General features: G+C 51.2%; 2 protein-coding genes across 6 annotated transcripts; one reads left to right on the top strand and one right to left on the bottom strand.

The window, feature by feature from the left end:
- Positions 1–25,226: 25,226 nt before the first annotated feature.
- Positions 25,227–85,717, top strand: BCORL1 (BCL6 corepressor like 1). 4 transcript variants are annotated; one of them, XM_027533740.1, is made up of 15 exons: positions 25,227–25,327; positions 26,616–26,695; positions 44,222–44,351; positions 49,038–49,125; positions 49,394–52,669; positions 56,439–56,604; positions 57,868–57,948; positions 60,025–60,414; positions 64,405–64,628; positions 69,080–69,301; positions 71,386–71,552; positions 72,302–72,447; positions 78,903–78,980; positions 79,980–80,133; positions 83,467–85,717. In XM_027533740.1, exons 3-15 carry the CDS (start codon positions 44,266–44,268, stop codon positions 83,747–83,749), a joined length of 5,361 nt encoding a protein of 1,786 aa, XP_027389541.1. In that variant the 5' UTR covers positions 25,227–25,327; positions 26,616–26,695; positions 44,222–44,265; the 3' UTR covers positions 83,750–85,717. The 4 variants fall into 4 exon arrangements, with proteins under 4 accessions (XP_027389541.1, XP_027389544.1, XP_027389542.1 ...); XM_027533741.1 differs by lacking the exon at positions 25,227–25,327 and adding an exon at positions 25,929–26,049; XM_027533743.1 differs by lacking the exon at positions 44,222–44,351.
- Positions 85,718–92,988: 7,271 nt separating this feature from the next.
- ELF4 (E74 like ETS transcription factor 4) lies at positions 92,989–129,275 on the bottom strand. 2 transcript variants are annotated; one of them, XM_027533593.1, is made up of 9 exons: positions 128,975–129,275; positions 103,811–104,090; positions 99,519–99,690; positions 99,028–99,120; positions 97,219–97,410; positions 96,357–96,440; positions 96,076–96,268; positions 95,034–95,411; positions 92,989–94,206 (listed from the first exon to the last, which is right to left on the bottom strand). In XM_027533593.1, the coding sequence occupies exons 2-9, from the start codon at positions 103,880–103,882 to the stop codon at positions 93,402–93,404; spliced, it is 1,989 nt and encodes a 662-aa protein (XP_027389394.1). In that variant the 5' UTR covers positions 103,883–104,090; positions 128,975–129,275; the 3' UTR covers positions 92,989–93,401. The 2 variants fall into 2 exon arrangements, with proteins under 2 accessions (XP_027389394.1, XP_027389395.1); XM_027533594.1 differs by lacking the exon at positions 128,975–129,275 and adding an exon at positions 128,685–128,874 and having other exon boundaries at positions 92,999–94,206.
- Positions 129,276–141,095: the final 11,820 nt, after the last annotated feature.

Genomic DNA, 141,095 nt, shown 5'->3' with positions numbered 1-141,095 from the left:
ATAAAATAAAAAAGCAAAAAAAAAAAAAAACCCAAAACAACCTGAAACTGAGGTTGTAATGCAGTGAAGGTGCCATCTTTGGCTGGAAGGGTGAAAATGGAACTGACATCCAGAGAGTTGCAAGTGGGGAGGCAAAGGTGGTGAGGGGGAAGAAGATAGGGTCCTCTGAGGTAGAGACTGTGCTGACTGACAACATGGTACCACAAGGCCTGAGAATGTCTGGTTGCCAATGAGTGTGCTGCTGCTGCTGCTAAGTCACTTCAGTCGTGTCTGACTCTGTGCGACCCCATAGACGGCAGCCCACCAGGCTCCACCATCCCTGGGACTCTTCAGGCAAGAACACTGGAGTGGGCTGCCATTTCCTTCTCCAATGCATGAAAGTGAAAAGTGAAAGTGAAGTCACTCAGTCATGTCCGACTCTTAGCGACCCCATGGACTACAGCCCACCAGGCTCCTCCGTCCATGGGATTCTCCAGGCAAGAGTACTGGAGTGGGGTGTGAGTGTATGGAAGGACAAACTCTTGTGGAAGGACCAATACATGTCACAGAAAGTAACTAGATCTGAATGTGAGGGGTGGGAAACAGGTGGTTCCTAACTGTCTTCAGCAAAGACAGTGTTGCTGGGCTGGTCATGGGTAAAGAACAAAGGAGACAGTAGGCCTGGGAGCTTTCATTTATTTTCTTTATTTTCTCTTTCCCAGCTTTATTGAAAATAATTGACACATAACCTGATAGCTTTTAAAAAGCAACAGGACTCGACACAATGGGCTATTACATGGCCACTAAAATGATGTTTACAAGGAGTTTTTTAATAACATGAGGAAATTCTTATAATTTTAAGTAAAAGTAAAAAAAGGCCAGCTATAAAATGGTATATTGAGTTGAATCACTAACTGTGTGGGAAAACTATGAATTTTTAAAAAGACTAGAAGAAAATGCACCCAAATGTTAACCACAGTTAACTGTCTTTGGATGGTAGTTATTTAACAATGGGACTTCCCTGGTGACTCAGTGGTAAAGAATCCGCTTGCAGTGCAGGAGACCCAGGTTCCATCCCTGGGTCGGGAAGATCCCCTGGAGAAGGAAATGCAACCCACTCCAGTACTCTTGCGTGGAAAATCCCATGGACAGAGGAGCCTGGCAGGCTACACTTCATAGGGGTGCAAAGAGTTAGACACGACGGAAGCAACTTAGCACGAGCACACAGGAAATTAGATCCCGCATGCCACAACTAAGATCCAGCACAGCCAAATATATACATAAATAAAAATGAATATTAAAAAACAATACTAGGTGCAGGCAAACTATCAAGGACCTATTAATATCAGGCCTGGGCTTGGCATTCTACTTAGATAAATTACCACATGTCTTTACACAACAACCCTGTGAGGCATTTACTCCTACTTTACAGGTGAAAAAATTTAGTCTCCCAGAGACTCAATGCCATACAGCTCAGGAGGAGTAGTATGATAAAATTATTGGCTAAGAATTATGTTTCTGGGCTTCCCTGGTGGCTCAGTGGTAAAGAATCTGCCTGCCAATGCAGGAGACACCAGTTCGATCCCTGGTCTGGGAAGATCCCACATGCCACAGAGCAACTAAGCCCGTGTGCCACAACTACTGCACTCCAGAACCCAGGAGCCATAACTACTGAGCCCACGTGCTTCAGTTTGCTGAAGCCCATGTGCCCTAGAGCCTGTGCTCTGTAGCAAGTGAAGCCACCATGATGAGAGGCTCACACCACAGAGAGTAGGCCCGTTCGCTGCAATCAGAGAAAAGCCCGTGTAGCAAGGAAGACCTAGCACAGCCAAAAATAAATAAATAAATAAATGTATTTTAAAAATAAAAGTTATGTTTCTTTTCTCTATTTTCCAAATATTTTTTTTACAAAGAACATGTGCTTTCTACCTTTCCCCAACTGTCCTTTTCTTCGACTAATTAATCCTTCTTGGATCAGGAACAAAGGGACACATTCTCTCCTGTTCTCAGAATTTGTGATCTCCCTGTCAGTAGAGCAGAAGTTCCTGGTGGGGAGGGACTCGGTCCCCAACCCGGAACACAGAGGAGCACACAGATGCTGAAGAGATGTTTGTGGAATAAAGGACTGAATGAAGGAACAAATGAGTAACAGTCATGAAGAAGTTCATCATGCTGATGATGTAAATGCCCTGTGTCTGCAAAGTGCTTGGGGGAAGGGACAGCCTTTTCACCGGAATGTTGAGGAGGGTGCCATTAGGACCATAACCTTCCTATGAGACTTGGGTCTCTTTGAGCAACCCAGTCAGCCATATCTCAAGTGATATACTTAATCCTGAGAACTCCATGTACAGGGCCTGCCACCCAAGGCTTGTAGCTACCACGTCTTTCCTTCCACTAAAACACCCCTGTATTTTTCAGGCCCCAGTTCCTAGCGGGCTGGACCTGGGAGGGGGTCTAAGGTCAGGGAGATACTGAAATCTCAGAGCATCCTGGAAGACCCTGAGAATAACAGGGGGTTGACCACATTTTGCAAGCTAAAAAAAAAAAGATAAAGGAATTTACGTGATTAATATACCAATAAGAAAGGCCCAGGATAGCCAAGGAAAGCCAGAGCTGCTCAGAGGGACCTGGAATCCCTGCCCAGTGAGCCCAGTGGTGAGGCCCAGTGGGCAGTGAGAGGTGAGGGCAGGCCAAGGCAAATCTCTCTGTGCCCTTGGTCCAGACTTGTCAGTGGGTGGCCACCCTCTGAGCCCTGTGGGGCAGGGGGACAGGGAACAGGATACTGACTTAATTTCCTCCTAGCCCGTGCTTCCCCGATGGACAAAGCAGGCTGAGGAAAGTTTTCATTGAACTGGTAGCACTTTGTAAAATTACAGCCAATTCCCCGTAATCAGCATGAACAAGGGGCCAGCAGTATGGCCTGCAATTAGATAAAGAAAAATAGCAATGTTTACAATCCAATTTGTTTTAAAACAGCAGATTTACCTTTATAATTATGAAGCAGTGCATGTTCCTGCTAGAAGGACCCAGCCTGGCTCCAGCCCTTCTCCTCAGAATAATTTCTCCACCTGTACCTACATCCCCCAAACCCCTCCTTGGCCTTCAAGGCCATGTTCAAATCCTTCCTCCAAGAAGCTTTGCAGTTCCTCGGCCACTTCTTCCTCCATACTCCCTCTAGCTCTTTGCTAGCGCTTTGTAGAGCCCCTTTCAGGGTCAGCTCTGACTGTCCCACTGTGAGCCCCTCTCCTTCTGGAGTGGAGGCTCCCAGAAGGGAGGGCACAGCCTTCTCCATCTCAGCGACCTCCTGGACCCAGTACAGTGCCTGGCCCAGTGGATTCCTCACCCAAGCCTCCTTTCTCGTTGCCGATGGACAACAGTGCCCACCCCGCGGGGTCCCAACGGACTTTCCGAGGTCTAGCAGATTCCGGATTCCCATATCCCCTGGGAAGCCCCCCTGCGGATAACAGGGAGTTGCCCTTATTTTGCAATCTAGAAAGGAGTATTTACCAGGCCCAGTTACAGCTGATTTTGTCGCTCCGGGAACGGGAAGCGTCAAGCCCAGCTGCACGGGCAGAGTGAGACAGCGAGGGGAATAAAGGGCTGCCTCCCTTGATCACTGGGCTCCCCAAGTGGGAGACCGGAGAGTTGAGGCTGCGGAGGAGGAGAGGGAAGGGGAGGGGGAGGCCCGGGGCCGCGCTGCCCTTCCTCCGGCTCCTCCTCCTCTCGCGGTCCCCGCCGGCCTCCCTCTCGGGCTCTTTGTCTGTCGGTCGGTCTGTCTGTCGGCTCGCTCTCGCACTGGCTCTCCAGCCCTCTCGCTCTCTCTCGGCTCGGTTCACGTGACCGACTGCTCTCAACGGCTCCGATCACCTCTTCCTGAGGCAGCACCTTTCGGTTGGTAACAGGAGACACTCGGGGGTTGGGGGCAGGATGGGTTTCCTTCCTTCGCTTTTTCCTCCTCGCCTTCTGGGGCAGCTCCGGCCGCTCCTCTCGGCTCGGCCTCCGGCCCTCCACCCCTCCAGCCTCTCCCAGCCCCCATGGTGCTCCCTCCCTCTCCTCTCCCCTCCCTTCTCGCCCCCGCCTACCCCCCACCCCGCCACCGCCTTGCCTCCCTCTTTCCCCGATGCCATCCCTCTTTGGGGAGGGGGCTTCTGCGCGGGGGACAGACAAAAGGTCTTGGACGGACTCCGGGGGCGCCCCCTCTGCAGCTCCCCACCACGTGGCCCCTCCCTCCGCGGGCGGCGTGCAGCTCCCCCCTCCCAACCCCAGCAGAGGTCTGGGGAGTTAGGGCCCCCGAGGCATCATCCTTTCCGGGCTTCGTTCGCGCCAATTGCTCTGCCGCGGGTGCTGAGCCTCTGGGCGCCTCGAATACCAACGAGGGCACCGGACGCCGGTGGGGGGAAGATGCTCCGAGGACCAAGGCTGCGCTCTCGGTTCCCACTCTGGGGAACCGCCAGCCTAACTGGGGAGACTAGGACCCCGCCGTCGGAAGGCTCCTGGTCCTATGGGGGATGATGACAAGGTCTCCAACCTCAGGGAGCTAGAGGCTGGTGGGACTCAGTCTCCCTCCCTTTTGCAGTACAAACTCACCAAAAAAAAAAAAAAAAAGGATGAATCCAAAAGTATCATGAAAGTGCCCTGCAAAAGCAGCGCTGGAGCTACATATTCGTGAACTTCTGGCAGAACCAGATTGTGTGTCCCTGCCCATCTTGGCCAGCACGGAGGGAGCCGCTGCTCCCCGGCCTATTAGTGCCCGCCTCCAAAATTTGAAATTAAAAGTGAACTCTCTCTCTCTCTCTCATTCCACACCAGGGTAAATTTTTAAACAAAGGCCATTTAAAGATCGAAGTTATCAAGTAAATCAGGCAAAACATTTTCAAAACTGCCTCATTGTAAATACACACTTAGCTGGTGCCTAGAGCCGAGGTACTAGCCTGGCCCTAGATACCTAAAACACGGGCCTGTGTTTTAGAGCCCAGGGAGGGAGAGTTCCCCTGAGCCCGCAGCTGACCACTTAAAACCATTTTAGTCAACAAAGCTAAATTCCCTCAGAGGATACTACCTGTAGCCAATGCCATCCTTGCAGCTTCTTAGGTACATCCCAAGTCAATCCTGATAATGATTACCCAAATGCTGGAAAGGGAGGGGTGCCTGGAGCAATTCCATCTCTCCAGGATCTTAGGGAGTGACTTGAGAAACGCCCTAGGTTTGATAGGTAACAGGCAGAACATTACTTACTTAAAACACTAAATAAGAATGGTCACCACAGCTACAACTTATTGAGCATTTAAGAAAGCGCCAAGGGCTCCCCTGGTGGCTCAGTGATAGAATCCCTATGCCAATGCAGGATACAGGGGTTCGATCCCTGGTCTGGGAAGATCCCATGTCAAATAGTAACTAAGCCCGTGTGCCACAACTACTGATCCTGTGCTCTAGAATCTGCGAGCCGTAAGGACTGAGCCCACGTGCCACAACTAGAGAAAAGCCTGCACAGCAACCAAGACCCAGCACAGCCAAAAGTAAAATAAATACCTTTTGTTTAAAAAAAGAAATTGCCAAGTGCATAGTACACATCATGTGCTGTGCTGTGTTTAGTCGCTCAGTCGTGTCCAACTCATTTTGGCCCCATGGATTGTAGCCTATCAGGGTCCTCTGTCCATAGGATTCTCCAAGCAAGAATACTGGAGGGGGTTACCAGGCCCTCCCCCAGGGGATGTTCCCAACCCAGGGATTGAACCCAGGTCTCCCACACTGCAGGTGGATTCTTTACCCTCTGAGTTACCGGGGAAGCCCAGTACATATCATATTTAACCCAATAACAGTCTCCTATAGTGGGTACTATTATAATCCTGGTTTAACACATAAGGAAACTATGGCTCAGAGACAGTAACTTGAAGAGGCCACACAGCTGGTTAGTGGCAGAACTGGGTTTGGAATCCAGGTCTGGCCAACGCCCAAGTTCAGGCCCTCAACCATTCACTGTACTATCTCACCTCTTTCCCACAGGGAGTGATTCTAAAACTCTCCCAGAAGGAACAGGGATAATCATGGGCCAGGGCACAATCCTGCTGGAAATTGGCTGGCTACAAAAATGTGGCGGGTCAACAGTGGCCCATAGGTCACCGCACTGCCGTTCCAAATGCCACAGACTCCCAAATAAAAGTCCAGACTCCTAGATTCCTAAACCTAGAATCCAAAGAACGCATCCTGTCTGCCCATCCCCACAGAAATTGTCCCACTTCCGGTTTCTGCTTTTTCTGGTAGTGGGGAGATTTGCAGGATACCAGGCCTAGAGTGAGCTTCATGGAGGCAGTGTTATGGGGGCTGGGGGTGGGCATAATAATGGACCCCCACTGCCCTACCCCCAGTCCTCCCTGGAGGGAGGACAAATAGGTCCATTGATTTGAAACTCTCCCAGAGGGCATTAGAGTAATGACTCTGGACTGTGTGATGCCTACACCCCCTTTGACCTCCTGACTGACCCCTGCCCTGGGAGGTTCCAAAGGCCACAAATCTCTGTTGCTTGTGGGCCATGTGGTTTGTGGCTGTTTGTAGTTTTGGAAAGGAGGGGGAAACTACAGGGGTAGGGGACACTGCTTCTCACTGTGCTGGCTTCCCGAGAGAACTAGCAAGGGGCGGGCAGGGCCCCTTCCAAGCCCTGCCAAGACACACTGCAACTACTGATACGGGCTTCATCATTTATTTTTGAAAGCAGCAGGGCTCTTGGCTCATTTGCATAAATGTTTGCACTGCCTGCTATATTTTGGTTCAGGAGAAGGGCACCGGAGTACAGAACATACATAACAGATTTGTAACTGGGCAGCTTGACCCTGCCCCTGGCAAGGTGAGCTAACCAGCCACCCTCTGTGTCTACTTTTGAAAGCCCCTCTAAGTGCAGACTCCAGCATCAGGGGTATGTGACAATAGAAAGATCTTACCCCTTAAGGAGTACTTCTAAGCCAGGTGTGTAGGTAGATGGGTAGATAAGAGAGCATTTTCACTCGAAAAGAGTTGGGAGTCTGGACTCCTGATTTCTACTGTTCAAGAAAGAAACATTTATTGAATGATGTCCATGTGCCAAACACTTTATTAGGCACTGAGATAACATAATACATATCAAGACCCTGTCACTGAGACACTCATAGTCCAGCATAGCATGGGTGATAGAAACGTGATTAAAAAAAAAAAACAAACAAACAAAAACCTAAGTGCGTTGTGCCATCAGAGAGGTTAAGAGAGGATTGCTAAGGCAGCACTTAGCTATGGGAGACATGGAGTCTGGAGAGATTTGTTGGTTGCCTAATCTGAGTCTTAAACATCAACCCTGCTCCCTATCTCCAAGGTGTGTTTTAACCTCTATTACTAATCCCTTGTGTGAGTTCAGCAAAGGTCTAAGCTCTCTGGGCTGTCTCAGTTTCTTTATCTTCATAATGGGAGCAATAATCTGTGAAGTGGGCCCCTGTTTGTCCTACCTCCCACCTTGACCCGTCCTATATCCAACCTCGACTCCAGACCGAGAGCATAACTACGTTTCATCGACGTGCCACGCAGATCTGTGGCGGATCCAGAGAGTGGGGACTATTGAGAGGTGACGGGAGTGGGAGATGCGATGGCATCCAGAGGGTCTGGCCACAAACGATGGTTCAGGTGCGGAGGGGTTACTCTCATCTTTACATAGTTAACCATCCTTCCCTGGCGCCTCCTTTGCCCTGGCGTCTCGAAGCGGGAGCTAGGTAGCAGCATCGGGGAGGAGACGGGCTGCTGGGGAGAAGGCGCCTCAGGATAGAAGTCGTCTGTTTCAGCCCCCCCCCCCACCCCAACCTTCATGCCGTCTAGCCTGAGGATGCAGGCACAGAGGAAAATGTTGTCCTTTCCTGCCGTCACCCTGCCACGATTGGGATCGCCTGGGTTTCTCTCTGGAGTCAGGTATTTGCCCATAAATCTGGCTCATCTTGCGGGGGCGGGGAGGGGGGTCACCCGTTCCGTTAAATTTCCTCCTTGTAGAGTAAAGAAGGACTTCCTTTTATTCGTCCTAAGCGCCCCCCCGCCCCGCCCAGGGCTTCAGGGGACGCGAGAGCCCGGGGCCCGGCCGGGGCCGAGCCAGCAGCGCGGCCCCTCCAGGAGTCCGCGTACTCGGCGCTGCGAGGCCGGCTGGAACTTCGGCCTCCGAAGCTGCCGACTCGGCTTCCCTTTAAAATGCAGAAACTCCCGGCCCACACCCCCGCCCCCCCCCCCCGGCCGCCTCCTCCCCTTCCCCCTCCGCCCCCGCCCCGGCTCAGGCTCCTCCCAGAGCCCTGGGCGCGGGGGCCTCCCTGCCACCTGCCCGCTGCCCAGCCCACATGCAAAGCGTGACCGCCGGGGAAGGCAGGCGGGCGAGCGCCCACACCGGCCCTGCGCCGCGGCGACAGCGACAGCGACAGCGAGCAGCTCGCCTACTCCGTCCGTCTGCGCTTACCCAGCATGCACTTCCAGGCCCCGAGCTATCTCGGAGCTGCAGCCCCGGGGTCAGAGCGGCCGGAAGAAACAGGAAGTTTGGGACGGTCCTAGTCGTGGGGCCGGGAGTCCTAAACGCCAGGCCCTTTGCTTGGCTCTGCCGCTCCCTTCCCCCGCCTCCTCCCTCTGGCCGACTTCCCTGGGGTCCGTTTCGGGGGCTGGCCTGAACTCCAAAAATCCAGATGTGTTTGGGGGTCATTCAAGGCGCACTCCCAGGGTTCCTTCGCCATAGCATCTCCAGGCTTTAGGGATCCAAGGGTAGGAGCGGGAGGGAGTGCTCCCGCCCCGCGGGTGGGTGGGTAGGCCCGGAGGGTGGTTTGTCTTCTGCCCGCGGAGAGGGAGAAGGACGCTAGGTGGGGTGGAGGTTGAGGGCTGGAGATTAGCCTCCCGCAGCTATCTCTTGGGCAGGTAGGGCAGAGGTTGGAACCAGGGTTACGGTCTTCCCCTCCCCTCCGCCAGTTAGCTTCTCTCTAATCTGCCCTCCGCACCGACTAAGGCTGCCCCGTTATCCTTAGCAACCATCTCAGTAACGTGCACTGCTGTTCATCAGGGCCGCCTGGGGCCAGGGAGACAGGATGCCTAGCGCAGCCCCATTCCTCAGGCCAGAAAAGGCGAAGGGCACGCCCTGTTGAAGGCGCTCTCCATCCACACACCGCTTTGGCCAGGCAAGAAAGGCTGGAGTCTCAGTGCCCTTGGTCTCCCACTCAGTCCCCATCCTTGACCCATCTCCTCACTCAGCTATCCCCACCTGAGTCTCTTCCTGGCCTAGAGCTGAGAGGGGTTTGTTATAGTGGCTCCCAGTGGGCGGTACTGACCCTAGCATGCCACTTGGCCAATCCTATTCGGGTTGTGCAGATGGGCCATTAGAATGGCCCGCAGTGCTCTTTCTCCTCTCATAGCCTTATGCTCCCAGCCGGGAACTTCTCTCTCCCAGCTCACTAGGAGTTCCTAGATTTCCTGAGAAGAAAGCTGGCTGGTTAGGAGAACAAGGATGAATATTTTGGAAGTGAAGGTAAAAACTCATTGGACGTAGAATGATTGTGAGACTTCACTGCAGTTTCTGCCCCAGACACCTCCAGGCAGAATTAATTGGTCTTTCCTCTGGGCTCCCATAGAGTAGGATTTATACCTCTATTATCACATTGTATTGTAACTATTTGTTTACATGTTTTCTCCCCCCTGCTAGACTGTGAGCTCCTGGAGGGCAGAAACTATGTCTTATTTATCTCTACAGCTCCCCACACAGATCCTGGCTCACAAAAAGGCTGTTGAATAAATGAACCAGAAATGGAAGGGATTCAACTAGATGACCTCCAGGATCTAATATTCTGTGATGCAATTTAAACCCGCACCCATAGTTACACTCACATACATGTAAACACAGACCAAATCGACAAACACTATCATGCCACAGTCCGGGTGTTAGTGTAAGACCACTCCTTGGAAAGCGAACAGACGTTACATGATGCCAAGTAACTGGCCTTTTGAAAGTTGAATCTTCAAACCTAAACATCTGAAGTGTCGGCAACCAACATCACAACTGGTTTGGCTGATTTTTTTTCACTGCCCTTCCTGACTTTTTAAGCAGCCACAGCCCTACATGAAGAAACAGTGAACATTTGAGCTGAAAGGGCCCTCTGAGAGGCTCTGCTACAAGTATCTTCATTTTACAGCTGAGAAGGTCCAAAGTCAGACAGGAGCAGAAATGGCAATCCCACATTCATGCCACTTGGAGCGTGCACATGTATGATACATGTTTGTATGCAGACACGACATGCACAGCATGGGTGCATCCCTGAAACGTGTGCCATCACTAGCTATACCCGGGTACACCCTCCTCCCAACACCCACCTAGCAAACAAGGATGACCCCACCTCCGTGTAGCTGCTGAGCAAGGAAGGCAGGGCAGGGGTCATCTGGGCCTAGGCAGCCCTCGCCAGAGTTCCAAGGGGACCGAAAAGCCTACAGGTCTGCAGCTGCCATTAGCGTGCCTGGCTCCCCTCGGCTCTCCTCTGTCTGCAGAGGGCGAGGAGAGGAGACATTCCGGGCTCATTCCAGCGAGCCGTGTGCATGCTGCAGGCGTGGTATGCGAGCAAGCGGCGCGCTTCCAGCTGCTGCCTTCGAGGGCTGACAGGCAACCCCCTCCCCCCAGACAAAACTCCTCACCCACTGCTGGCCTCTCTTCACATGGGCATGATTAAGGCAACCAGGACCATCGCAAGCCCTTTTCAAAAGGAGAGAAATTATGGCTTTTTCTCCACCTTGCCTGCCCACCTTTTCTTAGGGGGCTCTCCTCTCAGACCCACCTCCAAGTGGAACCCGGGTAGGACTTAACCCACCCCATCCCGCGCCTGCCTCTGCTAGCCCCTTTGCAGCAAGCTCCTTTAACATTCCGGTGGATAGCTTGTGCCCTCATCGTTGGTGCCCATTCATTTCCCCCCATCAGGGTCATCTCTCCCACCTCCACCCCACTTAACGTGAGCATCCCTTCCTCGCCTTTGTAGGGTGCTTTAGAGCTTTCAAAGTGTGTTTTATTTGACCTTTACCCCCACCCCTAGCTTCCTCTGACACATCAGGAGACTGAAGCTCAGAGAAGATAAGCACCTGCCCAAGATCACACAGCTAATACATGAGGATGGCACATCTTTGACTATCAAAGGCACGTTTTGCCCACTCTGCCACCCTAATGTCCAGTTCCCTGAGGGGAAGGAGATGGCTTTCTGCTTCTTTTGGACCTCTAGGGTACCTGATGTAGCACAGACTTTGCACACAATGGGTGTTCTGAGGCCTGCGCAGATGACAGACGATGATGCCAGCAGCCAGAGAATCCTGGAAGCTCCAGGAAGGGAAAGACTCTTGCAGACCAAGGTGTTGTGTACCACCCAAGTCTTTTCAGCAGCCCCCATCCCTTGCCTCTTTTCACTCCTAACTTGCTCAGAGAGAGCAGTGCTCATGAATAAAGCTAATATTGGAGCTAGTCGTATACTAGTTCAAGAGGGACTGTTGTCTGGATTCTTCTCTGCAGGGACGGATTGTGCCAATAGAATGCCCCAGGCTCCAGCCCTTTTCGTGCGGCAGGCTCAAACCGAGGGCGTCCCCCCACCCCCGCACCCCCCTCGGGCCTTTAGGAGTCTCAGCTGATTTCCCTTGAGGGCCGCCCCCCTCGGCAGCTCCCCCCAGCCCCCCACCAATCGGACTCCTTCACTGTACCTGGGCCCCGCCCCGACTGTCCTCAGGGGCGGGGCCAGCCCTAGGGCAAGCTGGGGCAGGAAGTGGTTGCAATTACACACTCCCGCCCCGCACTGGCTGCCACTGCCGGAGCGACAATGCTAACTCGGCCGGGCCCAAACGTCAGGGTAGGAGCTGGAAGAGGGCTCGGCCAGGGGCTCCTGGGCTGGAATGAATCTCCTTTCCTGAAGGAAGGGAGTTTCCAAGGCTGGGCAAGGCTGGAAGCCTCAACTGACTCCTGGTCACATCCAAGGTTGAAGGGAGGAGATCGTGGGTCTCTGTACCCATCCCAGCATGGCAACCACTAGGCACAATCGTCCCTTTTAAACCTGGCCACTTGCTAAAAGCAGCTTTCTCCTGCTGTTTGGGCCCCCTGCTTGCAACCGCCAGGACTGACGGCCCTGACCCCTCCTACCAGGGGAGGACAGGCTTTGATCCTCCACTGCTGCAGATCACCAGAGCATACCACCTATTCCTCCCTAGTTTCTCGGGCATTCCCATCGGGGGCTGGCTCTTGGCCAGGTGGAGGGTGTGACTGGTGTGGCCAGAGCCATGTGCTAAGTACCACGTAGAGAGAGGGATGGGAGAGTGCCAGAATGTGTGGCTGGGACAGCTTCAGAACAACCTGGAGTGGGCTTTCACTGAGGGCATTTTTAGCTCAGCGAATTGGGGCTGCCTGAGAAGAATGGAGGGAGAACCGGGTCAGTGAAGAGACTGGAGAAATGAAGGGAATATGGGAGCATGGGAGGGAACAAGAGTGAGTGAACTAATTAGGGTTAAAAAAGAAAAGGCCTAAAAACCCAGTGGATGCAATGGGGCTCCTCTTCCACCTTCACTAGCATCTTCTCCTGCACGAAGCAGGTTCCTTCTGTATGTCGGCACTCAGTGGCTGCCTTCTCAGCTTCAGAGCCTGCCTTTACATCCTACTGAAAACCTCACAGCATCCTCCTTTCCTTGTTCTATGGAAACTACTCCTTCTCTCCCAGGCCAGGCTGCCCAGTCCGTTGAGGTAGTTTAGGGCTCATCTGGGAACTACCAAAGAAGAGAGTCTCCCCTCCCCATCCCACTCATCCTGGCAGGAGCCAAAGGCTTTGTGGACCAATTTGAGGGGCTACTGATCAGCAGCCTTTTCCCATGGGGTTCCAGGCTCCCAAGAGACTGGGAAGCTGAGTCATAGGCAACTTCATGCTCTACAGACAACACAGCAAGTGAAAGGGGGAAGAGAAAATGAAAAAGGTGCAAAAAGACAAACCAGGTAGCAGGTTCATTACCTAAGGAGGTGAGGGGCAGAGGGACTCTTAGCCCTGCCTTAGTCTTGCTTCAATCGTAGATGGAGATCAAAATCAGGAGGTGAATATGAAAGATGATGACTAGACACAGGATTAAATAAAGGAATAGAGATGGAGGTGTTTTGTAAACTAGTAAGTTCTATATAGATATGAGGGATTACTATTATTGTTACTACACATTATGAATTTTCATTTTGCTCCCATGGATCTGATTTATTCAGTGCTCTCTCCTTAATAGAGGAGCATGACACAGCCAGGTTAGCCTTGAGGCTTTTGTAGCCCTGAGTGAAGGGGTGTGTGTGTGTGTGTGTGTGTGTGTGTGTGTGAGAAAGAGATTCAGAGACAGAGAGGGAGGGAAATGGGAGGGAGTGATTGGGTGGAACTTCTTCCCTCAACATTTTCTCTTAGAAAGCTAGGGTTCTACTGAACGAGGAGCAATTTGAAGGGGAAAAGACCTCACAAATCACATGGCCAGGGAGAACCAGGAGACACGTCTTATTTTGTGTTATGAATGCACCTACTTTTGTAAAGCAATATTTTATTTACTTGTTTATTTGGCTGCAGCAGGTCTTAGTTGTGGCATGTGGGATCTTTAGTTGCAGCCTGCAAACTCTTAGTTGTGGCATGTGGGATCTAGTTCCCCGACGAGGGATCAAACCCAGGCCCCTGCAATGGGAGTGGGGAGTCTTAGCCTCTGGACAGCCAGGGAAGTGCCATAGGAGACAAGTCTTGTTCGTCTCTGTACTCTCAACACCCAGAACAAACTCCTTCTGAGTGATGGAAAGGCTGCTGGAAGGAAAGAGTGATGGGTGCACCCATCCTTCTGCCTCCTCTGGTGTCCTAATGCTGATTGTGGGAAGAAGAGTCTCAGCTTTCAGCTCTAGCCGTCATGTCCACCAGCCCCATCCCCCAAGTGCTGGTACGTTCCTGCGAGTCTGTGACAGTCGCTGTACCCCTGATGTCGCTGCCTCAACTAGGGGCATGGTCTTCAGAGGCCCTGCACCCAGCCAAGGCCACTGGCATTACGCATCATCACTCTTTGATGCTTCACAAGACCCTCTCCTAGGCTCTTGCAAAGCGTCAGGACCATTCTGAACATCAATCAAAAAACAAATGGGGTCATGGATGGGGAAGCACTTTGTGACCTGCAAAGCCCTCTAAAAATGTAAGGGATTATTGCATTACATCTCATAAAGAGCATTCTGACACTTTGAGGGTTGTGTTATTTGGATTTTGCCAAACAGGAGTTTACCACATTATAAAATGTGTGTGTGTGTGTGTGTGTGTGTTGGGGGGGTGTCTGCACAAGTGCATGTTCAGTGATAAGACCCACAGATAGAAACCTACTTGGCCAAGTAATACGAAGAGTCATTTAGACTGTGTAGAGCCATATTGGTAAGTTCACAAGAATTCCCTGGCCTTCTGTCTTTCTCAATATACTTCTATATAGGTGCTCTCATCAGATTCTCTGCACAACACTATGGCACTGTTAAGTCCCTCCGACTTGAGTTCAGCAGAATAAAGCACACAGTGAGCTCCAAGGAATCTACTTTTGAGACTTGCAGGCTCTGAGAACTTTGCCTGGGAGAAATTTTCAGGCAGAGAAAAACATAGTCTGTGTAGGTCCTGGCAGGGTGCGTGAGACCCATGCCAACTTCCCTCCATTCTCTGACCCCACAGAGCGGCTCTACAATGCCTCCATAATGACCTCCAGACCAAGAAGAAGGCTCTCTTTCAGTCAGTCATTCAATCAACAAACAGTTTTTGAGTGCTTTCCCATCAGTGCCAGGCCTTCTGCTAGACCCTGGGGCAACAAAAATGAAGAAGCCTTCATTGCTCACCATTCACCTCTTGCCTTGCAAGCAACATGTTTTGTAGCATCTTTCCCCCTTCAGGCTCTCCTTGCTGTTCATTTTATTCTGCGGAGAGAAGCCAGGGCTAATGGCTTTGAATCCAGCCCTGGTTGTTGGGTCTCTGATTGGGCAACAAGGGGCTCCTCTGGAGAGGGCAGTGCTCAGAACATCAAATGGGCTCTCAGACACGTGGCTCAGGTATCATAAACCTCCAGAGGAGATGCAAGCCTGATTCTTTTTTGTTTTGTTTTGTTTTTTTTTTCCACAGCCTTGAAGAGTCAGGAGAAAAATCAGGCGATTAGCATTGTGTTGGAACAGCATTCTCACCTCAGGTTTTGTCAGGGCAGACACTCTGGGTCTGGAAGGTCTCTCTGGGAAGTCCGGCTTAGGCTGTCACCTTTTGGTGGGGGCAGTTTTTTTAAATTAATTAATTTATTTTAATCGGAGGGTAATTACTTTACAATATTATAGTGGTTTTGCCATACATTGTCATGAATCAGCCATGGGTGTACATGTGTTCCCCATCCTGAACTCCCCTCCCACCTCCCTCCCCATCCCATCCCTCAGGGTCATCCCAGTGCATCAGCCCTGAGCATCCTGTCTCATGCATCAAACCTGGACTGGCGATCTATTTCACATATGATAATATACATGTTTCAATGCTATTCTCTCAAATCAACCCACCCTTGCCTTCTCCCACAGAACCCAAACATTTGTTCTTTACATCTGTGTCTCTTTTGCTGTCTTGCATATAGGGTCATCATTACCATCTTTCTAAATTCCATATGTATGCATTAATATACTGTATTGGTGTTTTTCTTTCTGACTTACTTCGCTCTGTATAATAGGCTCCAGTTTCACCCACCTCATTAGAACTGATTCAAATGTATTCTTTTTAATAGCTGAGTAATACTCCATTGTGTATATGTACCACAGCTTTCTCACCCATTCATCTGATGATGGACATCTAGGTTGCTTCCATGTCCTGGCTATTGTAAACAGTGCTGTGATGAACACTGGGGTACACGTGTCTCTTTCAATTCTGGTTTCCTCAGTGTGTATGCCCAGAAGTGGGACTGCTGGGTTGTATGGCAGTTCTATTTCCAGTTTTTTAAGGAATCTCCACACTGTTCTCCATAGTGGCTGTACTAGTTTGCATTCGGTGGGGGCAGTTAAAGGGCTGTCTTATTGGTCACCAGTACATAGCCATGTGCACCCTTGGTCGGGAAACTCTAGTTAGTTAACTAGAACATTGAAGCAGAATGATTTTCCAGATTTTGGAATTTGCCAATTTAAACATTTTATTTATTTATTTATTTATTTTTGGCTGTGCTGGGTCTTCATTGCTGCAAGGGCTTTTCTTTAGTTGTGGCGAGCGGGGGTTACTCTCTAGCCGTGGTGTGCAGGCTTCTTGTTGCAGTGGCTTCTCTCGTGTGGAGCACAGGCTCTAGGCTTCAGTAGTTGCAGCACATGGGCTCAGTAGTGGCGGCTCCCAGGCTCTACTAGAGCACAGGTTCAGTAGTTGCGGTACATGGGCTTAGCTACTCCATGGCATGTGGGATCTTCCCAGACCAGGATTGAACCTGTGTTTCTGGCATTGGTAGGTGAATTCTTTACCACTGAGCCACTAGGGAAACCCGGAATTTGCCAATTTAGTAAAGGTTAATTTTCAACTCCTTTCTTATTTAGCTTCTTGGTGTGGAAAACCTTTCTGACATGTATGAGCCCACTTCCTAGACTGTCAGTAGACATTAATGAGCAACTCAATAGAATCTCTCCATTGACTGGGTGTCTTACAGGGATTTGCAATCAGTGAATCCCAAACTGGGGTCCCTGAACCCATAATAGCCTGAGAGAGAATCAATGCATTACGCTGGTATTTCATAAGGTCTAGTGAAACATACCAGCAGGTGGTTGCAGAGGTTAACTACAAAGGAGAGTGTTTTTAGCTTTGGCCAGAATTAAATGACCTTGGTGTAACTAGCTTGGGCTGAAGTTCTGGCCCAATTTTATATGTATCTGATACATTATTCAATGAAAAATTATTACTTAAAATATATCCCATTTAAGTCAATAATTTTGTAATATTTTTTGATTTGATTTATTTATTTGACTGAGCTGGGTGGGTCTTAGTTGCGGCATGCAGGATACTTAGTTGCAGCATGAGGACTCTTAGATGTGGCATGTAGCATCTAGTTCCCTGACTAGGACTCAAACTCAGGCTCCCTGCATTGGGAGCATGCAGTCTTAGCCATTGGACCACCAGGAGATAAATATTTTGAATACAGAGGGTTAAGAACACAGACTCTGAAACCAGATTGCCTGGATTCAGATCCCAATTTCAAAACTTAGTAGCTGGGAGTGGATAAACAAATTGTGGTGCATCCATACTATGGAATATTATTCAGTCATAAAAAAGAATGAGGATACATGCTTCAATGCAGAGGAACCTCAATAACATGATACTGAAATGAAAGAATACAGAAACAAAAAGCCACATATTATATGGTTTCACTTAGATGAAATATTCTGAATAGGTATATCTGTCGAAACAGAAAGCAGATAGGAAGTAGCCAGAGTCTAGGGGGAGGTCAAAAGGGGAGCAATTGTTTAACAGGTATGGAGTTTCATTTTGGGGTGATGAAAATGTTTTGGAACTAGGCACAGGAGGTAGTTGCACAATACTGTGACTGTACTAAATACCAGGCAATTGCATACTTTATTATTTTTCAGTGTTGAATTTATTGTTAATGCCAACATTGACAAATATTTTCTAGATTTCTAATTTTTTAATATGGAATGTTTTTATAGAACATTCATTTATTCTTTTTTTTACTGAACTATAGGTAATTTACAGTATTTTGATAGTTTCAAGTGTACACCAAGTATATTGGTTATGTACACACATATATACATATTCTTTTAAAGATTCTTTTCCATTATCGATTTTAACAAGATATTAAGTAGTTTCCTGTGCTATACAGTAGGTCCTTGCTGTTTACCTATTTTACATGTAGTAGTGTGTATATATTAATCCCTAATTACTAATTTATTCCCCCCTCCGCACTGCATTGCACACATTAGTTACTTTAGGGACTTCCCAGGTGGTCCAGTGGTTAAGACTCTGGGCATCCACTGCAGAGGGAGTGGGTTCAATCCCCGTTCGGGGAATTAAGATCCCGCATGCCATACGGTGTGGCCAAAAAGTAAAATAAAATAAAGTTGTTAGTTTATGTTACGTAAATTTGATCTCCATTTAAAAAACTTACTAGAACTTCACCAGTGGTCCAGTGGTTAAGATTCTGCCTTCCAATGCAGAGGTCATGGGTTTGATCCCTGGTCAAGGAACTAAGGTATCACATGGCATGGGGGGTGGTCAAAAAAAAAGTTACTAACTGGGCAACTTTGAGCAAGTCACTGAACCTTTATGTGCTTCAATTTTTTCATCTGTAAAAGGAGAAAATGATAATATTTACCTTAAGAAATTATACTGAGGGGAACATGTGTACACCCGTGGAGGATTCATGTTGATGTATGGCAAAACCAATACAATATTGTAAAGTAATTAGTCTCCAATTAAAATAAATAAATTTATATTAAAAAAATAAAAAAGCAAACTAAAAAAAATTTAAAAAAAGAAGTTATACTAAGTTATTATTTGTAAGATCCTTGCAACAATGTATAGCACACACTAATTTACATGTGTTTAAAATGGGGCCTGTGAGGGGAAAACTCATAAAACCTTTGGCAGTGAAAATTTTGGGGGCCCCTGGGTGAAAATGCAGAGTTGGACAGGACTGAGGGACTGAACTGACTGACTGGGTGAAAATGACAATGGAAAGAGTGCTCAATGTCTTTCAAGGGGTCATCTAGGAATCCTCTGGTTCCAACTTCCCGGTAGCAACTATTGGAAATTCAGAGTATAAGGCTCCACCTCAGACCTATTCAATTAGAGCCCAGGTGGGTGGGTGCCTTGGAATCTGAATTTTGGCAGCACAGCCCACAAGACTTGTGTATATTAAATTTGAGAAATTTTGGTGTTGCTATTTTAAAATATATATATTTATTTATTTGGTGGCACTGGGTCTTAGTTGTGACATGCGGGATTTTTTTTTAGTTGTGGCACCTGTGATCTTTTATTTATTTATTTTTTTTAGAGGCATATTTAGGAATTGTATTTGGCATTTCTTTTAAAAATTTATTTATTTTAATTGGAGGATAATTACAATATTGTGATGGCTTCTGCCATACATCAACATGAATGGGCCATAGGCATACATGTGACCCCTCCCTCCTGAAACCCCTCCTACCTCCCTCCCCACTCCAGGTTGTCGTGGCGCACCCGCTCTGGGTTCCTCTAGTTATACAGTAAACTCCCACTGGCTATTTATTTTAAATATGGTATTATGTACATGTTTCAATGCTATTCTCTCAAATCATCCCACCCTTTCCTTCTCCTCCTATGTCCAAAAGGCTGTTCTTTATGTCAGCCTTTTAGATGCAGTGTGTGAACTCATAGTTGTGGCACATGGGATCTAGTTCCCTGACCAGGGATCGAACCTGAGCCTGCTGCATTGGGAGCATGGAGTCTTAGCCACTGGACCACCAGGACCACTGGATAAGTCCCCGTATGAGCATTTAAACTGAGTATGTACTGAAGAGAAAACACTGGCTTCCTAGCTTTAAAAAAAAAAAAAAATCTAAATCCCAGGTCTCAACTTGTCTTTTTTATTTTGCGACTGCCTTCCCAAAATGGACAATTCTTCCTCTGGAGCCCCTTGAAGTTTAATGAGCAAGAACAGACACACAAGAATACATATAAACACACAGTCCCGAAATAAGCATGGTATCTTTACCAAGTTATCTATAGTAACAAAACCATGTGCTTACTCTAGTTTGTTAATGTCGGAAGTGCTATGCTGGGCTGTGCAGAGGACATAGTAACACACGGCCCTTGCCCTCCAGATATTTGCAAATTCTAAGAGAGAAGATGGCTACTGAAAAGGTTGGGGTATCCTGGGGGTGGATGATTTGAGAAGTGTGGTGTACAGGGGGGTAGGTTGAGGGGGGGTGGGAAATGATAGAGTGTGGGTGAGACTTGAAGGGTCCCATGCCCCCACTGAACACCTACAGTCAAACAATCCCAAAGTATTCCTGGAGTGCTGCCTCCTTGAATGCTGCTGGGTATTGTGAGGGATGCACCTTCTATGCCTATGACAAGGTGCCTGCCCTCAGATGGAGAGGTAGAACAGAACACAGAAAAGAACTAACTGCTAAGCAGGGCTTACCTATGGGGTCAAGAGTTCAGAGGCAAAAGTATTCAGCAAAAGCTTCATGGAAATGGGGTTTGAAGGATTTGGGCAGGTGAAGGGTGTCCTGTAGGCACACAGATAGGGGTGAGAATAGCATGTGTAGCTTCAGTAGGGCACGTCAATCTTGGGTCAGCATCCCCAAGCCAACACAGAATCACCACTACAACCAGAGGAATGCACCGCTCCAGGAACTGGAATTTGGGGAGTTCCCACTGAATGTGGGCCACTGGGCTGAGAACTGTTCCTGAGCTTCTTCAGACTGACTGAAAAGTCTAGCTAAATTTTATTCCATTCTCCTCTTCAAAAATACACCTCTCTTTTTCTCTGCGTTCAGGTTGTGGCTTTTATTTCCAGGCTTGAATTCAGCAGGTGCTCCCAAGTTCTGAACTCTTTAAAAACTCCTCACGTTAAACACAAAAACCAGAAAACTATTATGGGATGTCTACTGGAGGTAAGGCACTTTACGAGGTACTTAACATACAAGAATTCATTTGACCCTCGAAACATTTTCAGGAGATATTTATTAGGTCCCATTTTATACATGAGGAAACTGAGGCTCAGAAAGAAGTGGAGTGTCCAAAGTAATATCGCTAGGAAGTGGCAGAGCCAGGATTCAAACCACATCTGTCTAACTTCAGAGACTGTATGAAACCACTAAATGGGAAGAGAAAGACTAAAAAGGACCAAGATTTAAAACTGAGTCTTTTTTTTTTCCTTTCTTTGGCTGAATGGCATGAGGGATCTTAGTTCTTAGACCAGGGATCGGACCCATGCCCCCTGTAGTGGAAGTTTGTGACTCTAACCAGTGGACCACTGGAGAATTCTGCTAAAACTGAGTCTTTAATAACTGGCTGGAAAGAAAACTAACTGTGGGCCTCAGTTTGTCCACTATAAAATAAAGAGGTTGGATTAGATCATCCATTCATTCATTCACTTAACAAACACTTGTTGAGGGCCAACTCCATGCAAGGGTGGACAACATTGGTAAGGGAGGATGCAGGCTGTGATACACAGATGAGAAATACTGGGTTCCTTCATCCAAGGAAGGGAAAATCTGGTTGGAAAGATAGATAGGCAGAGCATAGAAGTGTTAAGTAAAGGGACCAATTCAGTACTGTGGGGTCAGGGAGTGGGGGATAAGAGGTGGCAGGAAAGAGCAGGCTTGAGTAATGGTTGAGTGCCATTTCAACAAGCTGAGAAGGGCATAGATAAAGCTGAGGGAACAGTGAAGGAAGCGCTCATCTTGTCCAAGGAATGCCAAGAGGGCCAGTTTGATGAGAACAGAAGCCCTGTGAGGGACACAGAAGGAAAGAAGGCTGGAATCAAATCGGGGAGGGCCCTGAAAGTTAGGTGAGGACTCATGGACTTGATTTTGTTGGCAGCCTGCTGTCACAGCCAGTTTTTCAGGAGGTCAGTTGATTTCTTAGAGTTCCTTCCACCTCTAACACTGTTTGATTAAGAACCTTGTTAAGTGCCTAGGAGTCTTCAGGAAGGGAGGAGGCTTGACCTGGAGAGGGCTCTGGGGTGATTTTAGCCCCCTTCCTCATTTCCCCCCCTCCAGCTATAAAATCCAGAAAGGTTGTTAGTTGTTTACAGAGTTAAGTTTAACCAGACACACTGTCTCCCCATCTAGACCCGGGGCTCTGAGAGGCCAGAGACCAGGCCTTCCTCAGCTGCAGTGAGCTGCTGGAACGCATCTCCAGCAGCAACCTGCGGCAATAAGGTGCATTTGAAATTTATACGAATACTGGCAATGAATTGCCCTCTGTGGCCCTACCCAGGAGATAAAGTGAAACACTGGAGAGCACATAGTGTGTGTAACTAACAGTCAGTCTAGTACCAGCCCCATTCTTTCCCCATATTTGCAAGTCTCTTTCTGAACCCTGATCTCCTCTGGTCTGCTTTCAAGTAGGGTGACTTAGCATAAGTCCTTTGACAGGCTTGAGACCCTGGATTCCAAACCTGACTTCACCTTCACCTGACTTCACCTTCAACTGCAGGGACTGAAGGGATGACCAGAAGCTGCAAATCTGCTTCATTCTGACAGTCTAAAGATCTAAACCACTGGGATTTTATTGTTGTTGTTGTCATAGGACTGGGCTGTTTTACCAGAGAGACAAGGCCTGTGATTGCAGAACAAAGCAGAGAATTGAAGCAATTATCCTATGAATTTAGCCAGAGGTTTGGTTTGGGGCCTAAATTACCCTGGGACACCACCTCCCAATGCCCTGTTTTGTCTGGTCAGTTCACAAAGACAGGGCTCAGGCCAGTGTCACCCCTAAATCTCTGTGCCACATCTAAGGGGGCTGGTGGTGCCAACGCTAATAATAAAAACTCTTGTATGAGCCTAGTAGTTGACAGTGTACAAAATTCTTTCCCATCCATTATTTCATTTGATGCTCAGGTGTGTGCCTGTGAGGGAGGTATGATAGGTGCATTGATTTCTATATTTTAGAGCATGGGGAAGACCCAAAACACATTACCTGGCACAAGGCTGGCACTGCTTAAATGCTAGGGCTTGCCTGAGGTCCCACTGCTAGCTATCGACAAGACAGAACTGGGATGGGATTCTTAGAACTCTCCAAACAATCCTCTTTCCATTACAACAAGCTGCCTCTCTGAGTCCAGCTGTTATTGATGGGAGAAACAACTAGAAAAACAAATCTGCCTGAAAGGGAATATTTTTGACATGAAATGGAGGCCCCATACCATATTAAAAGGAGCTCCGTATGTGGAAACAGGATTACTGAGGTTGAATCCTGGTTCAGGAACTCACTAGCCATGTGACCTTCAGCTAGCCGCTCATAGCCGCTCCTGGCCTCAGTTTCCTCAATTACAAAATTAAGAGCTGTAGTGAGAAACAAATGAAATAACACAACCGAAAGGGCTTTGTAAACACTCTGATGTTGTACAAAGGTAAGGTATTATGATGATGATATCGTGGTTCTAGCCTCAAATAAAACAATCATTTAAATCTACATTCTTTACAAGGTTTCCCACAGCTCTCCCTACCCTGCTCCTTGGTTTCCCATCATCTCCTGTAGGGCAGGAAGTGTGGCCCCCAACAGGAAAGGGCTCAGAAAAGCTAGAGCTTTAGCCAGGAAATAACCATCTTGCCCCAACCTTCATTTCGCCAGATAAATGATGCAGCCAAATGGTGAGACACAAACGAGAGGGAATGGAGATGTCCAAAATCCATCTCAGCCTCAAACCAAGGAGCAAAGTAGCCCTAAGGCCTTAAGACACGTGGAGATGCAGTAATTACCAGGTTAATTAAAATCACTGAAGACGGCCAATGTGAATCAAAGCAGAATTGGTGGGGTCTGCGTTATCAGGCCTGATAGAGGCAATTTCCCCCCTTTAAGAATGCATTCTGAGTTCATATATTGATTAGCTTAAACAAATCATTTCCAAATCTTCACTTTCCCTTGGTGCAACTAAGGCCAAGCACTTTTTAATGTATGTGCATGGGGTGCATGGCAGGATGGGAGTGGTCAAGTAAAACAGCTAGTGAAGAGGGTCCCCAAGCAAAGTAAAATGGCAAGCAGTCTGTCCTCACTGCTGGCAATAGATTTTGAGGTTGGTGAGGACAAGCAAGAGGGGTCGCAGAAGGCCAGGCCTCAAAAGCAAAACCACTGCAGCCTTCATGGCTTGCCCTCCTTCACAGTACTCACGGGCATCCTTCAAACCAGGTGAGGCAGACATACCAGGCAAGTCTCAACTGCCATCTCTAAAGTCCTTCCAAAGGAGAGAAGACACCCCATAGCTTAGGGATGGAACCTCTGGGCCTAGGACAAAGGCAGGGGTTGGGGGGGGCGGGGAGAAGGAGGAGGAAGACATTAATCCTGCTGGGCTTCCTTTTAGTCCAAATCACCCTCTGGCTTCCTTAGTATAGATAAATATGTAATAAATAATATCAATATATCTGCACATAAAGATTTTTTTCAAATTCCTGCTATTCATTTCACATTCCATTGACAATAATGCCCTGAACCCTCCAGGAACTGCTGGGCACCTCCCCTAATACCCTCTAGGTTGAGGCCATGCCTTTGAAGTCCCCACCAGGGACTCAGGGCTGGAACTGCTAAGAAACACCCAAAGACTGAAAGCAAGAAGGCCAGCAGCTTGAGATCCATCGCAAGCTGCTCTCCTCCTCAGAGTTAATCTAAAGTCATCAGAGTTCCAGTGCGGACCGCAGGCTTCTCAGCCCTTCAGTCCCAGGGATAGCCTGGGATGTAAACACGTCGGAGGATTTATTCCTTTAGCTAGGAAAGGAGTCGTTAGGGTAAAGGGTAAGGGTCAAGGGGTTCAGTTTGGTGTCTGAGGAGCCCAGAGAAAGCGGGCAGAAGCTGAATCCTCTTCGAGCCAGGTTTTTGGCCCGAGTCGTGCAGGCTTCCCCCTTTACAGACCTTTCGCCCCCTCCTCCTTCCTCCCTCGGGCCTCTCACTCCCGCCCCCCACCCCAATGTCTCCACGCCCAGGCCGGGGGCTGCCCTTTGAGGTCTGCCTAGGGAGGTTTGCAGCCGGGGCGGTTGCCACGATGGGTGGGACGCCCCGGAGACGCGAAGCGAGGCAGCGAGCCCCGGCATTTTCCCTTCCCCAGCACCTGTCCCACTTCGGCGCCGGGGCTGGGGCTGCACCCGCGGGCGGCCTCGGTGCCCAAGCGTCGGAGCCACGCACCGAGGTCGCCCGGGTTAGGGAAGTGGGGGACCGGGGGAGGGGCGGGGCGTCCGGCGAGGGCGCCCCCCACCCCGCGCACGCAAGACCCTAACCACCACCCGCTTACACAGAGGCTAAACCGAGAGAGAGAGTCACACAGAAAGCTCGAGCGAAAACGCTTGCTCTCCGACCCCGAGCGGCGTTGCTCGCCCCCCCTCCTTCCTGGAGCCAAGGGCTGGCCGGGGAAGGTGGCTCCGTTCTTCCCCCGTGGCCAGTGCGGGGTCTGCGGCTGCCTGGCGAGGTTCCGGCTTCCCCGGGGCTGGCAGGGGGAGCCCCGAGAACTGCAGGCCCGCCCCCCCTTCCTCCTCCTCCTTCCCCTCCTCCCCCACGTGTCCTCCCGGAGCCCAGCGGCCTGATCCAGCACCCCCCGCCACCTCCCTCCTCCTCGCGCTTCGCCCGCTTCCCCGGCAGCGTGGAGAAGAGCAAAGTTGCGACAGCCGGCGAGGGGCTCTGCCCAGGTGAAGGGGGCGCCGTGGGAGGGGGGGGACGGCGCGGCCCTGCGGCGGGGGCGGAGGGGAGATAAAGAAACTTGCTTTCCGCCGCCCCCACCCCGCGCGGGTTCGGATCTTGCGTGGACCCAGCCCTCGTGGCGAGACGCGGCAACGCCGCCGGGACCGAGGCCGGCACCGGGACCAGGACCCGGACCGCGCGCCTGAGTCGGCTCGGCGGGCGCAGGCAGCGGGCCAGGCCAGCACCCAGGCAAGGGCGGGGTGGGTGGCCGTACACCGGACCGAACCGGGGACTCCAGTGGCCTGGGCGCGGGCCGAACCCGGACCGGGCCGAGTTGGGTGGCGAAGTAGGACGTGGATTCGGGGGCGGGGCGCGGCGGGAGGGGGAAACCAGGCCCGGCCGGACTGGCCTGGGCGTGGGGGCGGGGGGCGAGTTCGGGGCACTTGCTGGGCTCGGGACCGAGCGGTAGGGCGGGGCGGTGCTAGGGGCTGGGCCCGACTCGCGGGGAGAGGGCGAGGGGAGGGGGGGCTGGGGGTGGAGTAGGGGCGTGGAGTTGGAAGCGGGGTCTGGCCTCGGCCGGGGGCGAAGGTAGATCGGCGGGGCCGCCAGCAAAGGGAGGGAGGCCCGTGGTAGCGCGGCGGCGGCGAAGGCCAGCTTCCGCGGAGTTTGTGCCCGGGCTTCCCGGGCTCCGGCCGCCTCACGCGCACAAATGGGGCTAGGGGATTGACTGGTAAGCAACTACGAGTGTTAGACGGTGTTCGGCGGCGATTCCGGGAAAAGCTCGGAGAGACAGTGTCTGCAATTATGCCGCACACCCACCCCCCCAACCTCTTTAGCATCTGGATTCTGCTCTCAGGGGGCCGCGGACCCTCCCCGCCACAACCTTTTTACTCTCCAGCACTCCCACCGCCTCCCCCGCCTTACTCGGCCATCTGACTCTTCTAGGGGTGTGTGTTTGGGGGTGGACGACGGCGGGGGGTGGGTATACTTTTCCTCTCGCGGCGGCAGCCTAGTTCCTATCTTTATTCCTACATGTAGCGTCGCTTCGAGTCGCATGGACATTGGGGTTTAGCTAATTTACCCCAACTAACGCCCCCCCTCCCCAAGCGATTTGATGGTTTTTAAGGAAGAGGACGAATCTCTGGATTTCCACGCGTGGGATGAGGTTTGAGGATTGGGATTCACCCCCAGCTCACTTCCACTACCAACCCCTCTTTCCTTGTGAGCCATTTCCACGGGCATCCGAACTCGAGGGGAGGAACGGCAGTATTAATGTGCTTCTCTGTCTTTACACAGGGTCGGCGTGGCCAAGGACGGCTGGTCTCGGAGGAAAAGTAGCCACCAGTCCAACTCAGGTCGCCCCCACTATTACTTAGGTGAGGGGGGGCAACACTAAAGAAGGGGATACTGGTGGGTAAGGGCCCAGTATAAGGGAGGGGGCTGGGTAGTCGCCCCCGAGGGACTCCCTTTCTTGGCGGGGAGGGAGACGCGAGCCCCGGCTTCAAGGGAGGGGTTCCGGGGAGGGAGATGAGGGGTGGCGACGAGGGGGGGCGGGAAGAAGGGGGGAGTCACGCCCTGCCAGCAAGGGGAGCCTCCCTCAGGCCCCTGGGAGAAGGGGACTGAATGCGTCTGTTCCGTGCTGCTGGGCAAGGGAGATCGGGGGTCTCCGGATTTGCACATTGGATCCAGCACCGGTGGCCTGAGAAAGTCAGGTCGGGGCATAAGGTGGAGAGCGTTGGAAGAAAGAGAGAAACCCCTGACCGTGGTGCACTGATCTTTTCCCTTCCTCAACCTCCCCCTTGGTGGAGCGTACGGTGGGGGGGCGTGGGGCTCCTGCAGCCCCTCGAATTGAGCACCTTCGCCTCTCCTGGGAGTCTAGCTTTTTGGCCGGCTTGCTGCAGCCACCGCTGCCTCCCTCTCCGGAATCCGCTCGGTCCTCGCAGCGATCCCCTCCTCCTCCCCTCCCCTCCCAGTGTCACCGGGGCTGCTTGGCTCTGCCCCCTTCGCCGCCGCTTGCTCCCTGCTTTCGTCCCTCCCTCTCTTGCTTGCTCCCTCCCTTCGCCTCCTCCTCCCTATTCCTCCCCCCGAGCAGGCAGCATTCTGGGAGTTGTAGTCCCGCAGAGCGGGGGCCGGCGCCACCCGCGAACCCGACCGGACTCCACTTCCCGTCGAGCCCTGCGACCGGCACCCACTCCACCAGGCTTCGCTCGCACACACAGACACACACACACACCGCTCTCCCCCTCACTCTTTCGCTCGCCGCGGCTGCTGCCAGTGTGTGGCTCTGTCTCTCCTCCGCTTTGCTGAGCCCTCCCTTCTTCCTCTCAGTTCCTAGAGTCCGACCGCCGCCGCCGCCGCCGAGAGAGAGGAGAAGGAGGTCGGTGGCAATAAGGGGCGGAGGGGGCATCAGATCGGGGCAGTATTAGGCGGGTGGTGGCTCTGAAGGGGTTAGAGGGAGTCCGGGTGGCGGCCTGAGCCTCCCCGCGGAGCCGAGTCGGGAACAGGTGCGTCTTTTTTTTCTCTCCCCCAACCCTTCCACCCCTTTTGACTCCCCAGCTTTCTCATATCCCCCACCCGCTCCTTTCTACCTAAAGCCTTTCCCCAACCCTGTCCCTTCTTCGCCCCGCGGCCGCTCTGCATGTCCCCCGGGGGCGCCGTCCTCTTCGTGTCCCCGGACGTAGCGCTCCCTGGAGCTCAATCTGCCCTCGCCCCTCCCTTTGGGACAGCTCCCCTCCACTTCCCACCTTCGTACCCCATCCGTGCCCTACCCTACCCCCTCCTCACCCCTTCTTCCCTTAGCCAGGTGAGACTTGTTCACCACGATCCGAGAGTCTTCTTCCTGGCTGGGCGGGGGTCTCCATGGAAACGGGGGTCGGGTTGATCCTGGGGGGGAAACCATTGGAATTACCCCACTCCTCGGAAAGGGAGGTGGAGGAATCGGTCTTGTTAACTACCTGGCCCCAACCCCCTGCTCCGAGGATCCGACGATCCGAAGGGAGGCTGGCCAGCAGGGCAGGGCGAGAAAGGGCTTGTTTTTTTTTTTTTTTTTTTTTGGGGGGGGGGGCTGTCCGTGATGAAGTCCTGAAGAGAGCAGGAGAAAATACCCTCCAACCTCAGAGGGGAGGTGCGACGGGTGCTCTGAAGGGCTGCTTTCTCCCTGGTGTCGGGGTGCAGGAACCGTAGGGTAAGGGGTACCCCTAGGTGGCGGCGGGGCCTGGGTTCGGGAGTGGGAGTGCTGTGATGGGGGCAGGGGCAATTATCCGAGTCCCTGGAAAAAAGGCGGGGGATGACTTCGGAGCGCCCTGGCTCCGCTGCCCTCGCTCTAGGGGCGGGGGCCGCCGGGCCGGGCGCGGCGTGGAAGGGGCTTAAATTGAAGGAGGATGAGATGGGGGTAATTCATACTAGCCCTGGCAAGCCAGGGGGGAGATCCCGGCGTGCAAGCTCTCCACCCGCTTCGCGCCAGGCCTGAAGGCGAGGGGTCTGAGAGCAAAGCCGAGGGCTGCAAGGAGGGAGGCTCCGGTTACTGGGCCGGGTTTCGGGATCAGGGGCAATCCCTCAGCCCTTGGGGAAGGAGGGAGAGGTATGGCCACGAACCCCAGGGCTCCCCCACCCCGGGTCCTGAGGGGCGTGAGGAACGGACAGCAGGCCCGGCTGAGCTGGATTCGAACAGATCGCGGCTGGGGAGTGCGGGGGGGCTTAGTGGTGGGCTTCGGGGGGAGCAGTCCCGCGGCGGGGCGGGCGGGCGGGGCGTGGGGCTCCGGCGGGCGGCGGGGCGGGGCCGGGGCGGCGCTGCTGCCGCCGCCGCCGCTGCCGCCGCCGCTGCTGCTCCTGCTGGGGCCGCCGCCGCCGTAGCCGCCGCCGCCGCCGCTTCTGGGCGGGGAACGGAGGCCAAAGGGAGTCCCGTGCCGGGGCAGAGGGCGCCGGCGGCGCGCGGTGGGGAGGGGGCCGGCCTGGGGGCGGGGGCAGGCGGGGGGTGGAGCCCCCGACGGGGGGCGGTACGAGCCCGGACGAGGACGACGGAGAGCCCCGGGGGCCGGGTGCATGGAGGACGAGGTGCTGGGAGAAGGAAGCGGGGGGTGGGTCCCGCGACGGGCCTCGTGGGCTTGGCTCGTCGAGGTTCTGCTTCGGGACAGAGCCCTGCGGGGGTGCCCAGGGGCCCGGGAAGGGACCGGGAGGTGAACTGGACGATGGAGGGGGCCCTGCTCGCCGGGGTCCCGCCGAGAGGAAGGCTGGGCCAGAGGGACGTACGGGGCAAGGCTGGGAGGAGCCGGCCGCACCTCAGCTGGGGATTTCGAGTTATGGAGGTGGGGGAGATCGTTGTAGGGAAAGACGTGGTCAAGGGGAAGGAACAAGGCAAGCAGACTGCAAACCCCGGAGGCCGGTGTGGGGGGTGGGGGCTTCTGTTCCACCCTCCCACCCCACCCGCGGTGGAAGCACTGTTTTTGTTTTATTGTTTTGAAAATTTTAGACGTTGCTTGAATGAAGCTGTTGATGCGGTGATACTTACTCATTCTTGGTGTCTCCTGGAGTAGACAGTAAGGACAAGCGTATCTTGGTGAGGACGAGGCTAGCCCAGGAGTCTAGCCCAGTTTAGGGGCTCTTTATGCTAGCGTGGGAAGGGAGCCTGGTAACTTCTGTGACAGCCGAATGAATACTCTCCAGGCGATTGGGCACATAGGTGGAGTACAATTGCAAAAATGTTTGGTGACACTTCTTGGGTGCATTGGTAGGTTTGTGCTACCCTGGTTAGCCCGTGGGTCTTTCAGCTTAGAAGGCTATTTCTCAAAGTCACTCCGCTGAAATGTATTTCAGGGGAAATGAATGCAGGATGCGTTTGGGGTTGGGAGTGGATTAGGTTGATGATAAAATTACAGCATTGGAAGGGACTTTAAAGGCCACTTAATTTTCTGTTTACCTGTCCTGTCCTTGAATGTTGGGAGAGGGGAAGCTTTATTTTGGGAGAGACGGTAGGTAGCACAATGGAGCAGAGTTTAGGGGTACTTAAATTGGATGGTGATGTCACCATGTAGTACTGAAGAGGACAGTTATGTAGGAAAGAAATTTGGAGGATTCCACTGGGGATTAAATGGGGGTAACCTAATCCTATAAATCATCCAGGGACTCCAAATAGAAGCAAAATGTAGAGTGAGGAACCTGTTAAATATTGATGGAGTAGCAAAGTTAGTAGGAGAGACTGGGGGAGCTAGGAGAAGCAGGAGGCTTGGTTATGGAAGTTAAGACAATCTGAAGGCTGATGGAGTTGAGGAGGGACATGGCCATCTTGACTAAGCTGTGTGGACATTGCTAGGCAGACTTATCTTTTGACACGGCAAGTGAGGCAGCTGCCCTGGGGGTGGATGTAAGGGACAAGAGGCACAGGCCATGGGGCACAGAGCCTTACTCACATTGGCGTCATTAATAAGAGGGCTGACCCTATCGCTAGGTTTGCAGCAAAGGTAGGTCGGTTTCTTTATGTTCTGGCCCTGAGAAGTCGCTGATGGAGGAAGTGGGGTGGACTTTGATGTCTGGGTTAAGGAGGGCTCGTTCTTTAGGTCACAAGGAGGAGATGGCAGATTGTTGGGCTAGGGCAGAGGAAAGCTGAGTCCCTGTCAAGCCCCGCAGTTGGAGTCTGGATTGGGCAGAGTGGAAGGCAGTTCCACAGGAAATGGTGGCTGTACCAAGGGCACTTGTAGATCTGGCTGTGTTGATTTACCAGGAGAGGATAGGGAGGGAAGGAGGATCCCTTTCTTTCTCAGGAGTGTAAACTTTCTTGGGAAGCAAAAGGGGTTCCTCCAGACATCTCTTTGCCTTATTCGTGCTATAGTTCACTACATGGGAGTGGGGAGGGAAGGTTCTCAACATGATGAGTCTGGATTATGGGTTTTAGAGAGCATATTCTTTTAGAGGAACAGAATTATAGGAGGAAAGGATTTGAATATTAGAAAGAAGGAAGGCAGAAAGAGAAGTCAGAAGTGGGTTGGATAGGCAGTGAAGAGGGAAGAGAGGTGGTTATCACTGGTCCCATTTTAGGGCCAACTAGGAAAAAGTGGAACCTTAAAATCTCCAGGATAATGTTTCCAAAGTAAAGTTTGAAGACCCTTTAAGACTCTTAACTTTCATGCTAGAATAAGTAAGGTTTGGGCAAGAGAGAAGGATATTGTTGTCATTCAGTTGCTAAGTCATGTCTGAGTCTTTGTGACCCCATAAGAGAAGGATGATCTTGGGTAAAAGTAGGGCTAGGGAGAAAAACTGATATATGGGAAGAAACAAATATATTTACACATAAGGAAATAGGAAGTTTAGAGATACTATACAGACTGAAAAATGCAGAATAGAGAAAGAGAGTGGGATAATGAGCCAGAGTTTATTCAAATGTCATCTGGAGTTGGTGTGAGAAACATAAAAACTTGCTTTGATGGCCACTGCCCTGGGAGGGCCCAGGAAGCAGAGGTTAGCTGGGATCCAGGGCTTACAAGTCTGAGCGTTGATTATAAAATCTCAACTAAGGTAAGTATACAGAATGGGGGTAGGAATTCACCATTGTTAGTAGAATGGCCTTGAAAGAAGGAGAAAGAGGGAATACACCAGTTTTTCCAGTCTGCAAGTGGGAGGAATACTAGATATAGGGAGGTGAATGATGGAAATTCCAGAATGAAACAGGATAAAGCACAGTGGCCTGAGAGCCTTGGGCCAGAATGGGAGGGTGGGGTGGGAGCAGGGAGAAGAGGCGTTAATCTGGGGTTGGACAGCTGGAGCGGTTCATTGCTTCTAGGCTGAGCTAAGTTTGAGATGGACTAGAACGGCCTCAGACGATAGAGAGCTGTTTTCCAGCATCAACCAGCATTCCAGGATAGAGAGAGAAGTTCATGGTTGAGTTTGGTGGGAAAGTGAACACTAGAGTGGAATGGAAAGAGTGCTGAGGAAAGTGGAAATTGTCAGGGTAAAATAGACAGTGAAAGGGAGAAGCCACTGATGACTACATTAAGGGCGGAAGGAAGACCCTACACCTTTCAGTTTTCAAAAGGAAAAGAAATTTCTTTTTAAAATATTTATTTATTTATTTGGCTGTGCCAGATTTTAGCTGGGGTTTTAACTGTGGCATGTGGGATTTTTAGTTGCAGAATATGAACTCTTAGTTGCAACATCTAGTTACCTTACCAGGCATTGAACCTGGGCCCTCTGCATTGGCAGGGCAGAGTCTTAGCCACTGGACCACCAGGGAAGTCCCAGAGAGGACATTTCTTAATGCTGACATTCCAGTTGGATGTGAGTCTCTGCTTGCCAGAAGGTTTAGCGTCTGACTGGCCAAAGAGGGAGGTAATAAGAAGTAATCTACCTTTTGGCCAGTAGGATGCTGCTGCTGCTGCTAAGTTGCTTCAGTCATGTCCGACTCTGTGCGACCCCAGAGACGGCAGCCCACCAGGCTCCCCCGTCCCTGGGATTCTCCAGGCAAGAACACTGGAGTGGGTTGCCATTTCCTTCTCCAATGCATGAAAGTGAAAAGTGAAAGGGAAGTCGCTCAGTGTGTCTGACTCTTGTCGAGCCCATGGACTGCAGCCCACCAGGCTCCTCCGTCCATGGGATTTTCCAGGCAAGAGTACTGGAGTGGGATGCCCTTGCAGTAGGATGCTGTACAGTATTTTATGTAATCTCACATACAAACTAGGCTTTATTAACGCCAGTTTTTGAATGATCATCCTTAAAATAACGTAGAACCTGTTCTCTTTCTAAATCATACGCTTTCCTACTGTTCATAACTTAAAAGCACTCTTTTATGATGAAAACTTTCTTTGGTGAACTGAAGTTGAATTCTGGTCAAGAGTAAAATTTAACTTTGTTTCTATCCCCATAATTCAAATATGCTGTTCTGGTTCCCTCTTTTTTTTTTTTTTAAAGCAGAAGCCACCCTTTCCCCATAAAATGTTAAAAAGTGGATCATTGTTTAAAAAGTGGCTGCAAGCTCCATGTCAAGGTCATATTCTCCCTGGTCAATGAATTGTGATGAATTTGAAGAGAGATGATTTATTGTTTGTAAAATAGGGTGATTTTCAGCTTATTCGTGAGAGTATGTGTCACAGGATACATCTTCATTTGGATTTTAAGAAGACCTTAGGCTAAGTATCCGTGAAGAATCGAGAGTACTGAGGGGCAGGCAAAGCTTTGTGTTTCAGGCTTCTTTGACTGTCTGCTAAGAAACAAAAATTGGTTACCTCATTGCTAAGGTATGCCTAGAAATCTTAGTGTTAGTGCCATTTAAGGGTACAGTTAAGTTTTGTTATAATGCTGGTGTCCAGGGACAAGGAGAACAAGCAGGTTTTCATTTTTCCAAGTTCTCTAGAGAAGTGCTCTACATGCAACCCTGAACCCCGCATGAGCAGATGCACCCTGTACCTGACCTGAGAGGTGATTAGGTATCTTACCGTGACGAAGCTTTACTCAGCAGGACTTGGTGGTACGACACAGAGGTTAGTGTGGTTCGGTGGTTCTCAGACGTTAGCCTTCATCAGAATTACCTGGAGGCCTTGGGAGACATACAGCCTTATGTTAGAGTCCTCATGCTTCTCTTTCCTAGTTGTGTGGAACTTTCTTGAGCCTCAGTTTTCTCATCTATAAAATGGAGATGATGGTCCCAATCTCACAGGGCTGTGAGGATTACACAAGATGATGTGTCTCTAGTGCCTGGTCCATAGCAAGTGTCCAATAATGGCATTTAGTATTATGGTATAATCTAGTAGTATAATCTCATATTATAGTATAACTAGTTTTTCTTATTCAATTGTGTCCTATCACATTATCTTTTTTATTATGCCATGGTAAATGTGGTGGCAGAAAGAAAACTGTCAATAGCTCCTGAGTGCTCCTCTTATATCTTGATGCTCTGTGTTCTTTCTCCATATTCCTGTTGTATTAGTACATATTTAGCATTTACAATGTGGTAGGAAGAAATAGCTTGGCTCATTACTGCATTGTTGCATCCACCTTTGAGGTGGAAGTGGCAGCTTCTTTAACAGCTGTGCTGTAACATGGCTCAGTGTTTCAGGGCAGGAACTGAAGGGTGTATATCCAGTCGAAACTTCAGGGCACATTTTGGGCCATGGTTTAAAAATGACCCAAAAGTAGTTTACCAGGGTGACATTTTAAAAATCCATTGCTTTCTGAAAAGGGCTTCCGTGTTTAATTATGACTCGTTGGGCTTTCCAGCTGTCTCTGACATCTGGAATTTCTACAAGAGCTGATGGATAGAGCCCGGGTTTGGGATGGCTCTATGACAAGGATGTTCATCAGCATTGAATGGGAGAGATTAGCGTCTCAAATAGCTCAGGTATCCCCAAACCAAAGTTCTGGGTAGGGAAAATGATGGGCTGTAAACTATAGTCCCTCTCTGCAGCCAAAGTGGATTTTGATGCCAACAATCAACTATGCCTATATAGGGAGAGTGTGATATCAGGCCAATTTAAAACAGTAGATCAGTGAACAAATTAATGATTTCTGTTTGACTTTGGAAATGCATTATTATTCTCTGCCTATCCCCCTCCCCAGCAGATTTACGTTCCTGTTTATATTCTGCTTAGGCAAATATTAAAATGAGTTGTTCCCTGAGCACACACATACTATAAGTGGCAGAAGGCAGTCCATAAGTTGGCTGGCTTTAAAAATTAGCTGTGGCTAAGCCACCCTCAGATAATTGGAAGTTGACTTTATTATTTTGCTCCAGTCCAATTTTATTTTATTTCTGTGATTTCTTTATCATGGAAGTAAGGAGAAGAAAGAAGAGAAAGTTTATGAGAGAAGCACAGGAAGTAAAAGAATTCATAGGCCCAATGCTTTTTACATGGGGTTGTTCTTGGTTTCTGTATGGGGTAGTGGGTAGTGGGGATTTCCATTTTTACCCATAGTTTAGCAAGTATTTAATTATCAAGTGCATGTTGCATGCCTTGTATCATGCTAGGCACTATTGGGAGGAGCTATTGAAAGAGGTAGAAAATCTTCCTAGCCTTGAAAACTCTATAGATGGATAGCAGATTGAGCCAATATTGAGAGTTTGAAATTCTGTGAGCTAAATGTATGTATGTATGTGTATACCTTTGGATGAGTAATGTCTATAAAATGAGTTAAGCCCATAGTCTGGTGTGAGAGAATAGGGAAAAAAAAGTAGGCTGACATGGCCTTTCCAAATATTTGTGTAAGAGGTCCAGGAGACTTTTTTTTTAAGAAAGGCTAAAGCTTGGTGAGGAGGAATCCTTGAAGTGAAAATTCCGTATCTTGAATGCTGTATACTGAAATGAGGAGCCTGAGAGCCGCTGTCACAGTTTATTGCAGGGAGGACCCAAAAGCATCACAAAAGGGATCCAAGTCTCAGGTTACATTGACTCAGCTTTGGAGTGTGAAAAACACCTGCAATATTCACATGGTCCTGCTGAAGACCAAATTGAGGAAAGCCAGCTCTTATTTTTTTTGATCTAGTAGAAACGAGAGGTGCTTAAAGGATGACCCTAGTTACTTAGGGTGACATTTAAGGTGGTTTGCATTTGGAAAAGGATTGATTAATTTCCTGATATTTAGGTTTTTTGGATATCTGTGACATCTAGAAGTTGTATAAAATCTTGTTCCTAGAGCCTAGGTCCAGTTTAAAGCTATGATGAGGTGAGGAATTTTCTTTAAATGGAGTAAAATAATGTCCTTACAGTAAGAAATAAAAGTGAGTACTATTTGAATAATAGGGAAAAAAATGTCTTGGCAGTGGGTGGAAAACTAAAATGATCTGGTGATATGAAAATGTACGTGATTGATTAAAATATTTTACTTTTGTCTACTTCACCGCTGGAATTGATTACCTTTGGTCCATTCAAGTGCTTTTGTGTTATTCTCAACTTTTGCAGATGACATTGTAACTGGACAAGAGTAAGATGTCTCAGATGGTTGAGAAGTAGGCGCTGAAAATGCCCTCCAAGTTTGTTCCCCCACAGTTGAGGCTTTGGGTAGTGGAGTATAGTCATCCCTTGGTATCTGCAGGTGAGTGGTTCCAGGAACCTCCTCGGATGTCAAAATGGCTATCAGATCCTGCAATTCTCAAGTCGCTGATGCAAAATGGCAGAGTAGGAAGAAATTTCCACAGCCACACAAGTTTCGCATCCCTGGATTCAACTGGCTGTGAATGTCAAAGGACATCAAGATCCAGACCTCAAGCCCTGGTCACTCCTTTGGGATCAATGTCTAGCTTCCCAAGGTGATTACTTTGGAAGTAATGACATTCATTTGAGTGAGTAAGCTCTTATGCATTTAGCAGATAGTTAACATTCCTTTGTATCCAAGTCTCATAAATGTTTATAAGGTGAAGTTTTCAAACATAGAGGTACCTAAAGGAGTCTATGAAGGTGTCTCTGCTAGAGCTGTCTGCAGGCAACGCCTCAGCTTTCTCAGTAAACACAGGAATGAATGTATCTGAGAACAGGATGCCATGTCCCTTATAGGACTGATGCCTTGGAGTAGAACTGGTGGAACTTTTTGGATAGAAAAAACCAAAAACCTCAGGGTAACTAGGAAATGCGAGAATACAAGATGGGGATGAATAGGGCAAAGGACCCCTTTCTCATTCCAGTTGCCCAGCAGATTATTTTCGGTTGATTTCATCTGTGTGTATGTTTGTGTGTGGTGGTATATGGTGGTAGAGGAACCTGTTTTGCATGAAGGGAAGCAAAGTGATTGGGGCGTGTTTATGGAACCCTTTGAGTTCCAAGGAGTGTATTTGGTTAATGGTAGGGAAAGATGAGGGGATATAGATTTTGAGGGAAAAGCTGGAGGAGAATATTAGAATATCCTTATATGGAGAATCATTAAATTAGAAGAATGTAAGTTGGAAGAACTTCCTCATTGGGGGTGAGGTTTCAGATATTAAGTGAGGGAAATAGGAATGTTAGTCCTACACATGAAAGAAGGCAGAGGGCCAAGGAGGGTAAGACCCATGGTAGGGGTTCCATATCTAAAGCCAGGTGAAGTTATCCTTGTTGGGTGTGTGTTAACTTTCCTATTGAAAGCAATGATTTTGAGATATTTTGACATCTCTCTAAAGGCACCCCAGTGACTGGGTGGAAGTCATGGCCTTTTCATGTTCCCTGGGATCTCAATGCCAGTGAGCTCTTGGATCTCCTTGGGGTGGGGGTGGGGGCGGGTATCTTAGATGTCGCTTTTCCCAAAGTGCAGAGTGGGGTGGCCATGCCTTTGCTTCAGTGAAATCAGAATGTGAATACCTCTCTCTCTGTCTATGGGCACTTTCCCCAGAGTTCTGAATTTCTATTGGAGCAGTAGGTCCCAAAGTTGATTTTCTTTACTTATTAGTCATCACTGACCCAACCCTCCTTCTTTAACTGTCTGCTGACCACGCCTATCCTCTTGAGGACAGATTCAGGGCCAGGCTTAAAGATGAATATTTTCTGGCGCTTTCATTTTTTTTAAGGTTGTAATTGCTTCCAGGTCACAAGGCAGTGTGAACCAAGAGTCCTGGGGGAGTACTACCAGATTTAGTTTAACTGAGGCCTTCTTAATCTTGAGTTTCTAATTTACTGTCTTGATGGTAGAGTCCAAGCAGGAGTAAGTGGGCAAGTTTCATGCTATGTGTAAGGGCCCTGGATGTGTCACATGCGTTGCCAGCAGCAGTTGTTCTTCATGTAAGGGGTCTTTGACCACAGAAGGAGCCACATGATTCTGGGGAACTTGTCCACTAGCCTCACAAACACCCTGTCTGGTCATTTTCAAGGGTGGAAACTAAAAGTTTTTAACAATGTCTACTTTCATTTAAAACAATGTCAGACAGATGCTCTGTTACCTCCTGTCATGTTCTCCTCTTCCTCCTATGCAGGGTGACCATGCTTTGGCTTGTAGTTGTGAAATCTCCTTGTTTTGGCATCTTCCTTTCAAAACCGAACCAAAAAGTCTACCCAATCTGTAGGCTCTTGGAGATTTTAGTGCTGACTGTCCCCTATTACCAACTCCCCCAGCCCTAATTTGGGCTACAATTTGATGTTCTTCCCCTTTTGAGAAGACATGCTCTCTAAACTTTTCTAATGTGTCTGTCTTCAGTGCTTCCCCACAGTGTTACAGTTTGGCCCACGATGGTGAAATATTTCAGGTTCCCCTATTTCATTTTTTTCCTTTTTGGTTGTTATTTTCTATGGGCTTCTCTTTTATGCCATTTATACCTGCACTTGTCTTCGAGGGTTTTGTTTTTCTTTCTTCCTTTTGGATTTTTTTGGGGGAAAGTGTTCTGCTTCATTACGGTTTTTCTTCTACTCCCTGCTCGCCCTAAGCTTAGCTGCTATTCTCACCATGTTAAGGTCATTGCTCTCCCATTATCCATTTTCTCTTTGATTTCCCCTGTTTCATAGTGTGGTGATCCTGACTGGCTACCTGCTTTCTGCTGCCCGCTTGTTGGATTCAGTCCCTTGGATTTTGGTCAGTCCTTCTACTGATACGTACATGTGCCTGCTAAATCTAGACGTTTTTCTTTATTTTTTCAGCACCGCTTAGCACTTCAGGTTGGTGGAACATGTGTTCTTTGTTCTCACCACAAGTTGGATGTGCCTTTTGAGTCCCCCCCCCAAAGTGGGGACGGCTTGCCGTGGTCCTGCTGCATTTGATTCTGCGGCCCTGCAGCTGTTCATTTCTTAACAATTACATGGTTGTGACATCTGGGAAAATCCTTTGAGGTATTTCGTATCCTTGTGCCTGTGCTTCCTGGGTCACTTGAGATTACCAGGTTTCTTCCAAGTTCCTTTCAGGAACTTCGCCTTTCACCTTTGATGTGATGGTTGCCATCAGAGAGGGAGTGAGAGACGATGGAGAATTGTACACACACATGAGTGCAGGCACTATGAGTGAAAGAAAGCTGGGCCCCAAGTGTGTACACCAGTGGGGCCTGCCAAGGGTGACATGTCTGTAAGATTTTCCCTTTGTGCTCACCTCTTCTGGGAAGTTGTGTACCGTTGAGTGGTTATTAACTTGATTGGACTTAGAACAGAACCCTCGGCCTCCCGGATCAGAATCTCCAGGGCTGGGACCTATGAATCTGTCTTTTGAGCCAGCACCTTGGTGATTCTGACTTGAAAAATATTGGTGTGCGTGGTCCATCTTGACTCCTCCTGTCCTGTGTGGGCATTGACGCCATGGGTACCTCTTTAGAAGTTACCTTTGCTTACTCTCTTAACTTCTTGTGTAGACCATTTAGTTTGATGTTCTCTTGACTGCGCTTTCCACCCTTCTCCTTCCCTCTCCACCCCTGCAAAGGCTACTATTAATTAGCAGCACAGGACTTCACACAGGAAGGGGCGCTGCTCTGACAAAATCATAATAGAGGAGTGGGAGGCCGAAATTTAAGCTGATGCTCTATCTTCAGGATCTTGTGCAAGTGGAGGTCTTTAGGATCAGGTTTGCCCTCTAGGTAGTCATAAAATATATATTTTATGCTAATTATTTTGGTTTTTACTTGGTTTTCTTGTTGTTATTTGGGGACTTGGGGCCATCTAAAAACTCCCTTATCTAGGTAATGATATTCTATACCTTGTTCTGTTTCCAAATGCTAGGATTCTCTCCTTTGATTTCTGTCCCAAATCCTACAAACTACTAATCCCCTCTAAACAGAAGGAAAATTAACCTAAGGGTGAAAAAGCCATGGTGACTGACATATCCGCTGCCTACAATATTCAGGTAGCCACTAAAACGTGCGTTAAAATTCGTGTTAAAAATTTGTCCTATGACAAAATGGCCCGTTACATTGCCTGAGTCTTCTAATGCCTCACAGAAAGAAAAGATGAAAAAAGATGATCAGCCAACAGACTGAGCTGTTATTCCTTAAAGTAGGATATTCCAAGATACTGCAAGAAACAGTCAAAACTTGATTAACCAGGTTGTTTAGGAAGTGGGATCCTAGTGAACTGAGGTATCTTACCCCTTGCTGAAATCTCTCTGAAGTTATGTGTGAATCCATGTAACTGTTTTAGAAATGTTAAAGATAATTCTCACAGAAAGGTAAAATCATGAGTCTCTTACAGATTTAAGAATGAGCACACGTTAAAGATTTTATTTTACTCATTAGTTAACAAGGGAACCAGACAGATGTTTATAGTCGGTTCAAAGAAAAAGTCCCCAAAGCACAAATTTATATGGAGTAAAGGAATTGAATTGCAAATGGAGGCAAAACTGGTTTTTCCACAGTGGGGAGAGAAGTCAATCCAAACTGCATGGGACAAGACAGAGTTTGCATATCCATCAGTTACCTGCAATTTACAGAGGTGCAAAAGCGCTCAGAGGCAATGAACCGGGCTAGAATCAGGCAGCTTGGAAGGGTGTGCTGTCGATAAGGCAGAGCTCTTTTGTTAAAGTACAGTTTCTAAAAAATAGTAAGCATGGTGAGTACTTTTTTTTGGGGGGGGGGTTCTTTTGCCTTTTATAATTTCTCAGGGTCACCACCTCAATTCTCACCCAAGATTCACTTCTGCATAACATGAATTTACTAAGTACTTACTATGTATAAGACATTGCAGAAGAACCAGAGACAGAAAAGAAGGTATTTCTTACCTTAAGTAGCTGATTGTTTGGGAGTGGGGGAAAGACATCTGTGCCATATGCCCAGTTAATCACACAGCAGAGGGACTAAGAATCTGTGCTGTAGTAGGTATGGGAATGAAATGTTTAGGGAGGACCAGACGGGGAGGAGTTAACTGACCAAGGACGGGGGCTGGGGAGATGACATGGTGACATTCAAGCTAGGCTTTGATGGGGGACACAGGGGAAGAGGGGACACAGGAGAGGCCATTTCAGGGTGAGGAACCAGCCTGGAACTGGATGGTCTGTTCAGGGAAGGGTCAGGAATTGAGTGGTGAAGGCGCAGGATGTGGCCAGACAGGAGGCTAAAGGCCAGGTCATGGAAGGCCCTGAAGGCTGTGCTAAGAAATGTAGTCTTGACTCTGAAGACAGAGGAAAGCTGTTGAAAGCTCTGGCAGACAGAGGGGGCGATGTGATAGAACTGGTGCTTTAGAAGATGAATTGATTGTAGAATCAAGATATTAGAGGCAGAGGGACCAGTTAAGAGGCTATTTGTAATATTCTGGGTGAGGGATGATGAGGGACCACATCAGGGCAGGGGCGAGAGGGCTAGAAGGAGAGGACAGAGATGGTGTTATTAAGGCTTGACTCCTGATTGGATGTGGGTAGTGTGGGAGAGGAGTTGAACGCTGAAATTTCCAGGCTGGGGGATAGTGGTGCTCTTAACTAAGATAGGAAACATGCTGGGCATGGGGGGTGGGGAGCAGGTTTTTGGTAACAGATAACGAGTTCGGTTTGAGACACACTGAGTTTGAGGGGCTTGGTGGACATCTAAGTAACAGCAAGTGGCTGGCAGCTGGAAATTCTGGTCTGGGTCTAAGGAGAGAGGTCAGGGCTAGAGATACAGATTTGGGAGTCATCAGTGCCCAAGGGGTGAACGGAAACTGGGAGGTCTTGAGCTAAGAGAGAAGGATTGGTGGGGTGCATGTGCACGCGCGTGCACACACGCACGCGTGCACACACACACATACACACAAGGAGGCAGGGTGGGGGGGTTGGGGAGAGCCAGTGAGAGCCAGACTTGAGCTGGAGAGGCAGGGAAGACAGGAGGACAGAGAGGGAGACTAAAGGCTGAGGCTGGAGGTCTAAGAATAGAGGGGAGGAGAGGCAATGGGGAGGGAGAAAGGGGAAATAAAGAAGGGGAGATAAAGGAGGGAAAGGACTGGGGCAGGAGATGCGGGGGAAGGGAAGAACACTGAAGGAGAGAGAAGGAGAAGAGAAGCGGAGGAGAGGGGAAGAGAGAGAGACAGTGGGGAGAATAGTGGGGAAAGGGGAATGATGAGGAGGAATAGAGAGAAATGGGAGAGTGGGATTGAGAGAGGAGGGGGAAGGGAGAGAGAGGAGGCGGGTAGGAAGAGAGGGAGGGAAGGGGAAGGGATGGAAGAACATGGCAGAGGTGAGGAGAGACTTAGTAAGATGAGGGCCAGGTTTCTGGGGTGGCAGGAGAGAAGCCCACAGGTGCAGGGTCTGTAAAGCCAGGTAAGGGGCAAGTATAAAGGAAGAGGCGAAGCAGGAGTGTCCTATGCTATCCTATGCAACAGGGGTAGGAGGAGGGGGAAGTCCAAGGAGAGGATGTGGCCCTGCTCTCCTCTCACTGACTCTTTCCCTTGTCTGCTCCCTCTGCGTCAGCTCTGCAGCCTCTGGGCTCTTTTCTGATCTTAGCAGGCACCCCCTGCCTTAAGGACCTGTGCAAGGTGGTTTCCTCTGTAGAATGCACTTCCCCAAATGTTCACATGGCTCGCATCTTTGCTTCCTTCAGGATGTTTAAATGTCTCCTCAGCAAGGCCTACTCTGATCACCCACTTATAAATTGTAGCCCATTCTGCTCCTTGCCCCCCACTATTGCCTTGCCCCTTAGCCTGTTATATCACCTTCTAACATCCTGTAACACAGTCATTTAACATGTTTATTGGCTATCTCGTCCCACTAGAATATAAACTCCATGAACACGGGGATTTCTTGTCTTTTTTCTTAATTGTTGCATCCTTGGTACCTTGGACAGTGGCGGCACATAGTAGGTGCTTGAAAAATAATTTTTGAATAAATAAGTGATATTGTGTTGAATATGGACAATCTCCAAAAGTTGTATAAAGGATGTGTTATTTCTGTGTTAGTTGCTCACTCATGTCTGACTCTGCGATCCCATGGACTGTAGCCTACCAGGCTCCTCTGTCCATGGAATTGTCCAGGCAAGAATACTGGAGTGGGTAGCCATTCCTTTCTGTGGGCTATCTTCCTGACCCAGGGTTCAAAACTGGATCTCCTGCATTGCAGGCAGGTTCTTTACCATTTGAGCCACTAGGGAAGCCCATATAAAGGATAAATGAAACAAATCCCCAAGGTAGCTGTATTTTACTATGATTTACTTCTTTGCACAGTGGAGAACAGCATAAAATTCTGATCACCATAGGGTTTTGTTCAGTTGAGCTTTGATGAATAAGGCTTTTAGCTAATAAGTTAACTCGAATTTGAGGATCTCAAGACAAGCTCATTGGATAAACATCTTTCTCTTGATGCCTCGATTTCTCTGGAAGGTGAATTGGCTTTGCATTGGTCGTCAGTAGTGAGAGCCCAACACCGGCTGGTGAAGGGGGTGGTAGCTCATAGGGATGACAGACTGATAGGAGAGACAAGGACAGACATGTGCAAGTCTTAATGGAGCATTGTCTTCCGTCTGCTTGTTTGTGGTCAGAGCACAAGGAGTATGTTATCTGATTTGAAGGGCGCTTTAAACCAGCTTAGGTATATGCATTATATCTATATGACTCCTAACTTGAAATTAGAATAGTTTGGAAGGGCTTATAAAGCAAGCATGTGCTTCCTCTGGAGAGCTTAAATTGGCAATGTCACTCAAATACTTCAGTACTCATGGATTAGAGAGCTGACGAGAAAAAGATTCCCCAGTAGTCTTTCAATGCACTATTCATATATGGGAATGACCCTCTAATTGTAGTTGGTTAGGCTAAATGTGTGTAGAAAAATATACTGTCATCTCACTTGTCTGAAATAGATTGAATTTCCTCAAATACTCATGCATATCTGTCTTTCAGATCATTTAAAAATCACTCTAGGTGATTAACAGCATCCTCATCTCCATCCTGAAACCTATGGATTCCTGGAAAGCTTGGTGCTCCCTCGTCCCCATTTGGACCTTAATTTCCCACAGCAGTCAGGCTTGCGAGAGAGATGGCTTTAATGTTTTGGCACTCTAATTACCTTTATTTGTTTCAGTGTTTCCGCCTAAAAGGTGGTTAAAGCACCGTCTGTGTTACAAGTTTTGATTTTTGGGAGTTCTTTTTCCCCAGGGGGAGTGGCCACAGCAGGTCCTAGCTGGTGGTGAGTGGCTGTCATGATCTCTACAGCACCGCTCTACAGCGGCGTGCACAACTGGACCAGTTCTGACCGGATTCGCATGTGTGGCATCAACGAGGAGAGGTGAGGAGGCTGGGAAGGTGGCTGTGGCCAGCTTCCAGTGAGCTGTCCCTGCTCCCCAGCAGGGTAGCTGTGAGAGGGCCAGAGGAAGAACCCTGGGAAGGAGACTGTTGGTTGTTTCTGATTTTCCTGAGGTGGGCTGGGGCTGGGCGGTGAGAGTGGCCTGTTCTGCCATGCCGTCCCTATTCAGGTGGAAGTGAGGAAGCCAAGAGATGACCTTGTGCCAACTAGTATTTGTCTACTCATTAAGAACTGTCAGACTGTGGAATACAGGGACGCTCAGGCAATTGCAGTTTTTGTTTGCTGCATCTATGTTCTGTGCTCAAGGATACATGTAAGATATTTTTGGTCCTTGATCTAAGCCTGGAAGAAAGACAGTTTTATTATTCAGCTTTATACTGGAAATGGTTAGTGGGTATTCTGGCGATCAGCACTTTCTGGCTAGTGATGATTTGCAGTGAGATACTTATAAAATATCAAAGGACGATCAGACTGCTTGACGTAGTTTTCGTAGGAAACTGAAAGTTGGTGATGCCTGCTGGATCTGTGTGCATTTTCAGTTTTCTGTTCACCAAATACTGGGTTGACCAAGCTGTGCCATTTCTGATCATACCCCATATGAAGAACACTCAAAATGGGCTTCAGATTCTACATTTGACTTTTCCTAACTCTTGGCAAAAGAGCTGTGTGTGTTGGTTGCAATGTCTCTCCCATTTTTAGAGAAGGTATGGCTCCCCCATGCTAGTCAATATATTGACTGCTGAAATCCAAATATGTCAAATCAATCACCTAGAACACAGAACAATATGACTTTTCATTGGATTCAAGATCTGGCATTTCCTTGGGGAAATCTTGGAGGTGTGTGCATGGAGGGGGTATGGGTAATTTTGAAAGGAAAAGGGATGGCTATCTTCCTTCTTCTGCTCTTAACTGGAGAAGTGTGTACTTGTCTGAGGTTCAGGTTAGAATAGACCTTTTTATTTTTTTTGAAGCCATTAGTGTTTGATGGTTTAATGCTCTCTACACAGAAGAATGAGTTAGAGATGGACTTAAAAGGAATTTAATTTTAGAATATAAAAGTCAAGTTCAAGGAAAATAAGACAAAATTCTTCTAGGATCTGTGCAAGAAAGATATTTTCCTTTGCATATGAGGTGTGTCCTTAGATAATAACTAAGAGATGATGTGGGGAAGGCAGAGTGGTGGTATTGATTTGTGTGAGTGTTCATTGGCAACTAGTTATAAGCAGATGAGACTTTGATGTAGAGATCTAGACTAGAGCCTTCAAAAAAATCAATGGACAAGTTACTTGGGTTTACTGTCTATTCTAAATCCCCACTGAAAAAGGACCATGAGTTGGAACCAAACTTGATTTTCACTTCTTATGGACCTTTCTTGGGATGTTCAAGTACCAAATATTCCACGTGGTTAAGATGACCTTTTAAGTGTTGTAACTTTTGACCTTGTCTACCCATTATTGTTGCCTTCCTGCTCCAGCCTAGGCCATGCTACAGCTAATTTCCAAAAGGTGATCTCACCTTATTTAAAACCATCTTCCTCATCAGCCCTTTACCACCTGTAGAATTTAGCTATTTGGAATATAAAGCTACATCTGGGGGTTAATTCTTAAAGTTAGGTTTGAGAAGCCCACCCAGCTCCTCAGATATAGTTGGGGACTGTAGAAACAGGGGACAGGGCTTTTTGCTGGCCAACTCTAGACCAGCCTCCAGCTAAATCCCTCTGTTTGCTTGCTTGCTTGCTTCCTTTCTTGTACCCATTCATGACTTCATTCACCAAACATTTTTTAAACTCAGTCAGAGCAAACCATTTGTCATGGGACATTGGTGCTAAGTGCTGTCGAGTGGCGTGTACAGTGGGAGTCTAGAGGCAAGAATCAAAAACTTCCTGGGGAAAGAAGGGAAGGCTTCCCAGAGGCAGTGACATTTGAGCCAGGGCTTGAAGGATGAGTAGGAGTTTCAGGTGAGGGCTGTTTGTCACACCGTGTGTTTGTGGGGAACTTTGGAATAAAGGCAGTCTTGGGGTGTGATGGGATTTGAGGCGGGGAAAGTCTGCAGGAGCTGGGATCCAAGGAGCAAGATATGTGCCATGTAGTTAAGGCCCAACAGGAACTGAAAAAGGTCTGGTTTGACACTGGTGCTAGCCCTTAATAATTAGGCAGACAGCCCTGAAAGGTTATGACAGGTTCTGGTTTAAGTTCAACAAAGCCTTGAGCATAACAGCCTAGGGTCATCTCTGTTGGGAAGAAACAGTGGGATCAATTTTCAGTCCTGATTGAAGCCTGCTTTGACTCCTGTTCTCTTCTCCCCGCTACCTGCACCCTCCTAATCTTGCTCGGTTGACCTGGCTCTTCCCCTGCACCCCCTCCCATGTCTCACATTCTTCTGTCAATGGAGCAGTTTAACATTTGCTTGGCTTTACACACTCCTCTCCTCAGAAGGCTTGAAACGTGGCCTCAGGACATTTTCCCAGAGCCTTGTTGGTCGGCAGGATCGCTGTTGCTGCGGCCACCTCGAGAGTCTCTGGGCCAGTGGCTCCACACTTCTCTGGTGGCTATCTTTGAAGGCAGAGTTTCTACTTTCAGGGTGACTTTATATAGGGTGAAAGCCGAGCAAGCAGGACCGAGTATGCAGCTTAGCTCCCCTCTGTATCATCAGCAGGGGGGATATGGAAACAGTGTGTCCTCTCTGCGATACCTTATGAGGGGTTGTCCAAGCGTGGGTCCCTGCCGCTCCTTTTCCCTTACCACCATTGTCCCCGCAGAACCAGCCCTGGAACCCTGCTTCACCCCTGGCCTGAAGCTGGGGATTGGGCTTGCTTTCCTGGGCTCTCAGGGGTTGATGTCCAAGCATGTTTTCCCTTTCCCTCAGGCTCCCCCTTCCTCGCCTTCCTCGGGACCCCCAACTGTGTCTCCAGCCCTGTCTCTCCTTTTGATCCCTGCTATTTGTCACCAGCAGTCCATTGCCAGCAGTGAAACCCTCCCACTTCTGCCAGCCTGGCTGCCTTTTAAAGGGAACAAGCCTTTCCCCTCAGTTAGTCCCTTCTGCAGCCCTGAAAAGATGAGGAGAGGCCTGTGGCGACCCCCTTGCCTTTTTTGCTCCTCTTGCCCCAGGTACAGTTTGGGGGTGTGTCAGTGGTTCCCTGTTCCAGTGCAAGGGAAGGAGTTAGTTCTTATGGGGCTTGGGTTGGGGACACCCTGACTGCCCTTTGGTCAGGGTGGCTGGTGAGGCAGGCGCTGGCTTCTTCCCTGGCTGTGGCAGAGCTCAGGAAGAGGCTCTGAAATAGGAGGATGGCAAACCCCAAGGCAGTCTGGCTCCCCGGAGATGCACAGAGCATTCCTGTGTTTGCGCCCTGGGAACCGTATCGTAGTGCTTGTGCTAGAGCTCTGTTGTTGCACCTCAGCCTTCCACTCACCCACTCCACCCACCCCTGCCCCACCAGTGTCTTCCCTAGGGCAACAGAGGCACATTCTGTACTTCAGACACCAAGTTTCCTGTGGGCTTTATCCTCTCTCCAACGTCACCCTCCCAGGCTGACCTTTTTTCAGGGAGGGGGTCAGGATACACGATTTTCTATGAAATGGTTGGATGGCATCACTGACTCAATGGGCATGACTTTGAGCAAACTCCAGGAGATGGTGAAGGACAGGGAAGCCTGGCATGCTGCAGTCCATGGGGTTGCAGAGTCAGACATGTCTGAGCAACCGAATAATAACAAATCCCATTTTCTAAGATTCTTAACCCAAATTTTACAGAAGACTTTTTAGAAGGTGAAAGTACAGTGGAGTTTATCTCCTTTGGGAACCTGGCCTTTGGGAACCTCCTTTGCTTTGGCCTTGAGCATTTCCCCCTGCAATATACCAGCTTGAATTTAGGGTCTGTTGTCTTGAAGGCTTCCTTCCCTTTGGGATGCTGGGAGGCCAAGGGGAGAGGGGGAAGCTGGTGGGGAATGGGATGCAAGGAAGAGCAGAAAGGTAGGAAGGAGGGTGCTGGCCTGAGCTCACCGGTATCCTAGAGGGAAAGAAGTCATGCCCTTGAGATGCCCCTTGACACCCAGTGACCTGCCTCAAATCAGTGTCATTATGTGTGCTAATAAACGTGCATCTGCTGTAGGCAAGCCTGTCAGGTGGACAGGTGAGAGTTGGATTTAGAACCTGAAACACAATGGAGGTGGTTATTTGTTTTAGGAAAGGGTTACCCTTATGAAGCCTGCAGCCAGCTTTCCTTACAGACTTAAATAAGACTACATTTATGAGAAAAGCGGTTTGCGTGCCTTTTGAGATTTCCTGTGAGTTACATCTCTCCCCTCTTGGCACTGCTCAGTACTTTCTGCATGGTCACCTTGATGGATAAGCTCTAGGAACAAGGCGGAGGTGCTGGGGTCCTCCAAACCGCTGGTGAGAGCCCTAGAAAACTGGACACAGCCCAGAGAGGGGAGTCTGGTCAGATCGGGACTTTTCCTTTGTAGGAACTTGAAAAGTTGGGCATGGAGGCTCTGGTTTGCAGCCTGGACCCCCTCCCCCAAGTTTATTGTGGTCTCCCTCAAGCCAATAAGGGAAGTGAGACAAGAAGGATTTCTGTGAACCCAGGCAGGCAGGGGGTGTTCTGGGGCAGATGGTGGTGGCCTGAAGGCTTGGCCTCATGTCGTTTTTCTGCTTGTGTCTCCCATGCTAGAAGAGCACCTCTTTCTGATGAGGAGTCCACGACAGGTGACTGCCAGCGCTTTGGATCTCAGGAGTTTTGTGTCAGCAGTTTTTCCAAGGTAAGGGGCCATGCAGAGCCACATGCCACCTGCTGAAGGGTGGAGCTGAACCACCCAGGCATGGTGGCCAGCCTGCCTTCCCTGAACGGGGCCAGGCAGAACCGGGGTGCTTCCCAGGAGTTGGTGCATGTGAGACAAAAATCAGCCTGCTGCACTTTGCTTCTGCCAAGTTGCAAAGAGGACCAGCAGTCGCCCCTTCCAGGCCTCAGGAGCCTTTCACGACCTACAGAGAGCTAGTTAAGACAGGTTTTCTACTCTGTCATTGCAGGTGGAGCTCACGACAGTTGGAAGTGGCAGTAATGCCCGGGGGGCAGACCCAGATGGCAGTGCAACAGAAAAACTCGGGCCCAAGTCAGAAGACAGGCCTGATGACGCCCAGCCCCAGATGGACTATACTGGGAGTGTGGCTGAGACAGGGGGCCCCTTGGTGTCCCTGAGCAGCCCAGGAGACGGGCTCAAGCTTTCTGCTCCTGACGGCCCCGAGGCTGGCAACGACACTGCTGACTGCTCCTGGACTCCCCTTAGCAGCCAAATGAGCAAACAGGTGGACTGCTCGCCAGCTGGGGCCAAGGCTCTGGACTCGCGGCATGGCGTCGGGGAGAAGAATACTTTCATTCTGGCAACTCTGGGAACTGGCGTCCCCGTGGAGGGCACCCTGCCTCTGGTGACCACTAACTTCAGTCCATTGCCAGCCCCCATCTGCCCGCCGGCGCCCAGCTCGGCCTCCGTCCCCCCGTCTGTTCCAGACCCATTCCAGGTGCCCCTCTCGGTCCCCGCCCCGGTCCCCCACTCCGGGCTCGTTCCCGTCCAGGTTGCCGCTTCGGTCCCAGCTCCTTCCCCTCCCTTAGCGCCAGTCCCGGCTCTGGCCCCAGCACCACCCTCAGTGCCCACGCTTATTTCTGACTCGAACCCCCTTTCGGTCTCAGCCTCGGTCCTGGTGCCTGTGCCCGCTTCTGCCCCCCCGTCGGGCCCCGTCCCCATGTCGGCTCCAGCCCCAACCCCCCTCTCAGTCCCAGTTTCGGCTCCTCCCTTGGCTCTGATCCAAGCTCCTGTGCCCCCTTCGGCTCCAACCCTGGTCCTTGCACCTGTCCCCACTCCAGTTCTGGCCCCCATGCCAGCGTCCACCCCTCCGGCAGCTCCTGCCCCTCCAGCGGTGCCGATGCCCACACCTACCCCGTCCTCCGGCCCACCTTCTACCCCCACCCTCATCCCTGCCTTTGCTCCCACGCCAGTGCCCGCACCCACCCCTGCCCCGATCTTCACTCCAGCCCCCACGCCCATGCCGCCTGCCACACCTACTGCCATTCCCACCTCGGCCCCCATCCCAGCCTCCTTCAGTTTGAGTCGAGTATGTTTCCCTGCAGCTCAGGCACCAGCTATGCAAAAAGTCCCCCTGTCCTTTCAGCCGGGGACAGTGCTGACCCCAAGCCAGCCGCTGGTATACATCCCGCCTCCAAGCTGTGGGCAGCCACTCAGCGTGGCTACACTGCCAACCACCCTGGGAGTCTCCTCCACGCTCACGCTCCCCGTCCTGCCATCCTACCTGCAGGACAGGTGTCTTCCTGGGGTGCTGGCCTCCCCAGAGCTGCGGTCTTACCCGTATGCATTCTCTGTGGCCCGGCCCCTGACATCAGAGTCCAAGCTGGTGTCTCTGGAGGTGAACAGGCTCCCCTGCGCTTCCCCATCAGGCAGCACCAGCACCCAGCCTGCGCCCGATGGGGTCCCCGGGCCTTTGGCAGACACATCCCTGTCTACTGCTTCTGCCAAGGTGCTTCCACCACCGCAGCCTCTGCTGCCAGCCCCCAGCGGGAGCTCAGCCCCACCGCATCCCACCAAGATGCCAGGCAGCGTGGAGCAGCAAACAGAAGGGACTTCCGTCACCTTCTCTCCCCTCAAGTCACCTCCACAGCTGGAGCGAGAGATGGCCTCTCCACCTGAGTGCAGCGAGATGCCCCTCGACCTCTCCTCCAAGTCCAACCGACAGAAGCTCCCATTGCCGAACCAGCGCAAGACGCCGCCCATGCCCGTGTTGACCCCTGTGCACACCAGCAGCAAGGCCCTGCTCTCCACCGTCCTGTCTAGGTCCCAGCGCACGACCCAAGCTGCTGGCAGCAGTGTCACCTCATGCCTGGGCTCCACTTCCTCACCCTTTGTCATCTTCCCTGAGATTGTGAGGAACGGGGACCCCAGTACCTGGGTGAAGAACTCCACTGCACTCATCAGCACCATTCCGGGCACCTATGTGGGTGTGGCCAACCCGGTGCCCGCCTCCCTCCTGCTGAACAAAGACCCCAACCTGGGCCTCACCCGAGATCCCCGCCATCTCCCCAAGCAGGAACCCATCTCCATCATTGATCAGGGTGAGCCCAAGGGCACTGGTGCCCCCTGTGGCAAGAAGAGCAGCCAGGCTGGGACTGAGGGACCGCCAAGCACAGTCAAACGTTACACCCCTGCCCGCATCGCCCCTGGGCTGCCAGGGTGCCAAAGCAAGGAGCTCTCACTCTGGAAGCCCACAGGGCCGGCAAACATTTACCCACGGTGTTCAGTCAACGGGAAACCCACCAGCACCCAGGTCCTGCCTGTTGGCTGGTCACCGTACCACCAGGCGTCTCTGCTTTCCATTGGCATCTCCAGTGCTGGGCAGCTGACCCCCAGCCAGGGGGTGCCCATCAGGCCCACCAGCGTCGTTTCTGAGTTTTCTGGTGTGCCATCCCTTGGCCCCAGTGAGGCCATGCATGGGCTTCCTGAGGGGCAGCCGCCACGGCCCGGGGGCCCCTTTGCTCCCGAGCAGGATACGGGCACAAAGAACAAAACCTGCCGCATTGCTGCCAAGCCTTACGAGGAACAAGTGAACCCTGTCCTCCTGACTCTCAGCCCTCAGACAGGGACCCTGGCGCTGTCTGTGCAGCCTAGTAGTGGGGACCTGCGAGTGACTCAGGGGCCTGGGGAACCAGAGAGCCACCTCTGCCCCGACAGCACTCCTAAGCTGGAAGGCCCCCAGGGGGCTTGTGGCCTGAAGCTGGCCGGAGAGACAAAGCCTAAGAACCAAGTGCTGGCCACCTACATGTCCCACGAGCTGGTCCTGGCCACCCCCCAGAACCTGCACAAGATGCCCGAGCTGCCTTTGCTACCTCATGACAGCCGCCCCAAGGAGCTCATCCTGGACGTGGTTCCCAGCAGTGCCAGGGCCGCTAGCACAGAGCTTCCACAGCTCGGAAGCCAGGTGGACCTGGGCCGGGTGAAGATGGAGAAGGTGGATGGTGACGTGGTCTTCAACTTAGCCACCTGCTTCCGGGCCGATGGCCTCCCAGCAGCTACCCCGAGGGGCCAAGTGGAAGTGCGGAGTAAGGCAGGGCAGGCTCGAGTGAAACAGGAGAGTATAGGTGTCTTTGCTTGTAAGAACAAGTGGCAACCAGACTCTGTGGTGAGTGATGGTGCGTCCGAATCTCCGCCACCCAAGAAAATGAAATGTGGCAAAGAGAAGGATGGTGAGGAACAGCAGCCACAAGCCAAGGTCCTGGTCCGAAGTTCCCACGGACCCAAGGTGAGTGCTGGGCTGAGTTTGAGGGCAGGGCCGAGATACCAGTGGTCTGCTTTGTCCTGCAGATGTCAACCTCATGCAGTGTTCTTGAGTAGATCTGTGAAGCAAAGTGATTGCAAGGCTTGTGCAAAGTGAATCATGACACTTAACCAAGGTACATTCTCCATATAGAATGTTTTAGTGTGGTGGGGGTGGAGTTTGCATTTTATAGGCTGTGGGAAATGATCCCTGCAGCTGAGGAAACCATTGTCCCAGATGAGGATGGAAAGCGGAAGAGTATGATACGATACAGGGAGGGAAATTAATAACAGGCCCTTTGCTGCATAGCCATTCTTCCTTTTCCTTTTCTAAGATAACTGATGGCCTTGAGAATTTGGGACCCAGGGAGGGAAGGAGCCCTTGACAGGGTTGCTCCCTGCACCACTGGGTAAACCTGCTTAGGATTAGCTTGGAGTTTTGAGGGGCCAGAGCCAGTTCAGCTTCTGGGCTCATCCACCAGTTTCCTATCCCCCTAATGCTTGGGGTGGTAGCTTTGGGTTTCAGCCCGTTAGAGATTTGATGTCCAGAGCATCTGGATCTGGGTTCTTAATAGGTTAAGGAGGATGGCAGGGTTCTAGGCAGAAAGCGGGGCTAAGAGGACTTGACCTGAATCTGGTGTTCCTCCAAAAAGTATCTGAAGGCCACTAGTGATCAAGGAGATTCTAGAAGCAGTTGAGGATAGGGCTTATTCAAGATACAGAGCAATTTGAGGTTATGTTAACAAGCCTTCAAATTGAATGTTGAATAGATTTCTAGCTAGAGCACTGTGAATTTGTCTGTGCAGAAGTTCTTAGTTGGTTGTTGTTGTTGTTGGACCATAGAACACTTTGAGAAGCTAATGAGAGCTGCAGACCCTGTCCTCAGAAACATGACCTCATAATTTTGCTGATAATTTCAAGGGGCTCAAAGACCCAACCCATGCCCCAAAGCCCACCCATGGACTCCAGGTTAAGAACACTGGGGATAGAGTTTGGGTGGGTTTTTCTCACCCAGTGATGATGTATACTGGCCGGAATGGGCTAACTGATAGAGACAGGACATAGATGAGTGGTTGCCTAAGGCTGGAGAGAACAAGGAACTGGAGATGGCTTAATGAGTCCAGGGTTTCCATTTGGGGTGAGGAAAGAACTTTTGGAACTAGATAGTGATGATCCTTACACATGTTTGTGACTGTACTAAAAACAGTTGAATTACAAACATTACTAATATATGATATATCTCAATAAATTATGTCAACAAAGCTGTTGTTAAAAAATTATTAAATGAAGTGATATGTGTAGATGCTTAGAACAGTACCTGGCAGATAGTTAAGTGCTCAGGAAGTGTTGGTGGCTGCTATTGATATTGTTAATATTACAAATAGGATAGATGTGGTCCCCGCCCTCCTGGAGCTTATGTCTCACAGGTGACTCACTGGCAGACAGGCACCACCCCTTCCTATATAAAATGAAGAGTTCACAGGGTGCACTGACAGATGCAGAGAGCAGAGAATAAAGTTACAGGGTCAGGAGCCTCGAAGCAGCCCTTGGCAACTGCCTGTAATGATTTAGTAAATGTCCATTTTTCTGGAAAGCAAATATCTTGGCTCTTTCTTTTCTTACTTTCCATCTTCCTGAGGAAGAAACCATTGATTAGCAAAACTAAAATCAGGGGTCAGTTCAAAACAGCCCCTTTCAGGGTATGGCCAAGAATCAGAATAGTCTCTGGAGTATATACAGAAGTAGGAATATAATGTTAAGTGTGTGAAACTTATACAATGTTATAAACCAATGTGACCTAAAAAAAAGAAAGTTATTTTTTAAAAAGAAACAACACAGTCTCCTGTTTCCTACACCACCTCCCCCAAGGCCTGGAGACTCCTGAAGGACCTCTGAATCATCAGCAAAGAAAATTCTCCTTCAGTCTGGTGCTGGTGGTCTCCTTATCATTTGGAAAATTCTTTAGAAAACCTTTCAACACTCTGTTGACCAGAACATTCATTTTACATGGTCTCCTCACCATCCCAACTTATTGCCTAAGTTGAAGTGTGCCCTTGCAGAACATGCAGACAGGAATCCCGTCTAGATGTTCTGTTCTGCTTGTTTTTGTCTTATCTTAGGAAGTAAAGGTTAATGATCTGTACTTGAAAGAGCCAGCTAAAAATGATATACAGAAATAAATAGGACATGTTCAAATTGATGTGCATTGAACTTTATCCCCCATGACCTGAAGGAGTTGTTTTCTGACTATACCTGAAGGGCACACTTGAAGCAGCTGGTGCCCATCTTCTTTCCTCCCTATGTCTTTCTTTCTCCTAACACGTTGGTTTGTAGGAACTTGCAGCAAGTGAAGGGAGAAACTGAACTTGAATTTCCAGCTCAGCCCTCCACTAGGTAAGAAGCAGGAGGAGTTGATGGGATAGCAGGATTCCCTGGACTTTGACGGGGATTGGTGACTTTGTGGAGTCCCCCTGCCAACCACTGCTAGAAGATGCTCCATCAGTAAGATATCTGCCATCCCCTTAGCTGGAGCTGGATCGTGATAATCTTCTAGAAGGTGGTGTGCAGGTCTGCTTAAGGGGAAAACCACTCTGCCTTTCTTCCTTGTGTCATTGTTAAAATGGTTTGCTTATTCCACACTCCCTGGACACTGCAATTCTGCCCTATTTCTTGCTGGATGGCGTGGAGAGATCTCAGAGCTTGTGAGAATATGTGACTGCTAGGCTCAGAGTATCCTAACAGTGCATAAGCATGACCATGGTGACTGTCTCAGGCACCAGGCAGTAGGTATGCGTGGAGCCAAGCATAGTCAGTGGAGACACAAGCACAGAAGGAAGAAGAGAGGAATGAGAATGGAGGTGAAGGGGCCTGCCCTGGGTGCTAGGAGCCCTGGGTCTTGGTCCCAGCTTGGCCATTTTCTCACCACAGGCACACACCAGTTAACTTGCAGGCTGGCCTGGTTCCTGGTGGCCCCTGAGGCAAGTGGACACCTTGGGCTGTGTTGCCCTGGACAAATGATTTAACCTCTTACCCTGGAGGCTCAGTTTCCTCATCTCTTCACTAAGGGTGATTATTAGCTTTTCCTTGCAGAGTTGTTAAGAATAACAGATCGAATGGTAGAGAGAGTGTTTGGAAAAGGTGAAAGGGCCACAAAGTGTAAGGGGGCATTGTTGAAAATGCCTGAGGCTTTTCATTGTCTTTCCTAAGTACGGGGAGATTAGAATGGCTCCCGTGGCAGACTTTTCTTCTTGCCTTAGTGGAATCTTTTTTCTAGTATTAATTTATACATGAAAATAGATAATTTTTCTTGAATTGGCCCACGCAAGAATTATTTTCAGTTGTTGGTGTCGATACTATTCACAGTGAAGTTATTTGAACAATGTAGTCACCCAACTTGCAGAAGAGGCATTTTTGTTTTCTGTCGGTCTCTCTGTTGCTGTTCGGACAGAGTATGGGGCCTGACTTTGCACCTTTTCAAATTACTTTGGGCGTTTACTCGGCTTGTGAATGCGGACTCTGTGGACCTGTTTAAAATGGTGGGATATGGATGTCTATGGGGATTAGCTAGGGCACTGGATTGGGTCCAAAAAGCCTCTGTAGCCCACTGTAGAAGGCAGAGGGCTGCCCCTTCCCCCAGCCCATTCCTGGGCAGCTCATGTCTGTGTTTCAGAATCAGGGCACAGGGCTCAACATTAAGAGAACATTCTTAAGATGGGAAGCTGACCTTGGACCTGACACTATCTACCTCTCCGCAGTGCCGGAAGCCACCTAGTGACCCCCAGGAACCCACCAAGAAAAGCCCCAGGGGGGCTCCAGATTCAGGAAAAGAGCACAATGGAGTCAGGGTAAAGCACAAGCACCGGAAGCCAACAAAGCCAGAGTCCCAGTCTCCAGGAAAACGAGCTGACGGCCATGAGGAAGGTAGGCCTGGCGCGTGTCCTGGCCCTCTCTCTGGGCTGCAGGGGGATCCCTATGGCAGACTGGGGTGGGGAGGAGGGCCTCTGACACTGACCAGGAAAGTGGGGCTTGCTCACTCGAGGAGAGGGAGATCATTAACACCTCTGAAAGTGGAAGGAGAAGAGAGACAGGAGCAGGGCTGCTCACCCTGGTTGCTGGAGTAAGGCACACTCTGAAGTGGTGCTTTTCAGACACACAAGAGTCAGTCCAACCCCAGAGTAGCCAGCCTATTAGCCTGTGGTGGGTCTAGGCTCAGAGAAGAAACGGCTTTAATGAGGATTGAGGCCGAAGGGGGATTATTTACACTGTTTCTCTACCTTTGGTATATTTGGAAACTCCCATTATAAAGGTTAAAAAATTAACTAGCTAGCATGGCTAGAGAAATCGTAAACCCTTATTGTTTAGGGACATACAGGATGTTTGGGGCAGGGAGGTGTGTACGTAATGCATGTGCTATGCCAGTGATAGTTCCTTGGCATCCTCTGCAGAGAGAAGCCCGCGTAGTCCCGCCCATAGTAGCCTGTGTTCACAGCCTTCCTGTCTGAGATGGCCTGCCCCTTTATAGTCTCTTCTTATATAGCAGCTTTCTGCCATCTGCCACGTCCTGCTCCCATCTTCCTGCCTTGCTCAGTCCCCCAAGATCCCTTCTCTGGGACCTATTCCAGCTCAGTTAGAATTTTGGGGTGGTGCAGCAGCCTCACAGTCGTCCAGGCAGCCAGGCCTTCCACTCTGTGGTGTGCCAGGTCATTGATGCCATGCATTTCCTTTTTTGGTGTCAGCCAAAATGACCCAACTCCCAGTTTTCAAAAACTGCCAGGAAAAGCTCCTTTTCTAAAAGAGATACTTAAATGGTGGCAGCATGTAGGTGTGCTCAGTCATGTCCAACTCTGCAACCCCATGGACTATAGCCTACCAGGCTTCTCTGTCCATGGGATTCTTCAGGCAAGAATACTGAGTGGGTTGCCATTTCCTTCTCCAGGGGATCTTCCCGACCCAGGGATCAAACCCACATCTCCTCTATTGGCAGATGGATTCTTTACCACTGAGCCACCAGGGAAGCCCTGATAGCAGCATAGGGGGAGCTAATAAATGTAATGCAGGCAGAACACAAACCCTCCCTTGAGCTTTCCATCTGAGCCTTTCAGGGCAAGGGTGGGGGGCTTTCCTGTGCTGAGACTCTGATTGTGATATTTCTGCCTTCTGCCCTGAAACTGCACACCACTCCAGGTTCCTTAGAGAAGAAAGCAAAGAGCAGTTTCCGTGACTTCATCCCTGTGGTCCTCAGCACCCGGACGCGCAGTCAGTCTGGTGAGTGAGTCTGAGGCTGAGGCCCATCTTGGTACTTCTCCGCAGAGAGGTAGAAATCTGGTGGAGCCATTTTGCCATCGGCCTAAGTGGAGAGGTGGGAATTTCATTCATTGTGCCAAGATGCCCAGCTCTCTGCAGAGACAAGAGAGGCTAGGGTAGGAGCTGGGTCATTGCCCACAATTTTAGGACGATTTGCTTAGCTTTTGAGAACAGGGATTTGACACCTCTTATTGGCAGCCAGTGGTGGAAAGACGAAAAGCCTGTGCCACTCAGGAAAACTGGTTCTACTCCAGGCCTTGGCATCTCTTGATTATTGGGGCCAGTTACCAGCACAGACATTTTAATCTTTGGGCCTCTCTCCTCTTGCCCCATGTGACAAGCATCATCAAAATTGGAAACAGTCATTGAGTCGTCAGGGCTAGGAGAATCACACTTGGTCCCCTGAATTTGTACTAGTCAGCCCCCAGTGTCTAAGAAAGGATGGCTCTTGTCAGGCGCTCTTCTTGTCTGCTAGCCTCTAAGTTGGTACTTAGCGCTAGAAATGGTTGCCTGGGTTCACCCAGATATCCAGGCAAAGTGAATGGAATGGAGAAGCAGGCACAGTGTAAACTCAGTTATCTGACATTCTGTTAACGAGCACCTCCACACACAGAGAGCACGCTGGTAATTGGGGTCTGTAATGACAGCCTGGAGGCCTTGACAAATCCTGAAGTGTCCTCTGAATCATCAAAGAGCAATTACGTTACAGCCATTGCCATTTTAGTGTTAAACACAGCATAGTGTATTTGGTTCTTTAGAAATTGGTGATCCCTGGGTGATCTCTATGGTGATTTGTATTAACCAGAATATTAGATTAACTAGAACACTGCGTTCCCTGCCTGGTCTGTATAATGGAAAGTTTGCTGGACATTTGCTGTCTTTAAGTGGTCTGACTGAGGGACTTGAAGCTTTGGTCCAGTGCCACTCTGTTTGCCTCGAACCATTTCTTCTCTTTTTTTCTGGCTGCTCCGTGTGGTTCCGCAACCAGAGGTTGAACCAAGGCCCTCAGCAGTGAGAGCTTGGAGTCCTAACCACTGGACCACCCGGGAATTCCCTTGAACCATTTCTTTTCTGCTGACCTCACTTGGGTTTGGGGATTGCTGAGTTAATAGCTGGGTCTTAAGAGAAAACTGGTGGTGTCTCAGAGCCACGTCCAAGGACGATGTCAGATCTCCTGGACCGTTGAGCCGGGCCAGCTTAGGACTGCGCTTGTCAGCAGAGTTGAGGGTAGGAGTTGGGAGGAAAATGGCCTCTCGGCCAGTGGCAGAAGAGGGCAGGAAAGGTCCCATCGTCCTGGGGTGGTGGTGAGAGGAGAGGAAGTGCCTGCCCAGCGGTGAGGCACAGCTGCAGCGGGGTGGGGGTGGAGCTGAGCTGGGGAGAAAGCTCCACCCCTGGACTCGTGGCTGCTCAATAGAAGGTGGGGTCAATGTAAGGGAAGAGGGCCTGGCTCTGGAGCATTTGGGCGGGCCTAAGCCAGACTGTCACAGGAAAGGGGCTCCTTGCTTCACTTTTCCTGAGAGCCTTCAGAGATAACTCGACTTGCGCAGGGTGGATCTGTCAGCAAGTTTGGGGGTCACATAGTGAGCCGGGGTGGGGTGCCATGTCAGTCTGCCCTCCCTTACCCTCTACTAAACCCTGTGGCCCTCTCCTGCCCCTCACACAACTCTTGGCACCTCGTAAGCACTAAGTAAGAGTTGGTGGAATGAATGAAAGTGGCAGCACGGATGAGGAAGGGTGTGTGGTGTGGATACTCGACAGTTGTGTAACCATTGGACTGTGTAAAGCGCTTTGGAGTGAATTATCTCATTTGAGCCTCTGAACAGTCCTGTGAGGTCAGTAAGGCTCAGAACAGTATTCTCAATTTATAGACAAGGAGACAGAAGTGAAGGAACTTTCCCAGAGCATACAGCCAATAACTGGCAGAGCCTGAACTCGAACCCAGACCTGCTGGCTCCTAATCCAGGGCACTTGCTTCGACACCAAACTCTTAGTCCTTTGAAGAGATGCATGACCGTCCTCTGTACATCCCACCCGCAGGAAGCATCTGTAGCTCCTTTGCTGGTATGGCAGACAGTGACATGGGATGCCAGGAAGTCTTCCCCACAGAGGAGGAAGAGGAAGTGACTCCCACACCGGCCAAGCGTCGAAAGGTGAGAAAGACCCAGCGGGACACCCAGTATCGCAGCCACCATGCCCAAGATAAGACCCTGCTAAGCCAGGGCCGCAGGCACCTATGGCGAGCCCGGGAGATGCCCTGGAGAACAGAGGCTGCCCGGCAAATGTGGGACACCAATGAGGAGGAGGAGGAGGACGAGGAGGAGGGCCTGGTGAAGAGGAAGAAACGGAGACGGCAGAAGAGCCGAAAATACCAGACTGGGGAGTACCTGACGGAGCAGGAGGAAGAGCAGCGGCGGAAAGGGAGAGCAGGTAAGTCTGGCCAGGGGCTGCTGCCCCAGGCAGCTGCTGTCACCTGTCCCCAAGCCACAGTGACTCTGGCTTCTGGGGACCCTCAGGCATCATGGGTACTCCCACCCCTGCCTCCTCTCCACCTGCCAAAGGCCTCTGCACCCAGAGAAACCTGGTGCTATGAGTGCCAATTGCCAGAGGGGGTCACTCAACTGCAATCCCAAGGTCTTGGCTTGGGGTTGAGATTGAATAAGTTCCCACTGACCTGCAGGTGAGCTGAGGACGTGTATGCCCAAGCCCTCCAGTTTTATGTATATATATAGATATATAAATCTGAACATGTGGGCATGGCCACAGTGATGTCCTTGGTTACCAGGCAGTTCTCTGGTTGGCTTGAGGGAGTCGGGTCTCGTGGGAGGTTGGGTTTTCTCTCCTAGAATCCTAGGTCCGAGAAGAAAGAGGGCATTGGCTGCCTTTCCTGGGATGCCTCCAGCCCCTAAAGTTAAAAAGAAGTACAATGGTTTCCTCAGCCCAGCGTAAGAAGTTCAAGTAGAAGCAGGCACAACTTGGCTTTCTTGGTTAAAGCCACAAAGGTTAGTGAGGCAGAGTGAAGCTTTGACATGACCCGAGGTGGCATCATTTTTGTCGGACCTGAGCTGGAAAGGTGGGGAGCCCGAGGAGAACACCAGGCTCTCTTTGGCCACGTCAGATGCTATAATACGCAATCACGGAGGCACAGACTGTCACCAAGGCCGATACCAGTTTGTTCTGTTAAGTGCTCTTCAGGCCCATTCCTGTAGTGGATTTCTAGATGAGCGAAAAGCACATCTCTGGGTTCAGTGAAAACACTTCTGTCTTTCACTCTCTTTCTCTGACCTCTGCCCTTGAAGCAACAATTGATTGTCTCCTATAATGTATTCATCCTGAGCTGCTAGTAAATATCTGCAGTCTCATTATTAGTGAAAACTGAACAACCATGTTGGAGTGGGTAGTATATTCTGGGTTTGCTATAATGCCAAGAAGGCTAACCCTCATCTCTGGCCCTGTTTAAGTAGAGATGTATATTATATCTATCCTCATACTTAAGAGAGTAATTGAGCCAGTTTTTGTCAACCGTGTGAGAGTAGGGATGACTTTCCCATTTTTCTGCCAGAGCCATGATGGATTGATTGGTCAGGAGTGAGTTGTCAAGCAGTTGGCCTCAGCCACTTCTGTTAGGATAAAGAGGAGCTTTTGTATCACCACTTCCTTGGGGCTCAGACAGTAAAAGCATCTGCCTACAATGTGGGAGACCCAGGTTCAGTCCCTTGGTCGGCAAGATCCCCTGGAGAAGGAAATAGCAACCTACTCCAGTACTCTTGCCTGGAAAATGCCATGGACAGAGAAGCCTGGTAGGCTACAAAACATGGGGTCGCAAAGAGTTGGACATGACTGAGCAACTTCACTTCACTTTTGTATAACCACAGCACTCTTGACAGCTTCAACATAACCACCCCCAGAAGCATAGGAGCACTACTCACTCGGCAAGGCATCCTACTGGTTGTGGGGTCACCTCCAGTGTTTGGAAACCAGATCATTCTCCCTCCATGTGTGTATCTATGGGTTTTGAGTTGAGTCTGTTGGGTTTGGCCTATGATCTTCTCTATATGTGATGCTAACTCTTCTTGAAGGAATTGCCTGGCAAACATCTGTCTTCTCCAGAAGCTCCACTTCCTCCTATTACTCCCCTCTTTCAGGTTGACATCACAGAGTCAGGCAGAGACCAAACTAGACCAGACAACTCCCATGTGAGCCTCATGATCTTTCTTTTCATCCTGGGCTTGGGTCTCTCCTTGATTTGCAGAGGGGATAAGAAGAACCATTGCCACTCACATACCTGCTACCTTCACTCCCAGTTCCCTTCGGTGCTACCATGAGGGTGCTCCACCAGTGTCGAATAAACTCCAGAGCCTACCCTGCCCTGAGGACATGGGAAGGGGCTGCTGCTTTTCCTGCGGCATTGAATGCTGTAATATGGCTTCCCCATGTTTCCTGAGGTCCTCACAAGACTCGCTTCTGTTCCTTCCTCTTTTGCGTCAGCCCAAACTGGTTACATTAAAAGGCCTGGTTAATAGTGTGCTGGCTTGAAGTGCCATTAGAAGCCATCCAGTACAGCAGTTCTTTTTTTAAAAATTTATTTTGATTGGAGGCTCAGTATTTTACAATATTGTGGTGGTTTTTGCCATACATTCACATGAATTAGCCATGGGTGTACATATGTCCCCCATCCTGAACCCCCTTCCCACCTCCCTTCCCATCCCATCCTTCAGGGTCATCGCAGTGCACCAGCCCTGAGCACCCTGTCTCATGTATCAAACCTGGACTGGTGATCTGTTTCACATATGATAATATACATGTTTCAATGCTATTCTCTCAAATCATACCACCCTTGCCTTCTACCACAGAGTCCAAAAGACTGTTCTTTACATCTGTGTCTCTTTGGCTGTCTTGCATATAGGGTCATCATTACCATCTTTCTAAATTCCACATATATGCATTAATATACTGTATTGGTGTTTTTCTTTCTGACTTACTTCATTCTGTATAATAGGCTCCAGTTTCATCCACCTCATTAGAACTGATTCAAATGCATTCTTTTTAATAGCTAAGGAATATTCCATTATGTATATGTACCACAGCTTTCTTATCCATTTGTCTGCTGATGGACATCTAGGTTGCTTCCATGTCCTGGCTATTGTAAACAGCAGCACAGCAGTTCTTAGGCAGAGGTGGGGACCCACTGGTGGACTAGGGAAAGTTGGGAGAATGGGGGGCTGTGACAGCTGGCCTTTTGAGAGCTCTGTGTGACCTGTGGAGAATTCCTCATGCTGTGATGATGGCTCCTCCATCTAGGTCTGCCCTTGGCAATGTGACACATAAGAGAAGCCAAGGTCAAGGGAGGTGGGTTGAGAACTCTTGGATCTTGCACAACCCCCTCATTTCACAACTTGGAGAAACTGAGGCTGCAGTTCCTTCAGAGACATATTCATCTTTCACTGTTCACTAGGCATGGTGGCCAGTCCTGGCGGGGAGATAAAGACTACATGGGCATGGTCCTGCCTAAATGCTTACACTTAACTAACACAGTAATGATGCCTTACACTTTATAAAAGGGTGGTGTGGATTCTATCCTCCTCATTTTACAGACGTGGAAACTAGGCTCCTGGAGATTATGACCTGCCCTCAGCAACCACACAGCTAATGGCCATGCCATGTAACAGTCATGTTAAGAGATAAGGATCAACTCAATCTGTCCAGCCCCACCCCATGGGGCTTAGGACTGACCCTGCTTTATGAAGCTCTTCGTATGGAGTTCCCAGCAGGCCTTCTGGAAATTGGAATGTGCTCTCTTCAGCGAGCTATGACTAGAACTAGAGATGTTGCTCAGTATGCCCCAGTGACTTGATTTCCAGCTACAGAGGGCAGCAGGTTTCTGTGACTGCCCCTCAGTTAAGTTGGCCTGTGGCAGCTTCTGGTTTCAGGGAGTTTCTGTGCCACTTTCATCTTTGTGTGCCTGGAGAGAGACCAACAGGGCAGACAGGCGGGTAGAGCTAAGGCTGTGAGGGACGCCTTCTCCCATGTACTCGCCCCTAGTGTACTACATGCTTCACTTCAGGAGAGCTGCTAGCTTTGTTTCATATTGGAGTGGAGAAAGAGACAAAGGGGGGAAATGCTGGGAAAGTTCTGATTTCCTTTTAAATAGACCCTCATCTTTGGGACAGCCAGATGGGCCGCCCCCTGCTAGCAAGGCTGGGAGTTGTCTTCTGCTTGGAGGGGAGGGACATTGATGTGGAAGCACAGTGTCTGTTCGAGAAGCATCTAGTGGAATAGGCAGCCCCGCACCAGATACTGGTAGGGAATAGTTACACAACTTTGTCCTGAGATTCTAATCCCCAAAGTCCTCTGATTCAACTTAGAGGAAGGCGTTGCTTTTCTGTGTGCCATTTCCCTGACATCCATTCTTTCCTGCAGATTTAAAGGCCCGTAAGCAGAAGACTTCCTCCCAGAGCCCAGAGCACCGCCTCCGGAACAGGAACCTTCTCTTGCCCAACAAAGCCCAGGGGATCTCAGATTCACCAAATGGTTTCCTCCCAAACAACCTTGAGGAGCCAGCCTGCCTTGAAAATTCAGAAAAGCCATCAGGAAAACGAAAGTGCAAGACCAAGCACATGGTGACGGTCTCAGAAGATGCAAAGGTATGTTATCAGCCAGAGAAGTTGGGGGTGGAGACTGGGCTAGGGTGGCGTGTTTCCCATTTGAGGAACAGTCTTCTGAGCGAGTGAGTAAGTGCATGAACAGAAAAAGTGAAAGTGTAAGTCACTCAGTCATGTCCAACTCTTTGCGACCCCATGGACTATAGCCCACCAGGCTCCTCTGTCCATGGGATTCTCCAGACAAGAATACTGGAGTGGGTTGCCATGCCCTCCTTCAGGGGATCTTCCTGACCCAGAGATCGAACCCAGGTCTCCCACATTGCAGGCGGATTCTTTAATGTCTGAGCCACCAGGGAAGCCCGAGTGAGTGCATGGGGGGATTGAATTAACTCATATTTATTACAGTGTTTTAAACTAATTCTAGAAGGGTTGGGCTGTAGATTTGAAGAACGGGTACTGAAGTCAGAGCTAATAATAAGCATCTACAAACTGTAGGGTTTGGCCCAGGATGAATTTGCCTCAACAATCCTTGGATCTGCTTAGAGTAAGGGAACAGTTAAAGAATATGGCAGAATGTTAGCCTGAATAGCTTGTTAACGTCCAATCAAAAAGCTTTTGTCTGGGCTTAACTCACTGGAAACCAATTAGGAAGTTTTCTGAGTCAATCAAGGTAGAAAACAATTTGTAGAAGCAGGGATGTTGATATCCAGACAAAGGTTGCCTGAGGGTGGGGCTGAAGGAATTCCACTTGGACTGGTCATATCTGTACTTTCCCAACTCCACTCCTCAGTTTCTGTGCTTCTCATGAGTGCCTACCAATCCATAGCCAAGCAAGGGCACTAGAACCCCGTTCAAAACTGATGTCTCTTTGGGTTCTGATGTTCATGGCATTGGTGTTCAGTTCCACACCATGCAATTGAAAAAAAGAAACTCCCACGATCCTCTCATCCTGGAGGTGCGAGGATGTTTGAGAGATGCGAGGCTCAGGTTCAGATGTTTGCCTGTAATATGTGTTTGTCTTGATAACCAAAAATCAAAAGGTCGTATGAGCTGGTTTAGGTGGTTGTGACTCTAATGGCTCTTTCCAGCTCCAGAGCAGGGTCCCTGAGTGGCACTGGCAAAAGGTAGGAGACCCAGGTGCTCAAGTCCCCCATCCTTGTTTTGGAATCTGATTTCAGCGCAAACAAAGTGCTCAAGCCTATTTCTTCATCTTTAAAAAAAGGAGATGATACTTCCAGTCCTTTCCATCCCACAAGGGTGCTTAGGGGAGCAAAGGAGGCAATGGATGTGAAAGGCTTTGATAATGGTCAAGTGCTGTCTCTGAGGTTGGTGTAAACCCTTGAGCTTAGACCAAGGCAAAAATGAGGGGACAGAGACACAGGAAGGCCAGGTAGCAGGGCCAGCTCCTGGAGACTCCAGAGGGGCCAAGGCAGGAACCGGGGCGTCTGCTCTGGGCCAGGTGCTCTGCTCACACAAACACTCAGGTCCCACAGCAGCTGTCAGAGGTGGGCCCTCTTGTCGTCATTTTATAGTGAGGAAACCAAGGTTTGGGGAGGTTCAGGGACTTGCTCGAGGTTACTTGGTGGTCCGAGTGACAGACCTGGGGCATGAGGCAGGCCTGGCTGCCCCTGGGGCACCCCCAGCACCTACCCTTTCCATATGCCTCCACCCTGTGAATGGGTGGCTTCTGTCTGCATTCAGGTGATGCTGGGGTAGGGCGAGGCTAGGCAGGAAGACGGTGCCACCCGGAGCAGCTCTGGTGGAAGGTGGACGTCCTCATCCCCTGCTCTTCCCCACTCACATGACTCCATCCCACACAAAGGTGACGAGCCACCTGACACTCAGCAGCACATGCTGATGCTTCTGTCTGGTAATTCTGCCTGGCAGTGTGTCCACTGGAATGTTCTCCCAGAGAGATTTTGTGCCTTCCCAGGGTCTCCCTTTCTCCCTCCCGCCTTTCTTTCTTTCCCAGTCACCACCACCTGCTCCAGTTGCCCCATGGCACAGTGCTTTGTAGTGAGAAGCAAGGCAGGGGGGGCGGAGACGCGCCTGCAACAGTGAAGCTGGCACATCAGCCAAAGGCTTCTTCCCACAGGGGCTCCAAGCCAGGGGCAGGGCAGGGGGGTCTTGCTCCTCCCTCTCTCTGGGAGGCTCCCTTTTCTCTGCCAGCTCTGGCCCCTTGACAGGGAATCACCCTTTGGCTCCTCACTTGGCTTAGCAACAACCTGGGCATTTTACCCAGCATCCTCCAGTATTACCATTGTACACCTCTGTTCTCCTGGCAAAAAAGCCACACTCTACCCTCATAGCCAGGGCCTTCCTGCTAGCTGGTATACCTCTCTGCCCTTTTGGGACGTGGACAGAGAGCAGCTCTTTTCTTGCAGTTTACCAGAGGAAACAAATGCCCTGGGTCAATGTCTTTTCCCTGGTGCAATTTCTTTTCTGGCTTCGTGTCTTTCTAGGCAACTCTTTTGGCTGCCCAGGGCTCTATGTGTAGCTGGATCAAGTCAACAAATGTTTGCTGCAGTGACATGCCCAACCCCAAGTTAATTGCTGTAAGGAACAAAAGAGATGACTACAATATGAACCCTAACCCCAGGGAGCTTAAAATGTAGCAGGGGAGGCCAGACTTGCCCATGAAACAACAGAAGGAAGTTGACAGTTAGGCATAAGGCATGGGATTATGTGATTCAGACTAGGTGTTCTGGGTGTGTAGAGAAAGGGCAGTGGGGACCACAGTGTTGTAGACGACAGGATTTAAGGGAGCCCTTGATGTTCTCAGGGATTTAGGTAAGTAGGATGTATTCATTATCTGTTGTGCTCAGTTGCTCAGTCGTGTCCAACTCTTTGCCACCCTATGGACTGTAGTCCACCAGGCTCCTCTATACATGAGATTTTTCCAAGCAAGAATACTGGAGTGGGTAGCTAGGGGAGAACTCCAGGGGATCTTCCCGACCCAGGGATCAAATGTGGGTCTCATGCATTGGCAGGTAGATTCTTTACCAGTGACCCACCTGGGAAGCCCTCCTAGTTATCTATTGCACTGCACAACAAACTACCCTAAGCTTTGGCAGTTTAACCCAACAATAAGCATGTATTATTTCATAGTTTCTGGGGTCAGGAATTCAGGAGCAGCTTTGCTGTGTTTGACTTGGGGTCTCCCATGCATGAGATTGCAGTCATGGTGTCAGCCAGGGCTCCATTCATGCAAAGGCTCGACTGGGGCTGGAGGATCTGCTTCTTGAGTGGCTCCCTCACATAGGTGGCAAGTCAAGGCTTGCTGTTGGTGGGGGACCTCCTTTGCTTGCCCCTTGGCCCTCTTAAGGGATGCTTGACTATCCTCATGACCTGGCAGCTGGCTTCCTCCTGAATGAGTGATTCAAAAGAGGGCGAAGCAGAAGCCACATTATCTTTTAGGCCGTGGCCTTGGAGGTCACACACCATCATCTCTGCCTTCTCCTGTGCAGAAGGGGCTACACAAGAGCATGAATATCAGGAGGTGGGGATCATCACAGTCATCTTAGAGTCTGATGGGGGCATTCTTGTCCTCTGGCCCCCCGGTGATTCATGTTCCTTCCACGTGCAAGTCATACCCTCCTCTCCCATGGCTCCCCCAAAGTCTTGTCCACTTACGGCATTAACTACAAGTTTAGAATCTCATCATCAAACTTAGATCCAGGTGAACATGAAGCACCTTGGGTCTGGTTCCTTGAGTACAGCTCCTCAAACGCAGTTACTCTCTGTTTGAAGTCCCCTCCTCTCATCTGAAAGAGACAAGTAACCTGCCCCTATGGACTCAATAAACCATGGTGTGCCAGACATGAGAACCTGTTCTGGATATTCTAGTTCAAAATGGGAGAAGAAAGGAGACAAGCACGGGTCATTCATGAGGAAAGGACTGTAATGTTTCGTGAGCACCCACCGTGTGCATTGTTCTGTGCTGCTCTAGCTCATTATCTCAAAGACCCTGCTGGGGAGAAAGTGAGGCTCTGAGAAGTTGGGTCTTGCCCCAGGTCTTGCAGCTAGTGGCTGGCAGAGGCAGGATTCAAAAGCTGGTCTGTCTGATTTGAGAGCCTGAGCACTTTCCACCAGCCCAGGTGGGCACGAGTGTGAGCCAGGGGGACAGTGTGCTAGGAGGTGGGGAAAGCCTGGTGAGGGTTGGATGTTGGGGGAAGGTTTTTGCAACAGAGTGAAGGCTTCCACAGCTGTGCCTCTTTCATCACAGTGAGCTGTCTCCACCTCTCTTCACTCTGAGAATTTGCTTCTGCTTATTTATCGAGGTGACTAGTTAAAAACTTCAACAAATGGGGATCAAGGCAGGTAAAGAAGGCGTGCAGAGTGTGTGAGAGAAGCTGGCATATCCCCTCGAGCTGTGTGTGCAACCCCTTCGTTATTGCTTGGTTTTTGGGGTTGAGGACTTGAGCCATTCTGCATCTGCTCGCTGGGTAGAAATGCGGTGGTGAGTTGTGCTGATCTGTGTCTCCGCTTTCCAGAGCAAAGGGCGTTGGAGCCAGCAGAAGACACGCCCTCCCAAATCTCCCACCCCAGCGAAGCCCACAGAACCATGCACACCCTCTAAGTCCCGAAGTGCTGGCCCAGAGGAGGCCTCCGAGTCACCCACAGCCCGGCAGATTCCCCCAGAGGCTCGTCGTCTCATAGTGAACAAAAATGCTGGCGAGACCCTTCTACAGCGGGCGGCCCGCCTTGGGTATAAGGTAAGGAACACCTCCTCATATCCACAGGATATTGTTACCCCAGCATCTGTGGATAATCTTCTCCCCATTGGCTCTTCTGTGGCCTGGCCAGGCCTTTGTTTGGGGCTTAAGTCCAGGATGGCCCCCTCCTACTGTGTATATGGTCTATGGGGCTGCCTCATCGCGACGTGCTGTGTGGGCTTGCAAACCCGATTGGATGTCAATTTAGGATGAATAGCATTGAAATGGTAAGACAATATCATCCAGTACCTTCATAGGCCAGAAATGGGATTTGGGGGGTTTTATGTCATCTTGAATTTCCCTGTGCCATGGCTCCCCACTCAGAGAGGAATGGGGTGATCATCGCTCACTCTTTATATCTCCCTCCAGCTTCCCCTCCTTTTGGCCTCCAGTAGTGGAGGGGTCGAGTACATTGGAGGGGCAGAGTTGAGCTCACCCCCACCTTATGCTGCTTCCGTATGGACTGGAAAGGAAGCTGGTGTTTGTTGAGCACCTCTTTGGTCATGTTAAGAGCTCTCGTTACTTCATATCCTTTCATCTTCACTGTGAGCCTATGGAGGTGGGTTTTATTAAGCCTGTTTTACAGGTGAGAAAATCAGGGGTTAGCTGTGTTAAGTGATGTGGCCACAGTCGCTCAAGCACTATGTGTATATGAGTCTGAATTCACACCAGCGTCTTCTTGATCCCCAAAAGGTAGGGGCAGAAGCCAGATTCATTCAATGACATTGTTGGACATTTTTGTTGATATGAGCGTATTTTGTGGATATGAGCTCCTTGACCATGTGCCTTTGCCAGCCACACCAGTTATTTCCCCAGGATTTGCTCTGAAGTATGGAAATGCTGGGCTATAGAGTAGGTCCTCTTTTTTTTTTTTTCTTTTAAGGTTTCCAATACCCATAACTGACTCATTTAAAGACAGCTGGACTCCCAGCCAGGCGGGTTGGCATAAGAGAGCCACCTTGACACTGTCTCACTGGCAAGCCACCTATCTGTCTTGAGCACCTAGTGTGGGGGCCTGGATAGCTGGTAAGGGAGATCTAAAGAAAAAATGATGACCAACCCTTGCCCTTTAAGTGAGTTTCTTTTACCTGGGGCCAAAGCAGGCAGCAGGAGACCATAGGTGAACCGATCAGGACAGGGCAAGGGCAGGTTGGACAGCCTGTGACAGGAGGAAGGGAAGGAGGAGGTGTCTGAGGCTAGGACAAAGAGGCGATATCTGTAGTGGTGGGAAGGGTGGGGGCTTCGTGACCCCTTGCTTAGAGACAATGTGACAGTTCCGTGTCCAGAAGGCAGCATCCCGACGCAGGCACACAGGCTCTAGCCATCCAGCCGGTGTGCTAGCTGTCCAGTCAGGACGGCTGAGTCCCATCTCACAGGGGCCTGGGGGAGCTGACAAGAGGCCGCTGGTAGCTGCTGTCAGCCTCTTTCCCTCAGAAGAGGGACTGCCTCTCCCTTCTGCCTCAGCTTATCCACCATAGCTAGCTAGACTGCTTCTCAGCCTGGAGTCCCACTTATCGTCCTGTCATCTCAGCCCAGGAACACTGATTTATTACTATGGATGACTGCCCACCCTGGATGATACTCAGAACAGTCTTCATTTGAGGGGAGGGCTGGAACTGACTGCCCTGGGATACACATCCAGGGATGGTACTTACACCAGTTCGTTCTTCCTTGTTCTCAAATAACTGCCAGAGGCAGTGTTTGCCAGCACAAGTCTCATTTCTCTGGTCTGGGGCTGTCTCGCAAAGCCCCGGACGAGGGAACGGGCAGTCAGACCATGGAGGCCTGAGGGTGTGAGCTCTGGGTGGGCAGGTGAGCCTCTCTGAGGGGCTTACACCCACAGCCCACACCCTGATCAGTGTTGTCAGCCATTAGAAATGTCTCTGCTCTGCTGAGGACACTGCCCAAAGCTGGCACCTCAGGACTGATTTAGTTGACAATAGATTCTGAGATCTGCCCATCAGTCCCTGGACTAAAGAGCACGTTCTGAGACTCTTCGGACACGTGGAGAGCTTCAAGCCTAACCCAGGTGACTGCAAGAGTTTGGCCTCTCTTTGCTCACAGCACCCTCCCTGTCCCCACAGGACGTTGTCCTCTACTGCCTTCAAAAAGACAGTGAAGATGTGAACCACCGCGACAATGCCGGCTACACGGCCCTGCATGAGGCTTGCTCCCGGGGCTGGACTGACATCCTGAACATCCTGCTGGAGCACGGGGCCAACGTGAACTGTAGCGCACAGGATGGCACCAGGCAAGAAGGCTGCCCTCCCGTCTCCCCCACCCCTCTCCCCTGCTCAGCCCCTCCCTCAAGAGAATCCACCCCGCTTCAGGCCAGGCTGCGTGAATCCCTGGCTGGCCAGTCCATGTTGCCCACTGGTGGGAGGCCGGGGTTCTCTGGGGATCATCCCTGGCACCTGTCTTCAGGTAGAATCTCAGGCTTTAGGAATCAGAAGGCTGATCTTGACATACATCCCAGATTTGATTCTTGATTTGATCTCTATATACTTAAAAAAGGGACACCTGCCGTGTCTTAAAGAAACTGCACCCATTCTCCTGTGCTGTATCCGAGGGCCTGCTCCCTGGGCGAAACTGACCCCTGAACTGCATACCAAGTGGTGGGGGGGTGCTTGGGTCAGAGGCTGTGGGCTCTGCTGGGCCACCTGCTGGGTGTGCGGAGCAGCTCTGGGGCAGTCATCTGGGTTTTCCAGTCATATCCCCCAGAATTTTCTCTTAAGTTTAACTTCAGTTAGGGGCCTATTCTCCCCTGAGCTCCAGAACAACCAGCAGAGTGCCATTGGGGAACATAAGAGAGAGAACTGGAAGGGAGGAGAAAGAGGCAGGGAAATATGGAGGGCAGTGCAGGCCAGGCAGGCTCCGTGCCCTCTTCCCCATGTTACGCTGGGCTCGTCTTACTTTGCTTTCCCTGCCAAGGTGGCCTGAGGCCTAGACACCCAGGTTCCCACTTGGATCCTGCTGTTCTCACCCTGTGTCACCTTGCAGGCCAGTTCACGATGCAGTGGTCAACGACAACCTGGAGACCATCTGGCTTCTGCTGTCCTATGGGGCTGACCCCACGCTGGCCACCTACTCAGGACAGACAGCCATGAAGCTGGCCAGCAGTGACACCATGAAGCGCTTTCTCAGTGGTGAGTATGACCCAGACTCAAAACCTCATTACCGGGGCTCTGACCCTGAGCTCCCGAGATATCATCTCACTCATTTCAAGCAACTCCTATGAGGGGCATCGGCTCTCCTCACATGTTTCTTTCTGGCAACTCAGAGATCTCTCTGAACTTTAAAAAGTCAGCAGGCAGCTTCGTCTCGTCCCTGTGCTGTGAGTGTTCTCACTGCATGCATCCTCTTCAGGGCCCCGGTCGCCCTTGGGGCCCCCTCTTCCCGCTCCGTGTGTGAGGTAGGCCTCTCTGTGGGACAGTGGCCCCACTAGTAGTTTGAGTTTGGGGCAAAATGTGTGGACTTGTGCTTTGAATGGTCTGCCAGTTGCAGAGAGGTGGCACTTAACAGTTTGCTTTTGTTTTTGCACCTGCACTTTATCTCTGTTGGTGATCAAAGTTCAGCCCTTAGGACCATTCCACTTGCTTTATTCCTCACACCCTGTGGTAACTGTGATGTTCCCTGTGCATCCTCCTGTTCTTTGCTCTTCCTCCCTCACTTGCCCCCTCTGGAAAAGTAGTGTTAAGGCCCGTGGCAAGCACCACAAGCCAACTTGCATTTGTTTTCTCATTAGTGGATGACAGCTGTTTGTCTGCAGTTAGATAGCTCTACGGAGTTGGGCAGTGGGAGGAGGGAAGTCTGGCTTGGGCATGCTCAGTGGAAATCTCCTCAGACTTGACCTCTGAATAAAGGAACCCTACCTCCTGTGTGATATTACAGCTTGGCCCTTGCTCCAGCAGTGACTTCTTCAGCCTGCCTAAGCACAGTTGGGTGGATGGAGCAGCTGGAGGTTGTGTCACTGATCCTCTTCGGAGGCTTCGATGGTGGTAGAGCTCCTCTTACCCTGGAGGCTGGCAGGACCAAGGGTTTGCCCAAGGCTGTTTCCTGTCTCCCAGGCTGTGGCCTCAGTTAGTACGCCCACCCCCACCCCACCATCAGGTACAGTCCTAGGCTCCCAAGCAGGAGCTCATTTGTTTATGGAATACAGGTTAACCAGGCAGCTGATGATGGAGGAGGAAACGAAGTAGTAGCCTGAGCCAAAGGTCCCCGTGGAAGGAGGACTAGGTACTGAAGGAAGGGCCTTCTAGGTACTGAAGGAAGGGGAATGATGGGTCAGGGAGGCCCTGACCCCTGCATGGGTGCCCCCATCCAGTCCACAGCCAGGCTTCTGCCCCACAGCCAGACCCAGCCTCTCCGGCTGGGGCAGGAGGACTGCCTCCTTCCTCCACCAGCTCTGGGGCCCAGGCCTGTCTGTGAGGGCAGAGCCATGTGGGGACACTCCTTCAGGCATTTGCTCTGGGCTAGTGAGGACTCTTGTTCAGTTTAACTGGGCTGCGTGCGGCTCGGGGCAGGCCACCCTCTGTGGCTTCTTCCCACATACCACTCTGCACTCTCCTCCACACAAATGTGTGTTGTTGTCTGCACTCCACTCAATTCCCAGGGGAAGCTGGCACACAGGAACACCCAGAGCATCTCAACATGATAAAAGCGCCTCATGAAGCACTCCTCTGACCGGAAGGTCTCATCCAGAGGCCTCTTTGGGCTGGAGACCACCCTCCTGAGGGCTTGGGGCCCTCTGGATGCAAATAAAGCTGTCTCGAACCTCCGTGGTCACAAAGTCTTTTCTTCGTGGACCCCTTCTCCAAAATCCCCAAGGAGTTTGAATGTTGAAACCATTTGAAGTAGTTACTTCTCATTTGAAAAATGAGAAGTAAACAGTTTTCTCTTTTCTCATGTCTGTTACCTAATCCCAACTACTGGAAAGCCTTCGATGCCTCCTTAAACTAACTCGAGTTTAGTCTGTGCTGTGGACACAAGAGAAGACTTTCCTGAATTCTGGCACTTCCTAGCCTCTCCAGGCTGAACACCTTCATTCAATTCTTGACATTGTTTCTCAACTTTATGGGCATGGAGCTATAACTTCATAATGGGGGCCAGGAGCTGAAAGGAGTGTTAAAACTGGGCCACCTCTTTTCCATGCAAATACTGAGTGCCAATTAAAGGCAGAGCTCTGACTGGCCATTAGGGAAAGTGCTCAAGCTGGTTAGGACCTTGGCAGCCGGGGAAGTAGGCACTGGCAGCAGTGAGTAGGCTCCGGGAGGGGGGACTTGAGCTCAAAGGCTGTTGGAGGTGATAAGAGGTTAACACTAAAGGTTTTTAAGGTTGAGGAAAACTCACCTAACAGAACGATTTTGAAGTGAACAATTCAGTGGCATCTCCTACATTCACAATGTTGAGTAACCATCACCAGGAGCTTTTTCGATTCCTCCAATGGAGTGTCTCTCTTGTTTCGTATCAGCTCCCTACGTCTCCTCTGCCCCGAATCTCAAGAAATGACTGGGTAGAGTGGCTGCTGGAAGCGCCATGAGGTTGAAGATTGGGGAGGCAGTTCCCTCCTCTGCCCCACCTCCCCAACCACTACACCTCAACACACCAGTGTGGACTTCTGGATTTCTTTTTACCTTGCCTGTCTGGCTGAGGTAGTTAAAAAGCTCTTTACTGTTCATCCCCAAGCATTTGCCTGACCAAATTCCCCACAGATTCATTGTCTTCTTCCTCCCCTAGTGGGGATCCCACTGGGCAGCAGATGAAGGTGAGTCCCTGTAGGGTGTCAAGGGCGGAAATGGTGAGCCAGTATCAGGGTTGTGCCTCGTGTAGAGCATCCCTCATTTTGTGCAAGTCTCCTCTCCTGGAAAACGCGAGGAATCAAATCCTCATTTAAATACACAGCAGAGTGGTATCCTGTAGTGAATTATTTTGTAAAGCAGAAGATGCTGGTGATTCATGTGGGTTGACAATGTGGATATTCCTCCATTGCCTTTGCTTAGCACGAGGCCCACGTCTCCTGAGACCCTGGAGAGTATAGTGCTGCTTCTTCATGTGTTCATTCACCCATGTGTTTATAGAGCACCTGTTAAGTTTCAGGTACAGTTCTGGGTACTGGAGGTCAGACAGTGAACCCTTTGTCTCTCATCCATGTCCTTGGAGAACCAAGCCATCCAAACCTTCCAAGAGGCCTTTGGAAGAGCTCCTTCTTGGGCCAGATTACAGGCAGGCATGTGACTGATTTCCCTTTGACCCTTTGAGGAAAAGAATAATATGCAGCCTAGCCAAGCGAAAACAGACTGGTTTTTCGTCCTCTGTCGCAAAGAATGTGGGAGCTGGGGGTAGTTGTTGCAGTTTGGGTTGGGGCATTGGAGGAACTCTCAGGACTGCTTTTCCTTCCCCCAATGAAAGGGTTAGTAGTTTACCACTTGAGGTCACTGAATCACAGGTTTTTGTTTTTCCTGCCAGAGACCTCGGCCATATGACCCCCTGTCGATGAGTGTTTGTTTTTTGTTTTCTCCCCTTTCATGTCCCTCAGCTGGTGACTTGGTTGTAGGAGATGGGCAGGGGTACAATGGGACCCTAGGAAATAGAGAAACTTCTATTTCCAGGGCCACCACTCACATTGAATACTTAAAAATATTTTTTTTTAATCAAGGCAAGATTCATGTAAGATAAAATTAAAAGTGAACAGTTCAGTGGCATTTAGTGTGTTCACAATGTTGGACAACTACTACCTCTATCTAGCTTCAAAACATTTTCATCCCCCCCAGATGAAACCCCATACCCAGTGAGCGGTTGTTCTCCACCCCTAACCCCAGCCCCTGGCAACCGCCTGTCTGCTTTGTCTCTATGGATTTGCTGATTCTGGACATTTCGTATAAAAGGGAATCATACAATATGAGGCCTTTTGAGGCTCACTTCCTCCATGTAGCATCATATTTTCAAGGTCTGTCCACTTAGTGGCATCTTTTTAATGGTGAATACTATCCCCTCATCTGGATAGATCACATTTTCTTTTATCCATTCATCAGTCAAGTGACATTTGGGTTGTGTCCACCTTTTGGCAACTGTACCTAGTGCTGCAGTGAACACACATGAACAAATATTTGAATACAAGTTTTCAATTCTTTGGGGTATATACCTAGAAGCAGGATTGCTGGGCTGAGGGTACTTTTTGAAGGCAAGGGTAAGAGAAAAGAACTCAAAGTTACAGGGAGGACAAGGGAAAATTAAGGAAAAGGACTCACTCTTCCTCCTGACTGTACATGAAGACACGTGTGGAAATGCGCCTCGAAGCTGCCCTGTCAAGCAGACTTCGACAGTTCCTTTTGTGCACCACTCGTGGGCCAGTTCTGACTTTGGCATCTTTGTCTGTGCCAGTTGACTTCGGACTATCTCAGAAGGCACATTCACCTGCAAGTGAGAGAGATCTGTTGTCAGTGAGGAGAATTAGATGAGTGCCTGGCAGCCTCTGAAGGCAGGTCCGAGAGAGGAGCCCCAGGAGTATGGTGAGCGAGGGCTGCTCTGCTGGAGGCCTCTGGTGACCACAGTCACTTGAATGCTTATGTGCCAGCACACGGGCTAAACAAGCCCTTGACTTTATAGTCTCGCCTTGTAGTAGTTTCCCCACGCTCTTACTTCCCCCATGGTGTTTATTATGCTCTTACTGTGCCAGGCACCTGGGCTTTGGAACTGGGGAGACAGTGATGAACAGGACAGATGTAGTCCCTGACTTTGGGGAACTTACAATCTCATTCCTTTATCTCCCAGGACACCTAGCGCAGGGCGAGGCACCAAATATACTCACCTACCTGACAGATGCCTTTGGAAGAAATTACTTCCAACTCCCAAATGGCATAGGGTACAGAAGAGGAGATAAGCTGGCATCTGGGACCTCATGAGTTTTTCATGGAATACTCAAAAGATCTAATATATGTGATGAAGGATTTTCCACTCTGGCTCCTCCACCATTACTTTGAAAGCTTCTCTCTGACTGTCTTTTCCTCTCAGAAGAAACTCCTCATCTCCTAGGGGGTTGCCAAAAAACAAACTACTTTCAGTAGCTCACAACAGCTGATGGGCACTTTTGCTGATAGAATGTGTGACCCAAAGGGAAGGTATCCTGGAATGTGGTGGTGCCTTCCATCCAGGGACTTAGCTCTGCTCCTTTAAGAGTAGCTACCAGCTTCCTCCTGGGATTTGCTTTTCAGGGGGCACCCTCACCCAACCTGTGCCCTTTGGACTCTCTCCTGTCCTGTTACCCAGGTGTCACTTGAGGGCAGGTGGCAGCCATACACAGCTAAATCAGCTTGCCACCTGTACTACGTGGCACATTGGCAACCACTGGGCCATGTGCCCACAGATGATACAGTTGAATTTGTCATGGAATCCTGCTTTTTGTCCACATGGAGCCAAGAGGTGAAACAATTCATCTAGATGATGCTTAACTAGGAAACAGGGAGGCTAAGAGGTGGCCTGATGTCAGTTCTCAGATTGTGTAAGCAAAAGGTTGTTTGAAATGGTTTTTTAGGGAGAGGGAATTCGGCAGTCCAGTGGTTAGAACTTGGAGCTTAACCCAACTTAAGCCAGGGCCTGGGTTCAATTCCTGGTTGGGGAACTAAGATCCTGTAAGCCACGAACCCAAAAAAAGAAAAAGCGCTAAATCCTAACCCCTTAGCCTCCTTGTTTCTTAGTTTCATCCGTGTTGTAGGTAACATGTCTCAGCATTCAGTTCTCCTAATGGCCGATTACTATCCCATTGTGTTAACCTTCATTTTGTTTCTCACTTCATCAGTTGAATGACATTTGAGTTGTTTCCACTTTTTGGAGATTGTGAATAGATCTGCTCTGGAACATTCATGTACAAGTTTTTGTTTCAATACCTGTTCTTAATTCTTTTGGGTATTGCTGTGGAAGCAATAGGTTTTCATGAGGATAAACTTGGTCATCCCCCCCCCCCCCCCACCATTCCATGTTTTCAAAGACGAGACAGAAGGAATTATGCTTCCTTTATCTTCCTTTGAATTGGCAAGATCACGATTGGATATATGAACATTGTGACCAGCAGGGGACTGAAATCTTGGGATGGATCTAGGATTCTGCTTGCAGAGTAATGCCCTACATCATTTGAAGAAGGGGTCCCAGGCCTAAATGCTTTCAGGCTGATCATGTTAGAGAGCAGGCAGGCTGGGCGGGGCCTGCTGAGCTGGAGAACGCACATGTCGCCTCTCCCTCCAGCCAGCTGACGACACGCAGTAATGTGGGTACAGTGTTGCCAGATCTCTTGATTTTTTTTTTCAAGAAAACTTGGAAATCTGAATTTTTAAGTGAAATCTCCCAACTTTAAAATGTTAGAAGGTAATTAAATTGTGGAGGTTTAAAACACTGGGCCAAAACCCAGGTGGTCAGTGGGCTAGATTTGGCTCTTGGCACTGGTTTGTAGCCTCTGATGGATAGCAGATCTCTCTGGGGTCGCTCCTGGCCCTTCTTGTGGTCCTTCCTTCCCATCGCCCATTCTCCTAATGCCAGATGAATATACTTTGCTTCTAGATTCCTCTTTTCGTCTACCCCCTATTCTCACTGCCCTTTCTTCTTTCATCAGATCACCTCTCAGATCTCCAGGGCCGAGCAGAGGGTGATCCTGGCGTCTCCTGGGACTTCTACAGCAGTTCTGTGTTGGGTAAGCTTTAAGCGGATGCTTCCCGCCCTGGTCTATGTCTCAGATGTATGGGATCTGCTTTGGGGATCACTGATTCTTCTTAAAGACAGGAGTGACCCAATGGAGCCCTTCTTCACCTGCTAGTAGCTTACAGACCCTTTCACCCCCCACTCCAGCCCGTGCTTCTCCCAGACTCAGAACTTGGTGGCCGAAATCAAGAGATGCCATTGATTTGGACAAAGCCATCCGTCATTAGCCCTCTACCACTCCCCACCCTGGGTACTTTGTAAATTCTCTCTTTCCCAAGCTCCCTTTCTTCTCTGTTGCTTTGTCCTAACCCTGCTGGAGGCCCCCATGTGCACTGTTGCCTCTTCTGGTATTGCTCACACTCAAAAGGGACCCAGTCCCCCATCTGGTAGCTACCATCCCTCCCTACCCTCTCCCCAGGATGCACACAGAGTTTCTGAGAGAGCTGCCGGCTCCCGAGTCCTTAGCTCTGCCTGAGCCTTCCTCTGTCAAAAGAGTAGTGAGCCTTTCTCTGAGGCTGTCATCCAGCGCTCTCCCAGATTGAGGAAGGTGCCCACTCCTAAGTTTGGGGGAAGCTGGAGCAGGAGAACAGGCCACACATGAATGTGCAGCTAGAAAAGGTCAGAGGCCTAGTCCCTGCCACTGGGTTTCTGGGGACCCATGCAGGCAGGCAGGCAGCTTTCAAAGCTGCGGTTTGAAGGGCAAGTATTTTCCTTTGCCTCTGACTGCTGATGGTGTCTTCAGGCTTCTGTCTCAAGCAGTTGGGCAGCACATCCTTCACACCTCCTTGCTTTTTTCTCAGTTGAAAGGTGGAGGAGTATAATGAATCTGTGGCCACTAAGCACTACCTCCCGGGTCTAGAACGTTCACATGCCCTCCCAAGGATGAGAGACATTTGACCCCAACCAGTGATCTGTATCTTGTTGGAGCATTTCTTTTCTGTGGTATCATGTATGTAGCTAAGTACTAATTCCCTATATGATGTCTTTCCAGAGGAAAAAGATGGGTTTGCCTGTGACCTCCTCCATAATCCTCCTGGGAGCTCTGATCAAGAAGGAGATGATGTGGAAGAGGATAATTTTATGTTTGAGCTCTCAGATAAGCCTCTTCTCCCTTGCTACAACCTCCAAGTGTCAGTGTCCCGCGGGTAAGTGTTTGAGTGGTCTATGGGGACCGAGTGCTAGGATCCTGGGACGGATGGAGTTCTCCTGCAGGAAGCTGAGACCTGGAGAACAAATGTTAGAGCACAGGAAGGAGAAAATATGACCAGCCCAGCCTGACTCTCCAGCCCAGATTAGATATGTTCAGAGTAGCTCTAGATGCATTGACTATGTGTGTTTTCCAAAACCAAAATCTCGATTCACTCTGAAGAATTTTTGTGCTGTTTCTGGGTGTAACAGATAATCTGGGAGATATTTGGGCTGGTGAACTATTAGAATCTCTGAAATATTTTTGTGGTTTCTGGGGACAGCCAGACAGAATATTTGAAATTGAGATTCTTGGAAAAGCCAGGACATATGTTTGCCATAGCTGTGGGGCCACTGGAGTCCTTACGTAATCCACAGGCTGGTTGCTCATTGCCTTAATGTTGGTGAGGTGATGGCATTGCTGCTGTCCTCTCAGATTACCACACATATTATAATGAGAATCACCCATTTTCAAAGACTAGAATATATGTGGTACTTAGCATTAGCGTGGACCCAATGTCACCTTTTTTTGATGATTCAGAAGAAAGCTCAGCAGTCTGCAGGGCCATGGCCATGCTGGTTAGGAGGATACAGAATACACTGTCCTTTTGTTCCTGTGCTAGTGCTAAGTCGCTTCGGTTGTGTCTGACTCCGTGGAACCCTATGGACTGTAGCCCACCAGGCTCCTCTGTCCATGGAATTCTCCAGGCAAGAATACTGGAGTGGGTTGTCCATGCCCTCCTCCAAGGATCTTGGCCTCCATCATTAAGTGTCCTCTTCTTGGTGTCTTCACATATTTCAAAACCTTTGCAAACACTTTTAAGTATACTTTTTCTTTGAGATCTGTTTTTGAAATATCAGACCCTGTGTTTTTTTAAGTGAAAGCACATGAAGTGCACATAATGGGGGGCGGTGGACAATGAATTAGGAACCCTTTGAGGGAGCCCCTCACTTGGCGACTATAACCACTAGACCACAGTTTCTTTGCATCCCTTCCCCCCTGGCCTGATAAGAATAAAAATAGCCTCTATGATGACACTAGTAGGGATCAAGTTTCAGGGGCTTTTGGTCCTTATTCTTCTGGGCATAAGCTGATCCCCGAGGGCGGGGCTGGGCCTCTGGGATATAGTATTGCACAGTTAATTAATTCCTCCAACATATTCAGCACCTCCTTCTCTGAAATAGGATCTTGGGCCCCAGGCGGTAAAAGGACCAGGGTAGTGTGCTTTAGGTGCAGACAGAACAGGGGCAACCAGGGGCTGAGCGTCAGTAAGCAAACTGGGTGGCAGGTGGGTATTTGGTTGAGAGCTTGGTCCCGGCAGAGCTGGTTTTCTTGATGCTACATTCTCGAGCACTGCTTCTGAATCTGCCCTTCCACACAAATGTGACATCGTGTAAGAATTTGTGGTCTTAAAAGGTGGGTAGGGTGTTATATACTGATGACTCTGAGGCCCTGTGGGCTTCAGAAGTGCCTACTGACTCATCAAAGCAAGACTGAATTCTGATCAGCACTGTCAGTGTTCTGAGGGGGTTTTCCTCCATTCTTTGAAAGCGATGTCCAAGGATCTGGCATCTGAACCCCCTTTCTCTTAACCCAGAACACCCCATTCCCTGCTTGTGTGAGATGATAGAGGTCACTGTCATTCGGAAGAAATGCTGCCTTTTAAGATTAGGACTGTGGGTCTGGGGAGAATTTTTAGGTGTGTACAGAACATTCAATTCCAGAATCATGTCTTAAGCAGTTGCACCAGGTCAAACCCAGAGTGCTGGAATATAGCTCTGGCCTTCAAAGACTCTCCAGTCTGGTATAGGGCACAGACAAGTATACCATGAACTCTAATAAAAGATGACATTCCTAAGCAGATTTATTATTGTTAATCATACAATAGTTCAGAAAGGTGTCAAAGGAAAAATATAAGTTCCAGTCCACCCCCAAGTTCCCCTTCCTGGACAACAGTTTGCATTTCTTTTATATTCTTTCCAAAATGGGCTCTGTTACCGGGTTATAATAGGGGTACAAACCAAGTGCCAGGAGACTGTGGAAGATGGGACAAGTAACTGGTTACATCAGCGAAAGACTTCACGGGTGACAGGGTGTCTGCACTGGGCTGCCGAGGAGACAAGGAGGGAGGGTATGGCATGAGCAAAGGCACTGAGACTTTCAAGTTCAGAAAACAGGGCTGTCCTGCATTAAATGGCTGGTACTTGGTGGGGTGGGGGTATACAGCCTGTGTGTGTGTGTCTGTGTGTGAGTAAGAGAGAGAGATTGGGTGGAGATAAGGCCAAAGGGATTGAGTGAGGTTTGTTTGGAAGGTCTTGCATAATAATCATGCTAAAGAGTTTGAAGGGTTTTTTGCTGGAGATACTAGGGATCTATTAAAAGTGGTTTAGTGACCGAGTGAAAAGGTCTGATGTTCTTTTTAGAAAACGAAGAGTAACTGAGGATCCAGTGAGGGTGGGTGGGGGTGTGGAAGAGTGACTCTTGGCAGAGGGAAACCAGTTAGAAGGCTGATGCAATATAGTCCAGGCTAAAAGTGGCAAAGGCTGGAAGTGGGACAGTGGAATGGCGGATGGCGAGGAAAGACAGCCTTGGAAACAGGGGCCACTAACATGGGGACGCAGCATTTCTTCCTGGTTTAGTCAAAGCTAGCGTTTGGCCCTGGGCGGCCTCGCAGCCCCCCTCCCAGCTGTCCCCAGGCTGCCGCCCAGTCGGGTGTGCTCAGCAAAGTCAGACTAGCTGTAGCTGTAACGTGAGCTGCAGCCCTGCAGAAACGATGGTGCTGCCGCTGGAGAAAAAACTTGTCTAATGCATTCCAGAGCCAAAGAGAAATGCCTTTTGGATTACCCGCAGTTTAGGCCTTTCTCCACGGCTCCCCCTCTGCTGGGGAAGATCTTGGAGAAGAAGGAGGCAGGGGAAGCAGGGGTGAGACAAGCAAAGGGAAACCAGACAGGCTGGCAGGGCTTTCTGGGGGGCAGAACTGGTCCCCACAGAGGGTAAATTCCAGGTCACCTGGGCTGCAAAGGCTGGGACGCCTGCTCAGGGTTTATGGTTCTGGAAGGACCAGTTCCCCCCTATTCCCACTTTTTGGAAGGGGTCAGTCATGGGTTGAGGGCTTGCCATTGAGCTAAAAGCCCGGGGCCTGCCAGCGTAGGGGACAGGAGAAAATTGTCACCTCTGCGACACCCAAGCAGTCAGGGGCTTAGCGGAGGGGTAGCCAGGCCAGCGCCCAGTGCCCGCCCCCCACCCTGTCTCTTCTGCCCCCTCCCTTAACTCTCATTCTTGCCTTTTCCAGGCCCTGCAACTGGTTTCTCTTTACCGACGTCCTGAAGAGGCTGAAGCTTTCCTCAAGGATCTTTCAGGCTCGGTTCCCGCACTTTGAAATCGCCACCTTGCCCAAGGCTGAGTTCTACCGGCAAGTGGCCTCCAGTCAGCTGCTGACCCCCGCCGAGAGGCCTGGAGGCGTGGATGGCACCTCTGCCCCGGGCTCCTCTGAGACTGTGGAGCTGGTGCGGTACGAGGTGGAGCTGCTTCGGCTCCTAGGGTCCGAGGTAGAGTTCCAGCCTTGGAACAGTTGACCGGGAAAACAGCCCCTCCCTTTTCTTCTTTCTCCTCCCAAGTTCACCCCTCCCCCACCTCCCATGTTTTTCCCCCACCGAGCACCAGACTGCAGAAAGAGGCAATAATATGGACCAACAAGAAGCCGCCTTATCGATGCCAGCATTAGTGACTGGATTTTTTTTTTTTTGGTTACAGTTAGTTCTCATCTCCCTGTCATCGTCATTGTTGTTGTGGTTGGTGATGGGGGTGGAAAGTTGAACTCCACGTCTGAGGACAAGAGGTCCCAGGGGTGGTGGGAGGTGGCGCCAGGGTCCCTTGGACTGGCCTCCTTGTGTGTGACCAAGACCAAACCCGGGGCCCTGGGTGGCCACGGCCTGTCCGGAAGAGAAATGAGAAAAGCCCGAATCTCTGAGCGCCCCCTCCGTTCCCCTGTGTTCTTTTGTCTTCCATAGTATTTATTTTATTAGTATTTAATTTGTATTGTTTCATTGGTTTCTGATAAGTCTGTATCACTGTGACGATTTGAGACAACTTGTTGTATTGAGGGACTTTCTTCACCTCCTTTCTTTGTCTTTCTTGATCAAGCTCTGAAGCTGTTTCCTCCCTCTGAAAAAGTTACTCCCAGGATTTTTTCCACCACTGGGGAGGAGGCAGGGAAGGGTGGGGGCCATTGACTTGTAAAAGTAATGAAGGTGGTTGGTGCTGGCCCAGGCCTGGGGGGTTGGGGGTGAATCCTGAGGCTTCGGTGCTCACCCCTCCCCCAATCCCACCCCCGACCCCCGTTCACCCCCCTGCCCTTTGCAGCAGCCCTGCTGTTTGGAGATGCTTGTTTACTGAGGGAGGGGAGGATTGTGGGAGTAAGGGGTTATTAATAAGTTACTCTAATGGAGAGTTGAGAATGGGTCTTGAAGGATAAGGTCACCTCCTCCTCACCGTCCTCACTGCCCTCAGAGTGCACAATATAGGTTTGTTCCCACAGTTTCTTCCCCTGCACCCCTGGCCACCCTACCCCACCCGGGCCTTGCCCTCCCTGGATACTGAGCCTCTCAGCTCCCTCTTACCCTTGTCCCCATCTCTCCTCCTTGCCTTTGAAGCATCCCTTTCTCTTCTCTCTGTCCTCAGCTCCTTCTCCCTCTGCTCCCCCCCCCCCCCGCCCAGTTCTCCTTTGGAATTTCCAGAGGGCTCTGGGATTTGCTGCCAGATGTTGAACCCAGGCCTCAGCTGTTTCCTAGGTGAGGGCAGGAGACTGGTCTCCTGCGGCCCGGCCCTACCAGGTCTCCCTCTCAGCGCTGGGTTTGTTGGTGGAGAGAGAGAAGGAGGGGTTTGGGCTGCTTCCTTGCCCCAGCCCCCTCTGTGGCATTGTCTTTCCCACTCTTGTTCTTATTTTTCTACCAATTGCTATTTTTCCGAACAATCCTTGTAGAGAGTATGTACCATCCAAAAGCAGGAGGGCCTCCCTACGGCCGGCTCTGGTTGGAGATGGTACAGTTTTATTGTACAGGTGCTAAAACAACAACAACAAAAGAAGAAAATGGAAAAAAAAAAAAGACAAAAAAAAGGCAAAAAAAAAAAAAAAGCCAGTTTGAGGATGGGACAATCTGTTCTCCGGAGACTCCTGACCCTCGCAGGAGGATTGTTGGTTATTTTCTTTGTATTGTGTTTGTTCTTTGTTCCCAGGGGGAAGTTCTAGGCCCCCTTCTGTAGGACTGCTACCCACCTCCACCATACTGCCCAGTTGGTTTTGAACAGTTGTTCTCCCTTTTAAAAAAAAAAAAAATATATATATATATATATATATAAAGTTGAGGGGTTTTTTGGGTTTAATTTTCTGGTTTTGTTGGGGTTCATGGTATTGTGTGGTTTATTTTATGTTTGCCTTTACTTTTTTGCATTTGGGTGTGTATTTTGGCTGCCCTTTATGTTTCATTTTAAGCAACTGGCTGTGGAGTCAAAAACACTTGCATACTGAAAAACCTGTGTCAGGGCTTCTGTCTCCTGTCTCTTTTCTCTGCTCCCCGAATTGGCTTTTCTGTAGTTAAAAAAAGATGGGTATCCTTATGAAGTCAGTGAGGGAAGCCCTCACCCTGCTTTGCAGTTTGGGGTCCTTATCAGCACAGCAACTGAGAGCAGGTAGAGTGACCAGTGAGGATTTGGGTCACCTTGGCAAGATTTGGAAAGGAAAGGCAGGTACAAATCCTGGGGAGAAGTGAGTACCTGCGTCAGTTTGGTAGGCTGCGTAGGGGTGCCCCTGCACATGTGCACACATCGCTCAATCCCCAGAGGAGTGTGGTCAGAGGGAGGGGCCCTCTTTGAGGTGGCTGTGAGGGATGATCCTCTTTAACTCAAGGAAATCACCTGCCTGCCAGCACTGTTTCCTGCCCTGTGTGAGCAGCAGACTTCATGGTCTTGTTACTCACTGCCCTCACTGTCTTGCCGGTGTCCCCTCTGCCCCCCTACATAGTGCAGACCTTCCATGGTTCTGCTTTCCTAAGACCCACCAGCTTTGGAGGCAAGATGCCCATCCTAGACTTTACAACTTTTCTCCCTTCTTCTGAAAACCAGCAGTAGAAAGTATGATTGTGACTTGTGACTGCTGGCTCCAGAATGAGCCTGTTACTGTTTGAAGGGAAGGGGATGTCTGTAGGTCTGGGATGAGGCCCTTGTAAGCTATGCTCTTGGGATCTCTCACTGTGGCTGCCGTGTCTGGAGAGCCATGTCATGTACCAGCCAGGGGGTCTGTCTGTCTGGCCAACAGGAATCCAGCCATCCTGCCCCAGGAGTGACCCCTGAGTTGCTCAGATGGAGGAGCAGCATTAATCCTCCCAATTGGCTTTCATTCCCCACCTCCTGATCCTGAGGCCTCGAGGCTTCCCAAACAACACCTGAGGCCACGTGGTGAATGCGAGGATCCAGCTAAGCCCAGGATGCTTTGGGAGCTCAGCTGGATGGGCTAGGGCACAGAGGTGGTCAGAAGTAATGCCTAATTGACAAGTAGCAAAATGGGAATTGGGGTGGCAGGGAGGAACCCTTGAACTAAGGGGACATCTGAGCACAGGCTTGGAGACAAAGAAGAAGGGTAGTATGTGCAGGAAACTACAACTCCAGTCTCACTGCAGCTGGAAGGTACAGGTGGGGAAGGAGAGTGTAGGAGCCCTGCCAGCCATGCCAAGGAGTATGGCTTTGACTTTTGCCTGAGGTGATGGGGAACCATGAGAACTCTAAACCAGGTAGTGACAGAGGTTTTTCCTTTTTCTTTTAATACATTGGTAAAATATGTTGGAGGTAGGACAGGCAGAGGGAGGGGAAAAGGTGATTGCCTGATTCAGAACAAAGGATGAAGGGAGAGCTTTAGGGGTATAAGGATTTCCATTTAGAGCAGGATGGAGATGCAGTGGGCAAAGTCAGAGTGATTGCAAAGGAATAGGTGATGGTCCTTTGCGACTCCTGGACAGCCCTGGGCGTTTGAGTGTGTGGGCTTGCACACACCCCTTTATTTCTCTGGAGAAAGGAAGTGAGTTGAAAGCCACACCAAACAGCAGTTTCTTATTTCCTTGCTTTTGGGCTCCCTTCTCCACACCTTTCCTGGAGCCTTCTCACTGCTCTTCTGCCAGAGTGGGAAGACCAAAAATGGAGGAATGGGGGGTGAATCCCATAAAGCAGGAGATGAGTTTGCATTCCCGGGTTCGGACTGGGGAGAGGACGATCACCTCTTATTAAATGATCTAATCCTTTTCAGTGCGGTCTCAGGGAAAGAGCTAGCCCACCACTTCCCACCTAGGCTTATAGCGGGTGAGAGAGAACCTAGTATTTCGAGCCTTCATTATTCCATCTGCCAAATGGGGCCCAATTTACCGCCAATGGAAGAGAAACATACTGAGTAACCATGGCTGTTTAGCTGAAGTTAGTTCCTCCGACATGCTGAGGTCGCAAGCCTACAGTTGATGGTCTTACCAGAGTGCTTCTCTTTGAGGTGCTGGGTTCAGAGGGAGGCTCTCGGAGTCTCCATACTCCGAGAAAGGACGATCCGCTTTCACTGCAGCCCTATTTGGGTTGCGGGAGGGCGGCGAATTGGGCGGCAAACTCCTGCCCCTTGCATACTTTAACCCACGACGGGGAAGACTGCTGGGCATTTTATTGTGTCCCATTCCTGCTCTGGTGGCTCAGACGGTAAAGCGTCTGCCTACAATGCGGGAGACCCGGGTTCAATCCCTGCGTCGGGAAGATCTGGAGAAGGAAATGGCAACCCACTCCAGTATTCTTGCCTGGAAAATCCCATGGGCGGAGGAGCCTGGTAGGCTACAGTCCATGGGGTCACAAAGAGTCGGACACGACTGAGCGACTTCACGTTCACGTTCCCTGCTAAGACAAGTGCGTGTATGTGTTTAGGGAGGACGGAGTCCGCCCCAAGGGCAGTCTGCTTAGCAGCCAGCGGGAGGCGCCAAGTGCTCGGGCCTTCTGGACCCCGCCATGGGGCGGGGCGGGGCGGGTTCCACGTGTTCCCCTGGACCACGGGTTTCCCCGGTGAGGCGGACTGGCAAGCCGCAGCGTTGGGCAACCGGGCTCGGATGCCTCCCGGGCCGCGCGCTGGTCCCCCGTAGCTCAGGGTCTCGCCACGGGCGGTTGGGGCCCTCCGCGGGCAGAAGGCTGTCGCGGGCGCCTCAATTGCTCTCCGATTTCAAGGTTGAAAGCGGCGCTGCGTGTATCTGTAGCTAAAGGCAGGCTGCGGTGGGAGGTGGGCCAGGCCGGGAGCCCTGCGGCTGGTGGCTGCGGCCCGGGCTCACTCCCGCCACCCGGGAGAGAGTGCAGGCCGGCAACCGAGGCCAGGCCCGCCGCGTGCTCACCTGCTGGTCCTGGAGGCTACGGGTAGGGGGCGACGGGGGCGGGGCCAGGGCGCGACCGGCCAATGGGGAGAGGCTATTCGACTGTTAAATTCCCCCTGGAACGTGGAGGGGGAGGGGGCTGAGGGGAAAGTTCCAAGTTCCCGAGAAATGGAAGGCCTGCTTGGGAACCAGAGCCGCCCAGGGACAGTTTGGGGCACAGAGTCAGGATAGAGGGACAGGAAGATGCCGGCTGCGGCCGCATCAGCCGGGAGCGGCAGGCCCCGCCCTGACCGCCTCTCCCTTCCCGGGCTCCGCTGGGCCACACGCCCGCCTGCGCTGGCTCCATAGCGCCACCTGCTGGACTCCGGCCGCGCGCCTGGCGTGCCGAGGCCGAGGCTCTCAAAGGACCGACCGCGTTGGCCTCCCTGGCCTGGGATGGCTGGGGAATGAGTTCACTCACTTCGGATCCAGCGGCTTTGGAGCCGGAGGCAACCGCCTCTTTAAAAATACATGATGGGGTCAGAGGAACGACGATCGTGAGAATCACTTCTTGTTCTGTCCCTCCTACCGGGGCTGACATTTCCACCACTCAAGTGACATTTCCACCCAGGTATGAGGAAATAGCGATGAGTCTGTCCCAGGAAGAAGGCAGCAGCGAAGGGCAGTTCAGAGCCGCCCCGGGCACCTAGTGACAGCAAGGCACTGCTGGAAGCAGCCTTGGGCTCCTGTTGTCCTGGGGTGGCCGCAGACATGGGCAAGGGAGGCAGCTGCCTGCCATGCTCTATGAGGGGTCGAAAGCCGTGGGAGGCCCCGTGTGGGTGTCCTTTCCCGGCCTCTCTGGCCTGCCTTAGTATAGCGCTGGAATCTCATGATTAGAAACAGGACCCATTCATTCTTTTAATAAACATTTATTGAGCACCTACTGTGTGCCAGGCACTGTGCTAGGCGCTGGGGATACATCAGTGACTAACACACAGTCCCTGTCCTTGAGGAGCTCACAGTCTATTGGAGGGGAAACATACATAAACACATAGCTAAGGCGCTACCATGTGCTAAGTGCTACAATAAGAGGTATATACAAAGTGCTGTGGGAGCTCAGAGGAGGGAGTAATGCATCAGCTGTTGGGGGTGAGGAGCCAGTCTCTTGACTCCATCAGACTATTGCAAAGGCAGGGGTGCTGTTGCTACACGACCCTGGTTGAAATGAACCTTTCTCCTGAGGCTCTCCTCTAGCCCTCTCCCATAACTACATCAGCACAGGTTAGTTTATCAGCTTAGCTAATTTAACACTTTGAATAGGAAAGAAACTGGACAGGGAAGTTTCTTGAGAGGCAGGGGATGTTCAAAGTAGTAACAACTCTTGGGTGCTAAGGCCAGGGGTGGGGTGGGGGTACCATGAGGGCACTGAGCCAGGGAGGGCCGGCCCTGGGCAGTGGAGCACCCGGGGTGAGTGTCTGTGCAGAGGGGAGGTCGGAGGTCACCTACCTCACTTTGGTCCCCCTCTCTCCCCAGCTCAATCAGTAACCGTCCGTTGACGCTCACTAGATGCTTCGTAGTGTGCCCTGCTACGGGCGACAGTCCCACTCCCCTCAGAAGGTAACACACTAACTGGGGAGACTACATAAGTCCAGGCCATTGAAGATTTAAGTAACAGTTTGTCATTATTATAGAGGCGATGTCACAGGCTGCTCAAAGTCAGTTACCAAAGAATGGCACTTGCAACATATTTCGAATGAACTCACTTAAGGGTAGGCTGGTCTGGGGAGGCAGTGTCTATGAACTGAGCCTTGAAGGATGGGTATAATTTGATGAGTACTAGCGGGGTGGGACGGAGAAGGCAATGGCACCCCACTCCAGTACTCTTGCCTGGAAAATCCCATGGATGGAGGAGCCTGGTAGGCTGCAGTCCATGGGGTCGCATAAGCTTAACTGGACATGACTGAAGTGACTTAGCAGCAGCAGCAGCAGCGGGGTAGGAAGAGCATTGTGGTTGAGCAGAAGCAAGAAAAGTAAAAGTACAGAGGGAGGCAACTCCAACAGAAGCAGGTGCAAAGGTTAGTGAATCCATCCGTTTGACTGGAGCAATACAAGGGGTCAGGGGAGCAGTGGGAGGTGAATGGGGAAGTAGGCTAGGACGTGATGGTAAAGTGCAAAATACTCCTGGAACAACTGCCCTGAGCCATCAAGTGCTCCCAAATCCCTCCTCCAGGACCCCTGGATTGCCTTGTGAGTCAGACAATAAAGGGTTAATGCCCAGCCACTAAGAACAGATTGGAAGTTAAGGATTTTGAGTATTACCCCCATTTGTAGGCAGTGAGAAGCCCCAGGAGACTTTTTGGCAGAGGAAGAATAGAGCTGGTGCCCTGGCAGGTTGGAGGGGGTGACTCAGATCACACTGGGGGACTGCTGATATGTCCAGGGAAAGGGATAAGCTCTGGGGGAGGCTGAACAAGGCTGGAGGCTCTCTTCAACTGTGGAAGAATGGCTGGATTGGAGAGACGTGGCAAACCACACCGGACTTGAGGCAACGAGTAAGGGTCAGGGTCAAGTGAATGTGGCCAGCAGATGGCTCTGAAATGTCAAGCTTAGAAGGTCAGGACAATAACAGAAATAGGCAAGTCATGACAGCCTTTTTGTCTGGAATGGTTTTGTGTGTTGGAAGACTTCCAAAAATCCATTTTTGATAGAGGGACAATCTTTGAGGGTCTGACAATCATCTAGGTAGAACTATCCAGGAGAAATGTGAGCCAGAAGCTGAGAAGAGTAGGGGCTGGGCCTCTAGATTCCATACCCAACCTGAAGAGCCTCACTGGAGCCAGGAGGATGGCTGAGGCTCGTGGGGTGCCCACAGTGAATGTAGATGTGGATCTAGAAAGGGCACAGAGAGGGTGACAGAGGAAGGGGAAGTAGTGTCATGTGCTGTGAGGACTTACAAGGGGCCAAGAACTATGAAGAAGAAATTTGACATCATCTCCAGGGTATCAGTGACTTCAGATGAAGAGTTCTATGGGGTTCAGGTGAGGAGGCAGGGCCACTCCTAACCCATGTGGCACCTTTGTGTAAAGTTGTTTTCAAAGGTGACCCTTTCTCAAGATGTTTTGCTCTCCACCACCAGGAAGCTGTCATCATAAGCTGATTTTATTAGAAAAAGGGACATTAATGCCAAGTGCTGGAGACATGTAAGAAATATACCCGCACAACCATACATGGTTCCCTCCCAGGGTGGAGAAGGGGGAGAACAAGAGGTGACAGAGCATGATAATGGGCTTGGCAGTGACCAGAAGGAGAGAGAGAGAAGGGCAACCAGGGGAGGTAGTGAGATCAAGTGGCTGGTTTTGTGTCAAGGACACAGCAAGGGTCCTGAGGCACCAATTCACAGTAACCACATTTACCAGATCCTATCGCTGTTTCTGAGGCTGACATAGTAGAGCTCTCAGCCTTGCTCCCAAACCTGGCAGGAGAGACAAAGGCAAATTCACAGAAGAGAGAGGGGAGGGGATCAAGGCCCCCTGCCGAGGGGTGGACTTTAAGAGATAACTGGCTGACCCCCTTCTCAGAAAGAGGAAAGGTGGAAGGAAGGCATGCGGAAGGACAGAAAGGACAGGAGCTCACAGGTTCAGGCCCCATCTTCGTGGAGGAGGAGTCAGGGTGAAGTGAGAAGGCTGGCCGTCAAGGACCTCGGCCCACTGGAGGAGGTCTACTGCAGCCATAGAGGGAGTGGGTACGTGGGCAGATCTGTGAGGGGAATAGAAAGCAGGCTGACCAGCAAGGAGGCACGAGCAGGGACGGAGGCAGACCCCGAGCATGTGGTTACCCGACGTCCCCTGCACCGCCTGCCAGCAATGGATGGCAGGGGCGAAATTAACCAAGACGGAAGCCAGGATTTGGGATGCAGAGCAGGGTGGCCGTGAAGGCTAGAATTACAGCCCAAGCCCTGGGTGCAAACATCCATTATTTAGCCCCCTTCCCCTGGGGACCTTGTGGCTGAGTCTAACCCTGGAGGGGCACAAAACACTCTGGGGAGATTAAGGATTTGGCCTGCTAGCAAATGACTGGTGGGCAATGAGGCTGAGCCCAAGAAGACCTCGGTCTAGCCTGTGGGGCTGCTCCACAGGGCTGAATTCCTTCCCTCTCTTCAGGGTTTTATCCCACATGGCTTTCTCCTTGTCCCCTACAATTCCGTCTTCCCCAACAAACACACCCATCAAAGCTCTCCTCCCCAGACCTACCCCAGCTCTGTGACATCTCTCCAGATTTGGGGGCTCAAACCTGTACCCCATAGTCTCAGAACAAATCTTGGCTTGTACAAAGGGAACTGGAGAATGCTTTCCCTCCAAACAAAAAACTCCCCATCTCTGTGGCTGACCTCCAGAGAGACACACACCCTTGAAGACCTCACAGCTACACCCCCATCCTCACCAAAGAAGACGCACAAGTACACACAAATACATACAGAGATATTCACATATGGCATAGTAAATACTCTGCGGAGGGAACGAAGATGGTGGAATACAGCCAGGTAAAAAGACTCTTCTCATGAAGCCCCTACCCCAGCCCTGGTTACAAACATCTCAGGTTTGCCTCCATCAGGAAGTCAGCCCATTACCCCGACAAGAGCATATCCCCTAGTACTCTTAAAAGCCATGGTCTGACACCAGGGATGCTCCAACTGGGCCTGTCTTGGCCATGGTGACACCAAGCAGGGGTGGCATGGGGGTCTGGTGTATTGACACCCTGCTGAAATGTAAGGGCTGGTGTACTACTTCAGTCAGTCTCTCTTAGAGGAAGTCCGTGTACAAATGCTGCTCAACTTTGCCTGGCAGTCACATTTCCCCCTGACCCCCTTCATTTACATGTCATGAGGCTCCATCTTAATGAGGGAAGTGGGGTTGAATGGGGAGATGGAGGCTGGGGTTGGGGATCTAGTCAGCAGGCTCCCAGGTGTGCTTACATTAGGCTCAGCCGTAAACAGGGACCCTGAGCTCGAGGAGAGCTCAAGTTCAGCCACTGGGGTCAGCCCAACAGTGGGGCGGCTGGGAGGAGACAAAGTCTGGTTTCCCAGAAGGCTCGGATTGTGGGAAGCCCTTGAAACTACCTGGCTTGGAAGTGGCTGAAGGTGAGCCTGCTCCCTCAGGAGTTCCCTGAGGGTCTCTTCAGAAACCAGCAGGCCCTCCATGGGGGCCCCAGTCATCATGCCCTGCACATAGGACGAGGGCCTCAGTGGCCCCTCCTTGACCCCAGGGGCTGTGGTGGCACCGGAAGTTCTGATGAAGGCCGCAATGACAGTCCCAGGGGCCTGAGAGCTGGGCCCCGCTGGGCCAGCTCCCATGACTGAGGGTGGTGCCGGATTGGTCGGACGGTTGGCCCCAGCCAGAAGCTGGGGGAGGCCGCTGAGAATCAGCGGAGCCCCTGGTGCTGCCACCTGGTTCTCTTGGAAACTGGTGTTCAGGGGGAAGGAGGTCTGCAGAGTGAAGGTGTCCTTGAAGGTGGAAGCAGGTGGAACACTCTGGAGAACAAGCTGGGTTGAAGCAGTAGTACTGGCAGGAGGCCCGTTGGTCAGCACTGTGGTCAGCGGGATGGTCTGCAGGGTCAGGGCCGAGCCCGACCTGACGGGGGCCACTCCTAGGTGGATGCTGCTGGGCACGGCAGAAGTACTGAGGAGAAGCAGAAAGCACATTTGGTTCAGGGAGGAGGTGTGGAAGGAGGGCACTGGGGGAATGGGGCAGAAGGTGTTTCAGCCACTGTTTGTTGGGCCCTTAGCTTGGGTCAGGGATCATTTAAATGGTTCGCATGTGGGATCTCACTCCATCTTCTGATCAGCCCATGAGTTGAATAAGATTAACAATCTGATTTTCCTGCATGAGGAAAGAGGCACAGAGAGGTTATGTAACTTGCCCTAGACCACACAGCCAGCAACAGGGACACACCTAGGCTTTCTGCCTCCAGAGACTGTGTTCATCACCACTGCAGTGCACTGACATCCCTCTTCAGAAGAGCATCCCCGTGGCCCACATCAGCATAGTAACAGGTACACACGTATAACCCAGACAAAGGCCAAACTTTTCAGGGAAAATTGGAGGGACCTTAGTGTGGACAATTAGTAACAAGAGCTTTCCTGGTGGGCTTGGTAGGGCCTGAGGAAGGCAGAATGGCACGTTCTCTGTTACCCCTTTTCTGGAGTAGAGGAGACTTGTGGGGATGTGCCCAGGAGAGGAGGTTCTTGAGGAGCACCCTGGGGTAACAGGAGTAGCCCCAGCTGGCAACAGAAGATGCCCCAGGTCAAGGACTGGCTTGGCCATTTGTTATTTTGGTGTGTGACCTCAGTCAAGTCACCTTTCCCTCTTTTAAGCCACGAGTGTCCCACTGGATTCCCAGGGATGCTGTGAGGGTCCCAGGAGTCAGAGACAGAGCACAACTTTGCAAGAAGCTGAAAATGTCCCCATCCCTAGGGGAAGACTTAGAACGACCTGGGCGCCCTTACCTCACAGCTTTGGTGACTTTGGCCTGGCTCTCTGGTGGAGAGACAAGCATGGCGGAGGTAGTGGGGATCTCTTCGTCTATAGACAGTCCCAATTCCAGACTCGCAGATGGCTGGAGACCAACGTGCTGCACCTTCGGCTTTTCCCAGGAAGTGTCACCCTTGCCCTGCGGGGCAGCTCTAGACGAGACCCGGGAACTGGCTCTCCGGGAGCTGCCACCAGAGGAGGTGGAGGGAGCAGAGGCCTGAGGGGATGTGGCTGTGACCTCGCTTCTCTCATCCTCGTCTTCGATCACCACCAGGTCCTTGGGCATCTCCTTAAACTGGTACACCAGCCTCTGCCCTTCCACTTTGGCCAGGATGCCTCGTTGGTAGTAATATCTGGGTGAAGAGCAGGGAGTGTCAGGGACATAGTGCCCTCCAGGACCGGTGGGGGGATGCAGATGGGCGCCCTGAGCAAGGGAAGGGACACTTTGGACTTAGAAGGCTTTTATGAAGTTTCTGAGATCTCCCTCTGACGACTCAAAGGGTCCATGAAAGGGGATTTCCAATGCTGACCCTCATGCTGCTTTGGGGCAGAGGATGGGGTGAGTGAAGGATGGGAGGGGGTGGAGGATGGGGGTTCAGCCATCCCCCAGCCTGAGAGACCGACTGTGGGTAAGTCAGACCCATCTTCCTTGGTCCCTGGCTTGCAGAATGTGAAGGAAGCCCTTCTTGGGGATGGGGAGGCCCTGAAATTCTCTTTCCACTCTAAAAAGAGAAAAGGCTAGGACAGAAACACAAGAAGAGGACTGTCCCTCCCAGATAGGACCTGGGAAACGGGCTGGGGGGTAAGCAAACGGGAGAGTCACAGGAGACTTGTGGGGATGGGCCCAGGAATTTGCGCCTCAGAAGAGTGTCTAGGTGACCCATGCAGGAGGAGCAAGGTACTTACTCATCACCCACAAAGAGCCTGATCTTTCCAGGGAAAGTTGGAGGCCCCTTAGCGAGGGGCTCCTGGGACAGAGGAAGAAGCTTGGGGACCCCTCCGGGCAGGGGCTCCTACCTGAGTGCCCGGCCCATCGTCTCATAGTTCATGTCAGGCTTGTTCTTCTGCTTCCCCCACAGCTTGGACACTGCCTTAGAATCCACCAGCTTGAAGATGCCTTTCTCTCGCTGGGTCCACTTGATGTACTTGGGGCAGGTGTTCCGGTCTTGCAGAAGTGCGAGGAGGAATTCCCACAGGTAGATGGTGCTGCCTGCAGAGCAGCAGGGTGGTGATGGGGTGCCCAGACCCCACCCACCCCTGCCGGCTCCCTTCCCACCTCACCCGCCTCCCTGCTGTACCTTTGCCATCCTTCGATTTCTTCCGAATAGGGATGCTGAGGTCAGTGACAGGTGAGGTACTGCGGTTGCCCTTGGTCTTCCGGACTGAGGGTGGGGGGAAGGTGGGAGTGAGCTGAGGCTACAGGGCAGGGCTCCCGAGACAGAGGGCCCAGGCGCTTACCAACTGAGGGGCACCCGGCGACAAGGAAGAGGCATCGCACTCAGGTAGCTCCACCCCCCAAGGGCCCTCCTGCATTTCAGGCCCCAAACAATGAGGGGCCACGGAGTGCTTGCCAATGAGTCACCTTTAGAAGCACAGAATCTGCCTTGCCTAATTTTTGAAACAAAATGGCATCTGAAGGTGTGCCTGTTGTGCAGATAAGTGTGGCACCAGGCTTTGGTTGCCACACTGACACGGCAGTATCGACCAGCCATCATCTGAGTAAATCAATAACATGGGGCTTGGGAAAGCCCAAAGTCCTCTACCATATACGGTCTCGGCTCCGTAAGCTCTAAGAAGGAAGCTAAGAGCAGAGGCAGAGGCCCCCAGAGGGCAGGAACTGGCCAGGGGGCCAAGGCTGGTGTCTGAACACTCAGTGCAGGATTTAATCCACTGAGGTCATGGGCTTGCTAATAAGCATTTACATATCTGCTGGGCAGACAGGAGTAGCCTGGAAAATGTCAGGCTTTAGGCAAGCTACCTGATGAGGCCCGGCTTTCCAGAAGGGAGGACTTTCCATCTGTCTCTGCCACACCAGAGAGCTATGCTCTGAACATGTCTGTAAAGCATGGGACTCACCTCTAGCCGTGGTCTCCCTGAGCCCTCTCCTACTGCCCAGCCCCTTGAGGAAACACACACACACTCTCTCCCCCCCTATCTTACTTCTCTTCTTGGATTTTCCAGTCTTCTTAGCGCTCTCTTCTCTGGGGACCTTCTCCTCCAGACAGTTCTCCTCCTGGTCACCAGTGTTACCAGCCCTGTTCAGGGCGTCGGGCTCAGAGACAGGAAACAGGTAGTTGGGCAGTGTCATGGCTGGAGCAGGGTCTGGCTCTGGAAGCATTTCGGAGGTGCTGACTGCAAGAAGAAAGGCCTGAGGTGGCATGGGTCCAGGGCACGGTAGGAGTGTGGTCTCCCCGTGCTCAAGAGAACAGTGGGTTCCTGGGGGGTGGGGGTGGGGGCGAAGCGTCATTCCCCACAGCCCCAGACACAGGACACACCTGAAAATGCCTCCTGTGTCTCACGGCACGAGGAGAGGAAACATCTGCAGAGCTGTGGGCACAAGCTGGCCCCAATCACAGCATGCACATGTGCAGCCCGCCGCTGGTGGTGGGAAGTTCCAGGTGACACCCGGGGAAAGGGCCACCTTCATTTAGTCGTCTACTCATTTTACAAGCAGAAGGGCCCTTAGACTTCGTTTAGCCCTGATGAGGAGACTGAGACCCAGAGATGGCAGGGCATGTGCCCAGGGTCACACAGCAACTTGGTCACACATGCCTGGTATGTGAGGGTCCTCAGTAAATATCTGTTGAATCCTGAGTGAAAATTAGTGCCAGAGGTGGGATGAGGAATTGGAACCTGCAGCTTCATGGCTTTTTTGCCACCCTGTATCCCAGCACCTCCTTCGAAGGTCAGTTGGAGCCAGGAATCTTCCTGTAGAGTCATGGCAGATGCCTGGATGGGGGTATTTGCTGGGGGAAGAGCCTGCCTCAGGGGCCATCGCAGGAGGTAGGGGCCAACCTCCTAGAACAGGGAAGGGATGAGGAGGCTCCAGCCCGGTACATTTCTAACTAAGCCGCATCTGGCACAGTCATCCTGGGAGCTCAGCGAGACAGCAGAGCGGCCTGACGTTACCCTGGCCAATAGCATTCTGCCTTAAACAAGGAAGTTCTGACACATGCTACACGTGGACGGACCAATAAGCCAGTCCCCGCAAAAAACAAATACTGTATACTTCAGCTCATCTGAGGCCCCAAGAGGAGTCAAATTCATTGAGATATAAAGTAGAGTGGTGGTGGCCAGGGGCTGAGGGGAAGGGGGAATAAGGAGTTAGTGTTTCATGGGAACAGACTTCAGGTTTTGCAAAATGCAGAGTTCTGGAGAGGATGATGGTGGCTGCACAACATAACAAATGTACTTAATACCACAGACCCGAACACTGAAAGATGGTTAAGGTGGTTCATTTTATGTTATGTGTAGTTTGTTGTTCAGTCGCTCAGCCATGTCTGACTCTTTGTGACCCTATGGACTATATAGCTCACCAGGCTCCTCTGTCCATGGGATTCTCCAAGCAAGAATACTGGAGTGGGTTGCCATTTCCTCCTCCAGGGGATCTTCCTGACCCAGGGGTCAAAACCTGTGTCTCCTGCATTAGGAGGCAGATTCTTTACCACCAAGCCACCAGGGAAGCCCTATGCGTATTTTACTGTAATTTAAAAATTGGAAAAAATAACCAGTCAACCTGGTTATTTTTATAAAGAGTTACAAAAAGTCACTCCATCTTCTTCCTCATCCGCAGGGGCCATTCTGCCCCATCCCACTCCACTCACAGCTCAAGAGCATGTTAACAGGTATAGGGTGGTGTGGGTGCATTAGCCGGCACACACAGGCCCCTGAGAGTCCAATACACAGATGTGATACTTTAAAATGGAATTTTGTGTTGCCGCGAGTTGAGGCGCCACAGTTCAAACTCACAGATCTGCTTGTCATCCAGGATGTTGTTAGGAGACTCGACGTTGAGCAAGACTTCAGGGGTTGACACGGTTTGTGAGGTGGTTTCATTGTCATCTGGTGCCAGGTTCCATGGTTGGGAGAGAAGAAAATTCCCTCAGGACATAGGGCAGTGGGTGCCGCCAGAACGAGGCTAAGGAGCCCAGGGGCAGCCGGGAAGGTAGCAGCGTGCCTCCCACCCTGATTCTCCACCTTTCTCTACACCCATCCCAGCAGAGGTGGTCTCCCCTCACTCTTCCACTGCATCTCAGGAGATCATGGATCCATTTAGGTGGCTTTCTCCTCTCTACAGTGGTACTACCTTCTGCTTATCCTAGTCACCCCGTCTAATTTCCAACTACTGGGGGCCTTGCTCCTGGCTGCATGGGGTCACGAGAAGCCTCTGTGGGCTACTGTTACCTGAAGACAGAACCCCTCCCTCCTCCACACCTTCCCTGCCCAGGAAGGAAACAGACCTGCCAGCAAAAAACTGCCCTCCAAGATCTGATCCTGTGTCATGCATAATGTCCCATCTGTTATGATGCCATTGTGAACGTCATCCAGCTCCAGGCCTGAGTACAGATGCAGTAATTCGGGGTAGGGAACTTGCTCCACAATCACAGCTGGAAACACGGAGGGATCTTCTAGCTACGGAGAAGACAGCGATCCGGTTCAAGGCCCACCCGCCTCTCCCAGGAAGCCCTCCATACCAGAATCTGGCCCTTCTTGCAATTCCTAACTCTTGGATCCCTCAGGGGCTGTCCTTTGTAGGGCATGACATTGCTCTGGGTCCAAACTCACTAGTGGGGTCTTTATTGGTAGAAATGGGTTAGCTCTGTACCACCTTCACTCAACCAAGGGCAGGCAGTTTTAACTGGTTACAGCTATGGGTTAAGCTGTGGCCAGGGTTAGTTAGGCTCATTCTGAAACCAGTGGGAAAGGATTTGTCAATGTCAAGGGCAAGGGGCTCAATCTACAGCCAGCTGAGGGACTCAACCTACGCTCAGGGTTGGGTACCAGGGTGAAGGGCTCAGATCATGAACATCTTAGGGCTCAGTTTGTGATGAGAGTAGGAATGAAGATGGAAGAACAGAGGAATTAGAGACATAGAAAGTTAAGGGCTGGGAATTCCCTGGTGCTCCAGTGATTAAGGATCCACCCTAGTCGGGCAACTAAGCCCTCGAGCTTTAGAGCCCATGCACCACAACTAAGGCCTGATGCAGCCAAATAAATAAAACAAAATTAATCTTTTTTTTTTTTTTTTTTAAAGGTAAGGGCCTGGATGGGGGAGAGGGTTCCGATTTCTGGCTTGATTTGGTGGGCGCATGGGGGTACTGTTCTTGTTAAGGGGGAAGCCAGAAGGAAGAGGAGCAGGTTTTTGGAGAAAGATAAGGGAGCAAGTGTCTGAATATGGTCAGTTGGAGGTACCACTGAGATATTTAAAATGGAGATACCTATGAAGGAGTCAAAAATATGTATCCATGAGCTCATCACTGAGAGTGGGTAAAATCATCAGGATGAGAATTTGACCCCCAGAGGACATAGTTATTCTAAAATCAAACAAAGGTAAATTTTAAAAATAAGTGTGATTCCAACTGTTGTTTAAAAATTATAGAAGGAAATGTACTGGAATGTTCATAAGAATTATATTTTGGTTGTGGGACTGCAGGTGATTTTTTTTTCCCTTTCTACTTTTCTGAATTTTCTTTCATGGGGCTATTAATTCTTTCTTCATGAAAAAGGAATGAGAATGCTCAGTTTTACCTAATGTTCCTGAAGGATCCAGAAGAATAAAAAATGATGAAACTGCCTTTGTGTTTGGCTGCTGGCCAGTCACCTGGCTAGAGCAGTTTCAGGGGAGTGCTGGGGTCTCAGAGAGGACGGATGGACGGAGACAGGCAGGTGGGTATAGTGATTAAGGCCAGAGTTTAGAGCTGTCTGTGGGCTTCCCTGGTGGCTCAGAGGGTAAAGTGTCTGCCTGCAATGCAGGACACCTGGGTTCGATCCCTGGGTCAGGAAGATCCCCTGGAGAAGGAAATGGCAACCCACTCCAGTACTCTTGCCTGGAAAATCCCATGGACAGAGAAGCCTGGTAGACTATAGTCTATGGGATCCCAAAGAGTGGGACACAACTGAGCGACTCCACAACTTCACTTCACTTTAGAGCTGTCTGTCCAACACAGTAGCCGCTAGCCACTGGTGACTATTTAAATGTAAATATAAAGTTTTTCAAGATTAAAATTCAGTCCTTCAGTTGCATCAGCCATAGTTCAAGTGCTCCATAGCCACATGGCCCCATACTGGACAGGACAAATCTAGTGAAATTGCTCAGTCATGTCCAACTCTTTGTGATCCCATGGACTGTAGCCCACCAGACTCCTCCGTCCATGGAATTTTCCAGGCAAGAGTACTGAAGTGGGTTGCCATTTCCTTCTCCAGGGGATCTTCCCGACCAAGGGATTGAACCCAATTCTCTCATATTGCAGGCAGACGCTTTACCGTCTGAGCCACCAGGGAAACTAAGAGCACTTCTAGAATATCAGAAAACTCTACTGGACCATGCTGATCTAGAGCCAGACTGCCTGGGTCTGAGACCAAATTCTGCCATTTATGAGCAGTGTGATCTTGGGCAATATACCTTTCTGTGCATCTGTTTCCTCCTTTATAAAACTGGGGTGATCATATTATTGACCACATATGGTTGTTTAAATGGATCAATGTACATAAAGCACTTAGAACAGAGTCTGACATACAGTAGGTTCTGATTATGTGCTTTAGGCATCAGGGACTCCGAGGAGACTATTGTAGTGTTAGTCGTTCAGTCATGGCTGACTCTTTGTGACCCCATGGACTGTAGCCCACCAGGTTCCTCTGTCCATGGAATTCGCCAGGCAAGAATACTGGAGTGGGTTGTCATGCACTTCTCCAAGGGATCTTCCCAACCCAGGGATCAAACCCAGGTCCTGCTTTAAAGGTGGATTCTTTACCATCTGAACCACCAGGGAAGCCCCCTAGGAGACTGGTAACATTTAATTTCTTAACCTGGGTGGTGAGTTAATGAGTGTTAATTTTATAGTTATTCTTAAAAAATATATATTTTCAGATTCTTTTCAATTACAGGTTATCTGTTTTATATTCATACTGTATTTTGCAACAAAAAGTGTATCCTAAAAACAGTGAGAGAAGGGAGGTGAGAACGTAAACCCAGATGATGGAGGTCACACTGGGGAGAAGAACAGCGCTAAGGAGGCGGTATGTTAAAGAGGTGGGCAGAAGGGAGGGAGGGTTTCTCTTAGGGTTAGGGGGACATGAAGATGTTCTAGGTTGAGGAGAGGTCTGCGAGGTGTGAAAGACACAAGAGAGAGAGGAGGTGAAGGATGGTGTGAGGTCTGGAAGGCAGCAGGAGAGAAGAGATTAAGCCCCAGGGTAGGTGTTGTCCTTGGAAGGAAGAGGGCCACTTCTTTCTCCCAGGCCAGCAGAAAGGAAATAAGAACAGGTGATGTTGTTGCTAAGAGGGAAGGAGGAGGGAAAGTGAGGGCATCCTTGGCTTTGAGCTCCTCTGTGGATTGGAGAAGAGGCTGTCTCAGAGGGTGGAGGGGCAGCTGTGGGTTCAGGAGGTAAGAACAGCTTCTATGAAGAGCAGCTTCTAGGAAGAATAGAAAGAATTGCTGAGTGGTCTAGAAACAAGTAAAAGATGACTAGCCACACTGAGAACCCAGGTAAGGTTAGATTTTTCTTCCCTTGTTTCAGGAGGCTAGGCATGCCAGAGGTGTTGGATAAACTGAGCCACTTCAGGTTAACATCTAGCAGGACAGAAAGCACCGTGTGCTCCAAGACCACTAGGGGGCAGCCTTTGGCTGGTCACTAGAGATGGGACGAAGTTTCCTGTCCTCACAGGGATCTGAGAGAGACCGCATCAGAACTAGGCTGGGGTGCCCTTGGAGATGATCCAGCTGGGTCTCCTCTTGATGAAGATGGGGAGATGGCAGCCAGGTAGGGCAGGGGACAGGTCTTGCCCAGGGGACACTGTGGCCACACTGGGATGAGAACTCAGGGCTTCGGACCACTAATCCCCCCTTCCTTCTGCAGTACCTGGCTGCCTCCTCTTCTCCAGTGTGTGGAAGGAGGGTGCTGGGCAAGGTATGGAGCAGCAGAGGCCTGAGTGCCAGAACTCTGTCCTAGTTCCCAATTTCCTCCGACCAGAGGACCCAATTTCCAGTTTATTCTGAATCCTTAGATGGTGGTTGAAAAGATGGTTATGGAAGGGCCTGACAACCATGCCAGGACAGGAGTCTGAAGGTGCCAGGGGATGGACTGTACCCTGCAGTGCCAGCTGGCATTTCTCCGTCCTACTGTGTGGTTGTCTCAGCACCTTTCTCACTGTGACATGGGGTGAAGTGGCCAGAGAACGCACACGGAGGTCAGTGTACACGTGTGCACTCAGCCCCCCGTTGCTGATTGACAGATCAGCTAGTGTGCATAGCAGCTACTTGGCTGACTTGGAAACTACGCGTGCCCTATAATTGCATGTTGGCCAAACCAGCTCACTAAGTGACCGCCCAATGACTACTGCCTGGCCACATGGGACTAGCTGATGGCACAGTCTGCCTGGCCCACAGCCGCCATGCCTTGAACCTAGTAGGTGCTTGATCAGTGTTTGCTGACTGGTAGCTAGCCAGCCGGCCAGCTTACTGGCTATCTGCCTGCCTGTCTTTATCTATCTGATCATCTGTGCCGGCTGACCAGGCTCTGTTCTCTGGGGCCATACCTGGTGGATGTCATCCATTCCGTTGCTTGCAAACTCAAAGATCAGGTCACTGGGCTGCAGGGCAACAGCCATGCTGTCTCCTCAGAGAGCTGACTGTGGGGCCTGCAGGGCCCACTGGAGCCGCGGTGTTTCCTTGATGAAAAGATGCTATTCAGATACCTTGAGCCTAGCACCTACTCCTTGAGTCACAGTACAATAGGGGCCGTAGAGAACTGGAGTAGGCGGTGGCCTAACCCAGGTTCAAGGCTGCATGCTGGGCTGGGCCAAGCACAGGAGCGACCTATGGAGAAGGGAGAGATGGGGCAGTGAGCCAGTCACCTTCCTTGGGTCCTGTTCCCAGGACAGACTGCCAGAAGAGGGACAGCAGGAAAAGGGGAAGACAGTGGGAACAGAAGGGCTGAGCCTTGGTGCCAGTCTGGGTCACGGGGACCTACACCTGAGCGGACCCCAAAGATACGTAGTCTCCCTCACTTACTGCCCCATGTGGACAAGATGAGACACAGCGAGACTTGGTGCACTCTCCACCCTGAAGATTAATCCCCAGGGTGTGGCCATAGGGGAAGCCAGGGCAGCCCAAGTGGCCTTGTGGATGGAGCGTGAAGAACCCTACAATTCCCTTGGCTGGGGAAAGGACCCCTGTGAAGGATCTGGGGTGGGGATATCTGGGTACACAGGATGGTCTTCTAGACTCTGCCTGACTTGGTCCACCTCGGGAGTAGGGGCCGCTTAGTTCTGAAGGGCAGACTCCACAGAGGAAGTGATCTCTCACTATAAGGGTTGTGTTGTCAGGGCCAGTGACAGCGGATGGCACTCTCAGACTCGGCCACGCCTCCAGAGAGCCTGATGTCAGAGGGCCGGGGGGGGCCACATGCCCTGCTCTAGTCACCACCCAGCCACCACCACCTGCTGGGGATGCCGGGCACAATGGCCTCTGTGCTGTATGTGGCTTGGGCTCTTGGTTTAGCTTTGGTTTCAGTTTCAAGAGTGAACTGTCACCCTGGGAGAGCCCCAGCTGGGGGAGGGGCCCACAGGAACCTTCCCCATCCTCCAGGGCCAGCTCAGGGCCCCCTTTTCCAGGAAATCTGTCTGCTGCAGCCCACACGTCTCTCCTCTCCCAGAATGCCTCTGGCACTCATAGCCTGCACCTCCGGCGCTCACATGGCACTGGGCCTCTGATTGTTTCCTGTGCTCCCTGCCCTTCTCAAGTCGTCGGCGCCGCACCCCGGCCTGGCTCCCAAAGCCCCAGCTCCCCTCCCACGCCCCTCCCACCAAAGCATTCTCAGCGTCTCCACCCTAACACTCAGGCTTCTCCATCTCCAGGTACCATGGCTCTGGCCTCGAGGGTTTGGCTTTGTGTGGTGTCCACATGTGTGTTGGTGTGGCAGGCCTATGATCAGCTTGGTTCAATCACGAGCACCTGAAGAACCAGCTCCATGCACCAGAGGAGCCACACACTAGACCCCTGCCTCCTTGGCACTCCTTTGCCAGTGCCAGGGTGGCAAAACCTCCTCCTGGCCCAGGAAGAAATGAGGAACTTCAGAGAGGGGCAAAGGGGAGGAAAGGGAGGGGGACCACGGATGACCCTCCCAGATGACCACTCTCCCCCACAGAAGACACCCAGGCCTCTTCCACTTCCTTTCCGTTAGCCCACAGGGCTGGCTCCGCCCTCTCCCCACCCCCACACTCACCCCCACACCTTGCCACCCACCCCCAACCAAAAAACTTTAAGTCATTCGAATCAACCTGGCAGGTCTGAGTTTCCCTTCGGGTGAACGAGAGGCCCAGCACAGCGAGGCTAGGATGGCCTTCCACCACCGACGCCCACCCCCACCCCACCTGCACATGACCCACGTGACCGGGTGTCTGTGGCCTCCCAGAGAGGCCTTCCAGGGCCATTTATGCTTGGAAGGTCTGTCTCCCCCAGCCAAAGCGCCCCAAGGCCTGCATTCCGCAGCTCCCGCCCTCCCACAGGCCGGCTGTCTGCCCCCAGGAAGCGTTCTCATACTAATCAAATGAAAGGTGATCACTTTCACCTAATCCCACTTTGTCTAAACATGAAACTCCTGTGTCTGCCCCTCTCCCTCCAAGGTCATTCCACCATGGCCTTTCCCTGCAGGTTTGCTCATCGCTCTGGCTTCTCTTCGCAGATCAGTGTTTGTGAAGTTTGTGAGCTCTCTGCCTGGGGAACTTCTGGGCGCCTTCCTTACCTCCCCCATTAGAAAGCAGCTTCGCTGAGGGCAGGGACGCTGGTGCTGCTCACTGATGAAGCTTAGCATGTGGTAGATGCCCAATGTGTGTTGGTGGAACGATCACATGAATGAATGACACTGGTCAATTGGTACCAGTGAGGTGGGGTGTGTTCTCTGGCCTGTGAGTATACGCATGTGTATGCTGGGTGTGGGGTGGGTGTCCAGTGGTCTAGCTTACAGGAAAGAGAGAAACTTGTGCCCTGTGTGTGTGCTATGTCTGTGTATTTTTGCACGGTAATTTACAACCAGGAGCGGGAGTTGGGGAGGGAGTTCCCTGTGGGTGTGCGAGCACACTGCAGATATATATGTATGTGCCGGGTGTGGGGACAAGTGCGTGAGAGCCTCTGTGTGTCAAAGGGCTTTGGTCCTGGTCGGGCCAGCAGAGCCACAAGCACAGTCGTTGGTTCCTCCTCCTCCAGGCCTGCCTTCATGAGAATGGCAAGCTCGAGCTAATACTAGCTGCTGCCGGCTGGCAGAGGCTGGCTGTGGTGAAGTGGGCTGGGGCGGGGCCTAGCGGCCACCACCACCCAGCCCCCTGACATGGAAAACTCAAAATCCTCTTGCTTCCCAGGGAGAGCATGCCAGAGCAGAATGTGTATGTGGCCCATGCATCCTAGGGGTGAGCCCCCAGGGCCCACTCTGCTAGGGGGGGTGTGGTAGGAGAGGGAAGGCAGCTCTGCACTAGACTGGATGGAGCCCTTAGCCATCAATGCAAAGAGAGATTTGAAATAAAAGAAAGGCAAATCCAGTTGCCTTCTTTAAGTATCAGCATATCTCAGTATCCAAATTCAGGATTCTTCAAGTCTGAAGCTAAGGTGAACTGTGTGTGTGTGTGTGTGTGTGTGTGTGTGTGTGTGTAGGGCGGGATTGGCTGTCCTACTCTCTTGGTCAAGGCTAAGAAAACTCTCCCTTCACCCTTATGGAACCTTCCAGTCCAGAAGGTTTCACCCTTCCCCCTTCAGATGTTTGAGGATTTGAAAGTGAGAGGTGGGGAGCAGTCATTTGCATGTTCACTCACTCTCCCCCAAGTCCCTCAAAATAACCTCCCTCTCCCAGGAACCTGAAACCAAAGAAGCCACCAGCACAGAAGGCCCGCCCTGCTGGAGGCCAGAGAGGCCCACACAGGGGCTCCCCTCTCTGGCGTCCTCAGAGACGCTCTGGAACACAGATTCAGCTGCCCAGAGGCCTGGACACTGCCTTATCGGTGAGTGGGGGGCTAGGGAGGTCCACAAGGACCCTGGGCTCACCTGGTAACCCGTAGTAACTGGTGCTGAGATCCTCCCACCCCACCCCTTCATTGCAAAGCTCAAAGCTGGCTCCAGTCAAAGTCCACGCCCAGAGTGGCAAGAGTTCTGCTCCCTTTGAGGCCACTGCAGTATCCCTGGCTCCCAGGGCCTGTCTTGCTTGGGCTGAAAGCAAAGCCTCTGTGAGAGCATATGGCTGGCCCCAGCTACTGAACGTGTGTGTGTGAACGTGTGTGTGCAGGCACACCACAGGAGGGAGCAAGCAAGCGAGGGCGCCCACATCCCGGGCTTGCAAATGCACACCTCTGGCTCTCTGTGGTTGTGACTGCATTTCAAAACCAAAATAGCAAAATAGAAGTGGTTTGGGCTGTTTCTGCGTCATCACAGCTGGGCCCCCTTCAGACCCTCTCTGGGGCTGTCACTGGAACACGTCAAGCGGTGTCCAGCACTCACCCATTGGGGCCTCCTCCACAGGAAACAGCCCCAATGTGAAAGCCACGTCCGCAGTCTCCGTGGAGCAAGTTTAAATCTACAGCCGCTCAGCCGAGCCAATGGCTCTCACAGAATCGCTAATAACACCCGTGGCATTTTCACACACGCCAGCAAACATGGGGGCCAGATGGTCAGCCAGCCCCGCAGAGCAGCGTTCTCACGTTCCTCGTCCTCTCACAGCCAGCCCTCACTCCTGAAATACCCCGTCCTCCCTGAAACCTTTCTGGAATTCTCTGGAAAGGAAGTGACAATTTCCTTCATGCCATTTCCCACTCCCTCAACACCCCTCCCCCACAACCACAAACAAAGTGGAAACTACCCCAGGAATAGCTGTACCCTCCACTTAAAAACAGCCCCTCCTCCGGCTAATAGTCATCAAGCAGCATATTTGCACGCGGCACCACGTGATCAGTGGCGTGTGTTTAAGAGACAGAAGTTCAGACCCAGGGGTCCAGTCTGTAGCCATGGACCAAGCAGAAGTAGCCCAAGTGTGGGACTCCCCTACAATCTTGGTCCAACTAGGGCTGGACTCCAATCAGCCAGCCGAACCCCCCTCCTTGAGCAAAATGCCCAGTGAAGGGGGCCTTGCCACAGCGATTTTGTCAGCTTCTTCTCCTCTATTCCTGCCTTCTACCACCCCCTCCATCTGAGATGAAATCAGGAAGAGGGAGGGAAAAAAATAAATGTTTTGCAAGCTCTGTTGATTGGGGTTTCTCTGTGCTCATTTACAAGAAACCCAGTTTCCTTCCTTGGCCCTCGGTCACTGCCTGATTCCTTGTAGGGTTTGTCAGAGCTCTCACGGTGGGGCAGGCCTGGAGCTCTTCTCCCACTGTCCCTGCCCTTTCTCAGCTGCAAGCTTGCTCCTGCCTTCCCAGCCCCACAGCTGGCCCCATGGAGGGGCAGTTAAGGCTCCAGGCTGCAAGCACAGTGACGCATGCTCCTCTTTCTCCAGGAGACCCACCAGCCTTCTCCCGGCTGCATCCCAACAAGAGGTGGGCCCACAGAGAAGTCAGCCATCTTTCTGAGCTGTGCTTTCTGTCATCCTTAAAGTGGGTGAGGGCTGAGGGGAATCCAGGCCTAGTAGGGGCTCACCAGCCTGTCTTGGGTGAATGAAGATGGTGGTGGGAAAGTGCTTTGAAAATTAAAACACACTCATTCAGATGACAAGTTCCAGGTGACCTCCCAGAGACCAAAGGGGACTGGGGACCCCATTAAGCTCCCAGAAGTGCCCCCATGGCTCTAGAACATAGGGTGGGCTGCAGGCTGCCAGCTGTCGCCTTGGAGGGGGCTGGCTCCTTTGCTAAGGTTGGGGGCCTTGCAGGAGGGACAGGCAGCTGTGGTTGGAGGGGTGCTCCCAGTCCCCTGTCCTCACCACCTCCACCCGGCCCCAGCCCTCTGGGTTGTGGTTATGTGGCAAGAAGAGCACTACAGAAGCCCCAGTAGGGGAGGAGAGGTGGGGGAAGGGTTATGTCAAAGGGAACCTATTTTCTCAGCTGCCCTGACTCCCAGGGGCCTGGCCTGAGAAAGCTGAAAGAGCACCCCCTGGAGGTGCCTGCAGCCACCACACCCTCATCTCCAGAGCTCCAGGAACCAGGAGGAGGCGGAGTACTCTGGGAAGGGGAAGAGAACAAGTCAGTGATGGGGAGGACAGGCTGCAGGAACAAGGCCAAAGCCAAGTCTGAGGCAGCTCCTGAATCCCCAGGGGGGCGCACTGCCAGCAACAGCCTAGGTGAAGACCTCAGAAGTTTCTGCAAACCGTAAGGGCACAGGCGAGAAGCTTTGCCTTGGGGCTTAGGTAGGTCACCTTCTTCCTCTGTGAAATGGGGACACTCTCCCTAGCACAAAGGGTCGTCGTGGAAAGCCAGCAAGTTAACATAGGTGAAAGCTCTGTTACATTCCAAGTGTGTTTTTAGATTTCCGGGTCAGATTTGTGTCTTTCAGGCTGAGGTCATGCATTAAGCATTCATGATATCTCTACCTAGATGGACAGGAAGAAAGGGAAATGGAGGTAGTGGGATGAAATGGACACTGAGGGGGACATAACCAACAATTATCAAACATGGTAGAGAGCAGAAACAAGTTTGACTATGGGGAGGGTATGTATGAGATTGGCTGGTGGGGGGACCACAGGGAAATCAGGAGGATGAGTGCATAGGCCTCGATCCAGAAAGCAACTCAAAGTCACGGTTGATTCTTGAGCAAGGCAGGGGCACAAAACAAGCAGTTTTCTAGGAAGATCAGTTTGATCTGACTGAGTGGAGGAGATGGAAGGGGACCAGATGGGTGGCTGGAACCAAGGAGGGAACCAAGGAGGTGACTCCCAGGTCCACCCTGAAGGGATAAAATGACAGAGGGTGGGGTCATATAGACTTGTAGAGACCCCAAGGTTGCAGCCAGTTCTTCCCATGAGAATGGTAAAAAGACAGAGATTAAGGCAGGAAGTATGGTAAGAACATGAGTTCAGTTCGGACATTTTGAAGTTGGGGTGATCTTAAAAAAACCAGGATTAATGATGGAACAAAAGACAGCCCAGAGAGTCATTTTCTGCTAAACACACACATCTACACACATCCCCTGGCAGGAGGAGTTTCCATGAGCCTTCAGTGGCCAGAGGAACAGGCCTGGCCTGGTGAGGTTTGCATTCCGAACACTGTGGCAGGAAAGCCACATGTGCTGAACGGAAGATGCTCTGCCATCCGACCCCTGCCCCTAGGAAGTCTACCTGATCCATGGCGGCGGGGCGGGGCGCGGACAGACACACTGACAAGAGACTAATTAAAGTTACTAGTGGTTTTTTTTAGAAGCTGGGGCAATCTGTGAGTAGATACCAACAGGATATTAAGTCAGATATCTTTTATTGGAGGGACAGTGTTCTTTGTTGAGGTCCCTGCCAGCATGTGTCCTAGAAACAAATGCAGAGGCTCCCCGCTCAGATCGAGGGCTCCCCCAGTTGGGAGGGGCAGCTCCAGGTTGAGACCTGCTTTCTTCCAAATGCCTCCTTCCCCTGCGGGCCACTTTCCAGGTGAGCAGAAGCAAGGGGCAGTCCAGCATCCTGTGCACAAAGGATAAGGTGGAAAAGAGCCCACGGGTGGGGGTGGGCAGGCAGGGAGGGCAGCTTGAGCCCCGGTGTCACTGTGAGCTCCTAGGACTCCTCCCCACACGACTGAAAGCCTCTCCTTGATTCAGTCTCAGGATGTGAAAGTTAAAAAGGCCCTGAAAGATCAGCGCATCCATCCTTCCTGTCATCTGGCTGCAGGGTTCTTGAGGAAGAAGTGACTTGCTCAAGGTCACACAGCTAGTCGCTGTGACTCCTAGGTGACCTTTCTTCCTCTCCTCCTCATTGTCTCTAGGCAGCCTCAAAAGAGCCAACCCTTTCCTCCGGTGACAGACAGCAGCCCGAGACTCAGGGCTGGCAAACAACAACCAGGCCACACGTGTGCAGAACACAGTTAACTCTTGCAATTATTTCCCCACCTCCGCGCCTTTGTTCACACCATCCCCCAGGCCCAATATGCCCTTCCTCAATTTCTGCAGCTCCGATTCCCATCCGGCACTACAAATATCACATCCTGTTCAAAGCTTTACCTGCTCTCCCCTCACCTGACGAAGGCTCACCTCCCTCACCACCTCCTCTTCTTCATGCTTTATGTGCTAAATTCACGCCACCATCTGTTTTTGTGTGGTTGGTGAGCTAAGGATGGTTTTTACACTTTGTTTTAATGATTGGGGGGAAAAAGTCAAAAGAAGAATGATATTTCATGCCATAGGAGTATTATATGAAGTTCAAATTTCAGTGTCCACAAAGAAAGTTTTATTGACACGCAGCTACACGCATTCGTTTATGTGTTGTCTGGGTGGGTTTTGCATCATGAGTTGTTGTGACAGAGTTCCCATGGGCCATAAAGCCTACATGATTTACTGTGTGGTCCTTTGAAAGAAAAGTTTGCTGACTCCTGGACTAAAGGCTTCACTCCCCTTCAGAGGGAATACATTCATCAAGTTCCTTTCAGAAAAGAATGTCACAGACTCAGAGGTGCCTGGAGGGAGCCGTGGAACATCAAATACAAACTCTAGATTTTCATCAGAATGTTCTGGCCCATGATGTGACCTTGAGTAAGTCACTTTTGCTTTGTGGATCTCAGTTTCCTCAGCCACACAACAAGGGGGGGGGTGGGGGGGGTGTTGGCCGGCATGGCCTCAGGCCCTTTCTGGCCCTGTGATTTAGAGACTCAGCAGTGTCCTGCATGTCCAACTCACATACTTTTGAGCAGGCACCATTCTGATCATTTTCTCTCAGGACAAGACCTCACAGAAGGCGCCCCTCCTCAGCTGTGGTTTTCCCTACCATGTGGGTCCCCTCATTTATACCCACCTGCCCCACCCCCGACCCTTCCCTTCTGCTGCCCTTCTCTCTGAATTCTTCTCCCTGTAAAATGAAGACAGCCTCCTCTGAGGAAGCACCCCTACCTCAGTGGTCCAGGAGCTTCTACTGCGGGGGTAGGGGTGGGTAGAGGAAGGGAGAGAGGGACTCTCAGCTCTCCTTGGCTCCCAGAGCCCACAGCAGACAGGCAGGAGACAGGGCCAGCCCTCTCCGCACCCCTGCTCTACCAGAGGAAACAGCCCCTCTCTGCCACTTCCTGTCCCAGGGGTTTCAGCAGTTTCCCCTTCAGGGCCTGCTGGCCCTCCCAGCCCCGCCCCTGCCCCACACAGGTCAGAGAGTGCAGAGAAGGGAGGGGCCCTGCGAGTGAGTGGGGACGATCCCTCACAGGAAGGCTGAGGAGACAGTTGTCTACACAAGGGGACGCCCCAGCAGCTCTTCTGCTACCCTGCTTGGGCCAGGAGAGCCAGGACCTGGGTGGGAGGTGGAGCTGCCTCCATAAACCCTCTCCTGTTAGCAGATACATAGACGTGAGCTCATCACTTCACCTGGTGATCACCTCGGGGAGCAGAGTGCGCCTGCTGGGTAAAAGACTGGGCTGTAAATGCTGAGGTCAATGTCCACCTGGGCTGAGGGCTAGCCCTGGGCGGCTTCACATGGGGAGATGTGTTGAAGCAAGAATGCCTGGGGAAACCAGGCCAACCACAGGGGTTATTTCAGAGGAGCAGGTGACACTGAAATGAATGGCACATCGTAACTTTGCATGATTTTGTCCCTAGCACTGAGGGACAGAGGCAAAAATGGAGAGCAAAGTATTGAGTCAAGGGTGAGTCAAGGGTGGTGGCATTTTCTAGGTGATGGAACAGGAAGCTATCACAGTCCATAGCCACTGCTGATTTGGTGTGGTGACTTCTACTTGTAAATGCCTCCCAGTTGCCTTTGCAAGGTGCTGCTCCTAGCAGTGGGGCTGGATGCCCACAAGGGACCAGGGCAGGTGACCCAAGGCCATGGGTCAGAGGAGCAGTAGCTGCCTGAGGCTCTGCACGTCTGCCCAGTTGTTAGTTCTCCTGAAGACAGGTTAGTTCTCCTGAAGACAGGTTAGAAGTACATGACAATGGTTCTAGAAGCCTCAGTGCTTGGGATGAGGTCCTCATAGTGGGTAGATGCAACCACCTCAGCCCCCTGTGGTAATACTGTTCCATGAGGTTCAAGTAGCAGTGAGCAGAGCTAAGGGGACCCATAGAAATGGTGGCTCTGAGAAGACCAACAAAAATGGATTGGAAGATGGTCTTGCTACCTCTCTCGGCTCTGAGAGATCATCTTCTTGGGCTTTTGACCAAGAGTCCAGACCAAGCAGGCCTCCTGTCAAGACAGCAATCTGGCTTTGCCCTCTGCCCTCTCCCTCTATGCTTCCAGGGCCAGAAAGAGCCAGCACCCCTGCCATAGGACCCATTGCCTGTGAGGGGACTGCCTGCTCCGCCCCGAGAGTTGGAGTGAATACTGCTTCACAGCTGGTATGGAAGATGCCAAGGAAGCGTCAGAGACAACATCTGGATGTGCACCTGGGCCCCTGCCAGCCCCTCCCTACATCTGCAGTGCAAACCCAGGGCCAGGGCTTGGTTACGAGCCCAACTCAGAACTGGTGGCACGTGTTTGGAAAGCACATCTGACTGGGCGGAGGAGGTGGAAGCGCTTGAGATCGCTGCCAGCTGAGGGCCAGTGCTTGCGGGGTTGGCACCAATCTGAGCTAGGGCTGGGCCCAGGGTGGTGGGTGTGGCCGCCGTGGCCTCGGCCGTGGACCTGTGGCGGGAGGGGCAGGGGGGCATGGGTACTTGTTTAAAGCGGGCAAGGTTTTCCTTTTGTGCCCTCGGATATCACTCCAGGCTGCTTCCTCTGCTTCTGGGGCAGGGGACCAAAGAGTAACCATTACAGGGAGACAGGACAACACAGATTTACATCTACTGAGTATGAGCGTGGGCTTGATGTCACGCCAGGCACTTTCCATAGGCTATCTGTTTTCATTCTTACAACATCCCAAAGTAGCTAGTCACTGGCAGAGCCCAGGTTTGAAGCCAGGTTTATTTCCAACTACTGTGGTCTTTGAACTTTGTTTTCAGTTACATGTATTTTGGTAGTAATCCTGTTTTAATAGTTCCATTTTACAAACAGCACAAGTGAGACCTAGCAAAGATGAGGTAACATGACCAGTGTCACACTGCCTGTCAAGAATTGAGGCAGAACTCAAACCCAGGTCTGTGTGACCTCAATGTCTGTGCTCTTCCCATGCAGCCCCATGCTGGTGACCATCTGCTCAGAGTCCTAATTCTACACCCAGGGTTGAAGGCTCAGAGCCCCTGTAAGATCCTTCAACTAAGGCTTCCCATGTCCCAGTCCCTTTCAGGCTCCATGTGATAGGTGAAACCTAATTCCCTGGGCAAAGATGCACCCAAATGGAGATGAGTTGAGCCCTTGTGGAGGATAAGTACTGTGGAGTAGGAGTGATGAAGTTTCTGGTGATGAAGGAGTCTGCCGCTATTCCTGTACCTTAGGAGCCTGTTTCCAGAGGGCTCCTGGCTCCAGACCCGGAGTGGCCTAGGCATGGTCCCTGCCCCATAAATACACACTGGCTCTCAACTTACACATAATTTAAGTCTGGGTTCTTATCTCAGGGTGTTGGTTCACATGTTTACTCAAATATTTATGGAAAGTCAGAGCTGAACACCTCATAGGTGCCAGGTCTGTGGCCTGGGGCCTATCGTTGGGCCCACCCTATTCTCTGTGGTAAGGTCTATTCGCATGTAAGTCCCCCCAGTAAGCTGGGTTAGCGCATCTGCCTAAACGATATTGCTGGGGTTTTTTCCCCTCAAAACACTTCCATAGGAAGTGTCTCTTCAAAATTGAGGCTCAGAGGTTGGGGGAAAAGGGCGAGTGACTGCTACTGTGTATAGTTTCTTTATGGGGTGATGAAGACAGAACTGCTCAGACCACACTCCAGGTCTTCTTACTTCTGACTCCAAGGCTCCCTTCCTCCCATCAGCCTCCCCCATAACCCTGAGCAACCATAACTGCTGAAGTTTGGCAAGTGTGCAAGGCAGCATGAGGCATGGTGGCGGGGTCTTAAGCAACATGGTAGGAGTAGAAAATGCTCTAGAGCTGGGCCTTTAACCTAGGTCTCCATGAGCATGGCCAGGTCCCTGCCCTTCTCTGAACCCCAGCATCCCCATCTGTTAAGTGAAGTGGGTGAATTTGGTTTTCCTTCACAAAAGGCTCTACCAGCTCTGACCCTTTGTGGTTCTTATTATAAAGCACTGCAGGATGGAAGAGACTGGCATGTCGGATACCAGATTTTTCTTGGAGTGCTGCAGGGAGCTAGCTAGCTGCGACTAGGTGTTCCAGCTGATGCTCCTCACAGGCATGGTGACAAGCAGGACTTTCCCGAGAAAATCACAAGCTCTCTGAGGATTCCGCAGCTCGGTTTCTCTATGGGGGGATGGGGGTGGTTTGGACCTGATTTCACTCCTCCCCACCCGCTGCCCCTGCCCACCGGCGGTGCTAGGTGGTAGAATAGCCCTTCATGAGACTCACTGATCACATCCTTTGGAGATGTCGTGAACCATGTTCTTGGCCGAGTGCCCAGGCCACCCCCAGTTAGCGCGGAGCTTGCCTCCGCGGTGGAGGGAGCGATCGCTGCTGGCCACCAATCTAGTCCCCGCTGGACAGGATGTTTCCACATCAAGCCCCACTTCCTGCAGCTAGGCCTGGGCTCCGGTTTCCCCCTTCTCCTGCCATCTGGTCGCCTGCCCTCTGCCCCTTCCTCTTGCTCGGTGTTTACAGGCTGCCTTATCAGCCTGGGGAATCTGGGCCTCACCCAGTCGGCTGCCCCGCCCCGCCCGGCGCAGCCGCCCCGCCCAGGGCCCTACCTGCTGTGGTTTCGTCACTCCAGGCCGGCACCCCCGATTCCCTCCCCACCGCAGGCAGGCCGGGGGTGTGGATGAAGCCTTGCGGCCTCCCAGAGTGAAACCTGAATATTCATAGCGAGCCGTCCACTTGGTCCAGGCATTCTCTCTCTATTACCACGGTCTCTATCTGCAGGCTGTGGGGATAGAAATGGGGCCCTCGGGCTGCAGAGGAGGCCAAGTTTGGCCTGGAGAGACTCCGCCGACAGCTCTTCTGTTCTCAGCCACCCAGAAATAAGCGGTGCGGGGCGGGGAGCAGCACGAGGGTGGAAGGCTCTGAGGCTGTTTTGTTTTTAACTGAAGAGTACTCCATGTTCCAGGTGAGGCCGGGGAGGCGGGAAGGCTAGGGAAACTGTGGGCACAGACTTGAGGGCCTCCTGGGTTCTGCTGTTGTCTCCAGCCCACCCAAAGGCTAGGATGAGGCCTGAGCTAACCACTGAGCAGGTCCTATGACTTCCCCTCAGAGTACAACGGCTTAGATTTTTCCATTAAATGAGTTTGAATCAAGGAAGGAGACAGTGGGGGCCACTGGGTGAATGAGCATGCAGGAGGTGATGGATTTCTTTTCCAGCACTTTGGGCTAAAACCTTGAAACTTCAAGTTCTGACCTGTCCCTAGGCAGCTCCCACAGGGACAGAGCCTGCTTGCTAAAGCTGACCAATCCTGATAGCCAGAATCAAAGCCACAGTCCAAACCCGGATCCTCCCTCATCTTTCGGTTGCTTCACTGAGAAGTCAATTAAAATATGTTCAGGCGGTAGATTTCAGGCATTCACAGTATAGAAAAAAAATGCCATACTTCAAAGAACTTTTATGAAACTGTGTTTTTCTAGGTCTCTGAGATAGAATTTAATAGTTTGGGGCACTTGGGTGGGAAAGTTTGGAAAAACTCTGCTCAGGCAATTTTGCCATTAATGGGCTATGTAACCACAGGCATGCCATGTCACATGGCTCTCACAGCCCCGGGCTTCCCCCGCCCCCTCCACCATAGATTTCATGCTACTCAGAGCTCCTCACAAGCTTACTGACCCTAGTAGCAGTCAGGGCTCCACAGGTCATCCCACCTCCCCAGGAACAGCTTCCCACCACTCAAAAATAATAAACCATTTAGTGTTAATGTGTTAATGGGTGATACTGGGTTAATGTGTCACCTCTCTCCTCAACACATTTTCATTTTAAAAGGCCATCTGGAGCTACCCTGCTTTAACCTAAGGAATGGCTCTGCAGGTTAATAGGGGGGCAGGTGAGCGAAAGAGTGTTTCTTGCTGACTCTGCCTCCCATCATACCATTAACTCTGGAGCAGGCCTTCCCCATCTCCTCCCCATGCCTGTAGTTTCTGTTGGGAAGCTGTATAGAGGGGATGTGAAAGTCTTTGAAAAGCTAACCAGGCCTGGGGCAGCAGAAAGCCCATTTGACTGGGCATGAGGAAGAATAAGTTCCAGTCAGGGCTCTGCCTCTGCTGAGCTCCTCCCCCAGCCTCTGAGCTGGCACCAGCTCCTACTCCAGGGCACACATTTAGATCTATGGCTGTGGCCACACCAGCCAAGCTCAGCAGGGCCTTACAGTCCAAGCTCATCTGCTTGGTTTCCAAAGGTCTTTCACAGTCTGACCCCACCCTACCTACTCAGCCTCATTTCCCATGATTTCCCAACTCAAGCCTGGGCTTCAAGCCCAGTGGTCTCCTCATGGTCCCCTGAGGGAACATTCCAGGCTCATTCACGGAGTTTCTCAGGCCTGCCAGGCCCTTGCTGCTCTGTTTTAGTTAATCAAACAGTGCCCGTCCAGCAAGGTCCCAACCAAGTTCCCCAAATCCATGGAGCTGGTTTTGCCCTGATAACTAGCGCCCACACCCATGGGGCCCCCTTCTAAACTCCCAGAGCCCTTAAATTCCACCACAAGATCTCTTAATCCCAGGCAATCTCGAATTTCTCTTTAATTATTTCATGTGTATGTCTTATTTCCCCAACAGGCTGTAAAATTCATGGGATCAAGGTCTATTTTATCTTCTCCTGACTCTAACACAGGTCTGGGCATTCATGAACTAAGCCCATGTAAATTCTCAGCCCAAGTGAAATCTCTGGAATAGAGACCCCGAGTCCTGCTAGATCTGAGGGCTATAGTCTAGGGGTGGGGACAAGAATAGAATTAGGGAACAAAGGTCCCCAGGCTTAAATATTACTTGTCTTCTCTTGCTTCAGGTCTCTACTAAGGAAAACACATACCAGCTAGAGTCATTTATTCCAAACATCATCAAGAGGGCAGTTGATCAATCAGGTCATCATCAAAGCACTCTCTCTTTGTACAAACCACAGTGTTTCTACCCCGTGAATATTGGGTGCTGGTCTGATCACTGAACCCTCGGGAAAGACTTCAAAACACTGGATCAGTTCTAAGAGCTAAAATGATTCAAGAGAATGGGATTCAAGGATAACTTTTTTTAAAAGAGGCCTTTTGTTTGCTAGACAGACAAGGTTGAAAAGGGATATGACTGGCATCTAGAAAATGATAATCATGGAACACTGCACCAAAAATAGGTATAAACGAAGGGCAAATAATAAATGGTCCTATTTTGCAAATGCATGGTAAGGTTAAGGAACTCTTTACTGAAGGATATCAATGAAAAGATTAAGCATCTTCTGAAAATGACAGTAGCATCAGGCTCATCCATGATTATAAAATAAGATCACAATAGCACAGCTAAACATATCTGTTATAACAATTAATGTAAATAGAATAAATTCTCAAGTATTAAAAGAACATGATATTATAAATAATCCATAAGGATATATTGCACAGCACAGGGAATATAACCAGTATTTTATAATAACTCTAAATAGCGTATAACCTTTAAAAATTGTGAATCACTATGTTGTACATCTGAAACTTATATGCAACCCACTCCAGTATTCTTGCCTGGAAAATTCCATGGACACAGGGGCCTGGCAGGCTGCAGTCCATGTGGTGCAGAAGAGTCAGACACAACTTAGTGACTAAACAACAACAATATATCAATGAAAAATTATACTGACAATCTGATTCTAAAATTCATATGGAATTGCAAGTGACTTAAAATAGGCAAAACAACTTTGGTTTCTTCGTTCTTTTTTTTTTTGGCTGTGCCATGCAGAGTGTGGAATCCTAGTTCCTCAACCAGGGATTGAACTCACGACCCCTCCATTGAAAGCTCGGAGTCTTAACCACTGGACTGCCAGGGAAGTCCCAAAAACAACTTGGATAAAGAACAAAGTTGGGGGACTAATACTATCTGATTTTGAGAATGATTATAAAGGCTACAGTAATCAAAACAATTGGTACTGGCATAAAGATAAACAAATAGATCAACAGAACAGAATATAGAGTCCAGAAATAAGCTTATGTAAGCTGGATGAAAGGACAACTGTATTAGACTAATGATAGCTTTTTCAACAAGTGATGCTGGAATAACTGTATACCCATATTTTAAAAGAAATCAAATGGATTTCTACGGCTCACCATAGAGAAAAATTAACTTGAAATTGATCAAAGACCAAAATGTAAAACCTAAATCTATAAAACTTCTAAAAGAAACTGTAAGACAAAATATTTGTGACCTAGGGCTAAGTAAAGCATTCCAAGATACAACACCAAAAGCATGATCCATAAAAGTCAAAATTGACTGGACGTTATCAAAATTGAAAACTTCTGCTCTTCACTGTGAAGTGAATGAAAAGATAAGGCACATACTCAGACAAACTCTTTGCAAAGCATGTATCTGATAAAGGTCTCCTACCTAGACTATATAAAGAATTCTCAAAACTCAACTATAAGAAAACAAAAAAGTCAATTAAAAATGGGCAGAAAATTGAACAGATACATCACCAAAGTAGATATATAGATGACAAATAACAACATGAAAAGATGTTCTACATCATCAGTCATTAGGGAAATACAAATTGAAACCACAATGAGATACCACTGCACACCTATTAGAAGAACTAAAATTTTAAGACTGCCCACATCAAGTGTTAGCAAGGATGTGGAACAAATGGAATTTTAATAAATTGCTGATGAACTGTAAAATGGTACAATGACTTTGGAAAACAGATTGATAGTTTCTTAAAAAGTTGAACCTACAACTACTATATGATCCAGCCATTCCACTCCTAGGTATTTGACCAAGAGAAAAACACACATATAGCCATAGAAAGATTTGTACAAAGAAGTTCACTGAAGCTTTGCTTGTAATAGCCAAAAACTAGAAAAAAATCAAAACCACCACCAAATGTCCATCAACTGATGAACAGATCAACAGTATATGGTATTGTCCAGACAATGGAATTCTACTTAGCAATAAAAGAATGAAATATTGATGTAGAAAACAACATGGATGGATCTTAAAATAAATGTGCTGGATGAAAGAAACCAAAGAAGGAGAGAATACAATCGATATGATTCCACTTATATAAAACTCTAGAAAACGCAAACTATTACAATGAGTACTGAATAAGCCCGAGAACTCAAATGCACAGTGTAGTAAATGTAAACAACAATATTGTATTAACAGTCATCAAACTTGGTAAGAGACTAGAACTTAATCATTCCAATTACTAAATAGAGAGGATAATTACGCAATGATAGAACTGCTAATTATCACTATGATATATAATCATATCAAATTACAATGCTGTACACCTTAACTTTACACAATGTTATATGTCAAATACAGACGGTCCACAACTTAATGATGGTTCACTCGAGACTTTTCAACTTTACAATGGCATAAAAACGTTACACATTCAGTAGAAACCCTACTTCAAATTTTGAATTTTGATCTTCTGTGATCATAAGAGTAAACAACCAATATACTTACAACCATTCTGTACCCAGACAACCATTCTGTTTTTCACTTTCAGTACAGTATTCAATACATTACATGAGCTACTCAACACTAATACTCTGGCCACCTGATGCAAAGAGCCAGCTCATTGGAAGAGACCCTGATGCTGGGAAAGATTGTGAGCAGGAGGAGAAGGGGGTGACAGAGATGAGATGGTTGGATAGCATCACCAACTCAGTGGACATGGATTTGAGCAAACTCTGGGAGATAGTGATGGACAGAGGAGCCTGGCACGCTGCAGTCCATGGGGTCATGAAGAGTCAGACACAACCTAGCGACTCAACGACAACAACAGTATTCAATAAATTACATGAGATATTCAACACTTTATTATACAATAAGCTTTGTGTTAGATGATTTTGCCCAACTGTAATTTAATATAAGTGTTCTGAGCACATTTAATGTAAGCTAGGCTAAGCTAGTGGAGAAGGCAATGGCACCCCACTCCAGTACTCTTGCCTGGAAAATCCCATGGATGGAGGAGCCTGGTGGGCTGCAGCCCATGGGGTCGCTAAGAGTCACTTTTCACTTTCATGCATTGGAGAGGGAAATGGCAACCCACTCCAGTGTTCTTGCCTGGAGACTCCCAGGGACAGGGGAGCCTGGTGGGCTGCCGTCTCTGGGGTCACACAGAGTCGGACACGACTGAAGCGACTTAGCAGCAGCAGCAGCAGGCTAAGCTATGGCACTCAGCAGGTTAGGTGTATTAGATGTGTTTTCAACTTCCGATTGGTTTATCAGGATGTAACTTTATCATAAGTCAAAGAAGATCCGTACATTTCAATTAAAAAATGCATACTAATCGACAGTCACATAAAGTAGATAAGTAGATAAGTAGTTGCTCAGGATGAGAAAGAGGGATCGCAAAGGGGCGCAAGGAAACTCTTGGGGGTGATTAGTTTCATGAGTATATACATATGTCAAATATTATCAAAGCGCACACTTTAAATATGTGCAGTTTATTGTGTGTCAACATTGCCTCAATAAAACTGTAAAAGAGAAAGAAAAAGGTCCTCAGATTGGGTAAAATAACAACAGCAGCATTTACTATGTAATTTTAGCAAATAGTATTATTGCATAATTTAACTATGCAGTAATATCATATGACAGCAGTGAAGACAAAAGAAGCAAGAATACGCATCTTCCCTGGAAAACACATTCCTTGGTGCCACCCGTGGAGACGAATTCTGAACCTGGGAAGTTACCGAGTGTGCCGACTCGAATGTATTTTGTTGTTTTATCTTTGGCTCGCTCCCATGCCTGCTTCATTGTCCCACCGAGCCTTCCAGGCCCCTAGAGCTCAGCCCATGTGCTCTTTCCTCCTTTGAAATGCCCTCTCACCTCCAGGAAGCCTTCCCCAATTAAGCTGAGGAGGGAGAAGAAAGATCTTCCTCTAGATATGCCCTCCTTGAACCCATTATTACCTATTCTCCAAACCTTAAGTGCCACAGGCTTGCTGGCACTTCAGCTCTTGCCTGCTGTGAAGCTAAGTGCATGTGTATGACCAGAGCTCCAGAATCAGGTTTAGATTTGCCTGGGCCTACCGTGTTTTTTTTAGGATCAGGGTGGCGCCAAGAAAGTGGTCACTTAATGAGACAGGTGTTTTCTGTGCATGGATTCTCACAAAATCAGTAGAGCTAAACTAGCCTCTCCGGGGGCATTATGGAAAAAAGGCATTATCTGCTAAATCTATGTCTTAAGTACCTCCTTGTTGTCAGGTCATCAGGAATCTGGGGAGGTTAAGACTAATTGCCCACTCTCCCATCCCTCAAGGCCTAGGGGCGGGGACCAAGGGACAGAGTGAAGTAGCTCAGGGGTGGTTCAAGGGTGGTCTAGGGCCTCCTGCCCCTGTGGGTGGCCACAGGCACCTCAAGCAAACGCCAACCCATTTTCGAGCAGATGAAACCTCCAAGTTACTTTCTGGGAGGCCTTTGGAATGGGAATGGCCTCCCAGCCCCCCAGGAACTCTTCTGGGCAAAGGCAGGGTCCCAGCCCCAACCCAAGACCTCAGTTCTAGTGAAAGAAGGGAGAAAGTGAGCAGTGGTTGGCCAGTCGGCTCCCAGAATTCTACACTCAGTAGGGTAAGAACAACAAACTGCTGCTGCTGCTGCTAAGTCGCTTCAGTCGTGTCTGACTCTGTGCGACCTCAGAGATGGCAGCCCACCAGGCTCCGCCGTCCCTGGGATTCTCCAGGCAAGAACACTGGAGTGGGTTGCCATTTCCTTCTCCAATGAGTGAAAGTGAAGTTGCTCAGTTGTGTCCGATTCGTAGTGACCCCATGGACTGCAGCCCACCAGGCTCCTCCATCCATGGAATTTTCCAGGCAAGAGTACTGGAGTGGGGTGCCATTGCCTTCTCCGAAGAACAACAAACTGATGATTGCTAAATACTTGCCAGGGGTGGAACATGAGGCCTCCTCTCAAAGGAACAAATTCACTCTTATTCCTGCAGCAAATGAATATCAAGATGAACATGGTGACGAGATAAAGATGACAAAGTTAATAAAAATGTTCAAGACTTGATTTCTGCTCTTTACTACAGCACTGCTTGTAGTAAAGAGAAAGATTTTATTCTGATTTTTTTAAATCAGAAATATTTTACTACAAACACACACACACACACACACACACACACATCTTTTTCCACATCCCTCTTTATCTAGTATGATGGCAGAGTTAACAAAAAGTTAGCAGAAAGATGTAGAAAATCTCCCTCTTGCTTTTATGAATGAGCATCGCGTTCCCTGCCAGCACTGCCAGAGAAGCAGTTGATCCCTGGAGCCTGGTAAAGTCAAGGGTGTGGGAGGAGGAAACGATAAGAACAACAACAACAATAATAATAGCCACAGAATAATAGCAGCTCACACTTACTGGGTGGTTTCCGTGTGCCAGGCATCATGCAAAGTGCTTTACAGGCATTATTTCATTTAACCCTCAGCAACCCTGGGAGAGTGATTATGTGATCAGTCCACAGTCACACAGCCAGTAAGTGACAGGCCTGGGATATGAATTCAGAGAGCCTGAGCTCTTCCTCCTCAGGACAATACCACACAATAGCATTCTTGAGAAGAATACAGGGCTCGACTGGAAGAGGAAGGGAGCTTTGGGAAGGGCAGGTGGAGTGAGAAGTGGGAAATGGCAGCACTGGGACCTAGGGCAAAGCTTCCTCAGTCTGGGCAAGTTGTTTAACCTCTTTCTTCTTGTTGGTCTGGCTGAGAAATGTTCTGGCACTTTCCCTAGTCAACCCTAGTGCATCTGCCAGGGAAAGTGCCGCTCCCTGCCGCTTGACCCTCCTCATCACCCTGAGTGAGAAGGCTGGGTAAGGTCTCTGCCAAGAAACTCACCTTAGGACACAGTTTCCCCGGATGAGAAGTCAGGGTACTCTGGTGTGTCTCCGTGGTTTTGCAATGTGCTGGGGAGGGCACATGCCCAGAGAGCAGAGAGAGGAAGACTGATGCCTGGAGTGGTGGGGAGGGGGTGGTATACATGTGTCCAGCTGTTTTCATCCAGTTAAATCTAACAAGGATCAAGTCTCCTCGGCATGTCCAGCCAGGAGAGATGCAAAAGTCACAGAACAACTACACGGCTAGTCCTTGCCCTTGCCCAGGGGGTCCTGACAGAAACATGTGGGACTCTCTAGACCTTTTAGCTCTTGGCTGGCTGAGAAAATGAAAATCTCCATCCTCTACCTGAACCTCTGGGCTCCCAGAGAAATCCCAGGACGCTGGGGAAAGTGAGACTCAACCAGTTGGTGCTGGTTGTGCACACCTGTGGTAGGGCAGTCATCCTGTCCCTTTGCTGCCCTCCGCCTCTTTTCCTCCTCTCTCCCCTCCAGGGCCTGTGTGTGGTGAGGGGAAGTTCAAAATGAAATCCCCTCCGCCTGGAAAAGCCTGGCCACCCTTTGTGTCTCATCCATCCGCACTGGGCCCTCCACTTTGTGTATCGCCCAGAGTGGAGCTCGGGCTTTGCACTGAGCCACCCACATTGGCTGTCCTGATCTTTTATGTGACACGCATGTCCCAAATGATTACCGAGGCTTCAAAGGTCAGCAGGTAGCCAGGGAAGAGAAAGGCAGCTTTTCTCCCTTTTCTGCCTAGCTGGATCTCCCCCACAGTGCCCCACCCCTTCAAGGTCTAGCTCAGAGCCGAGGCCGCACAAAGCCTGTCCTCGCTCTTCCTCCAGCTGCTGCTGATCTCTGAGCCAGGCCGCCTCTGGCCCCTGCTCCAAGGAGCACAATTTAGCACCTGACCAGCCACAGTCCTGGCAGCTTGTCCTCACCTCGGATTATTTTCAATGTCTTAGTCATCTCCCGCCACCCTCTTCCCTTGTCTCCCCCACAGCGCCTAGCAAGGGTTGGGCACACAGTAGGTGTTAATAAATGTCTGTTGAATTGAAACTCAGCGGCTCCTATGAGGTCAGAACCGTCATAAGCACCCCGACCAGCAGTTCCTTGGCAACCAGCACTGGGGTCCGAGCTACAGGGCATGAGTGGAGAGGCCGCTATTACAGGCCACACAAGACTCAGCGGCTGGAGATTTGCAGGAAGGTTGGTGTTGATGAGAAAAGCCCCTGACCCTTAGGAAAGCGCCCATGGGATTCTGGGTACCTTGTGTGAGTTTCTTTTCTCCCCTGCAGAACTAGTTTTAAGTCTGAGAACCACAAAGGGAATACATTGGCAGTGAAGCCAGAAACCTCTTTGCAGCTTAGAAATCCTGGAGAGAGAACCAAGCCTGGGTTGCGGTCAGGCCCAAGACTGAAGGAAGAAGGCTGCCCAAGGCCCTTCTGAGCTTGGTGGGGGATCTCAGGGTGGGGGCTAGGGGCATAGCAAGTAGGGGGTTAGAGGGGCATCTGGGGGTGGCCCTAAGTAATGCCATCCTGTCCTGGAACCCAACAAATCACAGCACTAGATGCTTGCCACCTGTGGTCCACACAGGAATTGGGTCTCCTCGTCCCTCTTGTTCACCCAAATCTCAGGGCAGGCCTCTGTCCAGGGGTAGAATCCTGACCAGAATCCAGCCTGGATCCCCACACATGGAGAAGCCTCCAAGTCTGGGGTAACTGGCTCCCCACATGGGCTTTGAATTATGGTTATTTATGTAGATGACCTAGCCATCCTCTCTGGTCTTCTCCCACATCCCCCACCCTGACTCTGGCCCACACCGGAAGGTACACACAGTTCACAGTGGTGTCTTCTTCACCTCTACATTCCCCTCGCTCATAGCTCTGTGGGTAAAGAATCCACCTGCAATGCAGGAGACCTGGGTTCAATCCCTGGGTTGGGAAGATCCCCTGGAGAAGGGAAAGGCTACCACTCCTGTATTCTGGCCTGGAGAATTCCATGGACTGTATAGTCCATGGGGTTGCAAAGAGTCGCACACGACTGAGTGACTTTCACTTTCACTTTTTACTTTCAGTGCTGGGACTGGTTCTCAGCAAATGGTTGCTGAGTTAAATCTGAGTTTTAGGCCCCATATTAGACAATACCATAAGGTTAGCTTGCACTTATGGTTCTAAATAAACAGCTTATGTGTTTTGATGTATTTGATCCTTGACAAAACCTTATGAGGTAGGTCTGATTTGACAGATGAGGAAACTGAGGCACACAATTAAATGGGATCACACAGTTAGTAAATAACAGAACTGGGATTTAGACCCAGACAGTCTGGCTCTAGGGATAGGAGGCAAAATGAAAATGTTGAGGGGAGAGAAGGGGGTTGGCAAGGACCAAGGCCAAACTTCTGTGCAGGGATTTCCCTGGGAAAGCAATCCCCTCAGCCTGTGTCTGGCTGGGCCTCTCAGGGAGGCCCTGAATTTTGCAGGCTAGGAACATTTTGGACATCCCATTAATCAGGCCCATGAATGAGAGGTCACAGCACCCTCATTTTGAGATTCCAATACAGGACAGAGGAGACAGAAGCCCACCACTTAGCTCCAGGCACCGAGAGGGCTGCTTTCAGGCCTCCAGTCTGTCCAGGGGTGGGCGCCAGTTCCTGAGCAACGGCGGAGCAAACAGTGCAGCAGTGGGAGGAATGCCAGACATAGTTGCAAACAAGCCACTCCTCCCGCTCACAGCTAGAGGCTGTGTGAGGGTGGCAACGTGGACCCTGCTCAACGCCCCCCCCCCCCCACACACACACCTCCCCGGCTTGAACCCAGAGACAACCACTTGTAAGGCAGCCTCTTCCCCACACTGACCAGGAGAGGAAGTCCTCCAGGATAGTTAAGTCCTTCACTTAACTCAAGAGAGCTCCCCTTCAGGCTGTTACTGCCAAGGGTCTGCTGAATTAATGGTTGAGAAAGCACCTTCTAACCAGTAAAACCCTACTGTTCACTGTGAGGAGGAATTTGCATTCTAGTCGTACAAATGGAACCCTGGGTATTTTCAGTCCCAATGTATCCTGTCTCCCCAAAGCAGAGAGCCAGATCTGATCCCTTCACCGACCCCCCCAACCTAGCACTAGGGCCAGGGGTCAGCTCGCTGGGGGTGAATCCCTCATGGGCGTGCCCACCAGCTGTTGGGGCCGAGCAGTGGTGGCTCAGGCCCTGGGGTGGTGACTTCACTTCCGCTCCAACCTCCCCAGCACTCCTCCCCTATGAGGCCCCACCAGGCCAAAATCGAGAAGTCCAAGGTTAACTGTTCCTCCCCACTTTAAGAGCTAATTAAAATGATTAGCCACAATGAAGTGTCAAACATTAACCAGAAGAAGCTGCAGGACCAAACAGGCCTCTATCTCGGGCAGAGATGAGGGTCAGGACCATCAAATCCCACGGCTGGGATGTGGGGGGAAAGTGGGGGGGGGGTCGGGATGGGGGGCGCGGGCGGCGAGGTAGAAGCTGGCTGAGGCGCGGAGGGGATTAGGGGGTTAGGAGGTCACCCTGGTCAGGAGGGCCGGGCAGGGAGGGCAGGGCGACAGAGTTAGGTAGGGTGCGATGGAGGGACAGGCAATCCGAAAAGCAGCCGCCTCAGCAGTCTCCCAAAGCAAGGCGCGGTCGGCAGGGGACCCGGCGCTGCGCGGCTGCCGAGTCCACGAGCCGGCGGCAGAGGAGGGAACACAGAGGCGGGAGAGCGGGAACGCGGGAGCGGGAAGGCTGGCGGCCGGCTCACACGGAAACTCCGGCCCCTGCCAAGAGGTCTCTATTTTGGCGATCCAATTATCCAAGTCATAGGTGTGTGTGTGTCTGTGTGTGTGTGTGTGTGTCTGTGTATGTGTCTGTGTGCGCGCGCACGGGCGCGCGTGTGTGTGTGTAGAGAGAGAGAAAAAGAGAGAGTGTGTGTGTTACCCTAAGGCGCCTGGTCCCAGAAGCCCTAGGGGCCGCCAGATCAATCTAGCAGCCCCGCCACAAGGAGGCCGACCGCCTGCCCTCGGGCACCGAGCTGCTGCGGCAGGCTGTCACAACCGGCCCTGTCACGGACCTCGGGCTGTCCGGGGAGCGGGCAAACCCGCCCCCACCCCGACAGGGGAAATCGACTGGGCTTCTAACCCGGGACCGGCAGCCCGGGTTCCCCAAAGCACACGCGGTGGGGCGAGGCAAGGGCGGGACGCAACACGCCTCAGCTCTCCCACCCTTCCCTGGGCCCCTCAGCCCCTAATGCCCCGGGGCCCCGGCGTCCCTGTTCCCGCTCTCTGGTAAACTTTCTGAGGGCCCCGAAGGCTCGGAGAACCGGCGCCATCGACGTACCTGAGACTGCGCGGGCTCCGTCGCGGGGCCGGGGTCGACCGCCGCGGTCTCCTCCCTACTCGGAAGGCCGAGACGCGGGGTCCCCAGCCCGGCCGACCCGCCTTCTCCCCCTCGGAAGCCGGGCCGGGCGAGTGGCGCCGGGACTTCGGCGCCGGCGAAAGGAGAAGTGGAAGTTGAGCGCAGCGCCGGGTCGGTCCCCGCGGCCGCCGGGGCCACCGTTCCCCTCCTTCCTCCCCTCCCTCCTCTCCTCCCTGCCTGCCGGCCCCCGCGGCCCCGCGCCTGTGACTCACCTCGGCGCCGGGGCAGGCTGGTCCGGGCGGGCGAGGCGCAGGGCTCTCCCACACGTCGCGCCGCCAATGGCAAGTTGGAGGGCGAGATGCAAATACCAGGTGAGACGACGGCGCCCCTTATAAAACGACTCCGGGGGGCGGGGTGGAGTGCCCGGGGAGCCCAGACGCCAGGCCGAAGGAGGGGGCGGCTGGGGCGCCCGCGGAGGGGGCGCGAGCCAACGGAGACCTGCGCCGAGACAACCGAGCGAAAGGGGAAATTGCGCTAGAGACACACACGTCCCCGCAGGCGGCGGCTGGGGCGGGCGCGAAGGAGGCAGGGCGGGAGGGAGGGAAGAGCCGGAGGGAGGGACCGACGGGAGGGACGGCGGGCGGGCGGGGTGGAGGAGGGCGAGAGGGAGGGACGAGGCGTCTTGGTGGAAACAGCGCCCCTCCACCCCCGGCCCGCCGCGGTCGCCAGCACGGCAGGGGGAGCCGTGCCAGGGGCCCGCGCGGCCTCTCCTTCCCCTCCCGGCTCGCTGGCCCCCGGGGGCCGGCGAGAACCTGGCTCCCGCGGAGCTCACGTCGCGCGCCCAGCGCCCCCCACGTGGCGCGTCCCGGGGCCCGCAGCTCCCGCCGGGATGCCCCACACCGTGTCTCATAGAAAAAAAAACAAAAACAAAAACAAAACCATTCCATTCCCGGGGGACTCCGGATGGCTATATCCGGCCCCCTCGGTTCCTCGCGCTTACCGGCTTTGGCCCCAGCCCCGCGCTCCCGATTGTTATTGAGCGCCTGCGGTGCGGCGGACCTGCTCGAGGGCGGGCCGAGCGGGTAGGTGAGGCCGGGAGATGCCCGGAGGATACAGTTTGGGGACTATATGCCAGACACCGTGGAATCCCGGGCCAAATGCCTCGTGCACTTGGCGCGACTAGAGAGTTTTGGGGATTTCTTAGGGAGGTCGAGCCTAGGGCTCCAGATGAGGGAGGCCAGGAGGATATGAATGCGGGGAAGGACTGGGGGGAGAGGGCTGGTGCAGCAGGTGCAAATGTATCGAGTTAGGGTGCTGCAGAAAAACTCGTGCCCCCTTCTGTCCAGAGCCAGGCTTCTCTGCTTGATGTATCTATTTGAATCCAGCCCATTCTACCTCCCCCTAACCCTGTCCTCTCACGTGCCTCAGCATCCATCCCAGCCCCCGCTCCACCCTACCCCCACCCACTCCACCCCACCCCCACCCCACCCCACCCCACCCCACCCCACCCCTCCCCCATCTAGGAGGCCCTAGGAGGGAGTTGACTAGGAATTGTCATTTCTGGCTCAACATGGTCTGGAGGAGGGGCCCTGCTAGGCCTCAGCCGGCATCTCCCTCCTCCGCAGAACGCAGCAAAGCAGAAAAGGCCCCAGGGGAGGGGGGCCCTCTGCGGGGGTGGGGGTGGACTAAGGACCTGAGGTCCAGGGGCCTGCTCAGCCACCAGCATGTCCGCTTCCCCAGCCTTGGGAAAGGAGAGTCCCTGGCACAGGACTGGGGAACAGGAGTGTTGGGTGACGCTGCCGAAGGTAGCTATGGATTACCGGTTTCCAGGGAAAGACCTAGGGGCTGGACTGGGGCACCCGAACACCTTGAGACCTCTTGGCCACCTAAAGCTAAGTCCTTGAAAGAAGTGCCCAGAGAAAATTTCCACTCCTTTTCTCTTGTAAATGAACACACTTTCCCCAGGGGATTCTGGGTCTGAAGACGCAATTTTCCTGCCAGTGAGGCTCCCCTCTCAAAATTGTGGTAGATCTCAGCCATCCCTAAGGGGCCTTTACTTTGACCTTCACACACGCACATACACACAGGCGCGCGCTGGGGGAGGGGGCGGGCACAGGCTTTCCCATTTTGCTAAGAGTTCAGAGGTCTCTAACATCAGACAGACCTGGGTTCCTATTCCAGCTTCACCATTTACTGACTGTGTGTGTCTTTGGACAAGTCGCTTAAACTCTCGGAGCCTGACTTTCTTTATTTTTAAATTGAGGAAAATAAGAATCTATCTCCCAAGGCTGTGGGGAGGCTTGAATGAGATAGTCTGTCTATGGCAGTGCCTGGTGCTTAGTAAGCCCTCAATAAACGTTAGCTGCCTTTAGCATCATCTCCGTCTCATCTCGTTTTTCTCAACCCAGCTCTTGGGAGAAAGTGTGCAGGGCTGGAAGCTGCTGAGAATGGTGGCTGCCTCCTATGAGTGTTTGTGGTTTAAACCAAGCTCGAGGCCTCAAGGTTTGGAAGTGCTAGAGGAGAGGTCTTCTTGGGAAGGGCAGAGAGAGAGGATGACACGGGCACCATGAGGACCTGCTCACAGCCCTGATGCCTCCCAGTGACCCGCAGCCCATGGCTTGTGGGAATCCCAGAAGTTCCCACCATCCACAGCCACTAGGAACTAACCACAGCCCCGTGACCTGGGAGGTGCAGCCAAAGCAAACCCCACCCCCTTGAGGGAAACCTGGTGCTGACCTCGCCTGAGGGAGCCCTAGGCCACCTGAATGACCTTCCTGACTCCAGGTCAGCCAGGCTGCCGTTCCGATGACCTTGCTGCTCCCCAGCCCTCGACGTCGGGTGAGCCCCAGCCAGGTGGGGCCAGCGGCTGAGATCACCACTCCTGACGACAGCCACCCTGTCTCTGCCAACTGCTCATTCCCCGACTTGGCAGGAATTCCCTGTGTATGCCCAGGCTGTGCCATCCAGCGTGCCCTCTCAGCCTCTCTCCTTCCAGCCCTGTTTCCCCTCACTTTCCAGCCCCAGTTTGATCCTCTCGAGGCTCAGCACCGGGGTCCCCTGGGGAGAGGTGGGACCACCTGGCTGCCCAGAGCCTGTGTAGGGCCACCTCCCCGCTTCTGCGCTCCACTTGCCTTTCCACCTTGGCCACTTCCTCAGCCCCTCTATGTCGCCTCTTTTAAGCAGCGAGTGATGACCTATGTTATCCTGCAGATCACCCCAGGTGCTCTGGGGACAAGGTGGCCGGCTAGTTCCCCCCTCTCCACGCCCCCCCCCCGCCCCGCCTCCCTTAATCCCTTAGCCTCAACAACTTCTATTTAAACCTGTGGCCAGAACTAAATACCACAGTGCTGCAGCCTCTGTGGCCATAGCCCTTACTTTCCATCACAGACACATGCTAGGAAGGTCGCCTGTCCATCAGACTTTCAGAATGTAAACCATATTCGAAAGGCAGGAGAGAAGTTATGGTTTAAGAGGAACCCTCTACCCTGTAAAGCTGAGATGTCCCCTCTAATCCTTTCTATACAGCCAGCAGTCGTTCCTCTGTTCAGTAACTTCAGATTCACCTCTATTGGATTGACCTGATGAGGTCTTAGGTGCAAATGATGGACAGATTGTGGTTGGGCCTCATAAGGAGTTTTTGTTCTCAAAAGATTGTTGAGTAGCTGTAAAAAAGAAGAATTCCTTGGGATAGGTTATACCAAATTGCTCCCTGTGTGGCTCATACTGGGGGCAGCCGGGCTGAGGGGCCTAGGTCAAAGCACAGGCATACAAGTGGGAGGATATAGTTGGGAGCAACTTCACAGATCATGTTCTGGCCAGCCACCTTCCTTGGCTGGGGCTCTGGGAAAGCCTGTCTCAGTCCTACCCTTCCCTGACCCCTGCTCTCATTAAAATGGAGAGCTTTACCTTTCCCCTCCAGATCTTTACTGGGACAGGCCCTGGCATCCTGAGAGCCCCTACAACATTTCAGAGGAGTGCTGGGTTTCACTTCTTAGGCCAGACAGCAGCTCAGGGGCCTGCCTGGAGGAAGATGACAGCCCCACATAGGAGGTGCCATGGGCCCTGAGCGAGTGCTCTGCGTGTCTGCTCTGGGCCCAGGGGCTGTTGGGAGGCGCTGTCCCCACTGCTCGCACAGCAAGGGGAGCCGGCCTAGTATTGGGGAAAACAGATTCTGTGCCTCTGGGTTGGCGGAGATCTGGAGGGTGGGTGGAGGGGGAGGAACCCAATCCTGTTGGTTCATTTGCAAAAAAAAAAACAAGGAAGAACTGGCTTCAGGCAGAGTTCAGTAACTGAGGGCAAGGCCTCTGGAGTCTCTAATCCCACTGGTCCCTAGCCCCTATCTTGGGGCCTAGGCTCAGCCTGGAAAAGTCCCTTGGAGAAAAGCCGAGAACAGGCGCCTGCTCTGGGGCACCTATCAGAAGCAGCGCAGTATCCAGAATTTTTTGGCAATCGTCCAGTGGAACCAGAGTTAACCCCTCAACCCCCGGCATCTGCTGCCCCAGCCCCCATCTTGTGTGGCAGGCCACCTTGCTGTGCCCACAGCCCTTCGGGGATTCCAAGTTACACTCTGAAGTTGCCACCCCTCAGTGCTGCAGGAAACACCAGTGGGCCTAGGGAGGCCTTGGCCCAAGGAGCTGCTGCTAGGGACCAGGGAGTGAAACAGAGGTGCAGATGGACACCAGCCTGTGGAGGCCTTGCCAGAGAGAGCACCAAGTGATTTCTGTGGCCCTTGAGTGTGTGGGGTGTCGGGGGGAGACAGGGTCACAAGCAGCCACAGAACTGGGCATTCCCTCCTTAGATGGAAAGGAGGCTCAGGAGAGAGGAGGGAGCCCCAGTCACGTTACATGGGGTGCTGGTATTATATATGGCAAATGGCGCCCCCTGGAGTTGTGCAGGGAGAGGGCAGTAAGGACCGACACAGGCGAGCACAGGGCAGGGGTGCTTGAATGTGGGGGAGAGAAAAGGAAAGCCTTGTTTTGGAACACGAAGTGGGGACACTGGGCCTGACTCCAGGTCCTCAGAACTGGACATGCAGGAGAGTGATGGGGAGATGCTATGAGGGGGGTTTAGCTCCCAATGTCACCCACTGCACATCCTGCCAAGGGGCGGTTCTGGGCTGAGGCTTGTAACAGGATGTAGAGGATTCTGCCCTTTCAAGGTCGCCCCATCCCACAGGGAGGCAAGGACAAGCCTGAGCCACAGGCTGGACCCTAGACGGAGGCCCGTGAGGCCTGCAGGCACTCCTCAGTTCACCCACCCTGCCCCCAGGACAGGGGGCGAGGGTTGTTGTTGTTGTTGTTGTTGAATTCAGAAAAATACAACATTTAATGTCTATAAAGGTGCAGTATGAGTCATTTCACGGAATGTCTAGGCCCCTTCGCTGGCAGCAAACAAACTTTCCAGCCCTCTTTTGAGGAAGCCATCCAACTGGGCTGCTGCTGCTGGTTTCTGTGTGAGTGAGTGAGTGTGCGTGTGGGTCTGTATGTGGGATGGGTCTCTGGAGGGCCTTGCCTGCCTATGTGTGAGTCTGTGTGTCCCTCAGAGTGAGGGAGAAACTGGGGCTGGTGTGCGTGTGTGTGCGCACACACATGTACGTACACATGCACTCGACTCTTGGGTGTGTCAAGTCCCCTCGAGCACGCGTGTGTTTGTGGAGGGAATGTGCATGTGTGTGTCTGCAAGGCAGTGTGGTGTGTGAGCCTGTGCATCTGAGGGTGTCCACGTGTACATTTTTTCCTCATTGCTGCCAAATTATCTTCCCATCTCTCCCCTCACGAAGCGAAGGGCTGGCTGAGGGAAGCTAGCAGTTGAAGGGAAGGGAGGGAGGCGCAGAGGGGAGAGGGGTTGGAGGGAAACCAAAGCAATTCCTCTCGTCGGAGGAAAGTGTCAGCCAAGGATGAAACTGAAACCGAGGCGGCAGCTCGAAGCGGCAGCACCCTGGGATGGTCCCGGGTCCCACGCTCCCCCTTCTCCAGCCAGCCGTGGAGATTAGTCAGCCTGGAATTCCCATTCCTGCAGCCCCGGCTTGGGGTTGAGGCCGTGGTTAGCACGTGACCCCATTAGCACCCATTATCACATTAACACAAATTAGTATATCAGATCCTTTCCCAGTCACCTAGTGGGGCGCATGGCCAGGCTGGAGGGAGAGGCCCCACTAGCTCAGGGAGGAGAAGCCAGTATGTGGGCATCAAGGGAGGGGGCAGGCTGAGGACTGCGGCAGGTCAGACAGAGGGACAGGGACATCAAGCTTGGACAATATGATCATTTTCCTAGGTCGTGCTCTGGGAGGAGACACCTTGGGGAGGGGGTTGGTAGAAAGGAGGGGGTTTCCAGGAATAGCTGGGCACCGCCCTGTAGGAAGGAGGCCCGGGCTCTGAGGTCTGGGCGGGAGACAGACGGTATTTCTCCTGGCACACAGTGAAACCTGGGAACGTTTAGGATCCTTTGGGGTTTTTTCTTTTTTTTCTCCCTTTCCTTTTCTTCATGGAAAATCCTTAGATAACTTTCTCAGATGGTTTTGGACATCCTGAAAGCAGGGGAGCTGTACTGATAGAGGACAAGATGCACCCAGAACCCTAGCTCAGGGCACAGGGTGTACATCTTTGTACGGATAAGGGAGACATATTCTACCCAGGCATTTATATGTAAAGTTGTATCATGGGAAAAGTCAGCCACTGGAGCCTCTGGAAAGGGTGAGGCTTGCGCCCCCCAACAGCTTTTTTTTTTCAGCTTAAAGGTGTCTGGCCACAGGTTATTTTTGTGCCCTGATACTCTCAATACGTTAGCTAACCAGCCACCACATAACCATGAACCAACACGGGAAGGTCAGCGGCATCATGACTTCTAGAGCTCAGGGCCTGCACAGAGGTAGGGCACAAAGCTCGATCAACCGAGGCCGAGGCTGCAAGTCTGAGCTCCAGATGGGCCTCTTGGCCGTTTTTCTTACATAGCTGCTGAATTCCGGATTGACAAGCACGGAATCCCTAACCGTCGCTCTCCATCCAGCCCAAGGCCGAGCCCGTGTCCCTCCTCCAGCACGAGCCCTGGTCTCAGACTGCTCCCCAGCCCCGGCCACAGCCTGTCCTTCTGCAGAAGACGCATCCTTGGTCTCATGGGAGCCAGGCTGGAGGATGGCTGTTCAGGGAAACCCACTCCTAACGCCTGAGACGCGACTCAGAGTTTCCATTCTACTGCCCGCGGGTCAAGAGCGCCGTCCCTGGAGAGCAAACGCTGCCCCTAAACCGCGGTCTCTTGGCTGGAGGCGAGTCTCCCCAAGCTCTGCAGGGCCCAGGAGGTGGCCCGAGGGACCCTGAAGAAGCGCGCACCAGGCAGCCCCACGCCTGGACGCTAGCGCTGCTGGTCGGCTCTCCGGACTCTACTGCCGCTCGGGTGGGAGCGCCGGGCCCGAGGGACAGTGGGGTCGTGGCGGCCCCTGCAGCTTTCCCCTCGCCCCGCACCCCCGGGCTCCCGGCGGGGGCCCGAGCTCTCCACCCCGACCCCAGCAGTGCGCCCAGGGAGCCTCTGCAGCGCCACCTGCAGGCGGAACGCGCGCCACGTCTCGGGCCGAGGCGGGAACCGGAGGCCGAGCGGGCGGAGGAGGAGAGGGGAGAGGTCGGCTCCTTGGCCCCGAGCGCTCCTCGCTCGCCCGCTGCCTCCTGGCGCCGCCCAGCCTCGAGCGGCCCGGCCAGCGCCTAGCCCCGTCCCGCGCCCCGCCCGGCGCTCGGACCTTCCACTCCTGCGGTCTCCTGCCCCAGGCGCCTCTTCTCGCGAAGCAGTGAAGTCACACCGAGCTCGATCCGCTGACTCATGAGAATCCTCCCCCGTCCCCGGCACACCCCTTGAAACTTCCCCGCCATCCCTTCTTTCCCGCACCTCCCTCCCTTCCTTGCGCCCCGTCGGGCGAGCAGGGGCGGCTCCGGACTCCCAGGGAAGGGCCTGTTGGGGTAGCTGAGAGAGGAAGGGCGGGCGGGAGTCCGCGTGAAGACCTCCGCGCTCGGCCCCTGCCCGCCCCGCTCTTCTGGGGCGCATGGGGGCTGCCCCGGAGGGAAGTGCGCTTTTGCAACTGTGGGCAAAACTCCCATCCGGGTATCCTTTTGCAATTATTCACCTACGCAGGAGGCCTCGGGGCTTCAGGACAGGCTGGGGAGTTCGCTTGGAGGCTGAAATCTCTTTGGAACCTCCTGTTCCCGTGAACAGCCGCAGCACAAGGGCTGGCGCCACCAAGGGGACAAACGCGGAGCGCTCTGAGCCTTGAGCTGCCCTCGACCCGGGCATTAGTGAAGTTGCTCAGTCGTGTCCCACTCTTTATGACCCCATGGACTGTATAGCCTGCCTGGTTCCTTCGTCCATTAAGCTGATCAAATGCCTGAGAGGTCGCTGTGGCCTTCCTCCTATGACTTGGTACTGGCGCAGGCCAGGCTGAATTGGGGGTGACTTTGAGGCCAAGGATTCCCTGTTTTCACCACCAGTCTTTGCCCCTGTACTGTGCCGCTGGTTTGAGGACTCCCACTGGAGTGGGACACCAGAAATTAATTTCAACAAAGGTGGCAGAGGACTTAAGGCCTGGGCCAGGGAAGGCTTCAAGTTTGGCAGGACTCTGCAGCCTGCTCTGAAACACCTAAAGCTTCCCTTTCCCTCTGGAAAGACAGAGATCCTTTAAGCATTATTTGCATGTGTACGTAGGTACTTGCTAAGTTGCCTCAGTTGTACCCGACTCTTTGCGACCCTAGTGGACTATAGGCTGCCAGGCTCCTCTATCCATGGGATTCTCCAGGCAAGAATACTGGAGTGGGTAGCTGTGCCCTCCTCCAGGGGATCTTCCCAACCCAGGAATTGAATGTGCATCTCTTAAGTCTACAGCATTGGCAGGCAGGTTCTTTACTACCAGCACCAACTGGGAAGCCCTAAGCATCCTTTCCCACCCAGCAAATCACAGTGCTGATTTTCTTTCTTACCCTGTATGCAGTTTCCTTTTGTCTCTACAGTAAGGGTTGGGTGGTGAAGCTTGCAAGCTTCCTGGCCCACTTGTCGCTGTATTTGGGGGCAGGGCTCTGCCAAGACCATGGCCGATGTGGAAATGGCAATGTACTAACGAGCAAAGGGGGCCTGCAAACTAGTCTCAGACTTGAGGTTTAATGTTGCATGAAGGGGATTTTCTGTGCTCATTATCTCAGCCTCAAGTTGAAAGCTGCTTGGTTAAGGTGGCTCTTCACCAGCCAGCTCTGCAGGGTGTGTTTGTTGGGGACCGGGAGCCACTGAATGGTTGGGTAGGAACATAGTGCTAAGATCATGGCTGAGAACAATCTCACCATAAAGCCTTCCTGGGGCAATTTTGGGCTTGAAGCCAGCCTTTTTTAGGGGCTAAAGGATGCCACCTTTCATGAAGCAGTTTTAAGGCTGTCAGACTCTCCATGGAGAGCAAATCAGGCAAGGAGCACTGTCTAGGGGCCTAGGTCTAGGTGTAACTTGCTATGTCAATTACATGTAACTTGCTATGTCGATTACATGTAACTTGCTAAGTGATAAGCCTCAAACTAAATCAACCACAAAAACAATCTGTTGAGTCAAAGGGATAGCAGAAGCAATGTGCAGAAACATTTGCCAAGGGTTTGGGGTCCCATTAGCATCTGCTGTAGACCCTAGAGATGAAAGGCAAGTGAGTCTGTGGAGGGCTGAAGGAAGTCCTGGGTGAGCATCTGAGAGACTTTTCCATACACAGGAGGTTAGAGCTGAGGGTGGAGGGATGATCTGTTTCCCTTCATTTTACAGATGAGGCTGCCGAGAGTTTAAGTAAACAGACTCATGTTCTGTTCCTAGAGATGAGAGAAAATACAAGAAGAGAATGGAGGAAGAACCATGATTCGGTCAGTAGAGGAAAAGCTTGGAGTAGATGGAAGCAGAACAGTAATGCGAGGAGTGATGAAGATCTGATGTGAACTCACACATCACACTCCCAGCACCTTGTTGCACTGATGGTTCCCGATGACCTGTCTGTCTGCCACTAGGTTATAAAGCCACTGAGGGCAGGGACTGTATATTAGTCATCGTCTTATCCCTGGGGCCTGTTGTCCCACAGCGTGCAGTAAGTTATGCTGTATGTTTGCTAGCTGACCAATAAATCCATTTACAAATGTATATATGTATTCATAAATTCAACACCCACATTGAGTGCTCCTTCAGAAGCATTTCTGTGTTGCACTGCAAATACCACAAGAGCACAGGTGGGAACCTGCCTGGGAGCCAGGCAGCTCTGTCCACACACCAGATGTGACTCCTGGGCTTCTCCAACTGACACAGACCTTGGAGACTCCACCGGGACCAGGAAAGATCTTCAAGAAAGTATGAGACTAGGCAAAACTCATGGTGGGCCTCCTGAAGGTATTTGGGCTACCACCAAATTGTCAACACCTACCAGCCAAAGGCTGCAGTGAGGGAGGGTGTGCGCCCTGGCGACCTGTGGGGTGTCTCAGGAAGAGGGTGCTGGGAAGGACTTGTAGAATTCAGGCCAGGCTGGGTGATTTGGGGGAGGGGTTAAGGAAGCCAGGCTTTACTCTGAATTAGATGCTGTCAGGAAGTGTCTTACTGAATAAATCATATCCAATAGGAGGGCAGACTGGAGTGTGGCTCAATCTGTAATTGGTAAGGAAGCAGTAGTCACTTAGATTAGCCAGGATGGAGGGTGGTGGTTGCTCATTTCTGTGGTTTGGGCAGTGTTTGGCTTTTTTTTTTTTTTTTTTGCCCCTGTTCACACATGATTCTGGAGTAGTCTTGTTTTTGGCTCCATCCACCATGGTCAGGGTGGCCTCATATGCTGCTAATGTCCCATGAACCTGTTTACATTCAACAGCACACCCAGGCCCAGTAGGGAGTTTTTAGCGACACCAAGGCCTTGCTGACAGTCCCAGGCCAGCTTCCAGGTGTCAGGGGCTGTGTTTCTCTTTCTCAAAATGTTCATTTTGAGATGGTCCGTTTTCCAACCAGGAATTGGCAGTCCAGTATTTAAATATTCAGACCCTCCCTGTACTCTGACCCAGTCACACCCATCTGTAGAACCAGCCAGGCAGGGGAACGTCATCACTGGCCTGGGCTCTGTCTCTGTGTGTGGTTTTGTTTACATGTGTCCGTGCCCGCCAGAAATTCCCTGATAAGATGGGAAAGAGGCCAGAGGCAGTCTTACTTCACCTCTGGAGCCGGCAGGACTTTCCCTCTGCCCAGAGCACAGGGCACTGGGATGGAGCCCCAGCAATCTCTTGGGCAGCAAGGGTGCCAGGCTTCAGGTGGCGTCAGGGAAGGGCAGAGGGGATATTGTGGCAGCCAAACTTGCGAGGAGTGAGGAGCGGGAACGGGAAGGGGCAGTAGTGGAAGGGAGGGGAGAGTTCCTTTGTATAAACGGGTCTCTAGAGGAGCTGCTGGTTTTCCTTCAAGGAAGCAGCCTGTGCTAGATCACTGTGGGTTCCCCACCCCCATCCCTTTCTGCCCTAAGCCTCTTGTCTCCAAAACAGGCCCTGTTGATTAGAACAAGAAGACAGTCCCACATGTTGACCTCATCCTCCACTAAGAGGCTTACTCTGACCCCTTTCCAATCAAACACACTCCCTCCCCTCAGGTCCATCTTGCCAGCTCAAGTACGAGGACATCTCTCACCATGTGTGTCCTACAGGTGGCCAGGCAAACGTCAGCACCATCCTGAAGTGGGGCCAAGGCACCACCAGGTATCATTTGTAAAATGGCAAAGAGAAGCGAGGCTGCGGTCAAGTGGGTGAGCCCCAAAAGCTTGATATTTTGGCAGAGCCCCAACTTCACAGGGTGTGACCAGCCCTGTTCTGCAGCCCAGCTAATCACAGGCCAGCTATCAAGGGCCAAACCTCAGCTGGCACTGCTTGTCTGTAGTCAGAAATTGGTCCTTGGATTTGTTCCTTGTGATCCTTGGAGACCCAGGATCCCACATCCTGGGTTTCATCCCAGGATGAAACACATCCTGGGCTAAGTAGCAGTGGGTGAAGTAACGGAGGTCTGATAACCTGGATTACAGAGAACTGAGGCCCCAAGGCAGAGGCTCACTTTTACAATAAGCCCCGTTATCTAGCATCATCCAGCAACCAAGGACTTGGTCAGCACTTTGCCAGGGTTTTCGAGGGGGATAGGGAACGTTGTCCCCATCCTGAGGAAAAAGTCTGCTCTGGGAGAGCTTACAGCCAATTTAGGGAGTGAACACTAATAATGAGGAGACTACTTAAAGGACAATCAAGTTCAAAGGCAGTAAGTGCAACTGAAGTTCAAAGATGAAATCATGTGTGGGCACTAGTCCAGCTGGTACTACGTCACCATGGTGGGATTTCATCCGGGACTTGAAAGATAAGCGGGATTTAGATATGTAGAAGGGAACAGGGGCGG

This window comes from Bos indicus x Bos taurus, chromosome X (assembly GCF_003369695.1).
Source record: "Bos indicus x Bos taurus breed Angus x Brahman F1 hybrid chromosome X, Bos_hybrid_MaternalHap_v2.0, whole genome shotgun sequence".
Classification (NCBI taxonomy): Eukaryota; Metazoa; Chordata; class Mammalia; order Artiodactyla; family Bovidae; genus Bos; species Bos indicus x Bos taurus.
The sequence above is the reverse complement of the archived record's forward strand: the minus strand, read 5'-3'. Positions and strand labels throughout refer to the sequence as shown.

Excerpts from the sequence above, each read along its gene's own strand:
- BCORL1 (XM_027533740.1), top strand. The coding sequence starts at position 44,266 with ATGATCTCTACAGCACCGCTCTACAGCGGCGTGCACAACTGGACCAGT. Across the intron at positions 60,415-64,404 it reads GCGGCGGAAAGGGAGAGCAG|ATTTAAAGGCCCGTAAGCAG; the intron begins GTAAGTCTGGCC and ends TCTTTCCTGCAG. Across the intron at positions 80,134-83,466 it reads CAAGTGTCAGTGTCCCGCGG|GCCCTGCAACTGGTTTCTCT; the intron begins GTAAGTGTTTGA and ends TGCCTTTTCCAG.
- ELF4 (XM_027533593.1), bottom strand. The coding sequence starts at position 103,882 with ATGGCTGTTGCCCTGCAGCCCAGTGACCTGATCTTTGAGTTTGCAAGC. Across the intron at positions 97,411-99,027 it reads CCTGGATGACAAGCAGATCT|TCAGCACCTCCGAAATGCTT; the intron begins GTGAGTTTGAAC and ends TTCTTCTTGCAG. Across the intron at positions 94,207-95,033 it reads AAAGTCACCAAAGCTGTGAG|TACTTCTGCCGTGCCCAGCA; the intron begins GTAAGGGCGCCC and ends GCTTCTCCTCAG.